This window comes from Acinonyx jubatus, chromosome B4, assembly GCF_027475565.1.
Source record: "Acinonyx jubatus isolate Ajub_Pintada_27869175 chromosome B4, VMU_Ajub_asm_v1.0, whole genome shotgun sequence".
Taxonomy (NCBI): domain Eukaryota; kingdom Metazoa; phylum Chordata; class Mammalia; order Carnivora; family Felidae; genus Acinonyx; species Acinonyx jubatus.
Genome location: NC_069387.1, coordinates 81,495,036 through 81,639,214, shown reverse-complemented (window position 1 = coordinate 81,639,214; position 144,179 = coordinate 81,495,036). Strand labels below are relative to the sequence as shown.

At 40.3% G+C, this 144,179-nt stretch overlaps 3 protein-coding genes and 2 non-coding genes across 12 annotated transcripts; 2 read left to right on the top strand and 3 right to left on the bottom strand.

Annotated features, from left to right (window-relative positions):
* Nucleotides 1–38,621: 38,621 nt before the first annotated feature.
* LOC113602941 (U4 spliceosomal RNA) lies at nucleotides 38,622–38,757 on the bottom strand. Its single transcript, XR_003424458.1, has one exon. It is a non-coding gene; the product is annotated as a U4 spliceosomal RNA (small nuclear RNA).
* Nucleotides 38,758–55,545: 16,788 nt separating this feature from the next.
* HSD17B6 (hydroxysteroid 17-beta dehydrogenase 6) lies at nucleotides 55,546–103,522 on the bottom strand. Of its 3 annotated transcripts, none has more exons than XM_015085141.3 (5): nucleotides 103,398–103,522; nucleotides 68,743–69,075; nucleotides 63,705–63,963; nucleotides 58,924–59,087; nucleotides 55,546–55,984 (listed from the first exon to the last, which is right to left on the bottom strand). In XM_015085141.3, exons 2-5 carry the CDS (start codon nucleotides 69,053–69,055, stop codon nucleotides 55,767–55,769), a joined length of 954 nt encoding a protein of 317 aa, XP_014940627.1. In that variant the 5' UTR covers nucleotides 69,056–69,075; nucleotides 103,398–103,522; the 3' UTR covers nucleotides 55,546–55,766. The 3 variants fall into 3 exon arrangements, with proteins under 3 accessions (XP_014940627.1, XP_014940629.1, XP_014940628.1); XM_015085143.3 differs by lacking the exon at nucleotides 103,398–103,522 and adding an exon at nucleotides 78,052–78,167; XM_015085142.3 differs by lacking the exon at nucleotides 103,398–103,522 and adding an exon at nucleotides 77,919–78,106.
* On the top strand, nucleotides 80,392–129,523 carry PRIM1 (DNA primase subunit 1). 5 transcript variants are annotated; one of them, XR_003424387.2, is made up of 14 exons: nucleotides 103,516–103,771; nucleotides 104,406–104,563; nucleotides 113,238–113,344; nucleotides 113,416–113,489; nucleotides 114,577–114,713; nucleotides 115,090–115,148; nucleotides 116,721–116,830; nucleotides 117,547–117,635; nucleotides 117,808–117,949; nucleotides 119,444–119,513; nucleotides 120,300–120,388; nucleotides 126,424–126,522; nucleotides 128,057–128,317; nucleotides 129,260–129,523. XR_003424387.2 is itself a non-coding variant. In XM_053226382.1 (13 exons), the coding sequence occupies exons 2-13, from the start codon at nucleotides 104,510–104,512 to the stop codon at nucleotides 128,074–128,076; spliced, it is 1,050 nt and encodes a 349-aa protein (XP_053082357.1). In that variant the 5' UTR covers nucleotides 80,392–80,773; nucleotides 104,406–104,509; the 3' UTR covers nucleotides 128,077–129,523. The 5 variants fall into 5 exon arrangements, 4 of the variants coding, with proteins under 4 accessions (XP_053082357.1, XP_053082356.1, XP_014940625.2 ...); XM_053226382.1 differs by lacking the exon at nucleotides 103,516–103,771 and adding an exon at nucleotides 80,392–80,773 and having other exon boundaries at nucleotides 128,057–129,523; XM_053226381.1 differs by having other exon boundaries at nucleotides 103,516–103,750; nucleotides 128,057–129,523.
* On the bottom strand, nucleotides 93,311–93,416 carry LOC113602948 (U6 spliceosomal RNA). Its single transcript, XR_003424461.1, has one exon. It is a non-coding gene; the product is annotated as a U6 spliceosomal RNA (small nuclear RNA).
* A 2,005-nt stretch (nucleotides 129,524–131,528) lies between the features above and the next one.
* Nucleotides 131,529–143,910, top strand: NACA (nascent polypeptide associated complex subunit alpha). Of its 2 annotated transcripts, XM_027071450.2 has the most exons (9): nucleotides 131,529–131,682; nucleotides 132,548–132,619; nucleotides 135,309–140,282; nucleotides 141,475–141,560; nucleotides 141,741–141,818; nucleotides 142,109–142,255; nucleotides 142,687–142,815; nucleotides 143,461–143,583; nucleotides 143,785–143,910. In XM_027071450.2, exons 2-9 carry the CDS (start codon nucleotides 132,550–132,552, stop codon nucleotides 143,797–143,799), a joined length of 5,622 nt encoding a protein of 1,873 aa, XP_026927251.2. In that variant the 5' UTR covers nucleotides 131,529–131,682; nucleotides 132,548–132,549; the 3' UTR covers nucleotides 143,800–143,910. The 2 variants fall into 2 exon arrangements, with proteins under 2 accessions (XP_026927251.2, XP_014940624.1); XM_015085138.3 differs by lacking the exon at nucleotides 135,309–140,282 and having other exon boundaries at nucleotides 131,596–131,682.
* The last annotated feature ends 269 nt before the right edge of the window (nucleotides 143,911–144,179 follow it).

Here is a 144,179-nt window from a genome sequence, read left to right as displayed (position 1 = left end):
TCGAGTCACATGCTCTACTGACTGAGCCAACCAGGTGCCCCTTAAATTCCATTTTTAAGTAAAACTTTATTTTAAAATAAAACTGGCTGGGGCATGTGGGTGACTCAGTAGGTTATGCATCTGACTCCTGGTTTTGTCTCAGGTCATGGTCTCAGAGTTCATGAGTTAGAGTCCCCAGTCAGGTTCTGCGCTGACACTGCTGAGCCTGCTTGGGATTCTCTCTCCCTCTCTCTCTTTCTCTCTCAAAATAAATAAATTAACTTTAAAATATTTATATATTTAATTAAAAAAAAAACTGGATGAAACAAGGCAATATCACATGCTCTTTTGGGTAACCATGAAACTCAGAAAAAAGATTTAACTGGTTTCTTGTCTTGAATTTAAGCTAGAAAATGATGCTGCTCTCACCAGTTGTGAACAAGCATTGTTGCCAAAGCCCCACAGGAAGACATCTAACTTTGCCCTGAAAAGGGGCCCCAGTGCTTTTTACAAAAAAAAAAAAATGATGGTAATGTGTTGTCTTCCTCCTGACCTGCAGGAGCCATTAGGAATGAGGAGCCATTGGGAAGGATCACAAGACAGGGCCAGAGAGAATGAATTCTGCATTTCCTTCTGAGCACTGGGAGTGGGAGGGCCCTGCAAGTTAGGAGCACAAGGAGGAACTTGAGTGTGACTTGCAGAAAGCAGCAGTTTCCTCACCAGGAGCATAACAGGAGGGGGACAGGCAGTTTGCCCTTTCTAGTCCCAGCCTCTGTTGAGGATCCCCTGTGCTCCCACTTTTTTTTTTTTTAAAGTAAGCTCTACAGCCAAGGTGGGGCTTAAACTCACAGCCCTGAGACTGAGTCACAAGCTCTACTGACTGAGCCAGCCAGGGGCCCCTTACCACTCAGAGGTCTTACCCAGTGTGCATGGGGCCTCGGCCAGGTGAGTGTAAGGACAGCAGAGAAACTCCTACAGCTGCTAGTTTCTAGGATGCCTGCTGCAGCTGTGTCCAGTGGATGACCCACCTCCACACCCCACATGGTCCACCCTGGTCTTTTCTTCTAGAAAACTGGGAAATTTTACTGCTCCCTTGCCAGAGGTCAGGAACCTATTTAGGCTCACAGATAGCCCTCTCTGCTACTTGCCTGGGCTTCCTCTGAAACGCATCCCAGGACTGGTAAGAGGGGAAAGCACAAAGAAAACATTGGGCAAAATATATCAGCACATGGGGGCACCTGGGTGGCTCAGTTGGTTAAGCATCTGACTCTTGATTTCGGCTCAAGTCATGATCCCAGGGTCATGGGATCAAGCCCTGCATTGGGCTCCATGCTGAGCCTGGAGCCTGCTTACGATTCTCATTCTCTCTCCCTCCGCCCCTCTCCCCCAGTCATACTCTCTGTCTCTAAAAAAAATTTTTTTTAAATCTTTAAAATATATATATATATATATATATATATATATATATATATATATATATATGGCAGCACATGACTATGGAAGTAAGCATTAGTAAACACCTTGAAACGAAGCAGGTCTTTTTTTCTCTGAAAACTATAATGCCAAGAATTTTCCCTTTCACACCAGTTCTAATTTAAGGCCATGGCTGCTGGAGAGTGTATGAAAGGAATCACCTTGCAGAACAGAGAAAGCTCTTGGGCAAGATGACCTGGTTTATAATCCTGTTTTTATCACTATTAGGGTTATTGGAAAATTAACACAATTTCCCTCACTGTAGTGTCCTCGTCTGTAAAAAGTCATAATTGTCTCCCTTGAAGTGTTAATATGCAAAGGAACTCAGTAGTTGCCAGAGAGCTAATTGGAATGGGGGGAAAGAAGGTCCTTAGCAAGAAGAACAGTAGACAAATCTAGAACCATTCCTGGCACACAGTGGTGCTCAGGAAGTTTTGCTAAATTAATGAATTTGCCTTCCCTGCTCTGATGGTATTGAGGGCAATTTCACAGCCTTCCAATTATGTGTCCAAAGCTGTCCCTCACCACCAGGGACACTGGACTGCAGACTCCTCAAGTATGTCCTATATAAGGTCAGGGCAAAAGATAGATGTTCCGAAGTTTCCTCTGTTTATGATATTAACATGAAAACCAAAAGGACCAGCTCCCTTCTGAAACACAAAGCAGGAAAATATTAAGGGAACAGCGTGTGTCTGTCCAATAATCCCATCCTGTCCTCTCAAAGATAATAAGACAAGTCAGCGTAAAGTCTGGGAAGACGAAGGTATGAATCCCATGGTAGCTGGGGATGTCCAAGGATAGCATAAATGGGGAAATTAGCTGAATTATATGTGGTTGCCATTTTAGTAAGTCAAAGACAGTTGCAGGTGGGTAACGATCCAAACCAAGACACCTACATTTCTTACTAGAGCTGAAGATGCTTCTGGTGGAGGGAGACATCAAGACTGCCTCTTGCTGGTTCAGTTTGGTGTTACTCACACTAATCCACCTTACACCAAGTCCAGGCCTAGTGCCTCTGGGTCTCTGGACACCCGAGCTGTCTCCTATCCACTGTGCCTTTACATAGGCTATACCCTCTGCCCATATCAGCCTGCACCTCGTTGCCTGCCTTCTCAGGCTATGACTCAGCTCCTGTGCTACGCCTTCCCTGATCCCCTGCCCTAAAATTGAACTAGTCATCTCCTTATGTGTGCTTCCCTTGCACTTAGTAAAGTCCCACGCATTCAATAGACATTTATTATGCACTTGGGAGCCAGGACTTTGCAAGATTCTCAATAGTCCATGCCCATAGGGAGACACTAAAGGGGCTCACACAGCATTTTTTGCTGTATTATAACTAGCTTCTGACCTGCCTGTCCATTCCTCAGGCTGGGAGGTAACGTGTCCTCATCCCCTCCCTTTCCAAAGACACACTGGCTTAGACTAAAGTCGCCTAGCAAAACAATTACTGGGAGTAACCACAACTGCACAACCAGAGCAATCATTGTAAAAGTATTATGGAAATAATAAAGTTTTAGTGGTAATGTCTCTGAAGTTATAGGTTAAAGTGCCTCAGATCTTAACTTTTTCCTGTTACCACACCTGACAAGTGATAATCATATAGTAAAACCTTGGATTGCAAATAACTTGTTCTATGAGTGTTCTGCAAGACAAGCAAACGTTTCTAATAAATTTTAACTTGATAAACAAGCGATGTCCTGCAATACGAGTAGTACGCGACGTCAAATGTCACATGAACACAACTGAGTCAGTGGTTCTCTCTCTCACTGCAGGATTATGGGTGATCGTCTCCCATGCTCAGATGCTTGGTCTCAAGCCACAGTGTTTGGCAGAAGTCAGTGATTTTTCAGAACATTGGAAGGTGCCCACGACTGGCACTAGTGTATTTTTTGTCACTTCAAAGCACCTATGGACAGTCCTTCGCTTTTCCATACATGAGTAAGCTTAGGAATGTTTTGCTTCATTCTAGGTCAGGCTGCCTGCAGATATAGAGCCCTTTGCTCTGATGCCTCATTGCCAGTTACATTAAATACAGTATATGACAAGAGTTTATTAATACTGTACTGTAGTCAACATCCGTGTGAGTGTATACAATGGCCCCCAAGCAGAAAAAGACCACTGAGCCAATAGATAGCAGTGATTCCGTTAGTGATAGTGAGAGTCATCCTACACAATAACCCTCCTCTCTTGTCTTTCTCACACAGCCACGAAGGTTTTCAAAGGTGAGTGCAGATTAGTTTATTTTTCTTTATATTTTGTATTTTCTTTATTATTTTGTATTATACTACAGTATTATAATCATTTTTATATGAATATTTTTGGGTTGTGGAACAAATCATCTGAGTTTCCCTTATTTCTTATAGGGGAAATTTGCTTTGATATACAAGTGCTTTGGATTACAATCATGTTTCCAGAACGAATTATGCTCGCAAACCAAGGTTTAACTGCACATATTGCATATCCATGGATGTACTTTTGCTTCATTAGCTTTAACTACAATGGCCATATTATGCTATCATTCAAACAATTCCCTGTGTTCAGCCTTGACCCACTAGCTGCAGCTTCTCTCGGGGTTTTCTGTCCTCCTTCCTTCAGAGAACTTATCCAGGGTGCCAAAGGAAAAAGGAAAAAAGGAAAGTCTTTCAGACTTACCCAGTTAGAGGTTTGGTTCGCTGGAGTGAGAGCCCCAGCTGTCAGGTGCCTACATGTGTCATGTCTTCTGCCCCACCAAGTTATTCTGTAAAAAATAACACTTCATATAATCCTGAGGTGACTCATAGAAGGTGTCAGATAATTCGGGTCCTCTGAGGACTCCATTTGAAAAACAGAAGAGCAATGTAATTCTTCCCAGATTAGTTGTGACTTTTACTCTGATTTCATTATTTTAATACAATTTTGGCCACAATTTACTTGCAGAATGGCAGAGAACAGAGACCTGTCAGGTAGGAGGAAAATAAGACAATTTACTTAATAACAACCTCAGAGTGGGGTGTGGGCATGAGAAAGAGCCAAGTAGAGGAGAGAACAGAAGGGAGGATTTGAAACAGGGGCTCAGAGTGGCAGAGATGTCAACACAGGGCACAGGATTGGCCAGGCAGGCTCACTGAGGAGACTGAAGGGGTGGGCTCCACAGCCAGCAATGGGAGAAGAGGGATCTTGTAGTCCCTTCTTCTGTGGAGAAGCCAATATGCATGAGGGGGGTGCTGACAACTTGGTGGGGCACAGGGAGGGAAACTGAGAGAGATTCAGACCGATGGACCTGATTTCTCAGTGAATCAGAAGACGAAGCCTCCTGAAAGAGAAAGAAAAAAAAGTGGGTGGTGGGATTTGAAAGGAGGGGAGGAGAAAACATCTGAACAACTGTGGGAAAATGGGAGGAAGCTGATTTGGGATATGGAGTAGTATTGGTCACAGGTTGAGAACAGTGAGCTTGTGGTAGCAGCAATCCCCACAGAGAATAATTTTACTCTTGCAGAACTCAGGACTGGGTAGTAGAGGAGAGAAGGGGGCCAAATGGCTGACCCCAGAATTGAGGTTTTGCTTGGTGGGTGGCACTAGGATGTGAAGGTACTGGCTGAAGGACTTTCCTAGGAGTGATAGCCTATGAGTCTGCACTTAGAACTTGGAGGGCTGGGTGACAATGAAGGGCTGGTGTGGTTAATATCTTTAATCCATAAAATACATAAAAAGCTCCTACCCTTTAATTAGAACACTGTGAGTAAACCTTTGCCTTCCCTTAAAACAATAGACATAAGTCATGAACAGGAATTACAAATAACCTAACAAATATATGGAGAACGTCTGACCTCATTAGAGGTCAAAGCAATGAGGATTTAAATACAGAAGTATCATTTTTCACCCACCATGGTACAAAAAAAAAGCCTACTTTCGAAAAACAAAAATTTACTTCATGCTGATGGATGAGAGGAAAACTATAGGGGTATAAATTAATATAAATCTTTAAGAAGATAATTTGGCAACAATTTCTAGAAGGCTTAAAATTTCTCCCCCTTGAATTAGTCATTTTATTCCCTGTAGTTTATACTAAGAAAATAATACAGATGAAGAAGACTTTTACACAGACTATTTTTTGTAAGTTCACCTGGAAGAATATGTTTTGAAAAAGAATAAGAGGGGGGCCCATGGGTGCCTCAGTCAGTTAAGTGTCCAACTCTTGATTTTGGCTCAGGTCATGATCTCCCCGTTCATGAGACAGAGACCCGCATCAGGCTCCACACTGCCAGTATAGAGCCTGCTTTGGATTCTCTCTCTCCCTCTCTCTCTCTCTCTCTCTACCCCCCCACCCCCCCCCACCAAATAAATAAATAAACTTTAAAAAAAGAATAAGAAGAGGAACCTAACTTAATAAATATCAAAACTATAAGCTATTGATACTAAAACTACATGATGCTGGCACAGAAATTTCCACATTGCTCTGGAGAACAAAATCAACCCAGAATAGACCCAGATACATATGGAATAGGTAGATTATAAAGGTAGATTATAAATCAGTAAGGAAAATCCTGGCTTTTTAATGAATGGTGTTGATACAATGGACTATACAATTGGGACCAAAACAAATTGGATTCTTAGTTCACATCATAAACAAAAATAATATATTGATATATGATAATTACAATTGTTTTAAACTTATGATTATTAAAAGAATATATAGGAGAATATTTTTATTATCCTTAAAGTACAGAAAACCCAAGCATTACACAAAATCTAAATAGGATAAAGGTAATAAACTATCGATTTGAATAAAAATTAAAACATCTTTATTAACAAACACACTCTCAAAAAAATTAAAAAATGATTCAACAAGATGTCAAGACAATTCAATGAAGAAAGAATATTCTTTTTACCAAAAAGTGTTGGGACCACATGTATATACCCTGTATATCTACATGTAAAAGAAGTATTCAAAAAACAAAATGATTAGTTGATAAATGAAAATTAATATGTGTAGTGTATTTACATTTTTTATTTTTAAAATGTATGCAAAGGGATCGAAAAGCTAGAAGGATGTGCAACCTATAAGTGGTAGGATTTCTTTTTATTTTAGTTTTGTTCTTTGTGTTAATTTATAGTTTCCATAATTTCTACAATAAATATATATAGCTCTTACAATCAGAAAAAATGATATAGTTTTAGAACACTCAATGTTAGTTCAGAATATACATGCTTTATATTATTGTAGGAAAAAATATACCAAGTACTAGAGATTCGGGTCATATAACTGCCTCTTGAAAGATTTTTTTCCCAACCTGCTCTGAATCTTCTCAGAGTACCAGCTGAGTGGATAGTGGGCCATGTGGTTCCACCCCTTTGACCACAGCTATTCGGACCAGGGGTAAACTTGACCCTGATCAGGCTATGAGATTATCTCCCAGGACTTGTAATTTGGACTCAGAGCCTCTAGTCAATTCTCTCCTGAGTTCTTGGACTAAGAGACCAGGTAGGGATAAGATAAACATTTTCCACCATATGTATAGAAACAAGGAAGTCAGTCCTCATAGAAAAAAAGATCAATATAGAAGAACAAGCAGCTGGAGAGAACATGAAACATTTAAAGACTGCCAGTATCTTTAGTAAAGGCTACATTGCTTACTAATTCTTTTTTGTGAAAATGAATCTTTCTGGCTGACTTCTGTCTGGTTTATGCAAAACACTATGCAGGGAAACTCCAACTGAAGACAGAGGAGACCCTGAGAATACAAATCCCTGAGAATTAGCAAAAATTCCTGAAAGAATTTCAAACTTTTAAAAGTCTTTAAGGGGTATCTGGGTGGTTCAATCAGTTAAGCATCTGACTTCAGCTCAGGTCATGATCTCACATTTTGTGGGTTCAAGCCCCTCATCGGGCTCTGTGCTGACAGCTCAGAGCCTGGAGCCTACTTTGGATTCTGTGTCTCCATCTCTCTCTGCCCCTCCCCAGCTCGCTCACTCTCTCTCTCTCTCTCAAAAATAAAAATAAACAGAGGGGAGCCAAGATGGCGGAACAGCATGGAAGTTTTTTGTGTGTCTCGTGTCCATGAAATACAGCCGGACCAACACTAAACCATCCCACACACCTAGAAAACCGATTGGAAGATTAACACAACAATCTGCACAACCTGAACCACAGAATTCAGCAGGTATGTGACAGGAAGAGCTGAACTTGGGGAGCAAGAAGCCCCGAAAGGTAGGGAACCCCTTTTGTGGGTAGAGAGAGGACGGAGACTGGGGAGGAGGGGAGCATACGGGAAAAGCACCCCTCCCAGAAGTAGCTGAGAAAGTGGAAAATTGGAAACAGCCGCAGGGACTAAACTAAAAAGGGAGAAAGGAGAGGGTTTAAATCCCATTAAGACTGTAAACAAGGGGAGCGCAAAGGCTGCAACTCCGCAGCTCAATACCTGATGGTGCTCTGGTGGGACAGGTGAATCCCCAGGAACAGAGTGGGGTCCGGGAGGTTCTCGGGCCACACAGGGAAAAGCGGTTCTACTGCTGGAAGGACATTTGAGAGAGACTATTGAAACCACCTGGTCACAGCAGACCCCGGAAAGCAGCCACATTCACTGGTGCTGGGGCAAGGTCGTTGAGGGTGAAGCCTGGTGTCAGATGTGGGTTGCAATTTTCCATGGTCCCTGAAATGCTGAGCCTACACTGTCTCGCAATTTTGGGGGGGGCGGGCAGGCACCTGGCTGCAGCCTCAGGGCGCCGGCAGCAGCAGGGTCCAGCAAGAGTTCCTGGGTGCAAGTGACATTCAGCCATTGCTCATTTGGCTGTCGCTCGGTGAGACCCTCCCACAGAGGGGCGGAGCAGGTCAAAGCCGAGTCCTTTGGAAGTAAGGGGCTGGGGGAAACAGCTGCATCTGAGACAAAACTTGGGAGAGAGGTACCGCCTGGGGCCTGGTCACGGAGAGTGGAAAAGCAGGGAGTGGATGAGAGTTGAAAGCGGAGGACTGGTGCACGACTGCTGATCCGGGAGAACAGACTGGGTGACTGGGTGGCGCCATTTTTCACCACTCCCGCGCATGCTCATATGCACCTACGAGCACTGCAACAATCCACCCGGGTAGGCTAGCAGCGCCTTCGAGGGGTGAGCAGAGCTGTTACACTGAGCCCCGCCCAACTGGGCCAACTTTGCTCTTCAAGAACACAAGTCTCACCGCCGGCTTAATTTATGGACTATAAAGAGCTACATGGACTGTCCTCTAGGGGAAAACAAAGGAATTTCAGTCCTATTTCAATCTGTTAGGTTCATCTATTCAATTTTTTTTTCTCTTTTTCCTTTTTCTCTTTTACAATTCTTTTCTTTTTCTTGAATACAAAAAGAGAAAAAACTCAATTTTATTTTCAATTTTATTAAAAATATCTGTCTTTAGGGGCGCCTGGGTGGCTCGGTCGGTTAAGCATCCGACTTCGGCTCAGGTCATGATCTCGCGGTCCGTGAGTTCGAGCCCCGCGTCGGGCTCTGTGCTGATGGCTCAGAGCCTGGAGCCTGTTTCAGATTCTGTGTCTCCCTCTCTCTCTGCCCCTCCCCTGTTCATGCTCTGTCTCCCTCTGTCTCAAAAATAAATAAACGTTAAAAAAAAATTTAAAAAAAATCTGTCTTTAATTTTTATTACTATATTTTTTACTTTTGTGTAAATTTTTTCAAATTCTACTTTACTTCATCATTTTATTTTAGTCTACTTCGGTGTACTCACCTTTCCAAATTTTCAAACAATTTCCTTTTTTTCTTTCTTTTTCTTTTTTTTTCATTTCTTTTCTTTTTCTTGAATGCAGAAAGAGAAAAACATCATTTTTACTTTCAATTTCTTTTTAAAATATTCTTATTTAATTTTTATTACTATATTTTTTGCTTTTATGTAAATTTTTTCAAATTCTATCTTACTCCCATCATTTTATTTCAGTCTACTACAGTGTATTCACTTTTTCAAATTTTCAAACGATTTCTTTTGTCTTTTCCCTTTTTTCTTTTATCTTTTTTCTCTTTTTAGTTTATTTTCTTTTTTCTTAAATACAGAAAATGAAAAAAAATATTTCTTTTTAATTTTTATTACGAATATTTTTCTATAATTTCTTTCTACTATATTCTCTACTTTTGTGTATTTTAATCTACTTTAGTGTTTTCATTTTTTCAAATTCTCAAACGATCACCCCCTTTTTTTGTTTGTTTGTTTCTCCAATCTGTCAAACCACTTTCTACACCTAGACCAAAACACACCTAGGATCTAGCATCATCTATTCGATTTGTGTGTGGGGGTGTGTTTGTTTTTAATTTTTAATTTTAATATTTTTTATTTTAATTTATTTTAATTTCAATTTTTCTACCTCATTAATTCCTTTTCTCCCTTCAAAATGACAAAACGAAGGAATTCACCCCAAAAGGAAGAGCACAAAGTAACGACAGCCAGAGGTTTAACCAACACAGACACAAGCAAGATGTCTGAACCAGAATTTAGAGTCATGATAATAAGAATACTAGCTGGAGTTGAAAATAGATTAGAATCCCTTTCTGCAGAGGTAAACGAAGTAAAAAATAGCCAGAATGAAAGTAAAAATGCTATAACTGAGCTGCAATCACGGATGGATGCAGTGGCGGCAAGGATGGATGAGGCAGAACAGAGAATCAGCGATATAGAGGACAAACTTATAGAGAATAATGAAGCAGAAAAAAAAGAGGGAGATTAGGGCAAAAGAGCACAATTTAAGAATTAGAGAAATCAGGGACTCATTAAAAAGGAAAAACATCAGAATCATAGGGGTCCCAGAGGAGGAAGAGAGAGAAATAGGGGTAGAAGGGTTATGTGAGCAAATCATAGTGGAAAACTTTCCTAACCTGGGGAAAGACACAGACATCAAAATCCAGGAAGCACAGAGGACTCCCATTAGATTCAACAAAAAACTACCATAAACAAGGCATATTATAGTCAAATTCACAAAATACTCAGGCAAGGAGAGAATAATGAAAGCAGCAAGGGAAAAAAAGTCCTAACCTACAAGGGAAGACAGATCAGGTTTGCAGCAGACCTATCCACAGAAACTTGGCAGGCCAGAAACGAGTGGCGGGATATATTCAATGTGCTGAATCAGAAAAATATGCAGCCAAGAATTCTTTATCCAGCAAGGCTGTCATTCAAAATAGGAGAGATAAAAAGTTTGCCAGACAAACAAAAATTAAAGGAGTTTGTGACCACTAATATATATGTAAAATAAATAAATACCAAAAGCAACAAAAGATTAGAAAGGACCAGAGAACACCACCAGAAACTCCAACTCTACAAGCATCATAATGGCAACAAATTCATATCTTTCAGTACTCACCCTAAACGTCAATGGACTCAATGCTCCAATAAAAAGACATTGGGTAACAGAATGGATAAGAAAACAAGACCCATCTATATGCTGTTTACAAGAGACCCACTTTGGACCTAAAGACACCTACAGATTGAAAATAAGGGGATAGAGAACCATCTATCTTGCTAATGGTCAACAAAAGAAAGCCAGAGTAGCCATACTTATATCAGACAATCTAGACTTTAAAATAAAAACTGTATCAAGAGATGCAGAAGGGCATTATATCATAATCAAGGGGTCTATAGACCAAGAAGACCTAACAATTGTAAACATTTATGTGCCAAATATGGCAGCACCCAAATATATAAATCTATTAATCACAAACATCAAGAAACTCATCGATAGTAATACCATAATAGTAGGAGACTTCAACACCCACTCACAGCAATGAACAGATGTAATCAAAATATCAACAAGGAAACAATGGCTTTGAATGACACGTTGGACCAGATGGACTTAACAGATATATTCAGAACATTTCATCCTAAAGCAGCAGAATATACATTCTTCTCCAGTGCACATGGGACATTGTCCAGAATAGACCATATACTGGGACACAAATCAGCCCTAAGTAAGTACAAAAAGATTGAGATCATACTGTGCATATTTTCAGACCACAATGCTATGAAACTCAAAATCAACCACAAGAAAAAATTTGCAAAGGTAACAAATACTTGGAGACTGAAAAACATCCTACTAAAGAATGAATGGGCTAACCAAACAGTAAAGAAGAAATTAAAAAGTATAGGGAAGTCAATGAAAATGATAGCACCACAACCCAAAACCTCTGGGACGCAGCAAAGGTGGTCATAAGAGAAAAGTATATAGCAATCCAGGCCTTCCTAAAGAAGGAAGAAAGATCTCAGATACACAACCTAACCTTACCCCTTAAGGAGCTGGAAAAAGAATAGCAAATAAAACCCCAAACCAGCAGAAGACAGGAAATAATAACGATTAGAGCAGAAATTAATGCTATCGAAACAAAAAAAAAAAAACAGTAGAACAGATCAATGAAACCAGAAGCTGGTTCTTTGAAAGAATTAACAAAATTGATAAACCACTAGCCAGTTTGATCAAGAAGAGAAAGGAAAGGACCCAAATAAGTAAAATCAAGAATGAAAGAGGAGAAATCACAACCAACACAACAGAAATAAAAACAATAATAAGAGAATATTATGAACAATTATATGCCAATATTATATGCCAATAAAATGGACAATCTGGAACAAATGGACAAATTCCTAAAAACATATACACTACCAAAACTGGTGGGAATGCCAACTCATGTAGCCACTCTGGAAAACAGTATGGAGGTTTCTCAAAAAACTAAAAATAGAACTACCCTACGACCCAGCAATTGCACTACTAGGTATTTATCCAAGGGATACAGGTGTGCTGTTTTGAAGGGACACAAGCACCCCCATGTTTATAGCAGCACTATCAACAATAGCCAAAGTATGGAAAGAGCCCAAATGTCCATCGATGGATGAATGGATAAAGAAAATGGATAACAATGGAGTATTACTCAGCAATCAAAAAGAATGAAATCTTGCCATTTGCAACTACGTGGATGGAACTGGAGGGTATTATGCTAAGTGAAATTAGTCAGTCAGAGAAAGACAAAAATCATATGACTTCATTCATATGAGGACTTTAAGAGACAAAACAGATGAACATAAGGGAAGGGAAACAAAAATAATATAAAAACAGGGAGGGGGACAAAACAAAAGAGACTCATAAAAATGGAGAACAAACTGAGGGTTGCTGGAGGGGTTGTGGGAGGGAGGATGGGCTAAATGGGTAAGGGGCATTAAGGAATCTACTGAAATCATTGCTTCACTATACACTAATTTGAATGTAAATTTTAAAAAAGAAAAAGTTAAAAAAAAGATTAAAAAAGAATAAAAATAAACATTAAAACAAAAAAAGATTTCAAAGACTGTGGATTTAGTAGAATCCAAGCTGAGCACTCCTAAAGATAAAGGTTGACCCAACTAATATCTTAGTTAAAGGTGGAGCACAGAAATTGCACTAGGATTTTTCTATGATACAATGAAAGAGGAGAAATGGAAAAAGGAAGACACAGAGTATAGGGGAGAGACTTACTAGGCCAGATGGTAAGAGAAGGGCTGTGGCTTCACCTTCCTTTTTGTCCCCTCTTTTGCCACCTAAGAACTGTGAAGCAGGCCTGGAATTCTAGTCTAGGATGTACATTTGTAGTTGGCAGAGTCAGACAACCACTGTTACCCCATTTTTCTGAGGAGACACAGTGCCATGGCTGAGCTCAAGCCCATCTCTTTATGGAACTGATTCTACCTTCTAGTTTCGGGGGGGGCGGGGGGAGGGTGTCTTATTTCTCTTACTCTACTACCTACGAGGAATCAGTCTTTACCAAACTTGAGGAAACCAGAGACATCAATCGGGTAAGGGATCTGTAGGCCCAGCCCCAAAGATTGACTCCTTTTTCCATTTCTTTCCCATTTCTTTCCTGTTTGTCTCCCTTCTTTTTTTTTTTTTCAATATATGAAATTTATTGTCAAATTGGTTTCCATACAACACCCAGTGCTCATCCCAAAAGGTGCCCTCCTCAATACCCATCACCCACCCTCCCCTCCCTCCCACCCCCCATCAACCCTCAGTTTGTTCTCAGTTTTTAAGAGTCTCTTATGCTTTGGCTCTCTGCCACTCAAACCTCTTTTTTTTTTTTTCCTTCCCCTCCCCCATGGGTTTCTGTTAAGTTTCTCAGGATCCACATAAGAGTGAAAGCATATGGTATCTGTCTTTCTCTGTATGGCATATTTCACTTAGCATCACACTCTCCAGTTCCATCCACGTTGCTACAAAGGGCCATATTTCATTCTTTCTCATTGCCATGTAGTACTCCATTGTGTATATAAACCACAATTTCTTTATCCATTCATCAGTTGATGGACATTTAGGCTCTTTCCATAATTTGGCTACTGTTGAGAGTGCTGCTATAAACATTGGGGTACAAGTGCCCCTATGCATCAGTACTCCTGTATCCCTTGGGTAAATTCCTAGCAGTGCTATTGCTGGGTCATAGGGTAGGTCTATTTTTAATTTTCTGAGGAACCTCCACACTGTTTTCCAGAGCGGCTGCACCAATTTGCATTCCCACCAACAGTGCAAGAGGGTTCCCGTTTCTCCAGCATCTACAGTCTCCTGATTTGTTCATTTTGGCCACTCTGACTGGCATGAGGTGATATCTGAGTGTGGTTTTGATTTGTATTTCCCTGATGAGGAGTAACGTTGAGCATCTTTTCACGTGCCTGTTGGCCATCCGGATGTCTTCTTTAGAGAAGTGTCTATTCATGTTTTCTGCCCATTTCTTCACTGGGTTATTTGTTTTTTGGGTGTGGAGTTTGGTGAGCTCTTTATAGATTTTGGATACTAGCCCTTTGTCCGATATGTCATTTGCAAATATCTTTTCCCATTCCGTTGGTTGCCTTTTAGTTTTGTTGGTTGTTTCCTTTGCTGTGCAGAAGCTTTTTATCTTCATAAGGTCCCAGTAATTCACTTTTGCTTTTAATTCCCTTGCCTTTGGGGATGTGTCGAGTAAGAGATTGCTACGGCTGAGGTCAGAGAGGTCTTTTCCTGCTTTCTCCTCTAGGATTTTGATGGTTTCCTGTCTCACATTCAGGTCCTTTATCCATTTTGAGTTTATTTTTGTGAGTGGTGTGAGAAAGTGGTCTAGTTTCAACCTTCTGCATGTTGCTGTCCAGTTCTCCCAGCACCATTTGTTAAAGAGACTGTCTTTTTTCCATTGGATGTTCTTTCCTGCTTTGTCAAAGATTAGTTGGCCATACGTTTGTGGATCTAGTTCTGGGGTTTCTATTCTATTCCATTGGTCTATGTGTCTGTTTTTGTGCCATCTCCCTTCTTTACTGTAGAACACCAACTAATAAGCATAGAAGAAATTATGGCATTAGAAAATCGCCATTTTGCAACTATCATAATTCATTCAAGCAAGAATTGTGAATGGATGGTAAAACTAAGAGGTGAAAATTTGATGAGAATTCAGGTATGTACATACTCTCAAATGTTTCCCACAAAATACTTATTAATTACAAAGAAAAATAGTAAATTTTACAGTTGAGAAAATGGACAGGCAGAATACCAAGTGATCAAAGTTAGTATCACCAATAATAGTATGAATTCACATTGTGTGCTTCCTGATTATGATGCATTAAGAAGAAGGCAGTATCACTTCTGTGGCATTTCTGCCCAAAATGTCTGCGGTGAACCCAATCACAAAGAAGTATTAGGCAAATATAAATTGAGGAATATTCTGCAAAATAAAAGGGTTATACTATCAACAATAGCCAAAGTATGGAAAGAGCCCAAATGTCCATCGATGGATGAATGGATAAAGAAGATGTGGTGTATATATATATATATATATATATATATATATATATATACACACACAATGGAGTACTAGTCAGCAATCAAAAAGAATGAAATCTTGCCATTTGCAACTACGTGGATGGAACTGGAGGGTATTATGCTAAGTGAAATTAGTCAGTCAGAGAAAGACAAAAATCGTATGACTTCACTCATATGAGGACTTTAAGACACAGAACAGATGAACACAAGGGAAGGGAAGCAAAAATAATATAAAAAACAGGGAGGGGGACAAAACATAAGAGATCTTAAATATGGAGAACAAACAGAGGGTTACTGGAGGGTTTGTGGGAGGGCGGATGGGCTTAATGGGTAAGGGGCACTAAAGAATCTACTCCTGAAATCATTGTTGCACTATATGCTAATTAATTTGGATGTAAAATTTGAAAATTAAATTAAATTTAAAAATAAATAAGTAAAATAAAATAAAAGGCTTATATTCTTCATAACTGAAAGACATAGAAGCTAAAAGACTCAGAAACTATTACAGATTGAAAGAAACCAAAGAGAAATGACCACAAAGTGCAATATGTGATCCTGGATTGGGTCCTGGAGATAAACGCAACACACATACACAGATACAACTTTGTTAGGACAACTGATAATATTTGAAAGGGAAGCTAGACAGTATTGTCTTTATATCAATTTCCTGAATTAGATGGTTTAACTGTAGGCATGTGGAAGGATTCTTTATCCCTGGAAATGTACCCTAAAGTATTTAGGGGTAAAAGGGCATCATTACCCTCAACTTAGCCTCAGTCAGAGAGAGGAAGATAGAGAGAGAATGATAAAGTAAATACAGTAAAATATTAAGAATTAGAGAATCTGGATGAAGGGGATACGAGTGTTATTTGTACTATTCTTGCATCTTTTCTGTGGGCTTGAAATTGTTTCAAATATTTTCTTTAAAAAGAGAAGTAATCTGGGGAGCCTGGGTGGCTCAGTCAGTTAAGCATCCAACTTCGGCTCAGGTCTTTATCTTGGGGTTCATGAGTTTGAGCCCCGCGTCAGGCTCTGTGCGGACAGCTCAGAGCCTGGAGCCTGCTTCAGAATCTGTGACTCCCTCTCTCTCTGCCCCTCCACTACTCATGCTCTGTCTCTCCCTCTCAAAATAATAAAAATAAATGTTAAAAAAAATTTTTTTAGGTATTTTTTAAAAAAAATTTTAATGTTTATTTTGAGAGAGAGACACAGAGAGACAGAGTGCAAGCAGGGGAGGGGCAGAGAGAGAGAGAGAGAGAGAGAGAGAGAGGGAGACACAGAATCCAAAGCAGGCTCCAGGCTCCGAGCTGTCAGCACAGAGCCCCACTCGGGGCTTGAACTCAGGAAGGGCGAGATCATGACCTGAGCCAAAGTCAGACGCTCAACCGACTGAACCACCCAGGTGCCCCTACAGCTTCTTTTTTTAAGGTTTATTTATTTATTTTGAGAGAGAGTGTGTGAGTGGGGGAGCAGAGGAAGAGGAAGAGAATCTCAAGCAGCCTCCTCACTGTCAGCACAGAACCAGATGTGGGGCTCCAAGTCATGAACCGTGAGATCATGACCTGAGCCAAGATCAAGAGCAGAACGTTTAACCGACTGAGTCACCCAGGCACCCCTAAATAAATAAACTTAAAAAAAAAAAAGAAAAGAAAGAAAAGAAAAAAGAAAATGGCAATTTATTGCATGGAAAACTAGACAATTTGACTTCTGTAGACTTCAAGTTGGGACTCTTTGTGTTGAGCAATTTCTTCCTGCCTACAACATTACCATTCTTTACATAATCACAAATAATCAGCAGCCAAAAAAACCCATCATTGTTAAACCAGATAGACCACAAAATGGCATTCTGTGGTCAGTATAATCCAGAAGGAATTAGTTTGCATTCTTGTATTTAAATTAGTCCTCAAAGATTGTAAGATTAGGCAGCGTACATGTACCACCTCCAGTATTACATGATAGGAATTATTTTGATAGCTGTCACAATAATAGCTGGAAAGTAGAACAGATGACACGTTAAACTGCAGGCACCTGCGATTTGGGCCTCTAACTGTGGCAAACCCAAATTCTAACTGGGTGAGTTTAGATTTTCCCTCTGTCTTAAGGCAGAGGAGACCCCGGCCATGTGGTTCGACCTGGCCTCCATGGGCCTGTACCTCCTTCTGCTCTGGTACTAGAAGCAGGTGTGACTTCATCACCAGCTGTGACTTGGGCTTTCAGGAACCTGCTGGCCATGCAGCTGGACCTCTGAGTCTGAATGTTAGACTGAGAAGGGGCCAAACAGCCAGATCTCAGGCAGTCTGGAGATAGGGACGCTGGGAATCACCGAGACAGAGAGCCTCACTGTGGTCACCCACTGGACAAAGGAGCACCCGTGGGAGTCTGTCCATTATACAGGCTGCTTAGTCCTCAATGTTTTCAGAATCACCAGATAACATGCCAGGTGAAAAGTGTCAGAGATCAGGATGGAGATATATTGAAGTTATGTTTTGTTTTGTTTTGTTTTGTTTTGTTTTTTTACATGAGGACTCACAGATACATTAGTATTTATGAAATAAATATTTATAATTGGGACTTCCCTAAAAAGGGGGAGTTGTGTGGAATATATATGCCTCAGGATGGATGATAGAAGGAGGCAGTGAGGAAATAGGTTTAACAGGCAAGAATATGTACCTGGAGAAGGGTTCCTGGGTGGCTCAGTTGGTTAAATGTCTGACTCTTAACTTTGGCTAAGGTCACGATCTCACAGTTTGTGAGTTCGAGTCCCACATTGGGCTCTGAGCCAGCAGTGGAGAGCCTGTCTGGGCTTCTCTCTCTCTCTGCCCAGCCCCCCAGCTTGTGCTCACACTCTCTCCCTCTCTCTCTCTCAAAATAAATAAATACACTTAATTTTTTTAAAAAAAGAAGAAAATCGGGGCGCCTGGGTGGCGCAGTCGGTTAAGCGTCCGACTTCAGCCAGGTCACGATCTCGCGGTTCGTGAGTTCGAGCCCCGCGTCAGGCTTTGGGCTGATGGCTCAGAGCCTGGAGCCTATTTCTGATTCTGTGTCTCCCTCTCTCTCTGCCCCTCCCCCGTTCATGCTCTGTCTCTCTCTGTCCCAAAAAAAATAAATAAACGTTGAAAAAAAAATGTTTATAAAAAAAAAGAAGAAAATCGTGAGGAAACTGCAGGAAATGGCAGAAGGGAAGTCAGGGAGACTTCGTGGTGAAAGATACTTGAGGTGCTGTTGCCAGCTCTGAGACATGAATAATTACTGGAGACAGGCTTCCAAGACTTTATCCAAATCATAAGAATCTACACAGATAGGTTCTAGGAGCAAAGACTGGCTCCTGAGTGATAGCCAGCAAGGAACTGAAGATCTCAATCCTATAACTACAAGAAAGTGAATTTGGCCCACAGATGAAAGGGCTTGGAAGCACATTCATACCCAGAACCTCCAGTGATCCTCTGATGATGGGCTCATAAATATTTACAAATATAATATCCTTATGTCAAACTAATAAATATTGAGCCACATTTTTATTCCCACAAGGAAGATGAGATAATGTCAGACCAAATGACCCCACCTCTGAACTGAGATGGTTGTGGGAAGCAATTCTTCTTTGCCTTTGAAAATAAATGGAGAAGGATGTAGCCTTGGTTTTTACTGACCATGAGGGGAGTCATCCTGAAAATGAAGTCAGCCACCGGGCCAAAGTACAGGGATTTGTAGAGAAATGGATAATTAGAGATGGAGCCCTGACCAACCTATGTGTGAGGCCTACCCTTGGATTTTTCAGACACAGAGGAGGACTCTATTTTCCAACTCCCCTGCAGATAGGTTGGGGCAATTGTTGGCTGGGACTGCAGTCATCTGATGGACCAACTGAGATGGATGACCAGGAAGGTCCACAGTACGGGCAGCTGATGCTAGCTGTCTGCTAGAAACCCAGATGTGGCTGTCAACTGGAGTACCCACATGTGGCCTTTCTATGTAGCTCAAGATTCTCTTAACGTGGTGCCTGGGTTCCAGGAGGAAGCATCTTGTGGTGTACATTCTAAGAGGCAGGAAATGGAAGCAGCTAGCAAGTTAAGGACTCTATCTGGGGCGGCACAGCATCATTTCCACCATATTTTATTGATTAAAGTAGCCACACAAGCCTGCCTTGATTCAACTGAAAAATAATCTCTGCCTCTTGATTGGGGAGTGGCAAAGTCACCTCGCCAAAGAGAATATGGTATTGGTGACACCATCATGACCATCTTTGGAAATATAATACGGCATATCTTCCCACCAAATTCTTCACTGGACTATGACATGAAGTAGACATAAAATTATATTATCTTAATATCATAAAATTATATTATCTTAATTCACCGAATTAATTCACTTAATTATCTTAATTCACTTATTAATCTTATTCTAACTACCATACACAATATTTAAAAGAAAGTTTTTGAGGGGTGCCTGGATGGCTCAGTCGGTGAAGCATCTGACTTCAGTTCAGGTCATGATCTCACTGTGTGAGTTCGAGCCCTGTATCGGGCTCTCTGCTGTCAGTACAGAGCATGCTTCTGATCCTCTGTCTCCCTCCCTCTCTGACCCTCCCCACTCATTCTCTCTCTCCCTCCCTATCTCTCTCTCTCTCAAAAATAAATAAACATTAAAAAGAAAAGAAAATCCTAAGAAAGGGAAAATACATTTACAGTACTGTACTGTATTTGTTAAATCAAAAATATTTGTATATAAGTAGATCGTGAAGTTCAAACTCATGTTTTTCAGGGGTCAAATGTACAGTTAAGATAGCTGTGAAATGTGTCTAGCACCCGTTGTCTAAATCTCTGCATCTGAGTTGTGTATTGAGGCTGCTTCTGTGTCAAAGTGACTCAGAGGCAAAATAGTATATTTATTCTTACTGATACAATTTTAAACAGCAAAGGTTTTGATAGTCGATGCTTTTCTAGAGAACAAGGTTTCTCAGTAAGTGAAAATGCAGTAGTCACTCAAACAAGGGGGTTATTAAGACAGTTGACAGTTGCAGTGCATCCTTTGGATAAACCTTTGGCCAGAAATTTGGCAGAAATTTACTTTCTCGGTTGAAGTTAATATTTACTTTCTCCAGGACCAGAGCAGGACACATGGGATGCAGAGAAGCAGGGGTAACTGGTGCTGGGACTTGATTAATCTTTTGCTTTCTTTGCAATTCACTTTGTAGCGCTCTTGCGTTTTCTTTCTCTACATATCCCTCCCGCTCCCAATCTTGAAAAGAAAACGGGGAATTAATATTCTCCCCCAAACACTGCAGTCCTTTCATCTCTGATAGCCCTGAGCCCCAAGCATGACACAAGAAGTGAACATTTTAGCTCGGGGGCTCTATCTGTTTGAGGAAAGTAAAATATCTTCCTTTGAGACTTGGCAGGCAAAGCCTTTTCAAAGCTGTTGACAGGCTGTCCTACAAAAGCCACCTTCTCCTCTGACACCTGCAGGATGGTTCTAGCCTGTGACCCTGCTCAAGACCCTTTCATATTCACTCTTTATCAGTTAACACTTTCTGTACTTGTTTAATATGCCCATTATTTCAGGTAAGTTGTAATCTTTCTGAGAGAAGGAATGTTGCCATAAATGTGTGTGTATTTAATATGCATAAAAAATCTTTTGGTCTTTCTCAGGAGCTCCCAGTGGTGTCCAGTACAGAAGAATCAGCAAATACCTCCTGCCCAGGTTGGTGCTGGCACAGCACCAAAACAAGACCCCTTATCCTTTCCCATTTGAGCGAAAAAGTCGGTAATAGGTAGGAGGGTAGGGAGAGTGTTGAACAAAAACCATGTATTGTACAAGATGCTACCTTCTTGGCTTATGAATTCTTAACTCTTAAAAAATGAAAATAGGGAGGGGTAGTTCATTTTAAAATCAAAGCAAGTCTGGGGGTGGCAGTCACCTGAGGGCACCCTCAGCCTGAGAACGAGTGACCATCCTGAAGGGGTACAGGATGAGACATGCCAAAATGCGCCACTTTGGTATAAAGATCATTTCGACTTAAAAGTAATAAAAACCCAGCAGATACCAGAAAGGCTTTCTGCCTCCCCCATAACTGCCTGGAAAGGAGAGCCTGCAACAGAAAGAGAAGTACTAACCGAGACCCCTTTTTACCAAGGGAACTCCACTGCACGATAGAACAATCTTGTTTTTCCAAGCATCTCTTCTCACCTTGTGGGCTAATGACTTTCCTCCCCTTTGTGGCCTCAGGCCCTTAGCTTTGTTCTTAGCTCATGTAGGCTTCATGTTGCTCATTATCTTCAGAATTTCATGTCTGTGTGGATTCCCCGTACATACACGCATTAAATTTGATTGTCTCCTGTTAATCTGTCTCATGTCAATTTGATTCTAAGTCCAGTTAGCAGGACCATAGGACAGAGGAAGGTCTTCCTCCCCAACAATCCCCTACCTTGTCAGTTGTAAGGAGGACAGATGTTATGGGCTAATTGAATGTACATGAGGATAAGGATCGTGACTGATCCCCACTTGTCTCCTTCATTTCCTCTTCCTCCTTCTTTGCCTTCTCTCCCTCCTCTTCTACTTGTTCCTTTCTGCTTCGCCTACTTCTTCCTCTTTTTCCTCTCTCTTCTTTCTCCTACATCCTTGTGTAAATCCCAAAGTGTTTCCCAAACGCACTGCCCAACTGCTGTGTCACTAACATCCCCACCCTGTTTCCTGGGAGAGTGACCAGTGATGTGCTCTAACAGGGACCTCAGAAAGCACACTGTGTGCTGCATCCAGTTGCTGGAGTGTCAAGACATTGGTTAATAAAAAGTAGTTATGGTATCACACTTTCACAAAAGACTTGATCTTTGACCTCTTGGCAATTTTCTTCTTGTCCATGGCAACTGTCATGTTGCACGGAGAGTGGTCAATTCCAGCCACCAGAGCATGGTTTAAGGATGGTCTGAGGTGCCATCATCAACGTTCTTCATGATGACTACTTTGCATCTGGAGTAACTTATGGCCAGGACCAGGACCACCTTCCCAGGTTTCATGAACTTGCCCATCTCAACAGCAGCCACTTGAGCCTACAGCAGAAAGGAAGAAATGACACTGCTGCTTGGACAATCATTTTAATCACTCCCTCATTTATTCTCAACTCACTTGCCTGTCTTCAGGAAAAACATCCTCACTCAGCCAAACTACAACTCTGGTTGAATCCACCCTGTGCCTGCTGCACACGTGGAACATGGCTGAAGAACAGCTAAGCTGATGCATATTTAAATTGACAAACTTCCTAAAAACAACAACAACAACTTTCAAAAAAGGGGTGTCTGGGTGGCTCAGTCGATTGAGCATCCCACTTCGGTTCAAGTCATGGTCTCGAGGTTTGTAAGTTCGAACCCCACATCAGGCTTGCTGCTGTCAGCCTGTCAGCACAGAGCACACTCAGATCCTCTGTACCCCTCTCTCTGCCCCTCCCCCACTTATTTTTGCTCTCCCCAAAATAAATAAATATTTAAAAAAAAAACACTTTAAATTGACAAACTTCTATTGGGCCCTGAATGCTGCCCAACTAGCATATTATCCTTTCCCTAGCCCATTCTGTCCCACACTCTCAGGCAAATACTTTACCCTTTCTTCTCTTTCCTCAAACTTCCAGTGTGTCCCCCAGCTCACTTTGAGGAAGCAGTCTTGCTTCCTACTTTACAGAGAAAATTGAAGCATTTTGAGAGAACTTCCACCACTCCCAGTACCTCAGACTCTCAGTGTCTTTGAGAACACAGGCTACCTTCTCACCTATCATCAGAGATGAACTCTCCACGTGCATGTCAGCCAATCCTTCCACCTGTGCACCAGGTCCTCCTGCATATGACACTCACTTCCTTCTCACCAACTCGAGCCAGCCTGTCGGCACACAAACACAGTTATTTCTCTCACCTTAAAAACAAAACAAAACAAAACAAAAAACAAAAAACAAGCAAGTAAGAAAACTCGTGCCTCTCCCCCACAGGTACCACCCACTTCCTTGTTCTCCTATAATAATCACTCCTCCAAAGAGTACATGCTGTCTCTGGTTTCTCCTTTTCCCATTCTTTCTAAAAACCCATTCCAACCAGGCTTTGCCTCACAATGCCCCTGTAAGTGCTCGTGTCAAAGCCACCAATAACCATGGATAAATCGAATAGCCCTTTATCAGTCTTCATCTTACTTGACCTATCAGCATTTGACATAGCTGATCATGCCCTGCTTAATATGCTTTGTTTCCTGGGATCCAGGATGCCACACTTCACCTGGTTTTCCTCCTTCTTCCCTGGTCTTTACACTGGTGACTCCTGTCCTTCTGCCCAACTCCCAGTGTTGCCATGCTCCAGAACTCAGTCCTTGGACTTCTCTATCTTCACTCACTCCCTTGGTGAATTGATGCACTGACCATATCTTGACAAATCCCAAATTCATATTGTATCTGTGCCCACACGTCTCTCCCCAACTCTAATCTCAACTATTTCAACTGTCTCCTCAATCTCTCAGATTTTACATTTCCAAAACCCAACTCTTGATATTCCACCTCAGACCTGAATAAAAGCAAAAATTTTTTTAAAAAGGACTTGGGGGAAAAAAGGAACCTGGTGAACAATGACATGCTTATAGACAAATTTCCAATAATATATGTATATAAATTATAAATAAATACACACACATGGGGGTGCTCAAATGTCAACCTGATTAGTGTCTATAACCAAAAGAATTTGGAGGCCACTATCTTAAGTCATTAATCTTCACTCAAAGTTTTCACAAAGAAAGAAGCATTATTCCAAGTACTTTCTTTACACCTCACAGCAAGTCAGTGTGTTGTGTGACATTCTTCCCATTCATTCTTGTTCCACCGAACAAGAACTTGAGACATGAGAAACTTTTCTGATAGTGGGGTCATGGAGGTAGCTGTTATGTCCATCACAAACACATGCCTCTCTCTACAAAGAAGAGCAAATTGTGCGACCAATTATCCACAGATGGTATGAACTCCTTCCTGAACATTTCTCTCTCAGATTTTCAGGGAAGCTTTTAATTCATTTACTCAATAATAAACCAAACTTATAACTGACACTATAATAAAAGGCAAATACCTTACACCGCTCCTGCAACAAATGAGCCAAATGGCATTTTGATCAAAAGCATAAATGGAAGTTGATGATCTAAGGCCTTCATGTGGGGAAATTATTTTTCCAGACATTATCCAGTAGTCTAGACAAAATTCAATTTCCCTGAAAAGTAGTCAGTTTATAAGGTGTAGTTAAAAGTGATGATTAATATTATTGTTTCTAATTGCCAAGTACATTTGTCCATGTTCCAAATACAGATCTCTATGTTCTCCCAGTTCATTCTTACCCTCCCAACCTCCCCTATCTCATTCAAACAAACAAACAAATTTAAAAGGGTTATGACTTTGCTTTTATTATCTAGGTTAGGCAATTGTTCCCCAATTTTCCATTGTTAAGAAACTAAATTCAACCAAGTAAATTTGAAGATTTAATTGGTTTTATTAAGTGATTCATGTATTGGGTAGCATCCCATCTAGCAAATACAGGGGGCTCCAAGGAACTGTACAAAAATGGAAGATTTTTAAAGACAGAGAAGGGGTATAAAAAAAAGGAATGTATTATTACCAAGGAATGCATTGCTTTAGGCATGTCACCATCCTAAGGGGAATCAAAGGGGCCTACTAGGAAATGACCTACTAGTGTTGACAGTTTGGGTGGTTAAAGCCTACATTCCTGGGGTGAGTATTGAAACTACGGTTACTTAGGTATTAAGTATTGGTTTAGTGACATGGGGCATTAACATAAGTGACACCATAGGTTGGCTCAGTTGGTAGAACATGCGATCTTGATCTCAGAGTTGTAAGTCTGAGCCCCACGTTGGGTGTAGATATTACTTAAAAAATAAAATATTTTGGGGCACCTAGGTGGCTCAGTGAGTTAAGTGTCCAACTCTTGATTTTGGATCAGGTCATGATCTCCTCGTTCATGAGATTGAGCCCCATGTCAGGCTCTGCACTGACAGCCTGGAGCCTGCTTGGGATTCTCTCTCTCTCTCTCTCTCTCTCTCTGCCCCTCCCCTGCTTGCTCTCTCTCTCTCTCTCTCAAAATAAATGAATAAACTTTAAAATAAAATCTTAATTTTTCTTAAAAAACAATAACTGTTACAATTTTGGGCCTGTGGTTTTCTTTTTACACCATCAAATTTTAATTTTGCCAAAGAAACATAATTACAGTCCTTTTAAAATCCCATCCAAAGTAGTCATTTTTCCATCATGAATTTATTAACCACCCAGTCATCTTAAGGGTTAACCAGCACAAAATTCTTTGACTCATTCGTATTTGCATTTAATGAAAGGTCATGCTGTTCAGTTTCTGAATATTGATATGAGCTGGGACCAGGCTTCACTGAAGATCATGGATGGTGGAACTGGTTGGCCCTGAAAGACCTCTGAGCTCCAATGGGAAGGCATATGAAAGCAGGTGCAAGACTAACCCAGAAGAACAGCCTGTGCTTCAGAGCAGATGAGTCAATAGATTGGACATCGATGGTTCTGTGCTAAAGTACAATTGCTTCCCCAAGGGAGATTTTCTTCCTCTTACCCTTTCAGATTAGGTCCTAAAGCTTCAAAGAGAATGTAAGATTTAACAGAACCAAAATAGGTCAATCACCACCTGGACTCAAAACCACATAGATTCAAGACAGAAAGGACTTGCCCTTGAAAAACCCAAGCAGAAACAACTGAATATCCAAGATGAGTTTGGCTCATCAAGAGGGGAGAGGTAGAGAGAAAGAGCCCGAGCTGACATGAGGCTCCTGAAGACAACACCACCTTGGCCAAGGCAAGGGTAGAAAAATTAGTGGATAAATTTAATATCCAATCTGTGTTTATGTTATGCTTAATCATGTTGAAGCTTTGGAATATTTCTTCCTTTAATCTATTCCTTTTTTTGTTACTTAAATACATTAATCTGGCATTTTGTGAAAACATTAATTCTGAATGTTAACCTGTCCACCCAAGATAAATATTTTATATTAAAGGAGTCTCTTTAATTCAAATGATGACTGTGATATCTCTGCCCAGAGCAATGTGACCCATGACTAATGCTGTCAAAACCATCTATTTCAATTCATTTGTCAATACATCATGTTTGCAAAAAGATGTCAGTGTTATGTGTTATAAAAGTTGAGCTAGATGTTTTCCTGGCTGGATTTATTGAGTTTTGTCAGATAGTTAACATTTCAGGCCAACCTCAAATTATTTTCTCTTTCAAGAAAAAGAAGCAAAGAAATTGGTTTTCATGTACACACACTAAGCAATTTACAAAAGTGCAGAATTCGTATCTATAAAATGAGAATCATGATGTTGGTAAAAAGAAACACCTTTTAATCAAAAAGCGTATATTAGGAGCACCTGGGTGGTTCAGTCTGTTGAGCATCCGACTCTTGATTTCAGCTCAGGTCATGATCTCACGGTTCGTGAAATGGAGCCCTGCATTGGGCAGTGTGGAGCCTGCTTGGAATTCTCTCTCTCCCTCCCTCTCTGCCCCTCCCCCACTCCCTCCCTCTCTCTCTCTCTCTCTCTTTCTCTCTCTCTCTCTCAAAATAAGTAAAGAAACTTAAGTGTGTGGCAAACACCTGATTGCTCAAGATAATTGCACTTGATCCATTTTAGATCACTGTAATCTTTCTTTACTACTTTATATAACCAGTCACCAAGTCCCACTCATTCTTTCTTTGCAGTGCATGTAGGATTCATCCTTTCTCTCCATTTCAAAATAAGACAATGGATTTTTAAATATTTTCTATAAACTGGAAAATACTATACAAATGCAAAATATTACTACTATTTCCACTATGGTCTCCTTCCCCAAGCCATTAACATTGTCGTCTCCTCTTTAGATCCCTGTACCCTTCTGATTCCCCTTTCTCCAGTCTTACCCCTTCTTATTCCCGCTAATTTCACATTAAAGACCATAACTATCTTGATCACAATAATGTTTCCTCTCTGGGACATAGAAGCTATAGCAAATATGACAAGCAAACACCTAACAGTGTGTCATACAAATGTCCACATATATTGGTAAACAAAAACCATCAAGACCTCATTAGATAAAAGAGCACAGAATTGGGGTGCCTGGGTGGCTCAGTCGGTTAAGCATCCGGCTTCAGCTCAGGTCACGATCTCACGGTTTGTGAGTTCAAGCCCCCCTTCGGGCTCTGTGCTGACAGCTCAGAGCCTGGAGCCTACTTCGGATTCTGTGTCTCCCTCTCTCTCTGCCCCTCCCCTGCTCACACTCTGTGTCTGTCTCTCAATAATAAATAAACGTTTAAAAAAATTTAAAAAAAAAGCACAGAATTATGTACTGTGGGACAGAAAAGAAATGGATCTACAGAGACCTCAGTCACCTTTGCTATAATTTAGAGGAGTTTTTCTATCGTCAAACTACCTCTTGTGGAGCCATGAAAATATTTATGCTCCCTGACCTTCTCCCAAAAATATAATATAGTACAAAACACAGATCTAAAGTCCCAGTGATACAGCAGTATTTACAAACACAAATATTTTTAAACAGAAATATCCAATTACTAGAAGTTACATGAATTATGAATTATAATACAAGTCATTAAAATGTATAAAGATTATAGGGCCACCTGGTTGGCTCAGTCAGTTAAGCATCTGATTTCAGCTCAGGTCATGATCTCGCAGTTTGTGGGTTCAAGCCCCATGTCAGGCTCTGTGCTGACAGCTCAGAGCCTAGAACCTGCTTCAGTTTCTGTGTCTCCCTCTCCTTCTGTTGTTCCCTGACTCATGCTCTGCTCTCTGTCTCTCTCTCAAAAATAAATAAACATTAAAAAAATTAAATGTATAAAGATTATGTAGAGAGACAGTATATTATGTGGAAAAAGGACATTGTTTTAACACTATAATTAAAAAGTTAAAATCATGTCTGCATAGTGAAATGTGGGAAAAAAAATCAGTATGATTTGATAGGGTGACTGAACTCTGGTGAGTTGGATTATTATCTTTCTTTCATTTTCATTTCCATGAATGCTTTTCATGCAGTTTTTAAAATTGTTTTTTAAAGAATCTAGCTATTGATGATTTAAAAACAAAGTTGTTTGATCTTGGATCCTATTATCCCCTCTGTAATATAGGGATAATAATAATACACTCTTAGAGGGATTTTGGGACTTAATATTAGATGATGTTTTTGCCAGCATTTTGGAAACTGCCCCACATTAAGCAAATGTTAAGTCACATAAAAAGCTAGTGAAAGGAGTGCCTGCGTGGCACAGTCAGTTAAGCATCCAACCCTTGACTTCAGCTCAGGTCATGATCTCATGGTTTGTGAGTTCGAGCCCCACATCGGGCTCTGTGCTGACAGAGTGGAGCCTGCCTGGGATTCTGTCTCCCTCTCATTCTGCCCCTCCCCACTCACTCTCTTTCTCTCTTTCAAAATAAATAAAAATAAGCTTTAAAAAAAACGCTAGTGAGATAGATCAAATCACAAGGATGTACGCTTTAAATATCTTACTTTTTTTTTAAATATGAAACTTATTGTCAAATTGGTTTCCATACAACACCCAGTGCTCATCCCAAAAGGTGCCCTCCTCAATACCCATCACCCACCTTCCCCTCCCTCCCACCCCCCATCAACCCTCAGTTTGTTCTCAGTTTTTGAGAGTCTCTTATGCTTTGGCTCTCTCCCTCTCTAACCTCTTTTTTTTTTCTTCCCCTCCCCCATGGACTTCTGTTAAGTTTCTCAGGATCCACATAAGAGTGAAATTATATCAATTATAACTCATAAGGGGTGCCTGGGTGGCTCAGTCAGTTGGGCGTCTGACTTTGGCTTAGGTCACAATCTCAGAGTTCACGAGTTCAAGCTCCGCATAGGGCTCTGTGCTGACAGCTGACAGCCTGGAGCCTGCTTCAGATTCTGTGTCTCCCTCTCTCTCTGCTCTTCCCCCACTCACACTCTGTTTCTCTTTCTCAGAAATAAACATTAAAAAAAATTATAACTCAATAAAGCTGAAAAACAGTTAATGGATTATAAATGTGAGAGAATGAAACTAACATTCACTGAACTTCTGCCACTGTACTGAGATTTCTCCATCCATGTACATGTGCACACGTGTGTGCGTGCACACACACACACGCATACACATGCAATCTCACTTAATCTTCAAGCAGTTCCTGCCCCCTATAGGCCCCACCTTTTCCATCAACCTGATCTCCCACTAGGGTTCCTCAGCATGAACGCTCTTTAAGGAGGGTCCTGCCCACACACACCCCTGCAGGAGGCTGTTCATACACTTTGATTCACATTGTCTAATGTAACACATACTTATTGAAGAGCTACCAAGACAAAGGATATAAATGTATAGAAGGTCAAATCCTTTGATATAAAGAGTTACCTATCTCTAAGTTCCTGGCTGGCTCAGTCCATAGAGCACATGACTCTTGATCCCAAGGTCATAAGTTGAAACTTTGCCCTGGGCAGTAGAGCCTCCTTAAAAAAATAGAAATAAAGAGTTATCCATCTCATTTGAGAAAACAAGTAGACTCCAAGAAACTAGCTACTTAAGAGAGAAAATCTGCCTGTAACTTGGAACATATAATTTATTGTCCAAACCAAGTCATTTTTGAAAGCGTGAAGAGGGGTATTAATAATTATGCTGAGGGGCGTCTGGGTGGCTCGGTCGGTTAAGCATCTGACTTCGGCTCAGGTCATGATCTCACGTCCGTGAGTTCGAGCCCCGCTTCGGGCTCTGTGCTGACAGCTCAGAGCCTGGAGCCTGTTTCAGATTCTGTGTCTCCCTCTCTCTCTGGCCCTCCCCTGTTCATGCTCTGTCTCTCTCTGTCTCAAAAATAAATAAATGTTAAAAAAATTTTTTTTAATTTAAAAAAATAATAATTATTATGCTGAGACAATACAAGTAAAAGCTGGGCAAACAGGACATATATACCCCATAAAGAGATTAGATCTGGGTAATCCTTTGTTTGCTGAGCACCAAGAGAGACATGGGTTTGCACACCTGGAACAGGAAGTGGGACCAAGTTAAATCAATCTGCATGACAGAGAATTTGATGTTCCTGGGGGACATGCCCAGAGCAACGGGAAGAAGTCAAGAGGCTGGGTGCAGGTGGAAAAGCAGCAGGAAGAGAAGGCCCTGTGATGAAGGTCAGCAAGAAGTTTGGGGGATCAAACCAGTAATGGATTTTAAATTGCTTTCTTCAAGGCATGGGATCACCTTCCAGTTCTTCCCCTACAAAATCTTCAGTAAAAGCTATGCTGCACACCACTACTCTTTTGTAAGTGGATTCTTTGGGGGGAAACTGGAGAGATTCTGCATTCTGCCTTTGGGTTTATGTGGGGCAGAAACAGACATGGCTATCAGAGCTAGAGCACAAGAGACCACCATATCTGGGTTAATCAACAGAACCAACTCTTTTTGAGTATATCCTCTATGCTAAACACTAGAGGATTTATATGCATTTTCATTCATCTTTAAACAGGTTTCAATCCCTGTGCAATGTGAAGGTGTGTGTGGTGTAGACCACGAGTCTCCTTACCTCCATGACCCCACTGCCTGGCTCAAAGGAGCTCATTTGTGTTAAGTGGGTACGGATTTGAAAAATAAAAGCTGAGGGGCGCCTGGGTGGCGCAGTGGGTTAAGCGTCCGACTTCAGCCAGGTCACGATCTCACGGTCCGTGAGTTTGAGCCCCGTGTCAGGCTCTGGGCTGATGGCTCAGAGCCTGGAGCCTGTTTCCGATTCTGTGTCTCCCTTTCTCTCTGCCCCTCCCCCGTTCATGCTCTGTCTCTCTCTGTCCCAAAAATAAATAAACGTTGAAAAAAAAATTTAAAAAAAAAAAAAGAAAAAGAAAAGCTGAAGGAATATTTTAAAAGTTAGGGGATACCAGGTTTTTGGGGTCTAAACTAAAGAGACCTCAGCTCTGGGTAACTTTGTTATGCCATCACATCAGTTTTTCGTGGCACTGTTTTCTATTCATTTGCCTCTATGCCCTACGTGTTCCACGTAAAACTGCCATCTTATCACCACTTCCACCCACACCAAAAACCTGCAGCATATCTCAGTGAACAACTCTTCATATCTGTGAAGTTCTGAAGTGTCTGTCTCTGCTTTCTCATTCAATGAATATTTATTAAGCAACTATTATGTTCAAGGAACAATGTCTTTGGACGTCCCCCGCAGCCCTCTTAAGACCTGATGTAAGAAATAAACAAAGGCACTATTATAAATGTACACCCAGACGCTGAATAATAACGGGGGGAGGGTACATCCAGCTTTACTTCTGCAACTTGTACTTTCAAAATGATTACATCCTGTACTTCTTGAGTCCCAGCTTTCCCTGTGCCTTTTCAACTTTTATAACTTGGGCTGTCAGTACAATACAAGCCATCTGGAAACAGCATTTAAAAGTCAGGTTTTTAAAGTTTAGGAAAACTTTATTGTCCGTGGTATGTTCTCATTTCCGCTTCTATGGCTAATGAGAAGTGACTACAATACCTGGGAAATTAAACATGTCCTTAGACCAGCAGAACTGAAGAACTTGTCTCCTCTGACAAATGGTATCACTCTTCCCTCCTAAAACCAAATTGCACAGACATAGAAGTACAGTTTCCAACTCAATAAGGAAGTTCACAAAGTTGGTTCTATGTAGAGAACAGGGCCGGTATGGGGGGGGTGGCTGGGGACACACAGAGGATGGAGCCCTCCTCAGAGGAAACTTAGGAAGGTGTGTTAAGGAGAGGGACCAGACAAGAGGCAAATACCATAGCGAGGTCAGTCAACGTCAGAGCTGACTAGCATCCATTAATTTTTTAATCTGGAGGTTACAGGAACTGGCAAAGAAAAGAGCTAACTTGCACTAGATTGAGGAGAGCACAAGGGTAAAGAAGTGGAGAGGGGGAATATAAACTACTCTTTTTGAAGAATTTGAATTCAAAGGGAAGAGCAAGACAGGGCAATATCTAGAAAGAGATGTCAGGGTGCAGAGGGAGTCTTTTCAAGATGACAGATGCAAGTGTGTCTCTAGAGTTGGGGAAAGAGCCTGTGGACAGGAGAGGTTGAGGACCCAGACTAGGGAATGAGTAACTGTGGGAGTAAGATGCAGGAAGGGACTGGATTCAGATCAAGGGAAGGAATTAGCCTTACAATAAGAGGAGGGACACTTATTCCATAAAACTACAGGGAGGAAAATTATGTTGGTCAGTGGGAAACACGGGAAATGTAGGGTTTCCTCATTTGGTACCTTCAATTTTCAGTATAACTAGTAGATTGTGGGGTTGGAGTATTGAGAATAATGGTGAATATTTAAATGAACTCCTGGGGAAATGGGAGACAGCTAGCTAGGAATATAGACGATGCTACAGTAGCTCAGTGTAAGACCACAAGCTCAGTATTAGAGTAGCAAGAGATTGACTGCTACAATGGATCATGGGTGGGTCCTCTCCTGGGAAAAAAGTGAAGGCAGGAGCAGCAGTTGATAGATTGGAGGAAGTGAAGGAAAGGGTCAAGGGACCTGCAGTAAATGAGGCCAAAGATCAGGGATTAGGGGGGACAAAACTGAGACACCTGGAAATATCATACTATGTGAAAGAGAGAAAGAAGCTAAGGCATCAGAGAAAGCATGCCTCTGAGTGTTAAAAGTCCAGATTGAGGTGATGACCTGTGGCTACCTGAAACAGAAATAGCCGCTAAAGTTGGGGAGATCAAGAAAGTGTGAAACTAGGATACTGTATCAATGTCATGGGCACTGAAGACACCAGGACTGATGCAGAACTGTGACAAAGAACACTGTAAGTCAGATGAAAAAAACATAATGGATATGGTGGGCATTTGGGTTTTGACCACCCAACTTCTAATTCTTCTTCTTTAAATATAGCACCTTGTGGGGTGCCTGGGTGGCTCAGTTGGTTGGGCGTCGGACTTCAGCTCAGGTCATGATCTCACAGCTTGTGAGTTCAAGCCCCACGTCAGGCTCTGTGCTGACAGCTCAGAACCTGGAGCCTGCTTCAGATTCTGTGTCTCCGTCTCTCTGTGCTCCTTCCCCATTTGCGTGCGCGCTCTCTCTCTCTGTCTCAAAAATAAATAAAGATTTTTTTAAAATTTAAATATAGCACCTTGAGGGGTGCCTGGATGGCTCAGTGGATAAAACACGTGACTCTTGATCTCCAGATTGTGAGTTCGAGCTCCATGTTGTATGTAGAGATTACTTAAAAACAAAATCCTTAAATGGGGTGCTTGGGTTAAGCGTCGGACTTCAGCTTAGCTCAGGTCATGATCTCACAGCTCCTGAATTCAAGCCCCGTGTTGGGCTCTAGGCTGACTGCTCAGAGCCTGGAGCTTTCTTCAGATTCCATGTCTCCCTCCTTCTCTGCTCCTCCCCCATTCTCTCTCTCTCTCTCAAAAATAAATATTTAAAAAAATTTTTTTTCAACGTTTATTTATTTTTGGGACAGAGAGAGACAGAGCATGAACGGGGGAGGGGCAGAGAGAGAGGGAGACACAGAATCAGAAACAGGCTCCAGGCTCTGAGCCATCAGCCCAGAGCCTGACGCGGGGCTCGAACTCACGGACCGCGAGATCGTGACCTGGCTGAAGTCGGACGCTTAACCGACTGCACCACCCAGGCGCCCCAAAAATAAATATTTTTAAAAATTTAATAAAATCTTTTTTAAAAAGTTAGTTATTATTTTATGAAGACTGTACCCAAAAGCAAAGACTTAACACCTGCAACTTCAGATGACACATTTACATATCACTTGATGAAGAATCACTTTGCATTTTGAACAAATGACAGTTTTGATTCCAAGTTTTCTTGTGCACATGTGATAAATGAAGCCAAAGCTGTTGATGTGTCAACTCATTAGCAGAAGAATTTCACAAATGGCTAATAATGCCACTTTATGTCAGTATTATCATGTGATTCAAGTAGAAAATGAATTCATTATAATAATGCTTTGATTTTTTTATCCAACTATTAAAATGAAAGTAAAGTTTTTGAAGTTAATTCTGTCAAAGATGAAAACATGCAACATTGTAAATGTGAAAGAAAACTCAACCTCAAAGTTCAACATTGAAGACAAAGTTATCATTTTGGCAGTAATAATTGCAGGTACAAAAGTTGATAGAGTCCAGTGTCATAATGAGAGAACAATGTTTTCAGTAAGTTAAAATTCTGTGCAGGAGAAATGCACTTGGACTTGGTTGTGGTGCATATAGCATTAATGATTGCTTCCAACCAAGCTGTGATCTTCTACCAATCAAAGCAGAAGTTTTATCTGTCAACTCTTACAAATATTTTAATTTATATTCAGAGTAACTGAACTACAGACTTGTTGTGGGAAAACTGACGTTAAAAGTAAATACTTCAGGGGCGTCTGGGTGGTTCAGTAGGTTGAGCATCCAACTCTTGGTTTTGGCTCAGGTCATGATCTCAGTTTCATGGGTTCGAGCCCCATGTTAGGCTCTGTGCTGGCAGCCCAGAGCCTGCTTGGAATTCTCTCTTTCTACCTCTCTCTCTGCCCCTCCCCTGCTTGCACTGTCTCTGTCTCTCTCAAAATAAATAAATAAACTTAAAAAAAAATTTTAAGTAAATACTTTTTTCTAGTAATTCCACTACTGAGTATCTTGCCCAAAGAATACAAAACGCTAATTCAAAAAGATATTTGCACCCCTATGCTTATTACAGCATTATTCACAACAGCCAAATTATGGAAGCAGCCCAAATGTCCATCAATAGATGAATGGATAAGGAAGTGGTGTATATATATACAATGGAATGTTCCTCGGCCATAAAAAAGAATGAAATCTTGCCATTTGCAACAACATAGATGGAGCCAGAGAGTATAATGCTGAGTGAAATAGAGAAAGGCAAATACCATATGTTATCACTCATGTGGAATTTAAAAAATAAAACAAACGAGGGGCACCTGAGTGGCTCAGGGGGTTAAGCATCCGACTTTGGCTCAGGTCAGCTCACAGTTCGTGAGTTGGAGCCCCACATAGGGCTCTCTCTGTGCTGACAGCTTGGCCCACTTCCTATTCTGTGTCTCCCTCTCTCTCTGCCCCTCCCCTGCTTGCACTCTGTCTCTCTCTCTCTCTCTCTCTCAAAAATAAATAAATGTTAAAGAAAGAAAGAAAGAAAACAAAGAAAAAAAGACAAACTAAGAAACATACTCAACTATAGAGAACAAACTGATAGTGGGGGGGTTGTTAGGATGGGTGAAATAGGTAAAGGGGATTAAGAGTACACTTATCTCAATGAGCACTGAGTAATGTATAGAATTGTTGAATCACTACATTGTACACCAGAAACTAATATAACACTGTATGTTAACTATACTAGAATTAAAATTTTTTTAATAAAATAATTTTTAAAAGACGATAAATAAATAAATATATAAATAAATAAATACTTTGTATAAAACTTAACCTTACAGTAGGCCATAAAACAAGTCAAAACAAATATCAAAACCCTCTGCTGATAAAGTTCTCTCACCAAAAGATAGTTATTCTACACAGCCATAACCAAATGTTCTACAGATCTAACAACCAAGTTAGATCTGTTAGAAAATCCTCATGAGTTTGAATACACAGTAATGACAATGAACAGACTACTTCCACGTACAACATGACAAGCAAATCTGGTAAGCATAATGCTGATCAAGAGAAGCAAGATATATAAGAATCGAGATAGGTAAAACAAAACCGTATTTTTTAGGAATATAATCACAGATAGCTCTTTAATATCTCACTTGTGTGTAGAATCTTAAAAACAAAAACAAACACAAAAACTGAGCTCATAGAGAGAGAACAGATTGGCGTTTCAGGGGTGGGAGTTGGGGGGGAGAAGGGAGTGGGATTCCTAGGGAAATGGGTGAAGGGAGTCAAAAGGTACAAACTTAGTTATAAAATGAATAAGTCCTAGGGATGTAATGTACATCATGGTGACTATAGTTAATCATACTGTATTGCATATTTGAAAGTTGCTAAGAGAGATCATAAAAGTTCTCATCACAAGAAAAAAATTGTGTAATTATATATGGTGATGGATGTTAACCAGCCTTATTGTGGTGATTATTTCACAATATATACAAATATCAAATCATGTTGTACACCTAAAACTAGTATAATGTTATATGTCAATTATCTCTCTCTCTCTCTCTTTTTTTTTTTTTAGAGAGAGAGAGAGAGAAACAGGGAGGGGGAGGAACAGAGAGAGAGAGAGTGAGAGAATCTCAAGCAGGCTCCACACTCAGTACAGAGCCAACTCCGGGCTCAATCCCATGACCCTGGGATCATGACCTGAGCTGAAATTAAGAGTCAGGTGCTCAACTGACTGAGCCACCTTGGTCCCCCAATTATATCTTAATTTTTAAAAAGGAAAGAAAATTGTAAGTAGTTAAACTAAAAAGAAAACCATGGAAATTATTTTAACAAAAGTCTGGATAGTGTTTACCTCTAGATGGTCAAAAGAGGATAGTATACATTGGGGTGGCAATGTTTAATATGTTGACCAGAGTGAGAGTTGCAAGGGTATTCACTTTATGGTTACTTATTTATATATATATATATATATATATATATATATATATATATATATATGTGTGTGTGTGTGTGTGTGTGTGTGTGTGTGTACATATATATGCATTTTTTTGTATGTACATTATATTTCACAGTAAAAAAAATTTAAATTAAAGGAAATAAAGAAATAAATACTTTGAATGTGCATGGGGTTTCCTTTTAGGGTGATGAAAATGTTCTGAAATACTAAGCACCACTAAATTGTACATTTTAAATGAGTGAATTTTACAGTATATGAATTGTATCTCAATAAAATGATTTAAAAAAACACTTCAGCATGGCGGGACACCCTTCTTGTCTTTACTGCCTGTCATTAATTAGATTTTAGAAATATGAGAGACTTTGAATCTTGTAAATCTACCTGTGCCTTACATTTGTAGCTTTTTGTAAATGAGTCTTCTAAATCTTTATTGCATTTTCTTCAAAATCAGTTAGAAATGTGGATTCAATATTCAACAAATGAAACACCATTGCTGAAACTTTTAGCAAATTGCAATTATTAAAAACAAGGTAAATAGCAAGATATTTAAATTCATCTTCTGCAAAAGCAACAGAGGAATAGAACAAGTTAATAATAAGAACTCAGTTGTGTATGTCTGATTTTGAAATTCTGTATTCCATAATTACATTTTGGGCTATATGGGTTTATGACAAGAACTTAATGGAACTTCTATTTTTAATGGGTAAACTTATATTCTATATTGGAATGGAGTAAAATTGAGAAGCTCTCTGACTTTGCATATCTAGATTTAGTGAAACCGTGGAAGCAAGTTTTTTTTGTCAAAAATTTATTTTTTGAATGTAGATACATATGCTTTTCAATACAAAAAAAAATGAAAATAGGCTCCATTTTGTAGAATTTCCTCTGAAGTTACTAGGTACTCAGCACTTGTAGCAAAAGTATTTTCTCATTTAAAAATATTATGGATGGGGTACCTGGATGGCTCAGTCGGTTGATAGCTGACTTTGGCTCAGGTCATGAACTCACAGGTCATAATTCAAGCCCCGAATGGGGCTCTCAGCTGTCAGTGCAGAGCCCACTTCCGATCCTCTGTCCCACTCTCTCTCTGCCCCTCCCCCATTCATTCTCTCTCTCTCTCTCTCTCTCTCTCTCTCAAAACTATATAAACATTAAAAATATATATATTATGGACTACAGGGGCGCCTGGTTGGCTCAGTCAGAAGAGGGTGCAATGCTTGATCTCAAGGTCGTGAGTTCAAGCCCCACGTTGGGTGTAAAGGTTACTAAAATAAATAAATAAACAAACTTTTTAAAGTAAATAAATAAATTATGGACTACGGAAAAGAGTAAGTTGATGTTTGTCAATAATTTCAAACGTATTAATCAATTTATGTAATTTTGGGGTGCCTGGGTGGCTCAGTCGGTTGAGCGTCTGACTGGCTCAGGTCTTGATTATGGTTCTTGATTTCGAGCCTCATGTTGGGCTCTGTGCTGACACCTCAGAGCCTGGAGCCTGCTTTTGATTCTGTGTCTCCCTCTTTCTCTTCCCCTCCCCTGTTCATACTCTGTCTCTCTCTCAAAAATAAATAAACATAAAAAAATTATATGCAATTTTATGAAAAGGTAAAAATAAGACCACATTGAAAAAAATACATTGTTCAAAAAAAAGAAATCCTAGTAACTCAGTAGAGTCAGATACAGCTAGTATACTGATTAAAAGACATAAATAAGTACCAACAATAAGAATTCTGGTTAGGCTAGTTAGATGTTTGAATAATCAATATAAAGAAGATTTTATGTTTTAATATTCACAGATCTATGTTACAATTTTTAGAATTTTATTTTTGAAAATAGATTTGAGTAGATCTATTTATTATATGTATTCTAATAAATTAAAAACTAATTTATCTTTTAATTAGCAATAATCGCGCCTCGGATAAACCTCATTGGCTATGATACTGCCACTGCGCAAAGCTTAATTTTTCTTTTAATAAATATTTCAAAATGTTAGGGAGCATCATTGAAAAGATGTGACCACCAGTTGACCTGAGAGCTGGCCCTGGGTGATCAGAGGATCCTTACCCCCTGCCCTGTGTTTGGTATGTGGGTTCCACTTGCCTTTCCCACTCCCAGATCCTGCTCCAAGGACATAGCCTTGAGATAGTGATGTGGTGCTGAGAACACCTGAACGGTATATGTGACTAAACCCAATTAGGCCATCTTTATAAACTCTTAAGGTGCACTGGGTGGGTGCAGGGATCCATTCGCCTTGCTGCCTCCCTAGTGTATAAGTTCCCTTTGCTTATTAAAACTGCCACCTCCCAACCTGGAGTGACTGCCTCTTTCTTCCTCTCTCCCTGCCCTCTGAGTATGGAGCTTTTTTTCATATTTCACACGGGAAGCTCCTGAGAGGGTTTCAAACCAACGAAAAATATATATAATTTTAAGTATTTCAGCACCAACTTTCATTCCCCGGAATGTCCCAGTTTCAACAATAAATTATTTGGTCACCCTATATTTGGAATCATATACATTTTGCATGTGTTTTCTTTTTCCAACTGACATTTTATGTTTAACATTTTCCTATGTTACAAATCTTCAAAACATCCCATGGAGTTTTCCATTTAAGATGGGCCTGTCCGTCACTCTGCACTTGTCCCTGTCCTTCCTTAACAAGACTTTAAATAAACAACTCATCTTGAAAGTCAAAGACAAAGATCTAATATGCTTTACACATGTTAAGATTTGTTCTTTTCCATTGATGTATTGGCGCTAGAAAATTGTTTCTATCCACCCCTTCCATGAATATTTTTAAAATGTTTATTTCTTTGGGGGGGAGGGGCAGAAAGAGAGAGGGACAGAGGATCTGAAGCGGTCTCTGTGCTGACAGCAGACAGCCCAATGTGGGGCTTGAACCGCAAGATCATGACCGGAGCTGAAGTCGGTCGCTTAACCGACTGAGCCACCCAGGTGCTCCCTTTACTTGATAATATATTTTAGACAGTTTACTATGTAGATAAAAATTTGGCGATTTAGAGATGTTGCTTAAGCAATCCATTAACAGGAAGAGCAACGTTTTGTTTATCCTATCCAGCACATCTATATGAATGTTTAGAGCCTTCCAGTTGTACAAAATAGTGTAGTCCATGGGGAAAATTCCTAAACACACAGAGAAAGTTCTCACTCTTCTGAGTGTGAGTCAGCAATTTAAATTGATTTTTTTCCCCAAAGTTGCTAACTTCTCAGGAAAATCTTTCCCTCAAAGTTTCAGAAAAACAGGCTTTGCACTTCACATAATTTTATATATCCTGTATTTGCTTCATTCAACAAATATTTATTTAATGACTACTAGATGCAGGGTCCTAGAGATTAAAATCTTACTGACACATTTATTGTTTGATTTCCTCCTCAAGGACTAAGTTATTTTGTAATGCTGGTGCCTGCTAAACATTTTACATTTCACTAAATCAGATGACAGGATAAATAGGACTTCCAGTTAATGATCTATTTGAACACATTTTTTAAAACACATTTTATTGGTCGCCATAAAATTTCCAATAATATCTACTAAAATGAGAACATAGAAAAGTAGACTCCAATTATTACTCCCTATTGGAAAAATGTGGTTTGTTTTTTACATTCAACAAATGCTTTTTGACTGTTTACTATATACAAGGTATAGTAATAGGTGTTTAAAGATGTAGTTCTTTTAGGTTAAGATTATACAGATTATGACTTTTTAAATTTTTATTTTTTGTTATGAAATATTTGTGTCCTACAAGACAGAATGAAGAACATTAATTAACACCTACACTTACATATCTAACACCTAGCTTTAAAAATATAACATCACTTGAATTGACATCTCCAATATACCTTTCCTCAATCCCCAAAGGTAACTACCATCAGCAATTTGGTATTTATCATTCTCACAAACATGTTAGTATTTCTACTATATACATTTATATCCATAAATAATATATATCCCTTTCTGCAAGTTTTAACACTTTATTTTTTTTAATATAATGTATTGTCAAGTTAGCTAACATACAGTGTATACAGTGTGCTCCTGGCTTCAGGAGTAGATTCCCATGATTCATCTCTTACATACAACACACATACAACTTGCTCATCCCAGCAAGTGCCCTCCTCAATGCCCATCACCCATTTTCCCCTCCCCCACACTCCCCCCATCAACCCTCAGTTTGTTTTCTGTATTCAAGAGTCTCTTATGGTTTGCCTCCATCTCTGAAACTATTTTTCCCCTTCCCTTCCCCTATGGTCTTCTGTTAAGTTTCTCAAATTCCACATATGAGTGAAAACATGTAATATCTGTCTTTCTCTGACTGACTTATTTCACTTAGCATAATACCCTCCAGTTCCATCCATGTTGTTACAAATGACAAGATTTCATTCTTTCTCATTGCCCTCTAGTATTCCATTGAACATATAAACCACATTCTGTTTATCCAATCATCAGTTGATGGACATTTGGACTCTTACCATAATTTGGCTATTGTTGATAGCACTGCTATAAACATTGGGGTACATGTCCTTCTATGAATCAGCAATCCTGTATCCTTTGCATAAGTTCCTAGTAATGCTATTGCTGGGTCGTAGGATAATTCTATTTTTAATTTTTTGAGGAACCTTCACACTATTTTCCAGAGTGGCTGTACCAGTTTGCATTCCCACTAATAGTGCAAGAGGGTTCCCATTTCTCCACATCCTTGCCAACATCTGTTGTTTCCCAAGTTACTAATTTTAGCCACTCTGACCAGTGTGAGGTGGTATCTCAGTGTGTTTTTGATTTGTATTTCCCTGATGATGAGCAATGTTGAGCATCTTTTCATGTGTCCGTTAGCCATCTGGATGTCTTCTTTGGGAAGGTGTCTATTCATGTCTTCTGCCAATTTCTTCACTAGACTGTTTGTTTTTTTTGGTGTCGAGTTTGGTAAGTTCTTTGTAGATTTTGGATACTAACCCTTTATCTGATATATCGTTTGCAAATGTCTTCTCCCATTCCATCGGTTGCTTTTTAGTTTTTTTGATTGTTTCCTTTGAACACTTTTTTTTTAGTGTTTATTTATTCTGAGAGAGAGAGAGAGAGAGAGCAGGGAAGGGGCCGAGAGAGAGGGAGAGATAGAATCCCAAGCAGGTTCCATGCTATCAGCACAGAGTCCCATACAGGACTCGATCTCACAAACTGAGATCATGACTTAAGCTGAAATCAGGAGTCAGTTGTGAAAGAAAGAAAGAAAGAAGAAAGAAAGAAAGAAAGAAAGAAAGAAAGAAAGAAAGAAAGAAAGAAAGAAAGAAAGAAAGAAAGAAAAATGGACAGAGGACATTAAAATCTGAATGGCTAATAACTATACAAAATATACTCATTTTCACCAGTAATCAGAAAAATGCAAAGTAAAACCACAGAGAGGTACAATTCCACATCCGTAATACTGCCAAAAAGCAACTGACTGAGCCACCCAGGCGCCCCAAGTTTTAACACTTTAAACAAAAGATATCATACTGCTGCTCATATCTTCTGCAATGTATTTTTCTCACTCATTATGTTCTTAAATTGTATTCACATTGATATATATTGATATATATAACTTAATCCTCATGAGGATCCATGTTAACCATCAGGTGGATGGATGGGTAGATAGATGATAGATAGATTAAATCAACCATTGTATGAACATACTACAATTTGTCCATTATCCTCTGAATTGACAGATAAGTTGTTTCCAATTTATCATGATTCAAACACTAGAATAATGAAGATTCTTGTAGAGGTCTTCTTGTGTACATGTATGATATTTATGATCTGTATCTGGGAGTGAAATTGTTGAGTTACAGGGCAAATGCACTTCAAGTTTATCAGATATTTCCCAAATTGCTCACTAAAATGGCTCTACAAATTTAATCTTACACAGAAGTGTAGGGTCTGCTACTGATCTACTGATTCCCTCTTGGTATTGGCTGACTTTTAATTTTTGGCAGTATTGTGGATGAGGAATTGTACCCTCTCTGTGGCCTTGCATTTCACTGATTACTAGTGAAAATTAGCACATATTGTATTTTTATTAGCCATTCAGATTTTCATTTCCTCTGTCCATTTTTACTTTCTTTTTTTTAGAGAGAGAATTAACAATTATATTGAGTATATATACTATAAACACAGTATATCTATTTATATTTAGGCCTTCTTTATTTTTTTTAATTCCAGTATAATTAACAGTGATATATTAGTTTCAGGCATGTAAGATACTGATTCAACAATTCTATATATTACTCAATGCTTATCAAGATAAATGTACTCTTAATCCCCTTCACCTATTTCACCCATCCACCAACCCACCTCCCCTCTGGTAACCAACCACCTGTTTGTTCTCTACAGTTAAGAGTCTGTTTTTTGGTTTTTCTCTCTTTTTTTCCTTTATCCTCTGTCCATTTTTTTTTTCAGATTTATTTATTTTTGAGAGAGAGAGAACACAAGTGGGGAAAGGGCAGAGAGAGAGGGAGACAGAAGATCCAAAGTGGACTCTGTGCTGACAGCAGCAAGCCTGATGCAGGGCTCAAATAACAAACCGTGAGATCATGACCTGAGCTGAAGTTGGTCACTCAACCGACTGAGCCATCCCTGTTCCCCATGTCCATTTTTCTATCATTGCTTCCTTTCTTTTTTTCTTTTTTTAAAGTAATCTCTGCACCCAATGTGGGGTTCAAGCTCATGACCCTGAGATCAAGAGTTGCATGCTCTACTGACTGAGCCAGCCAGACGCCCCTGTCATTGTTTCTTTTGCTTATAAATTTTGAGTTCTATTTAACAATAAAACTTTGTGATATTTATGGAACCACAGAAGACCCCAAATAGCCAAAGAAAACTGAGGAAAAGAAGGGAGGCATCACGTTTCCTGATTTTGAGCTATACTATAAAACTATAGTGACTAAAATAGTATGGTACTGACATAAAACTAGTCAACTAGACCAATGGCAAAGAATCGAGAGCCCAGAGACAAACCTAAGCATATACAGTCAACTTATATTTGACAAGGGAGCCAAGAATAAATCAACAGAGAAAAGACAGTCTCTTCAATAAATGGTGCTAGGAAAATAGGATATTCATACATAAAAGAATGAAGCTTTACCTTTATCTAACACCACCCACAAAAACTAACTTGAAATGGATTAGACTTAAATGTAAGACCTGAAACTGTGAAACTCCTAGAACAAAATACAGGAAAAAGCTTCTTGAAATGGGTCTTAGAAATTATTTTTGTGGGGGTGCCTGGGTGGCTCATTTGGTGAAATGTCTGATTCTTGATTTTGGCTCAGTTCATGATTTCACAGTTCGTGGGTTTGAGTTCCACATCAGGCTCTTCACTGACAGCATGGAGCCAGCTTGGCTCCTCTCCCTCGTGCAAGCACACAAGCACATGTGCTCTCTTTCTCTCTCAAAAATAAACAGTTTTTTAAAAAAGAAATAATTTTTTTTGGAAATCACACCTATAGCACAAGCAACAGAATAAAAAATAAATAAGTGGGATTACATCAAACTAAAAAGCTTCTGCACAGAAAAAAAAATCAACTAAGTGAAAAGACAACCTATGAGTGGGGAAAAAAAACCCACATTGGCAAACTATGTATCTGATAAGGGGTTAATATCCAAAATCTATAAAGAACTCATTCAATTCAATAGCAAATAAATAAATAAATAAATAAACCAAATAATCCAATTTTAAATATGGGCAAAGGACCTGAACAGCCATTTTTCCAAAGAAGATACATGAAGGGCCAACAGGTACATGAAAAGATACTCAACATCACTAGTCACTAGGGAAATGCAAATTAAAACCACACTGAGATATCACCTCACACCTATTAGAATGGCCATCATCAAAAAGACAAGAGATAAATGCTAGCGTGGATGTAGAGAAAAGAGAATCCTTGTGACCTCTTGGTAAGAATGTAAGTTGGTACAGACACCATGAAAAACAGCATGAAACAACCAAGACATGGAAACAACCTAAGTGTCCATCAGTGGATGAATAGATACATTTGTGGTACATAGATACAATGGAATATTACCCAGCCATTATGAAAACAAAACAAAGCAAGGAAATCCTCATTTTGACAAAATGGATGAATCTTGAAGGCAATATTCTAAATGAAATAAGTCAGAGAAAGAAAGACAAATACTGTATGATCTTACTTATATGTGGAACTGGGAAAAAAGAATCCACGAAACTCATAGAAAACTGATCAGATTTATGGTTATCAGAGGCAGGGATGGAGGATGGGGGAATTGGAGGAAGGTTGTCAAAAGGTACAAACTTCCATCACCCCTATGTTTATTGCAGCATTATTTACAACAACCAAATTTTGGAAACAGCCCAAGTATCCACTGATAGATGAATGGATAAGGAAGGTGTGGCCTATATACAATGGAATATTATTCACTCATAAAAAAGAACAAAATCTTGCCATTTGCAGCAACATGGATGGAGCTAGAGAGTATAACAATAAGTGAAATAAGTCAGATAACGACAAGTACTATATGATTTCACTCATGTGGAATTTAAGGAAAAAATGAACAAAGGGAAAAAAAACAGACAAACCAAAAAATGGACTTTCAGCTATAGAGAACAAACTGAAGGTTATCAGAGGAGAGGTAGGTGGGGTATGGGTGAAATAGGTGAAGGGAATTAAGAGTATATTTATCCTGATGAGCACTAAGTAATATATAGAATTGTTGAATCATTATATTGTACACCTAAAACTAATTTAATGCTGAATGTTAACTATAATGGAATTAAAATAATTAAAATTTTAAAAATCTCTCTTGGATGAAAAAAAGGTACAAACTTTCAGTTATAAGATAAATAAGTACTAGGAATATAATGTACAACATGATTGCTGTATATTATACATTGCTAACATTGCTAACATAGCTGTGTATTATACGGTAGTTATTAAGAGAGAAGATCCTAAGAGATTTAACGCAAGGAAACTTTTTTTGTTCTTTTTATTTTATCTACATGAGACGATGTAACTAAACCTATTGTGGTTAATTATTTCACACTACATGTAAATTAAACCTTCATGCTATATACCTTAAACTTATCCAGTCACATTTGTGAACTATTTCTCAAAAAAACTGGAAAAAAAATAATTTTAAATAATTTGTGGTTATCTATGATGCAAATATACCTCCCAATTGGTAGCTCATCTTCTGGCTTATGTAAGGTGTATCCGATATAGAGAAGCCCTCCTTAATTTTATTGTAGTCAGACTTAATACTCTTCCTGTATGATTGTGTTTTTGTGTTTCTTGTTTAAAGTCTTCCCTATCCTAAAGACATAAATACACTCTCAATGTTTTATTTTGGTAGATTGAAAGTTGTGCTTTTTACATTTAGGTATTTATTCCTCTGGAACTTATTTTTGTGTGTGGTATGGGATAAGTATCTAATTTTATTATCTTTCCATAGATAATAATATTAATTCTCCAAGAAAAAACTGTTGTCCTATGTCTGCTATTGGATTGTTTCCCCACTACCTTGTTATGATACTGTCATGTCAAGTTTCCACATCTCAACTCTCACTCTGCTCTTTAAATCTATTTGTCTATCTTTGATTTGCCTCTAACTGCTCATGTTATTAATATTATAGTAAGTAATGCTCAGGGGAGGCAAGTTTCATTCACTTTGTACTTCAAAATTCTCTGGGTTGTACTGCTCCCTTGTTCTTACAATTAAATTTGAAAAACAGCTCCTCAGTTTGAATAAAATGCTATTGGGATTTTAACTGGATCAAAATCACATTGGATTTATAAATTATTTGAGGGAAATTGATATGTCTTTTTCTGATATTAAGAATCCCTATTAATAATATTGTATGCTTTTACATTTACTTAGGCTTTGTTTAATGTCTTGCAATAAAATTTTACAATTTCCTATATGAAGATATTGCACATCTTTTGTTAAGATTACTAGGTACCAGGAGAGGGGCCAAGATGGCAGAGCAGCATGGAAGCTTTTTTGCTTCTCTTATCCCTGAAATGCATCTAGATCAACACCAAACCATCTTGCACACCTAGAAAATCGATCTAAGGATTAACACAACAATCTGCACAACTTAAACCACAGAACTCAACAGGTATGCAGTGCAGAAAGGTGAACTGGGGGAGAGAGAAGCTGCAGAGGATAGGGAGCCATTTTTGCTTGCAGAGAGAGGACAGAGACGGGGGGAGAGTACAGGAAAAGCACTCCCCCCCTAAAAGCAGGTGGAGAGAAAGAGAAAGAGTGGAAACACCCATAAGGGACTTAACAAGAAAGAAAGGAAAGAGATGGTCTAAATACCGTTAAGACTCTATAAACGGGAGTGCAGAGTCTGAAACTCCACAGCTCAATACCTGGTGGTGCTCCGGTGGGAAGGGTGGATCCTCAGGAACAGACAGCGAGATCCAAGAGGCCCTTGGGCCACCCGGGGAGAGGCAATTCCCCTGCAGAGAGGACATTTGGTAGAGGCTGTGTGGCCTCCCCACAGGCAAAGGTCCCAGTGGACTCCAGAGAACAGCCACATTTGCTGGTGTTGGAAAAAAGGATGTTAAGGGGAGGTGAAGCCTAGCACCAGATGTGTGTTGTAATTTACCATAATCCCTGAAACGCTGCTGCTACACGATCACATGAACTTTTTCTGGGGCAGGCTGGCATCAGCTGTAGTCTCTGGGCATTGGCAGCAGTGCTGTCCCACAAATGTTCCTGAGGGTGGGCTGGCACCCAGTCATTGCTCGGGCAAGACCCTCCCCCAGAGGGTCTGAGCAGGTCAAAGCCACAGGGCCCTCAGAAGTAAGGAGTTTGGAAACACAACCAATTCTGAGATAAAACTTGGGAGGGAGATGCCACCTGGCAGGCTGACAGCTTGATTGCCAACAGTGTAGAAGCGGGAAGTGGATGGAAGCTGGAGACAAAGGAGAGGTGCTTGACTGCCAGTTGGCAAAAGCAGAGTTCTGATACCAGAGACTGAGTAGCTAAGTGACGTCATATTCACCTCTCCCGCACATGCACATATACACATACACGTGCCACAGTGATCCACCCCAGTAAGCTAAGCAGCACCATCTAGTGGAGAACAGAGCCATTACACTCAGTCCCACCCAACTGCACCAACCAAGCGCTAGAGGAACACAAGTCTCTCTGTCTGCTTAGTTTATGGATTGTAAAGTGCTTCATAGTTTGACTTCTAGAGGAAACTTGATATAATTTCAATCATTTTTCATTCTGTTCGCTGGTCCATCTACTCAATTCTTTTTCTTCTTCTTTTCTTATTCTTGAATATAGAAAGAGAAAGTTTTGTTTTTATTTTCCATTTTAATAAAAAATATTGTTCCTTAAATTTTCTAATATGTTTTACATTTTTGTAATTTTCTTCCATTCTATTTTACTTTCATCATTTCATTTTATTCTGTTTTATTGTATTCATTTTTAAAATTTTTAAATGTTTTCCTTTTTTTTCTATTCTCTTCTTTCCCTTTTCTCTCTATGCTATCAAGCTTCTTTCAACAACCAAACAAAAACACACCTAAGATATAGCATTCTTTATTTTATTTGTGTTGTTTTTAATTTTTTAATTTTTATTTTATTAATTCTTTTTCTTCCTCCAAAATGATAAAACAAAGGAATTCACCCCAAAAGAAAGAACAGGAAGAAATGACAGCCAGGGACTTAATCAACACAGTTACAGTCAAGATGTCTGAACCAAAATTTAGAATCATGATAATACTAGCTGGGGTTGAAAAAAGCATAGAATCCCTTTCTGCGAAGATAAAATAAGTAAAATCTAGTCAGGATGAAATTAAAAATGTTGTAACTTAGATGCAATCCAAATGGATGCCACGGTGGCAAGGATGGATGAAGTAGAGCAGCGAATCAGTGATACAGAGGACAAACTTATGGAGAATAAGGAAGCAGAAAAAAAAGAGGGAGACTAGGTAAAAGAGCACAATATAAGAATTAGAGAACTCAGTGACTCATTAAAAAGGAATAACATCAGAATCATAGGGGTCCCAGAAAATGAAGAGAGAGGAAAAGGGGCAGAAGGTTTATGTGAGCAAATCATAGCAGAAAACTTTCCTAACCTGGGGGAAGACACAGACATCAAAATTCAGGAAGCACAGAGAACTCCGAGTAGATTTAACAAAAATCGAACATCAGTAAGGAATACCATAGTCAAATTCACAAAATACACAGAAAAGAAAAGAATCATGAAACAAGCAAGGGGAAAAAAGTCCTTAACCTACAAGGGAAGACAGATCAGGTTCACAGCAGACCTATCCACAGAAACTTGGCAGGCCAGAAACGAGTGGCAGGATATATTCAATGTGCTGAAATCAGAAAAATATGCAACCAAGAATTCTTTATCCAGCAAGGCTGTCATTCAAACTAGAAGGAGGGATAAAAATGTTTCCCAGACAAACAAAAACTAAAGGAGCTCATGACCACTAAACCAGCCCTGCAAGAAATTTTAAGGGGGACTCTCTGAGGGGAGAAAAGACAAAATAAAACAAAAAAGACCAAAAGCAACAAAGACTAGAAAGGACCAGAGAACACTACCAGAAACTCCAACTCTGCAGGCAACACAATGGCAATAAATTCATAACTTTCAGTACTCACTCTAAATGTCAATAGACTAAACACTCCAATCAAAAGACATAAGGTAACAGAATGGATAAGAAAACAAGATCCATCTATATGTTGTTTACAAGAGACCCATTTTAGACCTAAAGACACCTTCAGATTGAAAGTAAAGGGATGGAAAAGCATCTATCATGCTAATGGTCACCAAAAGAAAGCCAGAGTAGCCATACTTATACCAGACAATCTAGATTTTAAAATAAAGACTGTAAAAAGAGATGAAGAAGGGCATTATATCATAATTAAGGGGTCTATCCACCAAGAAGACCTAACAATTGTAAACATATATGCCCCAAACATGTGAGCAACCAAATATTTAATCAATTAATCACAAACATACAGAAACTCATTGATAAAGTACCATAATAGTAGGGCACTTCAACATCCCACTTACAACAATGGACAGATCATCTAAACAGAAAATCAACAAGGAAACAATGACTTTGAGTGACACACTGGACGGGATGGACTTAACAGATATATTCAGAATATTTCATCCTAAAGCAGCAGAATACACATTCTTCTCAAGTGTACACGGAACATTCTCCAGAACAGATCACATATTGGGACACAAATCAGCCCTCAATAAGTACAAAAAGATCGAGATCATACCATGCATATTTTCAGACCACAATGCTATGAAACTCAAAATCAACCACAAGAAAGAATTTGGAAAGACAACAAATACCTGGAAACTAAAGAACATCCTACTAAAGAATGAATGGGCTAAACAAGAAGTTAAAGAGGAAATTTAAAAGTACAAGGAGCCAATGAAAATGATAACACCACAGCCCAAAACCTCTGGGATGCAAAGGCGATCATAAAAGGGAAGTATATAGCAATCCAGGCTTTCCTAAAGAAGGAATAAAGGTCTCCTTTCACCTTACACCTTAAAGAGCTGGAAAAAGAACAGCAAATAAAACTCAAAACCAGCAGAAGATGGGATATAATAAAGATTAGAGCAGAATTCAATGCTATCTAAAAAAACAAAACAAAACAATAGAACATATCAATGAAAACAAAAGCTGGTTCTTTGAAAGAATTAAGAAAATTGATAAACTCCTAGCCAGTTTGACCAAAAAGAAAAAGGAAGGGACCCAAATAAATAAAATCAAGAATGAAAGAGGAAAGATCACAACCAACACGGCAGAAAAACAAACAATAAGAGAATATTATGAACAATTATATGCCAATAAATTGGGCAATCTGGAAGAAATGGACAAATTCCTAGAAACAGATGAACTACCAAAACTTAAATAAGAAATAGAAAATTTGAACAGACTCATAAACAGTAAAGAAATTGAATTAGTAATCAAAATTCTTCCAAAATACCAAGAGTCCAGGGCCAGATGGCTTTCCAGGGGAATTCTACCAACCATTTAAAGAAGAGTTAACACATATCCTTTTGAAGCTGTTCCAAAAAATAGAAATGGAAAGAAAACATCCAAACTCATTCTATGAAGCCAGCCTTACCTTGATTCCCAAACCAAAGATCCCACTAAAAAGGAGAACTACAGACCAATTTCCCTGATGAACATGGATGCAAAAATGTTCAACAAGATACTAGCCAACCAGATCCAACAATACATTAAAAGAGTTATTCACCACGACCAAGTGGTATTTATACCTGGGATGCAGGGCTGATTCAATATCTGTGAATCAACAAATGTGATACATCACATCAATAAAAGAAAGGAAAAGAACCACATGATCCTCTCAATAGATGCAAATAAAGCACTTGACAAAATACAGCATCCTTTCTTGATAAAAGCCCTCAAGAAAGTAGGGATAGAAGGATCACACCTCAAGAACATAAAAACCATATATGAAAGACCCACCGCTAATATCATCCTCAATGGGGAAAAACTCAAGCTTTCCCTCTAAGGTCAGGAACACAACAATGTCCACTCTCACCACTGTTATTCAACATAGGATTGGAAGTCCTAACCTCAGCAATCAGACAACACAAATGAATAAAAGGCATCTAACTTGACAAGGAGGAAGTCAAACTTTCACTATTCATAGACCAAATGATACTCTATGGAAAACCCAAAAGATTCCACGAAAAAACTGCTAGAACTGATCCATAAATTCAGCAAAGTCACAGGATATAAAAATCAATGCACAAAAACCAGTTGCATTTCTATACACCAATAATGAAGAAGCAGAAAGAGAAATCAAGTAATCGATCCCATTTATGATTGCACCAAAACCCATAAAATACCTAGGAATAAACCTAACCAAAGAGGTGAAAAATATAGACACTGAAAGCCACAGAAAACTTATGAAAGAAATTGAAGAAGACACAAAAAAATGGAAAAATATTCCATGCTCATTTGGAAGAATAAATATTGTCAAAATGTCCCCTGCTAGTGCGTGCTCTCTCTCTCTTTCAAAAATAAACGTTAAAAAAAAAAACTTACCTGAAATAAATAAATAAATAAATAAATAAATAAATAAATAAATAATAAAGCATTCCTAGGTATTTTATATTTTTGTTGTTGCTATTGCAACACAAATGATAACATTTTTAAAAATTACAGTTCCTATATAATGTCTGAGATTTACCTCACTATAAGGTTTGACTTCAGAATCATGTTAATGTTTTATGTACTCAAAAAATAAAATCAATGAGCAAGCAAGGGGAGAAAAGATAAATTAAATACTAACAAGAAAAAAATACACCAAACTATATTTCAAATGAATAACAAACACTGAATGGGGGAAAATTAATGTTTGGAAGAAGTACTTTGACTACATATGAAACTACAAACTATATAGTTTAAAGACAAAACAACACAAGTAAATAATCAAACTCCCAACTGGTAGATATTTGTTATCATTGGATGGGTATAGGAATTCTAAAAATATGAAACAATGACAGAAATGGTTTATAACTAACTGAATAAAATAAGAATCCATGAATCCATTTTTATAATAAAAAATAAAGGAGATGGAAATTTCAACTTGTAAATGCAGATGTAATGAGGGAATTTAAAGTCACCATTCATAATCATCAAAGTAATAACTGATTTTTAAAAGAAACATTAATAATTCTAATATTAGCAGGTAAAAATTTGATGAGGTATAGGACATTTATATAATCTCAAAACACCCTCACATATTATTTATTAATTACAAAAAAAATTAACTTTATAGTGGAGAAACTTGGCGGGCTCTATTTTAACCAAGGGTTCAAACTTAACTACAGCACCAATGAGATAAACTGACATCTTTGCCCACTGATATGATGCGTTGAGAGGGACACAATATTACTTCTGTGGCATCTCTGCCAAAATGTATAAAATGGATTTGATCATGAGGACAGAATATACAATGCAAATGGGGGGATGCTTTAGAAAATACCTAGTACTCTTCAAAAAGGTCAGTATCATAAAAGATTTTTTTAATTAAGAAATTATTATAGATTAAATGAGACTACAAAGACATGATGACTAAATCAAAGGGTGATCCTGTATTGAATCAGTTGAAATGGAATGAATAATTCTATAGTTTAACTATCTAAAAACACTACTGATAGAATTCTGACAACTGAGAGAACCAAAAAATTAAAATAAATTAAAAACCATGTAAGTAAAAAAGCAGGCAATAATTAACTCTAAGAAAAACAAAAAAAAATGATACTATAAAGGAAAAATACTTGAATAAACAACAAGCAATATTCACTTAACAATGCAAACACTATTAATTTGACTGAAAATGAGATAAAATTATATTTAAAATATGGGGATAGGGGAAATGGCCAAGAAAGTGGCCTTTATATAATCTAATAGGAAAATCAACAGGATTTTCCTCAATAGAAAATCAATTGAGAATGTCTAAAATTAATAAATCAAGAAATAACAGTATAGAAAAACAAAACTGAAGGCATCATGACTCCAGATTTCAAGCTATATTACAAAGTTGTAGTCATCAAGACAGTATGGTACTGGCACAAAAACAGACATATAGATCAATGGAACAGAAAAGAAAACCCAGAAATGGACCCACAACTATATGGTCAACTAATCTTCAACAAAAGCAGGAAAGAATATCCAATGGAAAAAAAGATAGTCTCTTCAACAAATGGTGCTGGGAAAACTGGTCAGCAACATGCAGAAGAATGAAAGTGGGCCACTTTCTTACACCATACACAAAAATGAATTCAAAATGGGTGAAAGACCTAAATGTGAGACAGGAAACCATCAAAATCCTAGAGAACACAGACAGCAACCTCTTTGACCCTGGCCACAGCAACTTCTTACTAGACATATCACCAAAGGCAAGAGAAACAAAAGGAAACATGAACTATTGGGACCTCATCAAGATAAAAAGCTTCTGCACAGCAAAGGAAACAATCAAACTAAAAGGAAGCCTACAGAATGGGACAAGATATTTGCAAATAACATATCTGATAAAGCATCAGTATCCAAAATGTATAAAGAATTTATCAAACTCAACACCCAAAAAACAAACAACCCAGTTAAGAAATGGACAGAAGACATGAATAGATACTTTTCCAAGACATCTGTTCCAAATGACATCCAGATGGCTAACAGACACATGAAAAGATGTTCAACATTACTCCTCATCAGGGAAATACAAATCAAAACCACAATGGTTTTTGACCCAAGCCAAAGATGCTTAACTGACTGAGCCACCTAGGTGCCCCTGATTTTTAACTTTTTAAATCAAAATAATATACACATACATACTTAAATGTTCAGTTAATACTCAAAAGCTTAAAAATAAAAAACATCAGTTCTTTACCTGTCATACCTCACACCTGTCAGAATGGCTAAAATTAACAAGAAACAACAGGTGTTGGCGAGGATGTGGAGAAAGGGGAACCCTCTTACTGTTGGTGGGAATGCAAACTGGTGCAGCCACTCTGGAGAACAGTATGGAGGTTCCTCAAAAAACTAAAAGTAGAACTACCCTATGATCCAACAGTTGCACTATTAGGTATTTACCCAAAGGATATAAAAATACAGGTTTGAAGGGGTACATGCACCCCAATGTTTATAGTAACATTATCAATAATAGCCAAACTATGGAGAGAGACAAAATGTCCATCAACTAATGAATGGACAAAGAAGATGTGATTGATACACACACACACACACACACACACACACACACACACACACACACACACTGGAATATTACTCAGCCATCAAGAAGAATGAAATCTTGCCATTTGCAACAACATGGATGGAGCTAGAATGTATTATGACAAGTGAAATAATCGGAGAAAGACAAATACCATATGATTTCACTCATGTGGAATTTAAGGAACAAAACAGATGAACATATGGGAAGGGTGGGGGGAAAAGAGAGGGAAACAAACTGCAAGAAACTCTTAATGACAGAATACAAACTAAGGGTTGATGGAGGGAGGGAGGTGGGAGATGGGCTCGATGGGTGATGCGTACTAGGGAGAGCACTTGTGATGAGCACTGGGTGTTGTATGTAAGTGATAAGACATTGAATTCTACTCCTGAAACCAATATTGCACTGTATATTAACTAACTAAAATTTAAATTTAAAAAACGGACACTATATTATTTACAAATATAGAGGTTATAGCAGAAGAAATAGCTAAAAGTTGAAAGCATTTACCTCTGAGGAGCAGCAATGAAGGGTGGGGAACTGATATTTTTTATTTTTAAGCTTTTGAGTATTAACTGAACATTTAAGTATGTATGTGTATATTATTTTTATTTAAAAAATTGACAATCAGGGGCACCTAGGTGGCTCAGTCAGTTAAACGTCTGACTTTGGCTTGGGTCATGATCTCATGGTTTGTGAGTTTGAGCCATGTCAGGCTCTCTGCTGTCAGCACAAAGCTTGCTTCAGATCTTCTGTCTCCCTCTCTCTGTCCCTCCCCTCCCTTGCTCTTTTCAAAATAAATAAATAAACTTAAAAAAAAAAAAGTACCATAGTACAAATCAATTTCAAGTAAGGATAAACAGGCCCATGTATTTCTCAATAGTCCTTGAGCAATAGTGTACCATGGCATAGAACAAGTATTCATTTACATAAAGAAATAACATCAAGACAAGTTGAATTGTTTTCAGTCTACTCTGTTTAATAAGGTAAAGAAGAATGATGCATTTTGGAAATATCCTCATCAAAAAATGCTTAAAGTAACAAAAATTCATCACCTAAAGGAATAAGCTTTGGATATCTAGACTATAAACATGTTAGTTCCTAATAAGGATTACTGAGACACTAATGATCAATTTCAGACTGTCTTCTTCATTTCAAGAGCCATCAAACCAGTTTTCTTTAGACTGCCTGGGCTGGTTTGGGCCAAGATCTAGTCAATATGTAGTCTGCCAGTGACGTAGGTAAATAAGACAGAGGAATGAAGAAAAACTGAGAATCCCAGCCAGCTGAATATCGAGTACGGGGATGCACAGATATCAGAGCGTGTTCCATGCAGTCAGTGACCAGGTTCAGGTTTGTGCTACATCTCAACAGCCCTTGTTTGACGCCATTGTGATCTGTATCCAAAAAGAGAAATGGTGGTCAACAATCTTATTCTTTGGATTTTAATGTTAAGCTCCAGTTTTATACAGTCACAGAAGTCTAACTACATTTAATTTCTACAAGGATTAGGCTAATCAGACCTACGCTTCCCAGTGGCAGCCAATAGCCAAATGCAGCTGCTGAGCACTTAAAATATAGCTAGTATGACTAAAAACTGAATTTTTAAATTTTCATTTTCATTTTAAACCTCAATTCCATCACTGGAAAACATTTTAGCATTTTTGGAACAACATAGGTATGTGAATCTACTTTTGCAACTGGAAACATTTTAACAACTTATTGAGTTATAATTCATAAACCATAAAATTCAGCCATTTAAAGTGTACAAGTTGGGGTGTGTGGGTGGCTCAGTTGGGTAAGCGTCAGACTCTTGCTTTTGGCTCACAGTTCGTGAGTTCGATCCCCGCGTCGGATTCTGCGCTGTCAGCTTGAGATTCTCTGTCTCCCTCTCTCTCTGCCCCTCCCCTGCTCTCTCTCGCTCTTAAAATAAATAAGTAAACATTAAATAAATAAATAAAGTGTACAAGTCAATGACTTTTAGTATATTCAGAATTGTGCAACCACCCACCCAATCTAAGTTTAGAACATTCTCATCATCCCTAAAAGAAAACTTGTACCTATTAGCAGTCACTACCATTTTCTGCCAACCCAACCAGTCCTAGGCAACCACCAATCTACCTGTTGTCTCTGGGGATTGCTTTTTCTGGACAATTCATATAAATAGAATTATACATTGTGATCTTTTGGGACTGGCTTCTTTTCACTAAGCAAAACGTTTTCAAACTTCATCCATGCTGTAGCATGGATGAGTATTTCACTCCTTTTTATTGCCAAATAATATTCATTTTATATATATATATATATATATATATATATATATATATATGTGTGTGTGTGTGTGTGTGTATATATATATGTGTGTGTGTATATATATATATATACATGACTATATTCATTATATGACTTTATATTCATTATATGACCTTTTGTTTACCCATTCATTAGTTGGTAGACATTTAAGTTGTTTCCACTTTGGGGATATTATGAATAACGCTGCTGGCAACTATAAATTTTATTAATCTACAAATGAAGTGTTTCCTAGGAAAATTTAGCATCCAAATTGAGATATGCTATAAGTATAAAATACATATTGGGGCACCTGGGTGGCTCAGTTGGTTAAGTGTCCGACTCTTGGTTTTCGCTCAGGTCATGATCTCATGGTTTATGAGTTCAAGCCCCAAGTCAGGCTCTGGGCAGGCAGTGCCAAGCCTGTTTTGGATTCTGTCTCCCTCTCTCTCTGCCCTGCCCCATCTCTCTCTCTCTCTCTCTCTCTCTCTCTCTCTCTCTCTCTGTCTCTCTCTCTAAGTAAATAAACTTAAAAAAAAAAATACATACCAAGTTTCAAAGACTAATAAGAAAAAGAATATAAAATACCTTATTAACAACCTTTCATTGATGATAAATAAATGAATGCCAAAATCATAGTATCTTGGATAGGCAGGATTAAATAAACTGTGCTACTAAAATTAATTTCACCAGTTTCCTTTTTTTTTTAATGTGGGAACCAGAAAATTTAAGATTACACTTAAGATTACACAGAATCTGAACCAGGCTCCAGGCTCTGAGCTGTCAGCACAAAGCCCAACATGGGGCTCGAACTCAAGAACCACGAGACTGTGACCTAAGCCAAAGTCGGACGCTCAACCGACTAAACTACCCAGGCACCTCTCAACTCCTTTTAAATCATGAAATACATATATCCTTTTATATCCATATATACTTTACATAATGTCACTACAATAAATTCTGTTTTCCTCTTCATTTCTATTGTCAAACTATTATATACCTACAAGAGAAAAAAAGTCCCTAATACACAGTTGAAAACCTTAGGTGGGGAAAAGTTTACAACAGTAGCTGGCCCTCTGGCATGTTAGGAACTGTGGTGCCCTGGCCTGCTATGAGTTCTGAGAGGCTCAAGCACTGTTTTGTGCAGCTTTTTCTTGACCCAATTCTCTCCTGTGTTAATGGTCACCCTCTTAGGCCAGAAGACAGTGCTGTAGGTTGGGAGTCTTCTGTCTGCCTTCTTTTCTCTGGACTACAATATCACTCAAAGCCAGTGACAGGGCTGCTGCTGCCCACCCATCGCAGGATCCTTTCATGAAATGGAAAGGAGAGCTGCTGCCTTGGGCCTTGGCAAGCTGCTGACTTCTTTGAAGAAAAAGCATCACTTTCCCCAGAAGACCCCATATTGATGTGCATGACTTACTTCTACTAAGAAGACTGCCTTGCCTTTACCCCCAAACTGCCTCCTCTTCCAGTTCCTAAGGATGACATTCTTACAAGAAATTGAACCATCTCACTCCCATGATGCTCCTAAGGCCTGCACATGACTTCTAGTCTCTGGACACAGTCAATAGGGCCCTGCAAAGCTGGCTCTCACCCACTGCCCTCTACTCACACACACACACCCTCCTCCCACAGTAAGAATGGAGTTGTAGCTGGGCCCTTTGTTACCAAAATGACTGTATTTCAGTTGTGCAGACCTCCCACGCCAGCCTTGCCAAACTACAGAGGGGCACCCCTTTCTAGAGACCCAGAAGTTCCCTGTCTCTAACCATGTAATACCTCCCTAGTGCTCAGGTGGCCAGGCCTGTAGGTGACAAGGCAGCACAAGGCAGCTTGCCCCTAAGCTGTCAATATAACCTCTTCCTCATCACCAAGCCAACCATGAGAGCCCTGGGACCTTCTCAAATCCCTCTGGTCCCAGGAAGGCTTTGTTTCCTTAAACAGTTCTTAGTTCTCAGTTCTCAGAGCCTGCCAATCATTCCCCACCAACCCTCTTTCCCCTTTCTCATGCAAGGTTATCAATTATCCTATGAAAAGAAAAGCTCACGGGCATCAAAAAACTTCTGTCCATAGGCCTCCTTAATATGCGAGGGGACTTCTTCCCAGGCTTCCTTTATTCTCCCTAAGGACCACAGCAGATCTGTCATTCCAGTTCTGAAGTAGCCAGGTTCAACGATGCTGATTTTCACCCTAAAATGTTGAAGCTCACGCCTGAAAATAAAAACCCTCGAGTTAACTCTTGATTGAGAGACAGCACATTTCAATGCTCTCAGGGAGGAAACAAAACAAAACAAAACAAAACAAAACAAAATGGGTTATAAAAACATCTCTACTGAATATTTTAAAGGATAAAGAAATGGAAAGGAAAAAACCAAAATTTTAAATATCCCTAGGTCCAAAAATTGGGACATGATTATATAAACTGCCATAACCATTCAATTCTACAGCCCCTCTTTTCACAGAGCTATTAAGTACCTACCACATGTTAGACAGTCAAGCCATGCAGAATACAAGGAATAATAAAGAAAATTAGCATTTTTAGAGCAGCTACTGTGCTAAGTATTTTACATGCACAGTCTCAGAAAATTAAGGCTCAGTTGCTTGCCTCAAAAATCTCACAGTAAGGGAGCCCAACAAGTAAGCAAATAATTATAACACAACTCAAAAGAATTATAAAGCAGAGGTATTCCAGGGGCTACATGAGCAGAGAGCAGGAGGTACACAGATGTTCTGATGGAGTCAGGGAAGGCTTCAATGAGGAAGAATGTTTCAGGTGAGCCTTGAAGGATAAAGAGGAGATTTCCAAGTAAAGAAAGGGGAAGAGAGGAGTAGCAGGTAATAGGAACTGTACTCACAAAAGCATGGGCCTCTGAAAAATGACCATATGTTCTAAGACTCCAAGAGAACATTAACAGAATATGATATGGGCATTAAAATTGCAAGTCATTGGTCATTCCAGAATATTCATGTTAGTTCAACAAACAGTTCCAAAATATTGATCAGGGGCTGACTATGTAGCAGGCACTGTGCTAAGCACTGCCTTCACCAGAAGTAGGATGGCATTGTGCGCCACAGGAGAGGTATACTCTAGGTGTTCAGCAGACAGTGATAAGGGGTGTTCCCTAATCTAGAGGTTCAAGTAGCCTCGCTGGAGCAGATGAAGCCCAAGCTATGTCAAGGAGAAATCTTTGAAATAATGGTCCATAAGAATATAGAACACAAAGCATCATGACCCTCTAAAGCAGAGAGTGGTTCTCAAATTGTGCAGATAAATGGCAACATCAGCGTCTTGGGAGCCTGTTAGAAATGCAAATTACTGAGCTCCAGTCCAGATTTATTAGGTCAGAAAATCTGGGGGTGAATGTGTTTGAATAAGCCTGCCGGGTGGCTCTGAGGCATCCTAAAGGTTAAAAACCACTATTCTAATGGAAGAGCCTACCTTATCAAAGCAAAATCTAAAACCTTCCATGTGAGAAAGATTCTCCAGGTACCTGTGTGTGCTGGGAAAGAGGGAGGGCTATGCAAGCCACCCTAAAATTTCACTTCCCCTTGTAGCTTCCTCACTGTGATTCCCATCACACCACAACATCTACATTCCCTTTAAAACTCCAACTCATATGTGGACAAAACTTCCTTTCCCTGTTCAGCCTTAGCACAATTAAGGCATGCTGGAATTTTCTAAAGGAATTCATGATTTGAATATTGGATGGACAGGTCTTTGTTCTTGGTCTGGGAATGAGTCAAGGAGTTTGAGAAACCAGTTGAGAGTGGTGGTATATCAGCAGGCAGCAGCCCCATGGAGATAAACAAAATGTCAGTTAAACTGGAAGCCAGGCAAAGTGCTCATCACATGGTAACAACTCACGTAACTTCCTCAGTTATTTCCCTATTCCCTTCCTAGGCAGATAATACAATATGTATATTATAAGAGATATCTACCAGTCATGGCATGTGGTAGGCTACATAACAGCCCCCAAAAGTATCAGGTCCTAATCCCTGGAATCTATAAATGTTACCCTGTATGGCAAAGACTTTGTGGTTGAGATTAAGTTAAGGATCTTGAGATAGGGAGACTATGCTGGATAATCTGGGTGTGCACTAAGTGCAATCACAATTATCCTTATAAGACAGGCAGAGGCAGATTTGAAGGCCAACAGAGAAAGAGAAGGTAACATGACCATGGAGGCAGAGATTGGAGTGATGCAGTCACAAGCCAAGGAATGCAGAGAGCCAGCAGAAGTGCAAGAAGCAAGGAACAGATTCTCCCCTAGAGCCTTCAGAAGGAGGCTGGCCCTGTCAACAACTTGATTTTGGTCCAGTAATACTGATTTCAGATTTTGGCCTCCAGAACTGTGAGGGAATAAATATGTGTTGTTTTCAGACACTGTAAATTACAGCAGTCATGGGGTACCTAGCTGCTTCAGTCAATAGAGTGTGAGACTCTTGATCTTGGTGTTGTGAGTTTGAGCCCTATGTGGGGTGTGGAGAATACTTAAAAAAATAGAATTCTGGGGTGACTGGGTGGCTCAGTCGGTTAAGTGTCTGACTTTGGCTTGAGTCATGATCTTGTGGTCCGTGAGTTCGAGCCCCACATCAGACTCCGTGCTGATGGCTCAGAGCCTGGAGCCTGCTTCGGATTCCATGTCTCCCTCTCTCTCTGCCCCTCCCATGCTTGTGCTGTCTCTCTCTGTCTCAAAAATAAATAAACATTAAAAAAAAACCAGAATTCTAAACAAAATTCACAGCAGCCATAGAAATCTAATACATGGTGCCTAAAATATTCACAGCTGGGGTGCCTGGGTGGCTCAGTCAGTTGAGCATCTGACTTTGGCCTAGGTCATGATCTTACTGGTCCCAAGTTCAAAGCCTGGAGACTGCTTCAGATTCTGTGTCTCCCTCTCTCTCTTTCTGTTCCTCCCCCACTCACACTCTCTTTCTTTTAAAAATAAATAAACATTAAAAAAAAAAAATAGGGGCGCCTGGGTGGCTTAGTTAGTTAAGTGTCTGACTTCGGCTCAGGTCATGATCTCACAGTTAGTGAGTTTGAGTCCTGAATTGGGCTCTGTGCTGATGGCTCAGAGCCTAGAGCCTGCTTCGGATTCTGTGTCTCCCTCTCTCTCACACATGCTCATTTCCACGTGTGAAAATGTTCTAAAGTTAGCCCCGACAAAGGGGAATCTGAGCAGCAATATTTTTTTTAATTAATTTATTTTGAAAGATAGAGAGCAGGGGAAGGGCAGAGAGAGAGGGAGAGAGAGAATCCCAAGCAGGCTCTGCATTGTCAGTGCAGAGACCTATGTGGGGCTCAATCCCATGAGCTGTGAGATCATGACCCGAGCCAAGATCAAAAGCAGGATGCTTAACCGACCAAGCCACCCAGGCGCCCTGTGCAGCAATATTTTGTGCCACATGATTACACCATCATGTCCACAGCTGACTGGACCAGGGAGGGTACTTGATGAGAGGAAAGCCCACTTAGGACTGGAGAGTGGCTCTGCCTATTACTACCTATGTTATGACCACGGGAAATTATTAACCTCTGTGCCTCAGCTTCCTCATACATACAACAAGGATAAAAATAATACCTTCCTTGGGGCACCTGGGTGGCTCAGTTGGTTGAGCGTCCGACTTCGGCTCAGGTCATGATCTCATAGTTTGTGAGTTCGAGCCCCACGTCGGGCTCTCTGCTGACAGCTCAGAGCCTGGAGCCTGCTTCAGATTCTGTGTCTCCCTCTCTCTCTGCCCCTTCCCTGCTCATACTCTGTCTCTCTCTGTCTCTCAAAAATGAATAAACGTCAAAAAAAAATTTTAATAATAATAATAATAATAATACCTTCCTCATTGGATTTCAAAGAAGATAAATGACTTATTAGATATAAAGTACTTACAACAGTGCCTGACACATAATAAGTGCACGAAAATGTCATGTAATAGGTCACCTGGCACACACAGAAAATGAACACAGCTAACAGAGTCCTCTCTCTTAGGAACTAAAATGTACAGGGAATATAAAAAGGAACCAGCTGATAGAGAGGGACTAAGGCTGAAACAATGCATGAAAAAGAGACAGGAGGTAGAGGCAGGGCCATTAGGGGTCGTGGCAAACTGAAGTTCTAAGAGAAGAAGTTCTTAGATAAAGGAAAGATATACAGAGTAAAGCAGATGAGCACCCGGAGAAAAAGAGAGTCACCGTGGAGAAACAATGACAGTTTCACTTTGGGGGGGAAAGAAGACAGTTATCTTCTCTTCAGAAATGAAATTTTATTGAGGTGCCTGGGTGGCTCAGTCGGTTAAGCGTCCAACTTCAGCTCAGGTCATGATCTCACGGTTTGTGGGTTCAGGCCCCACATCGGGCTCTGTGTTGACAGCTTGGAGCCTGGAGCCTGCTTCAGATTCTGTGTCTCCCTCTCTCTCTGCCCCTCCCTGGATCACACTCTGTCTCTCTCTCTCTCTCAAAAATAAATAAACACAAAAAAAATTTTTTTTTAAGAAATGAAATTTTATTAAAGAAAAATCTCGAGAATTAAACTATGATGTGGTGGCAGGACACAAAGACCTAGGGTCAAAACACAGTTCTGCCAAGTGCTGGTTGCAGCAGGTGAACTTTAGGGAAGAGACTTGAATCTGAGCCTCAGTTTCCTAGATAAGCCAGATTAGTAATAGTATCTACAAATCAAGATTTTGGGAGTAATGAAATAAGATAATGTAGGTAAAAGCAATTATCACAATGCCTAAGACATATTTAAGGTGCTCAACAGTTGCTTTTGTTTTAACTTAAGAACATTATCTCAGGAAAAAGAAAAGAAAGAAAGAAAAAGAGAACATTACCTCAGAACATCCGAAAAGGCTTCTACACCATACTTGGAGCTACAGTAAACTCCTCCAAAGAAAGCAACTCTTCCCAGAATGCTGGAGACATTAACAATCCTCCCCTGTGCTTTCCTCACCAAGGGAAGCATGCTCAAGGTCACCTCCATCAAACCAATGAGGTTCACTTTGAGGACATCCACGTAGGTCTCTATCTTCAGCCACTCAGTGCAGCAAAGTGGGTGAAAAATGCCTGCGTTGTTGACCAGGCCCCAGAGTCCTAAAACGAAGTCAAAGCAGGAATTCAGTTTCAGACAAAATTGACAGAACTATTTACCTTGATCAATCTTCCTGCTGACAACAACAAAAAATGTTAAATAAAATATATTTTTTAATGTTCTGAAATACATCAGTTAACAAGAAAGTAAAATGGGTCAGGCCAAAAGCTAAGAAAAGGCAGGAATCCAGAAAGAGTAAATAGAATATCGATGCCCACTTTTGATTCGAGGGTATTTGCCAACCAGTGTAAATGTGAATTTCAGTATGGTCTCAAAAAACATACACAATAAGATATGAGGTCCAGGGCCCACCTAAGGTAGGAATCCTAATAAAAAACACTTTCTTCGTTAAACTGGGACTTTTAATGGTTATGCTATCAGTATCAGAGTGAGACAGAAAGTCTTTCCAGGGACTGAAAGTAAAACTGTCTTGGGGCACCTGGGTGGCTTAGTTGGTTGAGCACCCGACTCTTGGTTTTAGCTCAGGTCATGATCTCATGGTTTGGAAGTTCAAACCCCACATCAAGCTCCGTGCTGAAAGTGCAAAGCCTGCCTGGGATTCTCTCTCTCTCTCTCTCTCTCTCTCTCTCTCTCTCTCTCTCTCCCTCTCCCCCACTTGCTCTCTCTCTATCAAAATAAATAAATAAACTTTAAATTAAAAAACCTGTCTGTCTTGAACTTTGGTGTTGTGGAGAGGGGGGCAAGAATCAACACTGAAGAATCGTAACCACAAGCCACCCCTCATGAGATTTTGCAGCCAAATTCCCACTACCTGGGTAGTCCAAAACATCAAGCCAAGATTCAATTCAAGATGGTCATGGCTTCTGAGCGTGCCTGACACCTGATAGAAGGAAACATGGATCCTCTCTGGAGGAATCTTCATGTCAGACTACAGGGAATCACCAGAAAGCTACTAAGAAAAATTGCAGTTCACCGTCACAAATCAAAAATACACAAAGAAACAAAGCATTATATGCAAGAGCCAGCAAAATGAATAGACAGCAGAAAAAGACTCACAAAGACATTAGATACCAGAATTATAAGACATATAATATAAAATGTGTATGCTAAATATAAGGGGCACCTGGGGTGCTCAGTCAGTTAAGTGTGTGACTCTTGGTTTCAGCTCAGGTCATGATCTCATGGTTTATGAGACTGAGCCCCATGGTGGGCTCCTGACTCACAGCGTGGAGCTTGCTTGGGATTCTCTCTCCCTCTCTCTGCCCCTCCCCTGCTTGTACTCTCTCTCTCTCTCTCTCTCTCAAAATAAATAAATAAACTTTTAAAATAAATAAATATGTATATTAAATATAATTTTAAAATAAAAGAAAGATTAAAATGATTAATAAAGGTATTATAAAACTGATCAAGCAGATCTGGAAAAGAACCAAAAAGAACTTCCAGAAATAAAAATCTTAACAAACTGTAATTTGGTAGACAGATTTAATAGCAGATAGACATGGCAGAAAACAGAAAGTATAAGCTGGAATGTAGAAAAAGGAAACTATGCAGAATGCAGCACAAAGCAAAAAAAAAGAGATGGAAAATGTGAAAGAAAAGAGACATAAGAACACAGTAAGAACTTCTTTTTTTTTTTTTTTCCAGAGAGAGAGCAAGCCAGGAGAGGAGCCCCATGTGGGGCTGGATCCTATGTCTCTGGGATCGTGACCCAAGCAGAAATCAAGAGGCTCAACTGAGCCACCCAGGTGCCTCAAAGTAAGAAACTTCTAACATGTATCTGTCAGAAAAGAAAAAAGAGGGGAAATGGAACAAGGGCAATATCTGAAGTAATAGTGGCTGAGAATTTTCCAAAATTGTTGAAAGACACTAATCCATAGATTCAAGAAGCCAAACAAGTCCCAAGCAGTATAAATAAAGAAATTCACATCTATATAGCCAAAATAAAGCTTTAGTAAGATCAAAGAAAGAGGGATGCCTGACAGGCTCTGTCAGAAGAGCATGCAACTCTTTTTTTTTTTTTATGTTTATTTATTTTTGAGAGAGAGAGAGAGAGCACAAGTGGGAGACAAAGAGGGAGACACAGAATTCAAAGAAGGCTCCAGGCTCTGAGCTGTTGGCACAGAGCCTGATGAGGGACTTGAACCCACAAACTGTGAGATCATGACCTGAGCCAAAGTTGATGCTTAACTGACTGAGCCACCCACGTGCCCCCAGAGCATGCAATTCCTGATATCAGAGTCTTGAGTTTGAGCCCCAGGTTGGGTGTAGAGATTACTAAAAAAATAAATAAACTTAAAAAAAATTAAAATAAAATGTTTCCAATGTTTAAAAAAAAATCAAAGAAATAGAATATCCTTAAATAGTCAGAAATAAAAGACAAGATTATTTACAAAAGGTAACAATTAGGCTGACAACTGACAACAGCAACAACAGAAGCCAGAAGACAATGAAATGATATCTTCAATATGCTGAGAGAAAAGAACTGTAAACTTAGAAATGCTTATCTAGCAAAAATATCTTTCCGGAATAAGGGCAAAATAAAGACACTTTAAGAAATGTGAAAAAAGAAGGGTGCATGGTTGGCTCAGTCTGTAGAGCATGCAACTCTTGATCTCAGAGTTGTGAGTTCAAGTCCTGCCTTGGGTATAGAGATTACCTAAAATAAATAAATAAATAAATAAATAAATAAATAAATAAATAAAATAGAAATGTAAAAAAAGGAAGAAAATAAAAACAGGGACACCTGGCTAGCTCAGTGGGTTAAGCATCCAACTTTGGCTCAGATCATAATCTCACAATTCGTAAGAATGAGCCCCACGTGTGCTGACAGCGTAGAGCCTGCTTGGGATTCTGTCTCCCTCTCTCTCTGCCCCTCCCAACTCATGCTTTCTCTCTCTCTCTCTCTCTCAAAAAAAATAAATAAACTTAAAAAAAAAAACAGATTTTATCCACAACACTTTCTAAATTCTAAAGAATATATTCAGTCTGGAGGGAAGTAGTTTTATTTTATTTTTTTTAAGATTATATTTTTAAGTAATATCTCTATCCAGTGTGGGGCTTGAACTCAAAACCCCCAGATCAAGAGTCACTCACTCCACTGACTGAGCCAGCCAGGGGCCCCTAGAGGAAAGTAATTTTATATGGAAGATTCTAAAAAGAATGATGAGCAAACAAAATGGTAAACAGGAAATAAATCTAAACAAACATTATATATTGTAGGGCCAAAAAAAAAAAAAAAAAGAAATAAAACATATAACAGCAATGCCATCATGTGGGGGAGCGGGGCAGGGGATGGAGTTCAAGTGTTCTGAGAGCCTTGGATTCATCAGAAGAAGGCAAAGATGTTAATTTTACACTTGAATGATTAAATATGCAGTTAAAATTCCTAGAGAAACCACTAACGAAACAGAATATATTACTTTTGGGGCACCTGGGTGGCTCAGTCAGTTAAGCGTCTGACTTCGGCTCAGGTCATGATCTCGCGGTTCATGGGTTCGAGCCCCAAGTCGGCTCTGTGCTGACAGTTCGGAGTCTGGAGCCTGCTTTGGATTCTGTGTCCCCCTCTCTCTCCACCCCACCCCTGCTTGTGCTCTCTCTTTCAAAAATGAATAAACATTAAAAAAAATTTAAGAGACAGAATATATTACTTTCAACTTAGTAATGGAAAAGGTGGAATAAAAATTCAATCAATTCAAAAGTGGGAAAAGAAGCAAGAAAAAAATGGGACATATAAAAAGCATAAAAAGAATGTCATAGAAATAAATCCAAACATATGAACAATTAAGTAAGTGTAGATGAGTGAAATGTCCTAGGTAAAAAAAAAAAAAAAAAAAACAAAAAAAAAAAAAAAACTGCATTATTTTTTTACATGTAGCTATATGCTATTTACAAGAGATTCATTTAGAACATGGGGATATTAAAATGTTGAAAGTATAAGGAAGGAAAAAGGCTCTGAGGGAACAAGTGTGTGTAACTGCAGGAATAGTGACATAGTGCACAGAGAGAAAGACTGAAACAAACAAAACAAAACAACAACAACAACAACAACAACCAGATTTGGTGAGGAAAAGATAAGGTAAAGAGTCTTCCTTTAGGTTTGGTGAGTTTGAGGCACCAGCAGAAATTCCAGATGAGCAGTCCAGCAAGTAGTTTGAAATTCAGGTGTAAGGAACAAGTGATGATTTTAATATCAAGGGCACCAAAGTAACAAATAAAACTATGAGTAAATGAGATCTATTCAACATTTGTTGAGTCCTTAACAGGTACCTGGGAATATGTCAGAAACTGGAAATACAATAATGGGTAAGAGGGGCCCTCAAGGAGCTCACACTCTAGCAAAGTGTGAAACAATACCAATAACCATACAACAGAAATAAAGTGCTGTGCAAAGCGCAGAGGCTGTAACTATGTATAATTCCTAGCTCTGCCTGGAGTATACCCTCAAACAGGAAATAATATATTGAAATCAATTTCCAAGTCAATTTTCACATGTAAGGCTGACTGAAGGAATGATTATATTTTAAATGGTAGCCAAGGGGAGAAGACTCAATTTCTTAAGAATACCTTGAAAATTCTTCAAACACAAAGAATTGTGGTTTTAAATATTCCATTGGCAAGGTGAGATAACAGCTTCAAATCTACTGGGCTCATTTTTCAAGGTAAACGTTGTTAAGGAAATGAAACACCACATAAGATCACAACTGTCCTTCAAATGGAAAAGTCAGCCTTTTAAACCCTGCTTTTGAGATCTTATACAGAGAGAGAAAACTTTTAACATCTTGATGCCTAAGTAAATGAAAGAAGAAAATACTTCTCTATACCTCTGTCTCCCACACGCTCCTTCACCCACTCGGTGGCCGCAGAGATGCTCTCTGTCTTGGTGACATCCAGGATCACCGTCTCTAGCCTGTCTGATGTCTGGTCTCTCAGCTGCTCTGCCCCCTTCTCCGTCAGACACGCGGCCAGCACCCTCAAGCCTCGCAGGTCCAGCTGCCTGGCCAGCAGGTTCCCGAAGCCCGAGTCACAGCCCGTGATGAAGACGTACTTGTCTCGGAGGTCACTCACCACCTGCCTCTCTCTATACCAGCGCAGGAGGTAGTACAGGCCCACGAGGGCCGCCAGGTACAGCCACATGGTGAGGGGATCTCCTTCCCCTTCAAAAGAAAGAGAAGAGCTTTTATTTTATTCTGTCCTTTTTCCTTTAACCAGTTATCTATTGAGTATATGCTTTGTGCTAGGCATTGCCCCAGGTGCTAGGGACTCATCTTCAGTAACACTCAAGGAACCACAGTCTAGAGAGGGAACTGGAGGGAACCAAACAAGTGCAATGCATTGCAGGGGGTGCCATACCAATATACACATAGTCTAATGAGGCTGCAAACCACTGCCCACAAAGTTAGAAATGGCTCCAGAGATGCAGTGATGTTGTAACTACTGCCTATAAGATAGCTAAGCATTCAAAAAGTAGACCCAGATGAAAGAACATTCTAGGCAGCAACAGTGTGTACATAAATGAAGTGGTGAGCAGCATAACTTCCTAATACCTATAGCAGTTCAGCACCATGCAGTACAGAACATACAGAGATAGTGAAGGCTCAGACTATGGGGTTCCTTGTGGGTCACACTAAGGAATCTGGACGTTGTCTTATAGGTATCCAGAGTGTGCTATTATTGGAAGGTATTAAATAGAGGAGTAAGATTAGCAGATTTAGTTTTATAGAGATCTGTCTCACAATGGGAGTGGAAGGTATATTTAAATGGACTGTGATGAAGTTAAAGAGATCAGTTAAGAGACCCAACTGTGCAGCCAAAGCAGCTTGTAAATAAAGACCAATCAGATGCATTGTTGAAATGATTATGCCTACATTTCTTCATGTAGTTCTAGAGAAACAGCCACCATTTTGGAACAATTTAGTGTTGGGTGAACTAACACATGTTTCATAAAGACATAAAACACCATCAAAGATGGGTGAGTCCATTAGGACATCATAAGGCCTGCACCCCAATGCCTGCATAAGGTTGGGTCGACGTAATTCAGACTCCTTGGCTTGGCATTCAGGCCTTCCCGGTGCTCTGGCCCTTGACCTACTCCTTAGCCTTCTTTTTTACCACATCTCTCTTATACCTTACTCTTTACTCATAACAAGCAGCTTTCAGTACCCCACACAGTACAGGCCTGTCACACCACAGTACACAATTCTCTCAACAATTGCTTCTTTCCCAGACATCATCCACTTGGCAAATAACACTCATCTGTTAGTACTCAGCTGAATTAACATTTTCATTCAGCAGACATCAAGTTAACATTTCCTATGAGTCAGACACAATGTTAGGCACTGATACACAACAATAGACACAACAAGGTTCTATTATTCATTGAATTCACTGTCCAAGTGTGAAGGCCAACAAGAAAACAAAGCAACGGAATAGAAGTAAGGACAGGATGCTGTTGGAGCACTCTGGGGAGATCTGAGAAGGTTTCTAGAGAGAGTAAAATAGAAGTTGAGATCTAAAGGATAATACAATAATAATAGCTAACAACAATAATAGCATAACACTTGCTGTGTAACAGGTCCTGTTCTAGGCATTTCACATACATTAACTCTGTTCTCCCAACAGCACTGTAAGGCAGGCCCTGTCATATCCCTGTGTTAGGTTCAAATGCCAAAACAGAATTAGACATGCAAGTGATTCCCTGGGGAAAATACCATTAGAGGATAAAGGGGAAAGCATAGGAGTAGGTGATAATGCAGGTCTGATGCCTCCAAAAGAAGAGAGAGAAGGAAGGAGGAGTTGAGAGTAAGCTCCTTAAACTGCAGGACAGCAGCCAAGCCAATTGGGGATCTTTGAGTAAATACTGACCAGGAGAATCCCACACTGGCCAGTACTGGCTGGGCTCTAGTACTGCCACCATACTCAGTCAACTGGTTGGCAGTGCCCAGAAGTGTGCCTCAGTATACACACCATATCAGATCTAAAGGCAACAGCTGGAGGCTGTGAGCAACGGCACTCCTCAAAGCAGATTCTCTTGAAAAGACATTTGAGGAACACACCTCCATGACTGCCACATTATTTTATAGATGAGCACTGAGAGATTAGGTATAGCTCTGGGCAAGTGGGGGAAGAGTGGTCCAGTCAGAAGACTTTCCTGATCCCTCTTAACCTGACCACTGGCCTAACAAATTAGACCACGCCCTCCCTGGCATCCCACGGCAGCCTGCACTCGAGTGTGTATCCTAATGTCCGCTAACTTGTTACACTGCTTCTCCCCAGTTGTAAACTATAAAGCCTTTGAGAGCCCGGTCTGTGTGTTCATCCGCATCCGGCACAGTGAATGGTACATAACTAGTGCTATGTTGTTAGATAAATGCTGTTAGATAAATAAATTAAATGAAAATATGCGGGGCGGGGGAAACAAAGGAGAAGAAAATAACCAGAATAATGAGTCAGAGAAGTAGGAGAAAGAAAGCCAAAGGAAGCCAAGGGAATAGGGGCTTAATGCAGATCAACTCTGCCACGTGGAGGTCCACTGAATATAGCAGGTTACCGGTGATCTAAATAAGGCTCTTAGGGAGTTAACAGTAAAGAAGTCAGACTGCAGTGGGCTGATGGATGGACTGGAAGGCAGGAAGCGGAGCCAAAGAGAGATTCTTTTCAAAAGAGTCTGAGGAAAGAAGGCAGTAGCTACCAGGGGATTGAAGGGTTGTGATACTGTGATTTATAATAAGAAATATATATATGGGTGCTAAGCATCCGACTTCAGCTCAGGTCGTAATCTCGCCGTTCATGAGTTTGAGCCCGTGTTGGGCTCTGCGCTGACAGGTCAGAGCCTGGAGCCTGCTTCCAACTCTGTGTCTCCCTTGCTTTCTGCCCCTCCCCGCCTTGTGCTCTTTCTGTCTCTCTCTCAAAATAAGTAAGCATTAAAGGGGCGCCTGGGTGGCTCAGTCGGTTGAGCCTCTGCCTTTGGCTCAGGTCATGATCTCACAGTTTGTGGGTTTGAGCCCGTCGTCGGGATCTGTGCTGACAGCCTGGAGCCTGTTTCAGATTCTGTGTCTCCCTCGCTCTCTGCTCCTCCCCTGCTCGTGCTCTGTTTCTCTCTCTCAAAAATAAATAAATAAACATTAAAAAAATAAATAAGCATTAAAAATTTTTTTAAATGGGATAGGTATTGAGGAGAGCACCTGTTGGAATGAGAACTGGATGTTATATGGAAACCAATTTGACAATAAATTTCATATTTAAAAAAAATTTTTTTTAAATGCCCATACCAAAAAAAAAAATTTTTTTTTAAATGGGAATGCAAGCTGGTGCAGCCACTCTGGAAAACAGTATGCAGGTTCCTCAAAAAGCTAAAAATAGAACTACCCTAGACCCAGCAATTGCACTACTAGGCATTTATCCGCGAGATACAGCTGTCCTGTTTTGAAAGGGCACATGCACCCCAATGTTTATAGTAGCACTATCAACAATAGCCAAAGTACGGAAAGAGCCCAAATGTCCATTGATGGATGAATGGATAAGGAAGATGTGGTATATACATACAATGGAGTATTACTCGGCAATCAAAAAGAATGAAATCTTGCCATTTGCAATTAAGTGGATGGAACTGAAGGGTATTATGCTAAGTGAAATTAGCCAGTCAGAGAAAGACAAAAATCATATGACTTCACTCATATGAGGACTTTAAGAGACAAAACAGATGAACATAAGGGAAGGGAAACAAAAATAATATAAAAACAGGGAGGGGGACAAAACAGAAGAGACTCATAAATATGGAGAACAAACAGAGGGTTACTGGAAGGTTTGTGGGAGGGGGGATGGGCTAAATGGGCAAGGGGCATTAAGGAATCTACTCCTGAAATCATTGTTGCACTATATGCTAACTAATTTGGATGTAAATTAAAAAAAAATAAAATTAAGTTAAAAAGAATTAAATAAATAAATAAATAAATAAATAAGATTCTATAATTGTAAAAAAAATTTTTAAAAAAGAAATATATATATATATATACAGCCTTTGTCCATTTCTGGCACAGTGTTCCTAAAACACTTGGAATTTCCTAAGTGATGTCTTGTTATGTTAATGAGGTTACTTTGGGATCACACCTAAGGATGAGGGAACCAACAATGTGGAGGGTTAGACCGAGTTCCACCCACACCTCCCCCTCTGGGAAGGGGAGAGGGGCTGGAGATTGAGTTCAACCACCAATGGTCGATGATTTAAATCAGTCATGCCTATGTAATGAAGCTTCTATTAAAAAATAGAATAAGGTTCAGAGAACTTCTCATGGACGTTAGGGGAGAGCCACATGCTGGGAGAGGGCATGAAAACTGCATCCTTTCCCCATTACTTGCCCTATGCATCTCTTCCGTCTAGCTGTTCCCGAGTAATATCCTTTTTTTTTTTAATTTTTTTTTAACGTTTATTTATTTTTGAGACAGAGAGAGACAGAGCATGAACGGGGGAGGGTCAGAGAGAGGGAGACACAGAATCTGAAACAGGCTCCAGGCTCCGAGCTGTCAGCACAGAGCCCGACGTGGGGCTCGAACTCACGGACCACGAGATCATGACCTGAGCTGAAGTCGGCCGCTTAACCGACTGAGCCACCCAGGCGCCCCAGTAATATCCTTTTATAATAAACCAGTAACCTAGTACGTAAGATATTGTTGTGAGTTGTTTTTTTTTTTTCCAGTAGAGTAAACATACAACATTATATTCATTTCAGGTGTACAATATAGTGATTTGACAATTCTCTACGTTGCTCAGTGCTCATCACTATTAAGTGTGATTTTTAAAAATTTTTTTAATGTTTGTTTATTTCTGAAGGAGACAGAGTGAGAGTGGGGGAGGGGCAGAGAGAGAGGGAGACACAGAACCCGAAGCAGGCTCCAGGCTCTGAGCTGTCAGTGTAGAACCCAGTGGCAGGGCTTTCATTCACGGACTTCAAGATCATGACCACTGACTGAGCCACTGAGGCACCCCAGTGTGCTCTTAATGCCCTTCACCTACTTCACTCATCCCCCCCCCCACCCATCTCCCCTCTGGTAACCAGCAGTTTGTTCTTACAGTTAAGTGTTTCTGTGAGTTCTATGAGGTGCTCTAGCAAATTAATACAACCCAGAAAGGGGGCCATTGGAACTTCGAATGTGTAGCCAGTCAGTTGGAAGCACTGGTGATAATCTGGGCTGGCAACTGGCACCTGAAGTGGGGGTTGGGTAGCAGTCTTGCAGGACTGAATTTTTTTTTTTTTTTTTTTTTTAAGATTAGTTTTTGGGGCACCTGGGTGGCTCAGTCGGTTGAGCATCCGACTTTGGCTCAGGTCATGATCTCACAGTTTGTGAGTTCGAGCCCCACGTCGGGCTCTGTGCTGACAGCTCAGAGCCTGGAGCCTGCTACAGATGCTGTGTCTCCCTCTCTCTGCCCCATCCCTGCTCATGCTTTTTCTCTATCTCTCAAAAATGAATAAACGTTAAAAAAAAATTTTTTTTAAAGATTAGTTTTCTATTCTTTTTTTTTTTTTAATGCTTATTTTTTTTTTTTGAGAGAGAGAGAGAGCAAGGGAGGGGCAGAGAGAAAGGGACAGAGGATCTGAAGTGGGCTGTGCACTGACAACAGAGAGCCCACAGTGCAGGGCTGTCCAACCCACGAACCATGAAATCATGACCTGAGCCGAAGTTAGACGCTTAACCACTTAACCGGCTGAGCCACACAGGTGTCCCCAGGACTGAACTTTTAACCTGTGGAATCTGTGGAATCTGATACTATCTCCTGGTAGAGAGTGTCAGAACGGAGTTGAATTGGAGGACATCCAGCTGGTGTCACAGAGAATTGCTTGTGGGCAGGGAGAAACCTTCCCCCACTCCCCCCCCAACACATTTGTAATTGGGTCCAGAACCACCAAGGGTGTAAGGGAGTAAACCTGAAGGAGCTAGTGAGGGAGAGAAGATAGTTGACAGAGATATTTAATGCTCCCTCCCTCTTCCCACGTCTTTTCCCCCTCTCCTGCCACCTCCCCATTCTCTCTCCCACCCCAAGCTTTCAGTCTTTCTCCAATCGGAGAGCCTTATGTTCTGTAGTCAACTGCTTCTGTTCTGCCCAACCGGCATTCTCTGGTGCACTGTAGTAACAGGGCTTCCTCCTGCCTGTTAGTTGACTAAAAGAGTAATTTTCTGATGCTAATCAAAGATGAAAACCCATTTCCCCAATTAGAGGGAAGTTTAGGCTGCACAGCCTCCCTGGGTATTACTATTCAACCATGGCATACTTAGCAGCAAGAAGACTGCACTGGGAGAAGAGATTGGCCAGACCAGACAGAATCTCCAAACATGGGCCAAACCAGAACACCAATCAAATATCTAAAATATCTAAAGATGCCTTGACTACTTCAAATATGGAACCCAAAGTAGCCTGCTTGTTTCTACAACCATTCATCTACAAAAGCTGTGCGATCATTTATGTTTCCGCCTTTGACCCAGGAGATGTATATGTTTTTACTGCTCTTTCTTATCAATGCTAGACGTTTTCAAGTGACTTCCTGTTACGGTAATAAGAACTTAGCTTTCTGACAATGTTGTCAGTCTCTTTCCTTCTCATCCACATGCTGCTGCCTGGTTAATTTTCTTTTGAAGTTTTGAAGTTGAACTCAGAAATACCTTTATAATCACAATGCATAAATTAATATCTACTATTTACTTCAGGCCTGACCACCTCCCCCACCCCCCACCAACTTCATCTTCATTGTTTGAAGATGCTCCCCCACGAAGATCCTGAAAGTTGAAACAGCTCTGACTACAGCCCCCTCATCTTTAGGGCTTTTCCCCTCCTTCCCTCACTCCTCCCTGTCTCTTTCCTCCCACTGTGCCCTCTCTTTCTTCAGTCTATTATTACAGTCCTCTTATGGCTTCATTTACCACCTTACACAATCTAGGTCGCACGGCCAGCCACTTGAGGGGTGTTTTCCTGGCACCCCCAAAGCCTTTACCATCCACATTCCCTAGTGCCAAGCAGAACTAGAGAAAGGCCAGAAAACAAACTGGTTATTTCTACAACAAATCAATGATACCCCATCTTGGTTGGACTTTCATTTATACAAGATAAATCCTCTATCTGCCTCTATCTGACCCCTGTCCTATGTTTTCCCAATAACACCTGTTCCAAGTCTTTCCCAACCTTCTCAATTTCCCAACCTCATGATCGTCGGGCTCTCCTTCCACAGATGAGCTCACATCTTGCCTCCTTGCCAAAATCCAGATCAGCTCACCTTCATCCTCCTCACTTCCAAACCAATGGCCTGCACAATCTAATTCATACCCACATTTTGCCTCACGTTTCAGGGTATGCAACGTCCACTGCGGACATCTCTGTTCTAAATGTCTCTATACTGTCTGTCTTCTGGGCTGCTTCTTTGGTCTTTCCTCCTCCATGCTACCCTCCCACCTCCTAAATAACCATCCTCTTACCCCATATGGTCAAAATATTCAAAGAGCATAAGTATGGGGTCTCTATTGTCTCATGGCTCATGCATTCCCCAAACCCTTGTACTCCATCATCCATTCCCATCACTCCCTGGAAACTCAGAGCTCACCAAGGACCTAGCAGCCAATTCCCAAGGCCTTTTATCTTTCTTCTTTCTCAGATATCACTGCAATAGTTAGCACTTTCTTTTTTCTAGTGATTTTATCTGATTCTCAGATTCCAACTGGGTCTTGGGTAAAGGAAGTGATTGCTTTCAGATCATGCCATGCGTTTGTTGGGGCCTGTCCATGACTCCCATCACCCACAGGGAAAGTCAAAACTCCTCAGCTTGGCACATAGTAATAATAGTGAACAGTCATTTAGAACTTAACTTGTGCCAGGCACTGTTCAAAGCAACACACACACATACAGATCCTCACATAAAAACCTCATGAGGTCTGTACAATCATTGTGCCCATTTTTCAGATGTGGAAACTGAGGCACGGATTTAGGCAAAAATTAAGTCAATTGTCCGAAGCCAAACAGACAATGAGTAGTAGAGACAGGATCAAATCACTACACCCTACTATCTCTCCCCTGAACACTTTCCATGGACTGGCTCTGGCCTACTTTTCACACCTAAGCTCCCTCCTCTCACAGTCAGAAGCCATCACCTGCTCCATCTTGACTACCCAATTCTGGGAACACGTTCCATCCTCAACTTCCAAGATACTCCGCTTGCCTGGTTCTCCTGCTTCCATCACGGCATCCCTTTCCTTCCTCCCCCTCGGCTCCTCCTCTCCTTCCTTACACCCTAAATGCAAAGATTCCCCAATGTTCTGTCCCAGAATCCTTCCCTGCCTGCTCCTCACTCCCTCCTTGGCAATCTCATTCCCTCTTAAGGCTTCAACTCTCCCCTCCACACAGCTATCCAGATCTATAAGCCTGACCTGACCATTTTCTGAGGCTCTGTCCTGCATTTCTAATTTCCTTAAATACCCTCCAGCCAGACGTTTAGCCAGATACTCAATATATCCAAGGCAGAACTCATCATCTTCTCTCCTAAAAATGCTTCTCCTCTAGAATTCTCAATTTCTATCTGTATTACATTTTAGTCTCAAGGCTCTGACAGTTCCTCTTCCTTGCCAAATGCATCCCTTGAGGAGATGAGGCTGTCAAGGAGCATCTGTCCCCTCCTCTTCATTCCTATGGCCACATCCATTGTTCAAGCCTTCAACACTCAGTGCCTCTTGCTTGGCCTATCATAGAAGCCTTCTCACTACCCCCACTGCGTCAGTCCCTTCCCCTCTCATCCGCACAGTGCTCTCTGGTTAAGTTTCCCAAAGCACAGCTCTGCTGATCTTACTGCCTGAAAAGCACTGAACCTACTAAAAATCATCTAAATCTACGTAAAACCTTTTTTGGGTGTACAAGGCCCACTCACACTGCCTATGTTCCATCCAAACCAAAAAGCTTGTTGTTCTCCATTTTTTTGTGCTCTGCTCTTCCCACTCCTTTTCCATAAATGCCCTTGTTGCTCACCTCTGCATGTCAAATAGTATCTTGTCCTGCAAGATTCAGCAGTTCACACTTCCTCCATACAAAGCTTTCTCAACCAGCAGATAGATCGTCAACCAGCAGATAGATCTGCTCTCCCATAACAATCTATTCATACCTCTCCCATGTAACTCAGCTCTCCACCTGGACTGGTATGCCTGGCGCGGTTCTGTGAATGATTCATCTTTATAACGGACACAGCACCTACACCAAGGCTTCAGTCCAGGATGTAACTGAACTGAATAAACAATTATCCACTTCTGGAAGACCTTATTTGTTTTTAACAAAACCAAAAAGCAATGCCACTGCACCCAACTGATTGACTACGATTATATGTCACTGTTGTATTCCCTGCATAATTTGTCTTTTTCTTGAAAGTAGTAATTATAATACAATACACAGTACATGTCCCTGCAGGCCTTTTCCTTCTCCGTAGATACTTTTTTTAATTTTAAAATGTTTTTTCTATTTATCTTTGAGAAAGAGAGAGTGGGGGAGGGGCTGAGAGAGAGAGGGAGACACAGAATCTGAATGAAGCAGGCTCCATGCTCTGAGCGGTCAGCACAGAGCCCAACGTGGGGCTGGAACTCATGAACCTCGAGATCATGACCTGAGCGGAAGTCAGATGCTTAACCAACTGAGCCACCCAGATGCCCCACTCTGTAGATATTTAGAAAGTATCTAATTCCACAAACACACATAGAAGCAAGTGTAAGCCAAGACAGCACTACTCAACCTGACCATTCTGCCTAGCACCTGGCTGCAAAGCCTTACCCAGTCTTCGGCTCCTCCATCTTCCTCACGTTTCACACTCAGTCACTTTCCAAACCCTACAGATTTCTCTTTTTTTTGGCAATTTTATACCTTTATTTGACCATCAGTGACTAGTTCTCATACACATTAACTATAGATTTTTGAAAGTGGTGACAGGTACACAGGTAACCAACATATAGAGCTTGTTTGGTGAATCTTCATCCTCATTATGTTTTCTGGACAACCACGCATAGATATGGTATGGAACATTCTGTAAGGGTTAAATTGTGGTGTAGGGCTAACCTGTAGCCTTGGGAAATAACAGCTTTGTTTTGACACTGTAGGTTAAGAGATAACAGCCTTGTCCTATCAATCAAGGGAACAAAAGTTCAAGGGAAATCAACTGGATTGGTGTTTGATTGGATCAGGGCAAGGGCATGTTGAGAACTTTGAGAAGGTGGGCCAGAGGCAGGGTCAAGGAGGTCAACTGGCTGCGGCTTAACCGCAGAAGGTCTGAACTGTTTCCACCCCCATCTGGGGACTATTTCTTTGTTCTGTTCCCAGGTGACGATAAGATGATGTGGTCGGCTCTAAAAACTCTGTACCCTGGCTGTTCGAGGCCGCACTCTGGTCAAGAGTGTCGGTCCCGATCGGGTTGGCCTTGCCTCTCATTGCAATAAACTTTGTTGTGACTGTCACTGGTGCCCGAAGCATTCTGTTTCAGGAGTCGTGTGGATGCAACAATTCCTTATTCCTTTAGCCCACATTCCTTAGTCCTTTAGCCCAGAGAGCTTTGTTAAGCCTGGTTGTCAACATGCACATCTGGAGCTCCTATCTCCTCATGGCAAATTTCCAGATCTCTTTGAGTGCCTGAGGGGCACACTTCGTGCAATCCATTCCGTGGATGCACTTGTGAATGTGAATGGTGTGTTCTCTGGTCACTGCCTCCTTGATGACAGAACAACCCTCCTTCTCACCACCCTTCTTTGTGGGAGCTATTCTGCTGGACCTTGGTTGGAAAGGAAACCAAATCTTACAGATTCTTTAATACTCACTCCTCTGCCCTTTCTTACACTCTACCTGGGATTTTACTTTCACTCTTCTCATCTGGCCTAAAGCCTCCTCTTAAATTTTTTTTTAATCTTTATTTATTTTTGAGAGAGACAGAGCATGAGTGGGGGAGGGGCAGAGAGAGAGGGAGGCACACAATCCAAAGCAGGCTCCAGGCTCCAAGCTGTCAGCACAGAGCCTGACGCGGGGCTCGAATCCACGAACTGTGAGATCATGACCTGCGCTGAAGTCGGACGCTTAACCGACTGAGCCACCCAGGCACCCCTAAAGCCTCCTCTTAATTTGTCTCCTACTTTCCAGTTCATTCTACACACCACTGCTGGGTTAACTTTTCTCAGGCCCAGTCTTAGCCATGTCATTCCCCTTCAGCATTCCCCAGGGGCCCACCAGAGAAAGTATAATCCCTTCACCAGATGATTTTAGGCCCTGCATCTATAATCCAACTCACAAAGGCCAGTTTGCAGTTGTTAAATAGAAAATCACAAGCCCAAAATGGAGTCACTTACATTAATGCCCCAAATCAGTAAACCAAGACTTAATACATCACCTGCAGTTTCAACTCCCCCCACTCCTGCCGGAATGTAATCTTTAACCAGCCAAACTGGATTTCTTGGAAGTAATCCTCTGATAGACGCATTCCTCCTCAGAAGGGCAACCTTGCCTAGACAATACTTTCCTTTTTATAATACATTTCTCTTCACGCAATGCCCTCTCTCTGCCTTGTAAAACCTTTCCTTTACTGAAGCTCAGTGAAGCTCCCCTCTGCTTGCTAGATGGGATGCTGGTTATTTAAGGGCAGAAAACTTAGGACAAAATCTGAATGTAAAAGAAAAGAAAACGTCGTAGATCTTTTTTTTTTTTAATTGTGTAAAAAAGGAAGTGAGAAGGAAAACTGGTAAAAGCAAGATAAAAGGGGCCAGCCAGATGTCCAAGGCCTGATACGCCCCTTACTTGTTTTTGGCTTCTGTAATCTTGCTTTCTTCCGGCATCCACCAACTGCCCTCACAGCACAACTTGTAAGTGGCCCCTCCCTTTTTTTCTTTTTTTTTTTTTTTTCCTCTTGAGCCCCTGCAATCCCACCCACAAACAGGCTGACGCCAAGGCTCAGGGCTCAGCCTTTGGAGGCGACTCTGCTAGGCTGGCACCTGTGTGAAATAAAGTCTTTCCTGATTCCCCAAGTGCATGTCGCTTGTCTCTTCCTGGGCATCGAGTATTTGCTATAACAGAAGTTGTAAAAGGTTTGTGGAAAAGGAATCATTGACAAGGAAGTTTTAACGTGTGGTCAAGCTAGCTAAGATTAAAAGAATTTGTTTAAGACTGAGTTTTAATGTCAAGAGTATACTGGTGCAAAATTAGGATTTTGGTTTTCCTCTGTTAAAAGGATGGTTTTCTTAGATTATTGGTCTGTCCTTAATAAAACACTGTAAAAAAGGTTTATCTTTACCTTTAATGTAATTTGCCTAGAGAAACAAAGGTTCTATGTTTTATCTTTATCAGATCTTTCATTACTCAGAAGAAAAAAAACTGAGTTTTTTTAATGTTAAAAGAGTCAAGGCTTTTTACAACTATTTAACTTTCTGCATTTGTCCACAAAGTCCTAATGTCACTTTGGTTAAATGGATAACTGAGTATTGTTTCACAATGACCTATGATCCTATTTGACCAAGCGTTTTAAAGTCTCTCTGATATCTTTTGACAAACTTTCCAAAATCAAATTCTAAAGAAGTCTTTTGACCGCAAACATTTAAGTTTTCCTAAAGGTCCCTAGAACATTTTAAAAGATTTGTTCTCCTCATAAAAGAGAAATATGAAACCAATTAGGTTTATTTGGTATGTTAGACTTCACGGGAAGTGTTGTAAAATAAGTGATGCTAAACCTTCCTTGATTATATTTATGTAGATACATGTTATGTAAATAAGTGTTCTACAAATTGTATGAAACCTAGAAATTTGATATGTCCTAGAATATGCTATCACTTGTAATTCTAGTTATTATCTTGAAGTGTTGTGTAACAGAAATAACCAAATTTCATTGTCAGTCACATTGTAATGAACTCTAATCAGACCTTTAACCATGACCTTTTTAAGACATTTACACACAGTTACTGTTTTACTCAGTTGTTTTTACAAACGCTTCCTGCAAATGTGTTTTACCTTCAGAGAAGTTCATGAAAAGGAATCTAACAAGTACTCCAGAATATAGATTTCTGATAACTTTTAGATCATACAACTGAACTGGGTAAGAATTTCCAAAACTAGCGGAAAAACTGTATTCAAACAGAATAGTAATTAATAACACAGGACTAAATGAACTGAGAAAGAGGATTATAATTTTTATGACTCTTGTTTAAAACGGGGGCACCTGGGTGGCCAGTCAGATGAGCATCCTACTTTGGCTCAGGTCATGATCTTATAGTTCACCAGTTCAAGCCCTGCATCTGGCTCTGTGCTGACAGCTCAGAACCTGAAGCCTGTTTTAGATTCTGTGTCTCCCTCTCTCTCTGCCCCTTTCCTGCTCTTATTTTCTCTCTCTCTCAAAAATAGATTAAATAAAATAAAATAAAGTAAAATGAAATAAAGTGAAATGAAATGAAATGAAATGAAAATACAATAAAAAAAACATCACTGGTTCACTAAAATTTTGGTTTTTAAGGGGCGCCTGGTCACCTGGATGGGTCTGTCAGTTAAGCATCCGACTTCAGCTCAAGTCATGATCTCATGATTCATGGGTTTGAGCCCTGCATCGGGCTCTGTGCTGACAGCTCAGGGCCTGGAGCCTGCTTTGGATTCTGTGTCTCCTTCTCTCTCTGCGTGCCCTCCCCCCCCCCCCACTCTCTCTCTCTCCCAAAAATAAATAAACATTAAAAAAAAATTTTTTTTAAGGGGCACCTGGGTGGCTTAGTCAGTTGAGCGTCCAACTCTTGATTTCAGCTCAGGTCATGACCTCAAGTTGTGACTTTGAGCCCTCCATCAGACTCTGCACTGGCAACATGGAGCTAGCTTGGGATTCTCTCTCTCTCTCTCTGCCCCTCCCCTGCTCGTCCTCCTCTCTCTCTCTCTCTCTCAAAATAAATAAATAAACATTTAAAAATTTGTTTTAAATTCTGCGTTTTCATATTTCATATTTAAACTATCAACAATTTGGTAATATATAACTTTGTGAACAAAGATTAAACATTTACTTTCTCTCCCTACCCAATCCCTCCAAAAACTCTTGAGTATTCTTTTCATGACAAAATAACTACCTATTTACATAAATTCAGTGAGAATCTGTTCTCCTTTTAACAGGACATAGTTAGAAACATTGGTTATATTACCAAAGCTTTAACTGGAATGTCATATTTTTTTAACATTTTTTAAATTTTATTTTGTAAGAGACAGAGTGCAAGTAGGGAAAGGGCAGAGAGAGAGAGGAAGACGCAGAATCCAAAGCAGGCTCCAGGCTCTGAGCTGTCAGCACAGAGCCCCATATAGGGCTCAAAACCACGAATGCGAGATCAGGACCTGAGCCGAAGTCAGACGCTCAACAGACTGAGCCACTCAGGTGCTCCTGGAATGTCGTATTTTAAAGAGATGGGCATAGACTCCAAAATGACTAGACAGTTTGAAGGAACAAGGGTAACTTTACAGAGTCAATAAAGACCCTTAAACAAAATCAACGTGGCACCTTGCTTACAAGTTTCCAGCAAAGCAATTTTACAAAGAGCCTATATAGTCACTATTCATTCTTGCTGCACTTACATAAATAATCAGGCAAAGTTTAATGCAAACAAATTAAATTTTACTATTTAAAAAATGAGGGTAGTTTTGGAGAGAGGAAATTATGCTTACATCTTTGTAACCAGATTCTAATCTGGTTAATTGTCTTTGAGGTTCTGTTATATACCTGTAAATTGGACTGGATCCTAAATTCTTCTAGTCTCCTCAAAAATCTAGCTACAACTCTCCAAATTAATGTTTCCAATTTTCTCCCACCCTTCTGGTTTGGAACAGGTAAGAGAAAAGAGAAAAACAGGTAAAAGAAAAAGAAAAGAGAAAAGTTCAAACTGCCTTTGAACCTCCTTAGAAGTGACTACATCACGTCCTCTTCGCTACCCAGATGGCAGCCAAACTTTAGGGAATTAAACGTTGGACATGTATCTCATAGCTGAATAAGGTCCCACATGACATCTGGTCCTACCCAGGCACTGGAGACTTCCAAATCAAAGTGACTAGGAAGAGAAGTAGCTGACATTGAGGTAGACTGCTTCCTCCCAAGATGCCAGATCAAGACTTCATACTTTAAATACAAAACCCTTTCTTCTTCCCTTTCTTTCCTTTACTCTGGCACTCACCTGGAAAGACAACACTATCATCCACATCTCCTGGGCCATGGCTAGGAGTGAAAACCTTTGCCTTTCAGACTACTGGATTTGTCATCAAAATCTCCTACCTGTCCATTTACAGTGCCACCTTAGTGGAATTGGTTTGTGCCTTGTCAGGGTTTGCCTTTGTCCGTGGTAGTTATCATTATCCATGGGGCTACAATGCCTAGATAGCTGGCACACAGCTGGGCAATGCCTCTTAGGTTATCTGTGTCCCTAAATTTTCACAAGTGAAACAAGACATCTCATTGGTCAGTTTCCTTGGACTGTCATTACCAAATTAGAAAAAACCTACCCGGAGGCATTCATGTCTTAGGACTCACTTTTTTTGGAGGGCCATACTTTCCTGTTTAGGAGTAAATATAAATGAGAATATGATCAGAAACTTCTCCCTAACTCTTGAAGATATTGCAGAATTTTGCTAAAACAATAGCTGCCCAACAAGGATCCTTAGACTCTCTAGTCAAAGTTGTTCTTCATAATAGGATAGCTCTTGATATCTGTTAGCTGAACAAGGTGTCTCTGCTGTGGCCAACACCACATGCTATACCTGGATTAACACTTCTGGGAAGGTTAAAACTCAGTTACATAAGATCACTGAATAAGCCACTTGGCTCAAAAAGGTGACTCCTTCCATTGGGTCTTTGTTTGATTTATTTGATTTTGATTGGTTTGGATCTTGGGGACCATGGCTTCAAAGTACACTTCAAACACTGGGAATTATAATAATCATAATAATCTCCCTGGTGTGTTGTACTCTCTCAAAAGTTTTAAATGCGGGGCACCTGGGTGGCTCAGTCAGTTAAGCACCGACTTCTGCTCAGGTCATGATCTCACAGTTTGTGAGTTTGAGCCCCACGTCGGGCTCTGTGCTGACAGCTCAGAGCCTGGAGCCTGCTTCGAATTCTGTGTCTCCCTCTCTCTCCGCTCTTCCCCTGCTCATGCTCTGCCTTGCTCTCCTTCAAAAATAAACAAACATTAAAAAAAAAAGTTTTAAATGTATGTTCACAGCCACTGACCACCAACCAAATAATCTCCTTAAGACTAGAACATCAGAAAAAGAACAAAGAGGATAACTGACTCAAAAATTGTGAACCTGAAGTTGCAACTTGTGGATATCTCAGATTAGGCAAAAACATGTCATGACCTTTGAATAACAAAAGATCAACAAAAGCTGTTTTAAAAAGAAAACGGGGGCACCTGGGTGGCTCAGTTGGTTAGGTGTCCAGCTCTTGATTTCAGCTTAGGTCATGATCTCATGGTTCGTGAGTTTGAGCCCATAGGGCTACGCGAGGACAGCTTGGAACTTGCTTGGGAATCTCTCCTCTTTCTCTCTGCCCCTCCCCTACTCATGCATGTGCACACGGCTCTCTTTCTCTCTCAAAACAAAATAAACATTAACAAAAAAAAAAAAAAGAAGAAGAAAAAGAAAAGACAAAACCACAAGGACACCTGGGGTGGCTCAGGGAGGCAACCGACTCTTTTTTTTTTTCTTTTTTAATTTTTTTTTAAATGTTTATTTATTTTTGAGACAGAGAGAGACAGAGCATGAATGGGGGAGGGGCAGAGAGAGAGGGAGACACAGCATCGGAAGCAGGCTCCAGGCTCTGAGCCATCAGCTCAGAGCCTGACGCAGGGCTCAAACTCACGAACCCGTGAGATCGTGACCTGAGCTGAAGTCGGATGCCCAACCGACTGAGCCACCCAGGCGCCCCGGGGGGCAACCGACTCTTGATCTCAGCTCAGGTCTTGATCACAGGGTCATGAGTTCAAGCTCCACTTTGTTCCTGAGTTCAAGTACCATGCCCAGCATGGAGCCTAATAAATAGACAGACAGACAGACAGACAGACAAAGAAAGAAAGAGAAGGAAGGAAGGAAGGAAGGAAGGAAGGAAGGAAGGAAGGAAGGAAGGAAAGAAAGAAAGAAAGAAAGAAAGAAAGAAAGAAAGAAAGAAAGAAAGAAAGAAAGAAAACCACAGGCCCAAAATGGTGTCATGTAGGTCAAGTCCCCAAACCAAGGCTTAATACTTAATTTAATTGTAATTTCATCCTCCCCGAGAAATATAGGCTCAACCAGTGAGTCAGGAATTTTGCAATCAGCACCTATGAGCCTGCCACTTGGGCCTTTTCCATCCCCCAAAGGAAAATGGGGTAATTTGCATGGTAAGATCCCTTATTCTCCCCCCTAAAGGAAAGCAACCTTGCCTAGAACAATCCTTTTCTTTTACTAATAACTTTCTTGCTTCACTCTCCTTCCTATAAGAACCTCCCATTTTGTATAACTCCTCAGAGCTCCCCTGTACTTGCTAAATGGGATGATGCCTGATTCATTAATCATTTAATAAAGTCAATTAGATCTTCAAATTTACTGGGTTGAATTTTTTTAATAGCTTATGAAAACTACAGAATAGTAGCTGAGAGTGGTGCTAATGCTTTAAATTTTTATCATATCTCAAAAAAAAATTTTTTTATCATGTCTCACTTAAACTGAGAGTCTGATCAAGAGGGGGTAATTTTAAAAAGAAAACCACAGGCCCCAAATGGAGTCACTTATGTTAAGGCCCCATGTCTGTATACCAAGATTTAATACCTAAGCTAACTACAGTTTCAACCTCCCCGGGAATGTAACTTTAACCAGCCAAAATTGAATTTCCTGGTCAACATTAGGAGATAATCCCCCATAGACCCTTTCCCCTTAGGAGGGCAATCCTGCCTAAATAATACATTCCTTACTAATAATTTTTTTTTTTTTAATGCACTCTCACTGCCTTTAGAAATCTTTCTTTTTCCAAGGAAACAGCTCAGTACAGCTCCCCTCTACTTGCTAAATGGGATACTACCCAATTCATGAATCATTTAATAAAATCAATTAAATCCTCAAATTTACTCAGTTGAATTTTGTTTTTTAACAAATCAAGTTAGAAAACTTATTGTTTCTCAAACTTACCAGTGTATTTCTGCCTCTGGGGTATTGCTCTTGCTATTTCCTCTACTTGTTCATTGAAACAGACATTTATTAAATGTGTGCCATGCCCTGGGTAAGCACTGAGGATACACAGATGAGTAGAAGAGTGCCAGAGTGCCAATCCTTAAGAAGCTCACAGAACTAGTAGGGGATGTAGAAATAGAAACAAATTATTATTTTTTAAATAAACATGAGGTTGTCTTCAAGATGACATGCTTTTTTTTTAATGTTTATTCATTTTTGTGAGAGAGAGAGAGAGAGCGCGCACACACAACAAAAGAGAGAGCATGAGTGGGGGAGGGGCAGAGAGAGGGGAACAGAGAATCAGAAGCAGGCTCTGCTTTGACAGCAGCAAGCACGATGTAGGGCTCGAATTCACTAACCATGAGATCATGACCTGAGCCAAAGTCGAATGCTCAACCAACTGAGCCACCCAGGTACCCCAAAATAGAAACAAATTATTAAGAAAATGTGGAGAAGACAACAAGAGAAAGCACCTATTTTTGCCAAAGGATTAAGGGAAGACATATTGTTAGAGGTGAACAGAAGCTCAGCACACAAAGCAGAAGGACAAGAAGGATACCCCAGGCAGCAGGAACAGGATGTAAGAAGGCAAAGAGGTTTATAAGGCTAGAGGCCATGGAATAGCAAGAGACAATGCTGGAAAAAAATAGGTAGAGACCTGATCAGGAAAGCTGTTGGATGGCATGCTAAAAAATGTAGATTGTGTCCTACATTTTCTTATCCATACATTCAATAAACATTTATTGAGCACCCACTATGTGCCAGGCACTGCATTAAGTGCTCACTCCTCATTCACTGCTGGTGAAAACATAAAATGGTGCAGTTGCTTTGGAACCTTGAAAACATTATGCTCAGTGAAAGAAATCAGCTGCAAAAGACCACATATTGTACAATATGATTCAATTTACATGAAATTTCCAGAAGAGGCAAATCTATAGAGACAAAGAGTAGGTGAGTAGCTGCCTAGGGATGGGTTGAAGGAATTTGGAGGAAATGGAGGGTGAATGCTAGAGTAAGGGAATTCTTTTTAGGATGATAAAAATATTCTAAAATTGATTTTGGTGATGATCACACAACCCTGTGAATATATTAAGAGCAACTAATTGTATACTTTAAATGTATGAACTATATATGTGAATTATATCTCAATAAAGCTTTTAAATAAGTAAAACAGGGGAGCCTCAGTGGCTCAGTTGGTTAAGTGTCTGACTGTTGATTTTAGCTCAGGTCATGATCTCACGGTGGTGAGATGGGGCCCCACGTTGGTCTCCACGCTAAGCATGGAGCCAGCTTGGATTCTCTCTCTCCCTCTACCCCTCCCCTGCTCGTGTGTGTGCACTCACTGTAAGTAAGTAAGTGAGTAAGTAAATAAATAAATAAAATAAACGATAGACATAATAAACATGTTAGAAGAGTGTATGCACTTTGGAAAAAATAGGAAGAGCAGAATAAAGGGCATCAAGAGTACTGGAGGAAGGATAGTTTGTAGCATTAAATACAGTGGTCAGAGTAGGCCTCATGGAGAAAGCAACATCTGAACAAAGACATGCAGATGAAAGAGTTGGCCATGCAGTGGGTTTGAGGAGGAAGGGAGGACTTAGAATATACAAGAGGCAGATGTCCTAGGACCTAGTGATTAGATGGGGGAGTCCTAGGATGACTTCCAGTTTCAAATCCCTGGAATGCAAGGACGGTTCAACATATACAGCAGATCCTAGACTCCACCAAAAAACTGTTGGAACTAATAAACAAATTCAGTAAAATTGCAGGATAAAAAAAATCAACATATAAAAATTAGTTGCATTTCTATGCACTAATAATGAACTACCTGAAAAAGAAATAAAGAAAACAAACTCACTTTACAATATCATCAAAAACAATAAAATACTTAGGAATAAATTTAAGCAAAGAGGTAAAAGATCTGTACAATGAAAACCATAAGACTTTGATGAAAGAAATAGAATACACAAATAAATGGACAGACATCCCATGTTCATGGATCAGAAGAATTAATATTGTTGGGGCACCTGGCACCTGTCTTAGTGACAGGGCTCAGTCAGAAGAGCATGTAACTCTTGGTCTGGGGGTCATGAGTCTGAGCTCCACATTGGGTGTAGAGATTGCTTAAAGCAATAAATTAAAAAAAAAAGAGAATATTGTTGGAATGCCCATACTACCCAAAGCCATCTACAGATTAAAGGCAATCCCTATCAAAAACAAAAACAAAAAAATTAAAAATAAATAAATAAATGCAATCCCTATCAAAATTCTAATGGCATTTTCACAGAAGTAGAAAAAGAATCCTAAAATTCTTAGGGAAGCACAAGAGATCCCTAAATAGCCAATGTAATTCTGAGAAAGAAGAACAAAGTTGGAGGCATCACACGTCCTGATTTCAAACTATCCTACAAAGCTATGGTAATCAAAGATGTATGTTACTGGCATAAAAACAGACATAATAGATCAATGGAACAGAATCAATGGCCCAGAAACAAAGCCACATACATACAGTCAATATATATATATATATATATATATATATATATATATATATATGAGCCAAAAAGACAAGAAATAACAAGCGTTGGCAAGGATGGGAAACAACCCGAATGAGGCTGAGAGGAGAAAAGGCAAAGTCTTCTCTGGGAGAAGTCTCAAGGAGATGAGCAATACTGAGGGCTGGGTTCTGCTAAGTAAGTGTTTTCACTGAGCTACCTCCTTGGGCTGGAGATGACTGAGTCCAAACATGACTCTATAGATGTTTCCCAAGCCTTTTCTTTACCAACGGTGCAGTCATTGACCCATTCTATCCTGGACACTTGGTCCTGAGACTATCTACATGAACTATATAGAGGTCAGAGGTCACTCTGGCCACTTCCCAGCCTGAGATTTCCTTCCTCCTCTCCCCATTTAGAGTGAGCTCTTCTCCAAGGGAAGTTATTTATATTTGTGAATGGGGCAATGTAAGTATGAGGAAAGAAGAAGTTAGGGGAAGAGGAAACAAAGGTGTAAGGAGGGTGTGGGGAAGTAGGCCATGTCCAGGGGCTCCAGGAAAGCAGAGATGGTTTAATCTCTGCCTAAGCACCCACTAGGGTGTCCCTCCTTTGTTCCTCCCTCCCAATTATCAGTCTCCAGATTCCATTCCCCAGCCCAGGTCTTAGTGACAGGGCCCCAAGGAGAAAGCAGGAGGGTTTGGAGCCCAAGAATTGACCTTTCTGGTTGCCTGGGGATCTGGGTAAATATAGGGTCCCTAACCACTGGCATGGATATTAGAAATGTAAATATCAACTACTGCCCCTGATTGGTTTCTCTGCAACCCAGAAACCCAAAAGCAACCAGCCATGATACTCTGTCATCTATCCCTCAGTAGAGCAACCATAAAAACCTGATACAGGTGTGAAAAGGAGGGAAGATTAGCAATCCTCAGTGTTAGGCTGTCTGCTAAACTGGGCTTCCCTACCCAGCCATTGTGCTTGTTGTGTGCCAAAGACTCTCACATATAAATCTGGAGATGTTTCAGACTTCCGTGATTTTCCTCTTTAGCAACAATGCAGAATGTATTTCATTTGTTAGAACACTAGTTGATATCAATGAGACTACCTGGCTAATTCCCTGCCTACTTTTCCTTTTCTTCCTTTCCAAGAATCTCTCTGCATGAGCTCCTCTGCCCCCAACCCTAATTTTGTGGACACCATAAAATCATGAGCATGGATCCTGAGGCCAGATTACCTCGGTTCAAATCCAGACTTTATTATTTATTTGTTGTGTGGCTTGGGGCAAGTGGATTAACCTCTCTGTACCTGGCTGCACATCTTCAAAATGGGAAAAGGACAGCTCAGTGATTTGTTGAAAGAGTTAAATGAGTTAACACAAAACAACACTGTATTATTGTTAGATATTATTAGTATTATTTTGGTTGCTGCTGCTTTATCAGTGCCATTCTAGGCCTTTCTCTATAAGCCCTACCTCTTCTTCCAGAATTCAAAAGAAGATTTCACCATGAGAACTCAAACTGTCTGGTGCATTCAGCCACCACTTTTTCATAGTATGTGAAACTCCATGTATTGCAACGTCCTTAATCATTTCTATCAGCTCTTTATCACCATACTGGACCATGCTAGTTCACCCTGACTTTCTTCAATCTCAAGCAGAGGATCTATCTCTCTGCAATATAGTGCACGGCAAAATAAGAGGCAGCCTTTATTCCCTCCTTTCAAATCTTCAGACCTGGGTTTGTCTATAAACTCCAATCAGTCTAGTCATTGATCCTAAGAGCAAGTCTATAATCAGTACATGGATTCATGGACTGATCCACCACAACACTCTTTCTTCCCCTATTGGGCATACAGACTAGATGTCAGTCAAGCCAATAACTGTTTATCATTATAGATGCCACTATGCACCCACCATAATGTTTTAACTGAAAAAAAGTTGACAATGTCAAGTGTTGGCAAGAATATAGACAAGCAAGCATTCCCAGTGAAAGAGTAAATTGATTCAATCAATTTGAAAAAAAAATGGTTTGCCCTTATCTACCCAAGATAAAGATCCACCTTCTTATACTAAAAGATTCCCCTTTTAGGTACATAATAACGATGGCAACAAAATATGTGCATATGTGCATCATAAGATGTGTTCATAGCAGCATTATGCGTAATAGCCAAAAGCTGAAAACAACCCAAATATGCACCAACAATAGAATGGATAAATAAGTTGAAATATGTTCACACAACAGAATGCTATACAGTGACAAAAATGAACAAACTACAGTTATACACAATTAGATGAATGAATCTCACAAATATAATATTGTGACACAAAAGAACTTCGTGTAGATTCCACCTACCCAAAGTTATAAATAGGCAAAAGTAATCTATGTTGCTACCAATCAGATTCATGGTTACCCTTGGGGAAGAGAGTGGGGTCAGAGATTGAGGGAGGTATTAGGGGGTTGTCTGCAGTGCTGGTTAATGTTCTATTGCTTGACCTGTATAGCTGTAACTTAAGTATTAATTTTGTGAAAATTCACTGAACCATCCACTTTTGATCTGCATGTTGACTCAAATTAGAAAAATAAAAATACTTCTAAAAAAAAGAACAAAGAAAAAGAAAAATACTTCTTTAATCAAAAGAAAAGAAAAGAAAAAAAAAGATGGGCGCCTGGTGGCTCAGTCTGTTGAACACCTGACTTCATCTCAGGTCATAATCTCACAGTTCATGAGTTCAAGCTCCACATAGGTCTCTCTGCTGTCAGGGAGGAGCCTGCTTGGGATTCTCTGTTTCCCTCTCCCTGCTTGTGCTCTCTCTCTCTCTGTCAAAAATAAATAAACATTAAAAAAAGAAAGAAAGAGGGGCGCCTGGGTGGCGCAGTCGGTTAAGCGTCCGACTTCAGCCAGGTCACGATCTCGCGGTCCGTGAGTTCGAGCCCCGCGTCGGGCTCTGGGCTGATGGCTCCGAGCCTGGAGCCTGTTTCCGATTCTGTGTCTCCCTCTCTCTCTCTGCCCCTCCCCCGTTCATGCTCTGTCTCTCTTTGTCCCAAAAAAAATAAGTAAACGTTGAAAAAAAAAAAAAAAAGAAAGAAAAAAGTCTGAGGCAAATCACTTCTGCATTTGCTTGCAAAATTCTTAACAAGAGCAACGTGCATCTGTACAGTGTGCAAGACCCCACATAATAAATCCTGTCATGCATTTAGTACTAGGAGAGACTTTGTCTTTTCTAAGTAAATAGTATGCTACTGATTATTTTTAAATTACCTAGTTCTTGATATTATCTTAGAAGTTCAAAGTCAAATTTAATGTTCATAGTTAATTCTCTTAGTCTTTTTTAAATTCATTTTTAATTAATTAATTTTTTAGAGACAGACAAAGAGTGCAAGCAGGGGCGGGGGAAGCAGGAGGGGGAAGGTTAGGGAGGGAGGGAGGGAGGGAGGGGGAGAGAGAGAGAGAGAGAGAGAGAGAGAGAGAGAGAGAGAGAGAGAGAGAGAGAATTCCAAACAGGCTCCACACCCAGCACGGAGCCCAACAGGGGGCTCAATCCCACCACCTTGGGATCATGACCTGAGCCAAAATCAAGAGTCAGATGCTCAACCGACTGAGCTGATCAGAAGCCCCTCTCTTAGCCTCTGTAGACAGCATTTTTTTCTTCTCTCTTCTATCACTTTTTCTATTTCTTTTTGTACTCCTATTTGCATTTTTTTTTTTTTAAATACGGAACCCTTCACAAATTTGCGTTTCATCCTTGTGCAGGGGCCATGCTAATCCTCTCTGTATCATTCCAATTTTAGTATATGTGCTGCCAATCGAGCACTCAATTTCCATTTTAATATCCTTAGTGTATATGTGTCTTTTACTTTAGGTTACCTCTAACTCTTTTTGAAGATGTTCCATATGTCCAAGAATAAATTTTAACATTCTCCAATCTCAGCCTCATTCCAAAAAGTGACTTAAGTTCTGCCAAATGGGAAAAAATTAGCAAATACTCCAGCAAAAGGCATTTTTTTTTAATATCACACTTCATTTCATATCATTATATAAGATCCCACAAAGAGAAGGAAAAATGTTACCTGAGGAATTCTTGTTCGGGACTATATGTCAGATTTCAAACACTTCTTGTTTAACAGCCTTTGGAATCTTCCTTCTTCTCTGTTCTCCACAGAACAAGTGGGAAGTAATAATGTAACTATTAAACCCTGTTTACTGGCCAAGTGAGGGAGGGAGGGAGAGAGAGAGAGGGTGAGAAAGAGAAACAGAGGGAGAAAGAGAAAAAGAAAAAGAAAGAAAGAAAGAAAGAAAGAAAGAAAGAAAGAAAGAAAGAAAGAAAGAAAGAAAGAAAGAAAGGGAAAATTTCACCACTCCCCACTGCTAAGAGCTTGCTTGCAATGGGAAATGGGGTGGGGTTGTTGGGGGTGGGGTTAGGGCAGGACCCAAACTAGACTACCAAACTTTAGCAACACAATTCTTAGGATTTAATTAGAGAAGGCCCCTTTGCTTACCCACAGTTTCACAAATTTACCCCACAGCTACCATGTTAACTATGAAAGAGTTGATTTTCACCAGTGTCAAGAAACCCAGTTTAGGAGCATACCCAGAGGTTCCTATTTGCAAGTATAAAACCATCCTCAACTTTTAAACAATATTTTTCCAAACAACAAAGAAATGAAGATTTAAAAGCAGAAACAAAAAGATGATGAAATTTTCTTCAGGAATCAAAGCTGAAAGATCTTTTAAGAAAATGAAAAATTGGGGGGCACTTGGGTGGCTCAGGCAGTTAAGCATCCTACTTCTTGATTTGGGTTCAGGTCATGATCTCATGGTTTGTAAAATCTAGCCCCAGGTCAGAATTCTCTTTCTTCCTCTCTCTGTGCTCCTCCCCAGCTCTCATTTTCTCCCTCTGTCAAAAATAAATAAATAAACTTTTTTTTTTTTTTTTTTTTTTTAAATAAAAGGAGGGCTCCCTGGGTGGCTCAGTCAGTTAGGCGTCCAACTACAACTCAAGTCATGTCCTGCAGTTCATGAGTTCAAGCCCCATATGGGGCTCTGTGCTGACAGCTCAGAATCTGAAGCCCGCTTTGGATTCTATGTCTCCCTCTCTCTCTGCCCCTCCTTGCACTCTGTCTCTCTCTCTCTCTCTCTCTCTCTCTCTCAAAAATAAATAAACATCAAAAAAAAATTAAAATAAATAAATAAAAGGATGTAGCAGGATTCTTGCACAGAGTTGTGACACCGAGGCTTTTCTTTCCAGGAAGCAACTTTATTCCTGCCGGCACCACTCAGTCGGGTTCATACCTGAAGAACTGGGCCCCGAAAGTCCTGTGGCATAGTTTTTTTACACATTTTCTGTTTCTTTGTCTCCCATATATGGTAACACACACAAACATGTAGTCTGATTAAGTAGTGTCAGTTTACAAGGTCATGAGGGATGTTGTCACATAGGTGCATAGCCATGTTACCTTCAAGTTTGGGGGGGTTCCCCCTCTTTTCTCTTTTGTTTTCTCTCCTTAGGGAGGGAACCCTACCACAAGGAAAGAAAAAATTGGGACACCTGGCTGGCTCTGATGGTAGAGTGTATGACTCTTAATCTTGGGGTTGTGAGTTCCAGCCCCACATTGGGTATAGGGATTACTGAAAATTTTTTAAAAATCTTTAAAAGAAAATTTTGAAAAAATCATTACCAAGACCTCTCCCCACACAGACCCCCTCCCCAACCCAACACACACACATCACTGACTCAGGAGTCTAGTACTGGAGACCTGAAAGGACTTCATGAATCCCACTGGGCAGTGGCCCCTTCCACTCCTCCATGCTGCCCACCCTCCACCTTCTGCCCTGCTTTCAAAACATCTCCCTCTTGTGGTAAGAGCCCGGGGCCACTCTACTCCCTTGGGCCAAGCTGGCAGTTCTCACCAGTGTCATCCTTGCTCAGCTGGAGAATCAGATCTGTTATAACCAAAATGAAAAGCAGAAAGAAAAGAGCTGCCCTGGCCAGCCAGAGAGTTTCCTGATCCCTTCAGCCCCCACCCTCTGATCTAAGTTGGAATACTAAGATGTAAAAGTCTGCTGGAGGGGCGCCTGGGTGGCTCAGTCGGTTAAGCGTCCGACTTCGGCTCAGGTCGTGATCTCACAGTCCGTGAGTTCGAGCCCCGCATCGGGCTCTGTGCTGACAGCTCAGAGCCTGGAGCCTGTTTCAGATTCTGTGTCTCCTTCTCTCTGACCCTCCCCCATTCATGCTCTGTTTCCCTCTGTCTCAAAAATAAATAAAGGTTAAAAAAAATTAAAAAAAAAAAGTCTGCTGGAGTAAGGAAGAGGGGAACCTGACTAATTTAGGCAGAGCCCACTCAGATTGCCCATCTGAGATCAGCTGCTTGAAACCTGGGGTCTCCGCCTTCATACAGTCACACACCCTGCCAAAGAGCTGCAACTGCTAAGTCTTGGGGCCTGCAGCCAGGGTGTGTGTCTGTGTGTGTTAATAACCCCCTTTTTTTTTTTTTAATGATTTATTTTTTCCTTTTTTTTAGAGACAGAGTATGTGTGCAAGTGGGGGCGGCAGAGAGGAAGGGGGAGAGAGAGAGAGAGACAGAGAGAGAGAGAGAGAGAGAGAGAGAATCCCAAGCAAGCTCCACGCTCAGCACAGAGCCAGATGCAGTCCTCGACCCCATGACCCTGGGATCATGACCTGATCTGAAATCAAGAATGGGACGCTCAACCGACTGAACCACCCAGATGCCCCTGTTAATAACAGCTTTATTGACATAAAATTCACATACCATACAATTCACCCTTTCAAAGTGTATGGCTCAGTGAGTTTTGGTATATTCACAGGGTATCTAGCTTCAGAACACTCTTCACCCTAAAAAGAAGCCCTGTACTCTTTAGTAGTCACTCACCATTCTTCCCCTCCCTAGCCCCAGGCAACCATTAATCTAATCTCTAGATCTATAGATTTGCCTATTCTGGATATTTCACATAAATGGAATCACACACTATGTGGCCTTTTGTAACTGGCTCCTTTCATTGAACATAATGTTTTCAAGGTTCATCCATATTGTAACATATATCAGTATGCAATACTGTGATTTATAAGAAATATTTTTCATATATGTTTGGTCTTCATCATGTTTCTGGCACACAGCTCCCAAAGCCCTTGAGATTTCCTGAGGGATAAAGAGCAATGGGTACATCTTTCCTTATAATGTTTGACCTTTTGTCCTCAGCCTCTGAAATCACTTCAGAGCCCTGAAAGTAAAAGGGGTGACTTATTATTCCTAACAAGCCCCTTACTACCACAACTGGGTTTATGTTAATGAGATGACTTGGAAAACACTTCCTTGGTTGCCTCGGAAATCAACCAGGAATAGAAGGTTGGAATTTTTAGGGGCGCCTGGGTGGCTGTACTGACAGCTCAGAGCCTAGAGCTTGCTTTGGATTCTGTGTCTCCCTCTCTCTCTGCCCCTCTCTCAATTTCTCCCTCTCTCCCTCTCTCTCTCTCTCTCTCTCTCTCTCTCACTCAAAATAACTAAACATTAAAAAAAAAAAAAAAAGGTTGGAATTTTTAGTCCCACCTTCAGACCTCCAGGGAGGAGCAAGGGGTTAGAGATAGAGTATAATCACCAACAGCCAATGATTTAATCAACTATGCCTACATAATGAAGCCACCATAAAACCCAAAGGGGCAGGGTTCAGAGAGCTTCCAGGTTGGTGAACACGTGTAAACTAGATTCAGGAAGATCTGGAGATGGCATGGAAGTTCCATGCCCCTTCCCACATACCTTGCCCTGTGTATCTCTTCTTCTGGTTGTTGATTCATATCCTTTGCAATAAATTGGTAATCTAGTGAGTAAATGGGTTTCCTGGGGTCTGTGAGCAGCTATAGAAAATTAATCAAACCCAAGGAGGGGTTTGGGGGACCCTCTGATTTATAGCCAGTTGGGCAGAAGCACAGGTGATTACCTGGGCTTACGGTTGGCATCTGAAGTGGGGCAGTCTTATGGGATTGAACCCTTAACCCATGGAATCTGATGCTATCTCCAGGTCAATAGTGTCAGAATCGAGCTGAATTGTAGGACATCCAGCTGGTGTCTGAAGAATTGGTTTGGATATGTGGGAACACCCCCCATTCACATTGGAATTGGTATTAGCACCCTGTCATAACTCTTCCCTCTTGGTTCTTAAGAAATCATGCTCTCCCAGCTCTCCTGCTCATTCACATTGTCTTTTACTGGCTTCTCTTCCTCTACCCACTTTTTTTTTTTAAGATTTTATTTTTAAATAATCTGTACACCCAACATGGGGCTTAAATTCACAACCCCGGGATCAAGAGCCACATGCTCTACTGACTGAACCAGCCAAGCACCCCCTCCTCTACCCAGTTTTTAAAGTCAATGTCTTTAAGAGTTCTATCCTGGCCTTTCTTCTCTTCTCACTATACACATCCTCAGTCATCACCAACTTCAACCCTGATCTGAGTGCTAATGACTTGCAAATCTCTGCCTTCAGTCCAGATCACTCCTGAGATCTAGCTCCTCATATCCAAGTGCCTGCTGAACATCTTCCACCTGGGTTTACCCATTCATTTCATAAACAGAATCCCTACTATGTGCTAGGTCCTACCAAATTACCGGAGATAGTAGAGGTGAGTAAAATAGACTTGATATTTGAAGTTTTAGGGCTTACAGTCTTAGTAGGAAAAATAGACATTAAATATCTATTCCCACAAATAAATATATAATTACATACTAGTGGGGACTATGAAAGAAAAGCATAAGGTGCTTAGGGGGTATCACAGCGGTAACTCAAATCCAACTTTTCAAAACTGAAATAATGACGCCTCACCGCAATCTGATCCTCCTCGTTTTCATGTTATTTCCTATCCTAAATGTATTCAACAAGCACTCAAAGAATGTAGTAAGTGCCCGCTAGGTGCCAGACAATCCCCTTCTCTCCAGTTGCCCAAGCCTGAAACCTGAGAAATGAACCTAGACCACTTCCTCATTCCCCACATCCGTTCAATATTAATTCTACCTCCTTAAATCGGTTATGTCCACCCAAATTCTTCCATCTCCACTTTACTGACTTAGTTCAGGCCATAGGTATTCATCACCTAGATTCTAGCAACAGTTTCTGGGGATTGCTCTGCCTGCTGTTGCTCTCTTCCCTCTGATCTGCCCTCCACAAAAACACAACTTTGATTATGCTTCTCCCTGGCTTAAAAGCCTTCCATGGCTCCCCACTGTCTTCTGACCAATCCAAATTCCTATGGGGGAACAAGGCTTGATGTGTTTTCATTTGAATATGCTATTCTTTATTTTCAGCAGTCTGCAAGGAGAAAGCTAGACCCAAAGAATATGTAGTTTTATGACTAATAAGAAAACCCATATAATACATATAGGGGCAGGTTATTTATCAAAAAACTGATGGGTTCACTTACAGTTTAGGTGGAAAAAATTTAATTTTATCTATGATATCAAATATATAGATTAAAAAACAATTGTAATGTCCCATAACATGTTTTATCAGCTTTGTGGCCATCATTTGCTTTGTGGTTCAAAGAATCACCTCTATAAGATTAAGCTAAAACTTTGCCATTAAACAAATATAGTGGTGCTCTTTATTACTTTTCAGTAGTTTATGATAACAAGAGATTGAACCTATCATAATTCAACATAAATATGACCTTGGCCCCAACTAGATAGTCTCTCTTTACTATGCTCTTGCATCATCAGACCATATTCTCTAATATTCTCTTTCTTACCTTATTAAAGAGGAAGATAACTAGCACAGGAGTGCTTCAAATTTTCAACTTACTTATTTCAACAAGATTATTTACTCTCAAGACTTCTCATCAAATACTGATATGATCAATACTTTATTTTAATTTTAAACAAAGCTGAACGAAAATGGAAGATAAATAATTTTTATTTCCACACTCCCTCACTTGGCATGCAATGCTTTGGCCATGGCTTGCCTCTCAGCCCCATCTCTCACCAGGCCTTCCCTTCAAGTCTGAGCTCTGTCCATATGGAACTACTGGCAGTTTCCTAAAAGTGCCATTCCATTTACAATTTTGTGCCTGTGCTCCCCGTACCAATCTTACCCAAGTCTTAAGGAAAATGCTGATGCCAATAGATAGCTGGTTTACAAATGCATCTATAACACTTGATTACACTTTTTGATTTGTGTCTCTGGCCCCTACTAGGCTGTAACTTTCTCAGAAACAGAAACCATGCCATTAATTTTCCCCCCAGAACTAGCTAAATGCCCAGTACAAATGTTCATTAACTGTGCATCTATCTACCAAATAAATCATCTTTTTTTACATGCTAAAAACACCCAGAATAACAATAGGAGTTGAACTGGAAGGAAAATCCAGGAGGTAAGTGTCAAAGTCTGCAAATAACTTCGGGAGACCTGGGACTGATGGGTTACCCAAAGAGGATGACAGTAGATGTAAGTAGTAAAAGTAAACAGGATGGTACCTAGTGTAAGACTTGAAGGACAAAGGGGTTTTGCACCTCTGTGGATGAAAGCACAAGGGGAAACCAACTGAATGGCAATACTGCCTCCCAGTGGCAACTAGGATAAAAACCTCCATACCAGAGCACTTGCACCGAATAGCTTTCTCACATTGAGTGGTTCTGGCCTATGAAGTGTGCCAGGGACCTCTCACTTTATTTCATTTCATTCTCATGGCAACCCCTTGTAGAGACACAGCATGTAGCTTAGGGGTTAAAAGCACAGACTGTGGATCCAGGCTATCTGGCTTTCCCACTTACGAGCTAGTGTGAACTTGGACGAAGTATTTAAATTCTCTGTGTATTTCTCAATCTATAAAATAGGGATAGTATTAGTATCTACCATATAGGGTTCTTAACGAGGGATAACATTTTTTAAATTTTTTTAATGTTTATTTTTGAGAGAGAGAGAGAGCACAAGCAGGGGGCGGCGGGCAGAGAGAGAAAGGGAGACACAATCCAAAGCAGGTTCCAGGTTTTAAGCTGTCAGCACAGAGCCTGACATGGGGCTCAAACCCACAAACTGTGATATCATGACCTAAGCCAAAGTCGGATGCTTAACCGACTGAGCCATCCAGGCGCCTCACAAAGGATAAAAGTTTTTTAACAATTCTATACATTACTCAGTGTTTACCACGATAAGTGTAGTTACCATCTGTCACCAACAGTGTTATTACAATCTTACGGACTATATCCCCTATGCTGTGACTATTTCTGTGACTATTTATTTTATAACTCAGAGTTAATACTTCTTAATCCCCTTTATCTATTCTACCCATCCCCTACCCACCTCCTCTCTAGCAACCACCAGTTTGTTCTCTGTGTCTAAGAGTCTGTTTCTTTGTTTGTCTTTTTGTTTCTTAGATTCCACATGAGTGAAATCATAAGGTATTTGTCTTTCTGTCTCACTTATTTCACTTAGCATTATATTCTCTAGGTCCATTCGTGTTGTTGCAAATGGCAAGATCTCATTCTCTTTTATGGCTGATTACTATTCCATTGTATGTGTCTATAAATATATCACATCTTTACCCATTCATCTATTGGTGGATACTTGGGTTGCCTCCATAACTTTGCTACTGTAAATAATGCTGCAATAAATATAGTGGTGCATATACCTTTTCTAATTAGTGCTTTCATTTTCTTTGGGTAGATACCAAGTAGTGGAATTAATGGATCATGGTATTTCTATTTTTAATTTTTTGAGGAAGTTCCATACTGTTTTCCATAGTAGCTGCATCAATTTACATTTCCACCAGCAATTCACAAGGGTTCTTTTTTCTCTACATCCTTGCCAACACCTATTTTTTCTTCTCTTCTTTATTTTAGCCATTCTTTTTTTTTAATACTTTTTTTTTAATATTTATCCATTTTTGAGAGAGAGAGAGAGAGAGAGAGCAGGGGAGGGGCAGAGAGAGAGGGAGACAGAATCCCAAGCAGGCTCCGTGCCATCAGCACAGAGCCCAATGCGGGGCCCGGACCTATGACCCATGAGATCATGACCTGAGCCGAAACCAAGAGTCAGATGCCCAACCGACTGAGCCACCCAGGTGACCCTATTTTAGCCATTCTGACAGGTGTAAAGTAGAGGGGAAATTCTCAAAAGGGTACTTCACAGCACAGCAAATGTTATATAAATATTAGTTAAATAAATTAAGCATACAGTAGGAACTCAATAAATATAACTTCCTTTGCTTTTTTTCCCCTTATATCTTGGCCCCTTCAGGTGTTGCATGCCTTAGTGGTCCTGAAATTCAAATAGGGGACCCTCAAATATCCCAAAGAAGTCAATTCCTAAAAGTTAAGTGTTTAAGTGTTGGACTCCATTTCGGCTCAGGTCATGATCTTACAGTGGTGAGATCGAGCCCCATGTCAGGCTCCCTGCTGAGCATTGAGCCTGCTTGAGATTCTCTCTCTTCCTCTGCCCCTCTCCCCACCTGCACTGTCTCTCAAAATAAATACACACTAAAAAAAAAAAAAAAAAAAAAAAGTCCAGAGACAAGTGGTTCTGGAAAAAAGCACTTTTCACTCTGGAAAAGAGTGAAGACTTTCCCAATAACAAAATTCACCCAAAACAAAATGCATAGGGATTGTAAAAATCAACTAAGATTTGTGCAGGAAACCAGATTTTAAGGAATATTCAAATAAGTATAGTCTGCCCAGAGCCTGCTTTTGCACTTTGTCCACAGGAGCTGAGAGACCAGTGATGATTTTCAAGATTAGGCTAATAATAACTTACTAGAGATTCTATTTTCTCCTTTCTCTTCTATCGGTATTGGAAACATAAAATTCATGAAAATAATGGCTTTCAAATGACATATTTTTGTGATTATAGACTGCCCACCCCAGTCCACATTTGCAATGAGGTGTATCCTTACTAGGTACAACTGATTGGCAGATTTGCACATTAGCAGCAAACAGGCTCCTTTCCTACTCGGAAAGCTCTCCATGATATTGCAAGATCCCTGGTGTGTTCTATTTGAGAGACTGAATATACAAAGAGTAGCCAGATAATATATAAAAACAACAGAATTCTGAGGGTACCCAGCTGGCTCAGTCAGTAGAGCATGCAACTCAGGGTCATGAGTTCTAGCCCAATTTTGGGCACAGAGTTTACTTAAAAACCAAAAAACAGAACTCTGACCCACAACCTGAATAAGCCTACCCAGGAAACCAATCCCCTTATCTATAATAAACAGCTCAGGAAGCCAGCCTGCTATAAGTCAGACTTACAGAAGTCAGACTGCTAACTCTAGTGATAGTTTAGGAAGCCAAACCAAAAGCCCTGTAGCAACTGGCCCAAAATGGCCAGGACTTGATTAATAAATGACAGCCTCCCTAGATTTTGTGGCCACTTCCAATTTAGGACCAACCAGAGGAAGCCAAATATGAGCCCCGAATCAATCACATAGAATGCCCCTGCTCCTAGTTAGTCCAACTACAGCTTTTCCATGCAAACAAGCCTGAAACCTTCTCCCCTCCCCCTCCACTATAAAGTTTTTCCACTCTCCTGCCTGCCTTTGACTCTGCCAAAACTCAAGTGTCTGCAGCTGACCTCCTTGCTGTATAGCAAGCTCCGAATAGTCTGATTTTCTCATTAGGTTGGTCTTCGTTTATTTCCACATATCGTACCTAATAATTCTATGAAGAATTAATTTTCAAACCCTCTTAAAAAAATATTGGCTTACATTGTTCAAATGCGTTATTTCTAAGACATTCATACAGTTAGCGGAGAACATCATTTTCTCCTTCATCTTAAGAACCTAGGCTCAAGCGCTCACCTTTCTGCACAGCTTCCGGGAAAGGAGGCAGCTTCCTTCTACCCACAGGGGCGGTGGACCTAGTGTGGGTGCTGATAGGCAGAGACTGCGCCACGCCCAGGCCAACCCCAAGAGAGAGAACTACAATTCCCAGCAGCCGGCGCAGACGCCCGGCCACGGCCACAGCGCGCCTGCGTAGTGATAGAAGCTCCGGCTGTGTGATTCCCGCCAATTCTTGTCGTAGTCCTGCAGACAGTGAGCCCCGCGCTCCATGGAGACGTTTGACCCCGCCGAGCTGCCGGAGCTTCTTAAACTTTATTACCGGAGGCTCTTTCCCTACGCCCAATACTATCGCTGGCTCAACTATGGTGGAGGTGATGGAAGCCGGGAGCGGAGTGGGTAGTGGCTCGGAGGGACGGTGAGGAGGTTCTGGGAGGGTACCTTAGAATGACAATACGAAGTGCCTCCTATGCACTAGGCTTTGTGCCAGGCGCCTTCGCGCATTATCTCGAGACCTCGCCACCACCTCTGAGGTGTAAATGGGCCAAGAGAGGTTAGGGTAACCAGCCTCCGGCCACAGAGAATGGCCGAGCCGCTGCTCCTTCCTCTACCTGGTCAGACTGACATTCGGTGCCCCGTTTACCGGCCGCGGCGCCTGAACCAGGGAGATTACCGGGTCATGGCTTTAACTACAGAGGCCTGTTCTGTATCAGGGACAAGCGGAGCATCTCCCGGGAGAGGAGAGGTACTGACCTCTTCGCAGCTGAATTTATTAGTGCCCACCGAAGAGAGACAGATGGCATTCATTACATATTTAAAACACTTAATGCATCTTTTTCTTCATTTTTACTTTTTCCTATCAGATGCAGGATAGTAAGCCCCTTCAAATTAGGAAGTCTTTTTTTTAGCATGTAGCACAGTGTTGAGCACACAGGCTTATTCAAAATATCTTCTCATTGGTTGATGTTATAATGCCCTGTGCTAAATAAAATACCAAATTAACTTTAAAATTGTATATTTATTTTGCAGTGACAAAGAATTACTTTCAACACCGTGAATTTTCATTCACATTGAAAGATGATATTTACATTCGCTACCAATCCTTCAACAACCAGAGTGATCTGGAAAAGGAGATGCAGAAAATGAATCCATACAAGATTGATATAGGCGCAGTATACTCCCACAGAGTAAGAAATCAATTTTTTATGTATTATGTTTATTATGTTTCATTTTTTAAACCAAGAATGGGTTGGAGCCCCCCATTGTTTTGAGGTTACATTTTTAGAGTTAATTCTAGTTGAAGAGCCACACTTTATTTATCTTCTTGCAAGTAGATTGTAATATTTTTGTTGTTGTTGTTCTTGATACTCTACGTTACTGGTTGGAAATCATTTGGAAATGAATTGGTTGTATTCTCACTAGGACAAAAAAATTGAGTATCGGGCGAAAAAACTAAATGAGGGGCGCCTGGGTGGCTCAGTAGGTTAAGCATCCGACTTCGGTTCAGGTCATAATCTCATGGTTAGTGGGTTCGAGCCAGCGTCAGCCGCTGTCCTGACAGCTCAGAGCCTGGAGCCTGCTTCGGATTCTATGTCTCCTTCTCTCTCTGCCCCTCTCCTGCTTGTGCTCTGTCTCTGTCTCTCAAAAATAAATAAATGTTAAAAAAAATAATAAATTTTTTTTAACAACTATTTTTAATGTTTATTATTTTTGAGAGAGAGAGCACAACCAGGGGCCGGGCAGAGACAGAGAGGGAGACACAGTTTGAAGCAGGCTCCAGGGTCTAAGCCGTCAGCACAGAGCCTGACACGGGGCTCCAACTCGGGAATGGTGAGATCATGACCTGAGCTGAAGTCAAACAGTTAACTGACTGAGCCACCCAGGCGCCTCCCCTGAACTTTATTTTTTAAAAAGACTAAATGAGGATGTCAGCGTGGTTTAAATGAGGGAATTTTAAAAGAATTACATTCTCTTCCAGCTTTGGAGTTTTTTGTTTTTTGTTTTTTTTTAAATAATGTCTATATTCAACATGACACTGAGATCTGGAGTCACATGCTATACCCAATGAGCCAGCCAAGCATCCCATGAAGTTATTCTTGATTCCTCTCTTTCTCTCATACTCCTATATCTGTTTCCATTAGGAAATCTCTTTAGGTCTACCAAAATAATATCTGAAATCCAACGACTGGTACCAGTGCCACTACCACTGTCATCATCTCTCATCTGAATTACTGTAAAAACTTCCTAACAATTTGCTCCTATAGACTCTAGAGTCTATTCTCAACACAGCAGCCAATGATCCTTTTAAAACAAGTCAGATTCCGGGGCGCCTGGATGTCTCAGTCGGTTAGGCATCTGACTTTGGCTCAGGTCATGATCTCGCGGTCCATGGGTTCGAGCCCCGCGTCGGGCTCTGTGCTGACAGTCAGAGCCTGGAGCCTGTTTCAGATTCCGTGTCTCCCTCTTTCTCTGACCCTCCCCTGTTTATGCTCTCTCTCTGTCTCAAAAATAAATAAATGTTAAAAAAAAAAAATTAAAAAAAAAACAAGTCAGATTCTGTGATTCCTCTGCTTAAAACCATTCTCTTATGGCTTCTCATTTCACTCAGAGTAAAAGCCGCTCTCTCTGCCTTACTCACTCCACTCCTGCCACACTGGCCTTTGCTCAAGCAGTTTCCACCGCCCAGAACCCATTTACCAGATACCTTCTCGGTTCCTTCCTTCAACTCCTCACGTCCTCATTCAGTGAGGCCTACTGCAACTTGCCCCACTCCTCCTACCCATTGTCACTGATACAGTCTAAATGCCTAGAATAGTGGCTGGCAGAGAGAGTACACTGTAAATACTTGTTGAATGAATGAACATACCAAAATTGCCCTTCTTTCTCTCCTTAAAAATACACACATGGGGGTGGGGGGCACTTGGATGGCTCAGTCGATTGAGCTCCCGACTTCGGCTCAGGTCATGGTCTCACGGTTCGTGGGTTCAGGCCCTGCGTCGGGCTCTGCTAACAGCTCAGAGCCTGGAGCATGCTTTAGATTATGTGCCTCTCTCTCTCTGCCTCTTCCCTGCTCATGCTCTCTCTCTCTCTCTCAAAGAATAAATAAACATTTTTAAAAAATAAAATAAAAGTACACACATGGAGGGAAGCACCTGGGTGGCTCAGTTGATTAAGCATCTGACTTCAGCCCAAGTCGTGATTTCACAGTTTGTGAGTTTGAGCCCTGCATCTGGCTGTCTGCTGTCAGCAAAGAGCCTGTTTCAAATCCTCTGTTCCCCTCTTTCTCTCTGCACACCACTGCTTGTGCTCTCTCTCAAAAGTAAATGAAACATTTAAAGAAAAAAAAATACACACATGGGGGGAGAAATACATTCATGTGATAGTAGCTTTTGTATGGAGCTTTTCCATGTCTCATATAACTTATTTTTCATATCAATCCTCATTATATTTTTACAAGGAGAAAACAGGCTGAAAGAACTTAAATAATTTGTCCCAGGAGACACAGTTTCCAAATTGTAGACCTGAGACCTGAACCCAGGTTTTCTGATTTAAATCCCAAGGGAAGGGGAGAAGACATTTAAAAAGGCAGGCAAGAAAAATGTTTTGGAGCAGTTTACTTCTCTTTATTTTTTTTTTTAAGCTAGTTTATTTTTTACTTATTTTTTTATTTAGATTTTTTTTTCTAATTTTAGAGAGAGATAAAGTGCAAGCAGGGGAGGGGGCAGAGAGAGAGAGAGAGAAAGAATCTCAAGCAGGCTCCATGCTCAGTGCAGAGGCCTGATGCTGGACTCCATGCCACGACCCTGGGATCATGACCTGAGCCAAAATCAAGAGTTGGACACTCAACCAACTGAGCCACCCAGGCACCCCAATTTTTTTTTTTTTTTTTTTTTTAGTAATCTCTGTGCCCAATATGGAGCTTGAACTCATGAGTCACATGCTCTACCACTAAGCCAACCAGGCATCCCTACTTCTCTTTAGGGATAGAGATTAAAACGGAAATCTCTAGGGGTCCCTGAGTGGCTCAGTTGGTTGAGTGTCCAACTTGGGCTCAGGTCATGATCTCACGGTTCGTGTGTTTGAGCCCCACGTGGGGTTCTGTGCTGACAGCTTGCTCAGAGCCTGGAGCCTGCTTCGGATTCTGTCTCCTCTCTCTACCCCTGCCCAACTCATGCACCGTCTCACTCTGTCTCTCAAAAATAAATAAATGTAAAAAAAGAATTTTTTTTTGAAACAAAAAACTGAAATCTCTATAGAAGGGCCAAAGTGTCGCTCTATTCCTTCTCTTTAAGGAGAATAAATGAAGGAGAATAAATCTCATTTTTTTTTTAATTTTATTTAAATCCAAGTTAGTTAACATAGTGTAATAATGATTTCAGGAATAGAATTTAGTGATTCATCACTTAAATATAACACTCAGTGCTCATCTTAATAAGTGCCCTCCTTAATGCCCATCATCCATTTAGCCCATCTGCCCAACCGGCACCCCTCCAGCAGCCCTCAGTTTGTTCTCTGTATTTAAGAGTCTCTTGGTTTGCCTCCCTCTCTGTTTTTATTTTTCCTTCCCTTCCCCTATGTTCATCTGTTTTGTCTCTTAAATTCCACATATGAGTCAAATCATATGATATTTGTCCTTCTCTGACTTACTTCGCTTAACGTAATACATTCTAGTTCCATTCACGTTGTGAATGGCAAGATTTCATTCTTTTTGATCCCCAAGTAATATTCCATTGTGTATATATACCACATCTTCATCCATTTGTCAGTCGATGGACATTTGGGCTCTTTCCATAATTTGGCTATTATTAATATATTGTGCTATCAACATTGGGGTGCATGTGCCCCTTCAAATCAGCATTTTTGTATCCTTTGGATAAATACCTAGTAGTGCAATTACTGGGTTGTAGGGTAGCTCTATTTTTAATTTTTTGAGGAACCTCCATACTGTTCTCCAGAGTGGCTGCACCAGTTTGCATTCCCACCAACAGTGCAAGAGGGTTCCCCTTTCTCCACATCCTTACCAACATCTGTTGTTTCCCGAGTTGTTAATTTTAGCCATTCTGACAGCTGGGAGGTGGTATCTCATTGTGATTTTGAAATGTATTTCCCTGATGAGCATCTTTTCATGTGTCTGTTAGCCATCTTGATGTCTTCTTTGGAAAAGTCTGTTCATGTGTTCTGCCCATTTCTTAACTGGTTGTTTTTTGGGTGTTGAGTTTGATGCCTTTTATCAGATATGTCATTTGCAAATATTTACCTTTTAGTTTGGTTGATTGTTTCCTTGCTGTGTAGAAGCTTTTTATCTTGATGAGGTCCCAATAGTTCATTTTTGCTTTTGTTTCCCTTGCTTCTGGAAACATGTCTAGTAAGAAGTTGCTGCGGCAAAGGTCAAAGAGGTTTTGCCTATTTTCTCCTCTAGTATTTTGATGGTTTCCTGTCTTACATGTAGGTCTTTCATCCATTTTGGGTTTATTTTTGTGTATGGTGTAAAAAGTGGTCCTGGTTCATTCTTCTGCATGTTGCTCTCCAGTCTTCCCAATACCATTTGCTAAAGAGGCTGCCTTTTTTCCATTGGACATTCTTTCTTGCTTTGTCAAAGATTAGTTGGCCATACATTTCTGGGTTCTTTATTCTGTTCCATTGATCCACGTGTCTGCTTTTGTGCCAGTATCATACTGTCTTGATGATTATAGCTTTGTAATACAGCTCGAAGTCTGGAATTGTGATGCCTCCAGCTTTGGTTCTCTTTTTCAACATTACTTTGGCTATTTAGGGTCTTTTCTGGTTCCATACAAATTTTAGAATTGTTTGTTCTAGCTCTGGGAAGAATGCTGGTGTTATTTTGATAGGGGTTACATTGAATGTATAGATTGCTTTGGGTAGTATAGACATTTTAGTAATATTTCTTCTTCCAATCCATGAGCATGGGTTAATTAGGCTTTTTTTTTTTTAAGGATCTCTTTCTCTTTCCATTATTTTCTGCTCCCCAGAGGCAACCACTTTCTTTTAGCTGATTCTTAAGGTATTTGCTGCCTTGTCTGTAAGTAACATTTTTATATTTCTCCCATTTTTCTATTTTAAGCATTATCTACTGACTTTCCAATCTGGCAGATGAGAGTTTAGCTTTCTTTTACCTCACTGCCTACCCTCACCTCACCTTCCCATTTCCACATGCTTCTAATATATTTGTTAGATTAAAAATCAGGGTCGATCACTAAGTCAACCCCAAACTCCTTGCCAATTGTCTGAATATCCCAATGTGTTCAGACCTAACAGGTAGTTTGTCAATTTCACCCTGAAAAGATTTCCCTGGCAGACTTCTGACCCCCAAGCTGGACTGATTGCCCTCTAAGCCTATTGGATAAATATGATCTTGTAATCACCCCAATGTCCTTCCACCTCTCTCCTATTTTGGATCCTGTGTTACCCAAATCCTTTGTTCTCTTTTTGGTTTACTTCCTTGTTCTGGTAGAGCACATCCTCCCTGAGCTTCCTGAGAAAAGATGCATGGAAGACAAAACATTTGATACCTTCTGTATCTGGAAAATACCTTCATTCTACATTTATGCTTAACTAACGGTTCAGTTTCTAAATCATTTTCCCTTAGAATTTTGCATTACCTGCTTGTTTCCAGTGTTGCTATTAAGACCCCCATTCTGATTCTTGTCCCACTGTGTTGGATCTGAAAGCTCTTAGGATTTTCTGCTCCCTTCTGTCCCTAATGTTCTAAAATTTCGCTTGACATGCATCTTTTTGTACCTGTTGTGCTAAATACTTGATGGACTCATGATCATGAACTCATGTCCTTCAATTCTAGGAAATTTCCCTTTTACTTTTTTTTTTTTTTAGATTTTATTTTTGAGTTAAAAAAAAAGATTTTATTTTATTTTTTTATGTTTGTTTATTTTTGAGAGCAAGAGAGACCGACTGTGAGCCAGGGAGGGACAGAGAGAGAGGGAGACAGAATCCGAAGTAGGCTCCAGGCTCTGAGCTGTCAACACAAAGCCTGATGCAGGGCTTGCAAACTGAGATCTTGACCTGAGCTGAAATCAGATGCTCAACCAACTGAGCCACCCAGTCTCCTCCATGATTTTATTTTTAAGTAATCTCTACACCCAACATGGAGCTCAAACTTAGAACCCAGAGGTCAAGAGTCTGATCTTGATCTGAGCCAGCCAGGCACCCCTACCTTTTTTTTTTTTTTAAATACAATTTGTCCTATCTATAATTTTTCTCTGGTCTCTCCAGAAATCCTAAAGTCAGATATTACGTGTCTTAAACTGATTCGCTAATTTTTTTTTCCTCCTGTTTTCTATTTTTTTGTCCTTTGGCCCTACTTTCTGGGGAATTTCCTCAGAGGTTTTCACTTCTGCTATTATATTTTAATTTCCAAGAACTTTTTTTTTCATTGGTATGTCTTATCTGAGGATATCAATGATAGTTTGTTTTTTTTTTTTTAATTTTCTTCTGTTGTACAGTCTTGTTTTCTCAAGGTTGCTTTTTTTCCTGTTTTTTCCCCTCTTTCATATTAGAGGCTTGCCTCATAAGTCTGATAATTTCTTGCATGTTGCTTATATTTAAAAATAGAGTACTCTTATGTGGATCCTGAGAAACTTAACAGAAACCCATGGGGGAGGGGAAGGAAAAAAAAAAAAAAAGAGGTTAGAGTGGGAGAGAGCCAAAGCATAAGAGACTGTTAAAAACTGAGAACAAACTGAGGTTGATGGGGGGTGGGAGGGAGGGGAGGGTGGGTGATGGGTATTGAGGAGGGCACCTTTTGGGATGGGCACTGGGTGTTGTATGGAAACCAATTTGACAATAAATTTCATATATTGAAAAAAATAAAAATAGAGTACTAAAAAAGCTGATTGGAAGTTCTGTATACATGACTGAGATTTCTTTATTACAAGGTGATCTGGCTTGGTCATCTTTTTGGGAAGAAGCTCTGTTGTCAGTTTCTCTAGCTCTTTGCTTGAATGAAAACTCCACTAGCACAGAGATCTGTTTTGATCACTGATCTATATTCCTAGAGCCTTTAACAGTGCCTGACACTCCTGATCAGATTCTTCAGACAGGAATCTTCTGGTCTCCTCCCCGGGTGGCAGCGGTAGGGTATAGATGTAGGGGAAGAGGGCAGGGTCTCAACTTTCCACATGTAAATGTCCACTTAATCCCCTGTATATCAGTACAACACATCTTTCTTCAGCTGTACCTGTTGTTCCTGCCCCTCATCCCAGTCCAAAGACCCACTGTTTGAGGTTCTCCAGATAATAATTCAGGTGTCTTTGCACTGTCACCTAGCTCTGCAGAGTAAATGGAAGAATCTGGGGAACTGCTTCATAAAAAGATTTTTAACCAATACTCTTATTTTTAGTCTTAGCTTTACCAACACCACACGCACGCACGCACGCACGTGCGCATTCTTACTCCAGAGATACCAATTGTGACCAGAGTTTTTTAGGGATGCTGAGGTGTAAATTGGGTTGCTTCTTATCTTTCCTTACTGAGAGCTTAAGATTCAGCTCTTATGGGTATCTTATAAAAATCGTGGTGGTATCTTCTCCTCTTTGGTTCTTTCTTAAAAGACATGCTTTTTTTTTTTTAATGTTTATTTTTGAGAGAGAGAGCGCACAAGTGGGAGAGGAGCAGGGGCTGGGGGATAGAGGATCCAAAGTGGGCTCCGTGCTGACAGCAGCAAGCCCAATGTGGGGCTCAAACTCACAAACTGTGGGATCATGACCTGAGCCAAAGTTGAACGTTCAACTAACTAAGCCACCCAGGCTCAGGAATGCCCCAAGACATGCCTTTCTTAAGAAAATCTTTACTATCCAAAAAAAAAAAAGTCTTTACTATCATTTTTGTGCAAGTTTAGAAGAGCAAGATAAGTATCTGTATTCGGTCTGCCTTCTATGCCTGGTGATCCATAACCTCAAAGGAGGCTACTTACAGCTTAAGCCAAAGGCTCAGTTTGAACTAATTGAGATATTTTGGATTATTGAAATATTTTATTTATTTTTTAAAGATTTTATTTTTAAGTAATCTCTACACCCAGTGAGGGACTTGAACTCACAACCCTGAGATAGAGTCACATGCTCTACTGACTGAACCAGGCAGGCACCCCTATTGAAAAATTTTAAATACATTTTTGTTACTTATATGTCCAGTAACAGTTAAAGGTCCTTAAAACAGCTTACAATAGGGCATTAATTATTTGTATGTACTTTCTTCCTTATCAGAAACCTAAAAATAACAAATATTTATTATTCAATGTTACATGTCAATTATATCTCAGTAGAACTGAAAAAAATATTTATGGCAATATAGATTTATCAAAACCTGTTTTAAGTAAATGTATACTGTCATCAATTCTGGATGCACAGAATCCAAATTAATGAACTTTAACTGAAATAGAATTGGCATTGTATTATGGTTTCTTCATTTCTCTTTGGCCACTTTTTTTGTGTGGGTGGAAAACAGCATAATTGGCAGCATGACAGCTCTTATAGAAACTGATTGAGGGGCACCTGGGTGGCTCAGTCGGTTAGGCATCCAACTTCGGCTCAGGTCATGATCTCATGGTCCGTGAGTTTGAGCCCCGCGTCGGGCTCTGTGCTGACAGCTCAGAGCCTGGAGCCTGTTTCAGATTCTGTGTCTCCCTCTCTCTCTCTCTGACCCTCCCCCATTCATGCTCGGTCTCTCTCTGTCTCAAAAATAAATAAACGTTAAAAAATTTTTAAAAATAAATAAAAAAAAAAGAAACTGAATTTTTTGTTTGGGTTTTTTGTTTGTTTTGGGTTATATATGTGTGTGTGTGTGTGTATATATATTTAAAATATTTAAATATTTTCCCCCTATCTGTAGCCCAATCAACACAATACAGTGAAGCTGGGAGCTTTCCAGGCTCAGGAAAAAGAATTGGTGTTTGACATTGACATGACAGACTATGACGATGTGAGGAGATGTTGTAGGTAAGTGCTGCATGCCTTGCTGGTAGGGTGGGTGATGTCACTAACAGTGAGTAATGATGCCTCTGCTCCAGTTCTGCAGACATATGTTCTAAGTGCTGGACCCTCATGACGATGGCCATACGCATAATCGACCGAGCACTGAAGGGCAAGTATTGGTAGTGTCTGAGGGGCGTCAAATGCAAGAATCTATTTTCCTCTGAATATTTGTCTGTCTGTACCATTTAAAAATTTTTTTAATGTTTATTTATTTTTGAGACAGAGAGACAGAATGTGAGTGGGGGAGGGGCAGAGAGAAAAGGAGACAGAATTCGAAGCAGGCTCCAGGCTCTGAGCTATCAGCTCAGAGACCAACATGGGGCTCGAACTCATGAACTGTGAGATCATGACCTGAGCTAAAGTTGGACGCTCAACCGACTGAGCCACCCAGGCACCCCTATCTATACCATTTTATAGTCAACTCTCATAAATTTTGAACATGTTTCCTTGAAACATATGGCCAGAAAATAAAAGATTAGAATAAAGTTGTAGTTCAAATTCTAATAAAGCTGTTGATCAAACCAGTGAGTTTTTTCCCAGTTCAGTCATCTACCGAGCAGCTCTTTGTGCTACATACTGTCCTAGGTGAGGGAAAGAAATATGAAAGATAATGATTACCTCAAGTATGTTATGCAGTCTAAGAAGAAGACGAATAAAATTGAAGATTATACTTATGTTGAGTAATATGCCCAGCATTCCCTGGAGATCTAGAACAGCAGGAGTGCATACAGGAATGGGAAAAGACTGGATTAGAAAAGGCTTTCTGGAAAAGATAATGATAAAAATGATAATGATATTAAGAATAGCTAACTCTTGTGATCACTTCAGCAGCACATGTACTAAAAATAGCTAACTCTTATCTAGGGTGCTTATTATGTGCCAAGCACTGTTCTAAACACTTTAAATTTATTAGCTTTTTTAATATCCCTAGACTGGGTCTTTAATGATAAATGGCAATTGGTCAGGGAGAGAAATGGAAATACCGGGGCATGAAGAAATTCTTGGCAGAGAGACCAGAATAGGTATTGACATAAAGGCAAAAGCATGGAGGACACAGAAAACTAAAAATAATTCAGTAGAGTTAACATGAGTACATGTGGATAAGAGGTAAAAATGAAGCTAAGGAAGTAAGCAAGAACCAGGAGTTTATAAATTTATTTCTAGATTTTAAAACCTGTTATTTCTCCCCTCCTCAGAGGACTTTGGATTTAAGCATCGTCTCTGGGTATATTCTGGAAGGAGAGGTGTTCATTGTTGGGTCTGTGATGAATCAGTTAGAAAATTGTCCTCTGCAGTACGTTCTGGGATAGTTGAGTATTTGAGTCTTGTAAAGGTAAGATCTTAATGATAATTTACATTTCTTTATTTGCTAGATGTTACCAAGCCTGAAATGTTTAGTGACAAAATTAAACTTTTAGAGCATCCACATTCCAGAGTAGATGATCTTACCAGCAGATCAAATAATCATAGTAGCTACATTTTTTAAGATCTTTGTTTGTGACAAAAGGAAAATTACTTTTCTGGTTCAATTATGTGAAGTAAAGGTAACCCAGAAAGTTACAAGTATTGAGACTATAAAATAGCATCTAAACTTCTATATGTTGACAGTTTTCTTTTAATCAGTATCTTTAGAACACATTAAAGAAATTTTTAAGTTATTTCATTTATTTCATATACATGAAGTTCTTTTTTGATGGTTTATTTTTCAGGGTGGTCAAGACGTTAAAAAGAAAGTCCACCTAAGCGAAAAAATTCACCCTTTTGTCAGGTCTGTTGGAAAAGACTCTATGCAGTTTAAGTTGTGTCTGATTTACCTTTAGAATTGCCTTGTTATCAGTTTTCCCTACTGGGATAGCACTTTACAAAGATAATAACTAGAGTTCATTGAATGACTACTTCATGCTGCAGTATTCATGACAGATGTTTTACAAATGTTCTCATTGGTTTTAACAATAACTTCATGACGGTCATGATGGTATCTCCATTTACAGATGAAGAAAGTGAGATTTGAAAAGATTGTATAAGTTTCGTGGCACCATACAAGTAATTGTTAAATTCAGCATTCATGTCCTGGTCTGCCTAATTTCAAAACCCATACTCTTCCCACTGAACTCACTACTTCTCTGGGTGAAAAGAGCTTTGCATTAAGAGTTAGAATCTCTTGGGGCACCTGGGTGGCTCAGTCGGTTAAGCGGCCGACTTCGGCTCAGGTCATGATCTCGTGGTCCGTGAGTTCGAGCCCCGCGTCGGGCTCTGTGCTGACAGCTCGGAGCCTGGAGCCTGGAGCCTGTTTCAGATTCTGTGTCTCCCTCTCTCTGACCCTCCTCCGTTCATGCTCTCTCTCTATCTCAAAAATAAATAAATGTGTAAGATAGATAGATAGATAAATAAATAAATAAATAAGAGAATCTCTAGGGGCGCCCGGGTGGCTCAGTCGGTTAAGCATCTGACTTTGGCTCAAGTTATGATCTCGCAGTTCGTGGGTTTGAGTCCCACATCGGACTCTGTGCTGACAGCTCAGAGCCTGGAGCCTGCTTCAAATTCTATGTCCCCCTCTCTCTCTGCCCCTACCCCGTTTGCTCGCTCTCTCTCTCTCTCTCTCTCTCTGAAAAATAAATAAACATAAAGAGTTAGAATCTCTATTCTGCAACTTATTAAGACCTTAATAAAATATTAGAGCCTCTATTTCCTTAACTATATGATGGGAAAAACATCTTCTATCTGAGAGTTGTGGCAAAGATTAAATGAAACAGTAGATGTGAAGTCTGCAAAATGCTAAGCACTATATAATTGTCGAGATGTAAAGCAAATAATTCATAGTAGAAACTATAGACTCTATCCCACATTCTACTACTGATGTATTATTATGTTGTCCTGGCTTGGTTGCTTTCTTGTTACATATTTATGATGCTATTAACCTTCTAAGTTGTAGAGCTTAAGAAGTAAACATTTCTTGGGGCACTTGGGTGGCTCAGTCAGTTAAGCATCCGATTCTTGATCTCAGTTCAGATATTGATCTCAGGGTCATAAATTTAAGCCTGTAGAGCCTACTTTAAAAAAAAAAAAAGTAAACATTTCCTGAATATCTGTTCTAAGCCAGGTACTATCTACAGTAGGTTCTTCCCCCTTAGAATGTCTTAGTTAACTCTCATAACCCTGCAAAGGGGTATTATTCCCATTTTACATAGCTAAACTCTATTTGTATTTTTCTTATTAGACTAATACATGCTCATTAAGAAAAATTCAGTAGAAGTAACACTAGCCACCCAAATAGCAACAAAAGTTATGTAGTGTATATATTACAAATAGTATTAGGACTTTGTTATTGTTATTCCTACAGAAAATCTATAAACATAATAAAAAAATACTTTGAAGACTATGCCTTAGTTGATCAAGATATTCTTGAAAATAAAGAAAGCTGGGATAAGATCTTAGCCCTTGTTCCTGAAAATATCCTTTCCCAAGACCATTTCTATGTGAGCTACATGTATTTATCTATGATATTATAAATGTGTTCTGCCTGTATATTCTCATATACGTACTCTTACAAATTTAGTCTTTTTACACAAAACATCTTTTTCTGCATTTTAGTATCTCTAGTTTGGAATATAGTAAGAAATGAAGCCTTTTCAGAAAGAAATTTCCTCATTTTGGAGTTTGATCCTCATAGAATTAATAGATACTTAAAGAATACTGAATCATATAGTCAAAATTTGTACAGACCAGGGAAAGCTTTACATTAAACCAAATATTTATTTTGGCTTTTTTTCTGTCATATCAGTATCATATTTTTACAGGAGATTTTTTAAGGATATGTGTTCAATTAATATTTGCATTTTAGAGGAGCACCTGGGTGGCTCAGTCATTTAAGCGTCCGACTATCAATTTTGGCTCAGGTCATGATCTCATGGTTTTGTGCATTCAAGCCCCACATCAGGCTCTGTGCTCACAGTGCAGAGCCTGCTTGGGATTCTCTCTTTCTACCTCTCCCCTGCTCATGCTGTCTCTGTCTCTCTCAAGGTAAATAAACTTAAAAATATACATATTTGCATTTTAGAAAACAATAATTTCTAGTAAACTTTCAGTTATCCTTGTTGTAACACATACTGGAAATAAGTTGTTCATTAATGTGTCATAAATGAGTGTGTTCCTTAATGACTCATCACCAATTCATGAGAAACTTCAACAAAACTTCCAAAAGCATCACAATTCACTTCAGCGTTGGGAGTATTTGAAGAAAACCATCAGCTCTCAGGTATATCCCATCGAAATCTCTATTATAAATATAATAATGTAATTCTTAATTAAATTCTGATTGTTTTGCTTATTAGTAAGTTAAAGATTATTGAAAATCATTTTTAACCACTTTTAAAGAAATCCTCAAAAGTTCCTACTTATCCTCATGCTAGACTTGCATCTGTTTTTAGGATAATACCAAAAACGACAAATGTGGACCCTGGCTTGAATGGGAGATCATGCTCCAGTACTGTTTTCCACGGCTGGATATCAATGTTAGCAAAGGAATCAATCATTTACTGAAGAGCCCTTTTAGTGTTCATCCTAAAACAGGTACAATGTAAAGAAAGTAAAGAAAACTAGAAGGAAAATGAAAGTTTTAGTTGTTGATTAGTAGCTACCAGATGAGTTTCCACTACATAAATAATTTTCATCTGGGTTTTTGAGGTTCAGTGTTAGAATCGTAGAGGTACTTAGAACTCACACGATGGTAGTTCTCACTGTACAAATGAGAAAACAGTGGTCCAAGAGGTTAATGGGACTTGTCTACAGTCATAAAACAAATTGCAACAGAGCTAGAAACAGAATTCAGTTCTTAAACCACAGAGTTCTGTGCTGTTCCCACTATGCTTCCTCCCTCAGTTCTTTTTCCATACTTTTAGCTTTCCTCCTTCACATTTTTCTTAGGTGTTTTGAAGGAATGAAACTGACTTTAAAATAGATATAAAGGTGGCTATATTGACCTAAACTTTGCTTCATCCAACCGGGAGACATATGCAGTTGTATATAGTTGTCCTTTTTAGGACAACTAATATCCAATAAGTAGTCAATAATCCAACTCTGCCACTTGCTGTGGGATGTTAGGCAAACTACTCTCTGTACCTTGGTTTTCTCATCTGTGAAATGGAGATAATAATAGTACTTACTTCAGTGGGTTATTGTGAAAATCTAAAATGTAAAGTGCCTAGAAAAGTGTCACACATTCAATCCTCCCAAATTGCCTAGTTTCCTTTAATAATCTATAATGATTCTCTAGTCCATATATTTGGATAGCTCCTTTTCAAACCTGTCAACTGTGTGTTTTCAGCTTCTTTTGGTAATAATCTTTATATTTCTTAATATTTTTTTAACTTAATTCTAAAACTTTAGTGGGTATCCCCTTATTCTAAAATTCAGTTTCAGTAAATAATTATATTCATAGGTGTATACGTTTTGATTATATCTTTTCCCCATTAAGTAGCTGCAGTTTTTACTGTCTTCAATCAGCAACTCCCAATTCTCTTGATTATCTTAACTTGTTATTTACCTGGCATTCTTGAGACTCATTATCTCATTTTTGAGATGTGATGAATTTTATGTGGTATCCCAGGTGTAGATATTGTAAAAAGGTAGTATAATGCTATTTTATTCCCAAAATGCTTTCTAAAGATTTCCAACATACAGGTGTCTGTTCTGATCTCAGCAAATCAAGATAATGAAATGAACTATTTTTATCTATGTTGTTTCATTTTCAGAACTCACTAAATTTGATATCATTCTGTACTTCTGTATAAAAGGATATTAGGAAGAAGGAGATAGAAATAAAAGTAGAGATAAGAGCACTATGTAATAGCTCAACAGTCTTTCATACTTATTTTTTGTTTTTTTTTTTTTAAGAGAAATAAAAGATGCAGCTAGTGTGGAAGTAATTTCCAACTACTGATTTTAACAGATAAGTCTAACCCTTTTTCTAAGCCTTAGATTAAAATTTAGCCAAAATAACACATAGGAGACAGCCCATAATGATGTATTTCACAGTCATCAGTTTATAACTTTTGGTCCTTACAGGTCGCATTTCTGTGCCTATTGATGTACAGAAAGTGGACCAGTTTGATCCATTTACTGTTCCAACCATAAGGTATGTTCCAGATCATTGATCATTCCTTTTTTGTTTGTGATTGGTTCCTGAATTTGAAGTAGATTGGACTAGATCCCTTCCAGAGAAGCAGCTGCTCTGAGGCTATATGATGATGCCCTAGTAGAGCAACATTTCCTAGTGAGTTACGCAGAACACAAGTTGCTGTTCTCTAATAAAAAGATTATAAGTTCTGGGGCACCTGGGTGGCTCAGTTGGTTAGGCATCAAACTCTTGGTTTCAGTTCAGGTCATGATTTCGTGGTTCATGAGTTCAAGCCCTGTGTTGGGCTCTGCTCTGGCAGTGCAGAATCTGCTTGGAATACTCTCTCTCCCTCCCTCTCTCTCTCTGCCTCTCCCCTGCTCACACACTCTCTCTCTCAAAATAAACATTTAAAAAAAAAAAGATTATAAGTTTGGGAAATAACCACTTTTAAATAAAAAGTTCTCCACTGTAAGATTTCCCAGTTTTTATTATGCTAACATACATGGAAAACTCCATGCATATTAGAAAATTTTCTATCCATATTAGAGATTGTGATTTTTAGAATATTCCAAATTTAGTTGGTCACACGTTTTTTTCACCAAAAATCTTGTAGGATTCACATGCTGTCATACACTAGGTAATGTTGACCAAGAAACAACTTTAAAATTCTCTTATTCTAGGGCAACTGCCTGACTCAGTCAGTAGAGCATATGACTCTTGATCTTGGGCTTATGAGTTCAAGCCTGATATTGAGCATAGAGTTAAATAAAAAGGAGGAAAATTCTTTTATTCTGTTATTTGTAGCTCCGTCTGCCGTGAACTGGATACCATTTCCACTAATGAGGGAAAGGAGAGAAATGAAGCTGAATCTGATATCAAACATAGAACCAGAGGTATGTCAATATACTAAAATCTCACTTTAACATAAGTTTTTTATATAGACATCCTTCTGTCAGTCCAGTAATTCATTCTCCTTGGATTCAGCCTAGAATGGATTGTTTATCCTGAAACCAGCTCAGTAACAAATAATGTCATAACAATGTTTTTGTCCTTTTTTAATCAGTTGTTCAAATGGTGATGTTGAATCCAATTTGAGTCCATAGATATTTCTAAGCGTCATCTAAATGCCAGGATCTATACTTACAAGATTAAATTGTCAATTGGTGTGGATCATTGTTTGTCACAGTCTTAGTTTCAACAGCTATTGACTTAACAACCACTATGTATACAGTACTTTTGCTCTTTATTTTTGATGTATCCAGATGAGTGTTACGGTAAATATAGATCTAAACTGTGGTTGAACTGTATATTCAAGAATATGAAGGAACTAGAGAATTTATAAATCTTCCTTCTCATAGAGGTCAAATCTTTATATACCAACACCCAAGAGACATCCTACAGCAACAGAGCCAATAGAACTTTCTGTGATAATAGAAATGTAATGCACTTCCCAGTGTGGTACTCATTATCCACATGTGGCATAATCCACTTGAATTATCAGAAACTGGATTTTCAGTTTCTTTGTTTGCTTGTTTGTTTTTTAAGTAAGCGTCACACCCAGTGGAGAGTTTGAACTCACAACCATGAGATCAAGACCTGAGCTGAGATCAAAAGCTGAATGCTTAGGGCGCCTGGATGGCTCAGTTGGTTGAGTGTCCGACTTAAGCTTGGTTCATGATCTCACAGTTTGTGAGTTCAAGCCCCACATCAGGCTCTCTGCTGTCAGCACAGAGCCAGCTTCAGATCCTCTGTCCCCCCTCTTTCTCTGCCCTTGCCCCTCTTGCGTGCTCTCTCTCTCTCTCAAAAATAAATATTAAAAAAAAAAAAAGAGTTGGATGCTTACTGACTGAGCCACCCAGATGTCCCTTAAATTCATTTATTAGCCATTTTTCATTTATATAGCCATATGTGTCTGGTAACTATTATAATGGACCGGGCAGATCTGTGATCTCTGATTGGCCTTTCTTGGTCAAATGTTGCTACACTACTTTCAAAACCCAAGCTCAAGGGGCGCCTGGGTGGCTCAGTCGGTTAAGTTTCTGACTTCGGCTCAGGTCATGATCTAGTGGTTCGTGAGTTCAAGCCCTATGTTGGGCTCTGTGTTGACAGCTCAGAGCCTGGAGCCTGCTTCAGATTCTGTGTCTCCCTCTCTCTGCCCCTCCCCCACTCACACTGTGTCTCTCTCTCTCTCTCTCTCTCTCTCTCTCTCTCAAAAATGAATAAACATTTAAAAAAATGCAAAAAAAAAAACCCACAAGCTCAAATATCAATTCATAAAAAAAGAAAAAAAAAACTTCATCTGTTCCAGCTCTAACAAAATACCTAACATTGTACATTCCACTATTAATGTTTGTAGAATGATTACAGACATTTGATTTAAAGTATTTGAGGGGCACCTGGGTGGCTCAGTCGGTTGAGCGTCTCACTCTTGATTTCAGCCCAGTGCATGATCTCAGTTCGTGGATTCAAGTCCCACATTGGGCTCCACACTGGCAGTGTAGAGCCTGATTGGGATTCTCTCTTTCTGTCCCTCCCGTGCACTCTCACTCAAAAATAAATAAACTTTTTAAAAAATAATAAAAATAAATCAAGTATTTAAAAAACGTCTCCGGGGCGCCTGGGTGGCTCAGTCAGTTAAGTGTCCGACTTCGTCTCAGATCATGATCTCACGGTTTGTGAGTTCGAGCCCCACGTCAGGCTCTGTGCTAACAGGTCAGAGCCTGGAGCCTGCTTCGGATTCTGTGTCTCCTTCTCTCTCTGCTCCTCCCCTGTTCATGCTGTCTCTCTCTCTCCTTCAAAAATAAATAAAAACATTAAAATAATAATAATAATAATAATAAATTAAATAAATAAAAAATAAAACACATCTCCAACATGAAAAATCAGAATAAACCGGAAAAAGGAACTCAGAGAAAACAGACAACGCAAAGAACAAAGAAAACCTACCTTTCTTTCTTTCTTTCTTTCTTTCTTTCTTTCTTTCTTTCTTTCTTTCTTTCTTCCTTTCTTTCTTTTTTAAAGTAATCTCTGCACCCAACATGGGGCTCAAACTCACAACCCAGAGATCAAGAATTGCATGCTCTACTAATTGAGCCATCCAGGTGCCCTGAAAACTTTTTTTTAAAAAACTAATATCCTCAGAGAATAAGAAAATAGTGGAACCATGAAGCAAGATTAGATTGCTATGAAAAGAGACACTTAGAGAACAAGAAAGAGGACTTAGAAATCGAAAACATAATCATTAGAATAAAAAATTCAATGGAAGGGCTGGTAAAAAAAAGTTAAGATTTTCCAGAAAGTACTACAAAAAAGACAAGTTTTTGTTATTGTTGTTTGAAGGAGGAAAAAGATAAGAATGGTTCAGGAAGTCTAATACCTGACTATGGGAGTTTCAGAAAAAGAACAACCAGGGAGGGAAAAAATATCAAAACTGTATAGGAAACCATCCCAGAAATGAGCCCTTTATTGAAAAGTCTCAGAATAATAAGACAGACCTACACCAAGGCACATTATTTTGAGATTTCAGAACAGTGAGAATTAAAAGATCTTAAGAGCTTTCTCACCCCTTCCTATTCCTCTCTCCCAAAAAGCCACAGACCTAGGAAGAATAGCCTTGGATTTCTAAACAATGGAAGTGTTCATTTGTTAGAAATAAATTCTAGAAAAGAAAACTGGTTGCCATTCAAGAGGATTGAGAGGTCAGAATAAAGGTAGAGAGCTGCTATTTTTTCTAACATGTTAGTAGTATTTTACTCCTTTTAACAACATGTATATATTACTTTAGCACAATTTTTTAAACTTAATATTGTCTCTTGATGACATCTTTTTCTTTTGTTCAGAGATTTTAAAGAGAAATTTTCTAATAACTATAACTTCAAAATTTATACAATATTTACTTTCAAAAGTAAACTAAACTGCCTATCATTTCAAATATTCATAAATAGCCTAATTGCCATCAGTCAGGGGTGCTTCAGAGATGGTGGGAGGTTGGAACAGGTGAAATGTAAGTTCCTTATTAGTTCTTTAGTTTCTGCAACTTTAAGCCTTAGTCCTTTTTCACACTAGTACTATTTATTCCTGCCCTTCTTCCCAAATCCTGGAATGATCTCTACTGTCCTCTCTATATAATTATGTCTTTTTTCTAAGACCCACTTCATAGCCACCTCAGTCAATCTTGATTGGTGAATTCTTTGGACTTACAATTATCCATATGCCTGTTTGGCCTTTAATTATATATTGTTTTCTATTACTACATATAGGACCTGTTTTTCCTGTTCATTTAAAAACTTCTTGAAACCAAAGAGTTTGGCTTATACTATTTTAGAATTTAGCATAGTACTTGATATATAATGGGCAGTAAATATTTAAGTAATTATTGAGTGCCTGTTATATATTCTACTATGGTGAAATAAGCATATAGACCTATATCCAAGGAGCTTAGAATCCTGAATTAAAGGTTCAAAGTACTATGTGGTTGGGGCGCCTGGGTGGCCCAGTTGGTTAAGCATCTGACTTCAGCTCAGGTCATGATCTCACGGTTCGTGGGTTCAAGCCCTGGGTTGGGCTGTGTGCTGACAGCTTGGAGCCTAGAGCCTGGAGCCTGCTTCTGATTCTGTGTCTCCCTCTCTCTCTGCCCCTCCCCTGCTCATACTCTGTCTCTCTCTCTCTCTCTCAAAAATAAGTAAGTGTAAAAAAATTTTTTTTCAAAGTGCTATGTGGTTGATCCCAAACTAAACTGTTTCTTTGGTTTACATTTATTGCTATAAGAAAAATCATATATAAACATGTAGGACAAAATATATTTTCATAATTGCCACAGTTTAGATATTCATCCTTAATACCCTCGTCAAGATTTCCTTGTCTAGTTCCAAGTACATCAGACAGGTTTACTAATAAACTTTTTAAGTATAGTTTCTTTTTTTTACTCTTTTCAGTGAACTATTATGAGGACTATTCCATGCAGACATGGCATGCTACCAAAATCCAAATCTCATCTTGTGCTCAATCAGATTTTCTCCCCTATTGGGTATTATAGATTATATAATTAAATAGATTAAGATTCTATATTCAAAATTTATTGTGTAAATTCTTTTTAATTTTTATAAATCAAAAAATAAATAAAATTTTAAAATTGTTTTTTATTGTTTATTTATTTTTGAGAGAGAGAGAGAGAGACAGAGCATGAGCAGGGGAGGGGCAGAGAGAGAGGGACACACAGAATCTGAAGCAGACTCCAGGCTCTGAGCTGTCAGCACAGAGCCCAACATGGGGCTCGAACCCGCGAACCATGAGATCATGACCTGAGCCAAAGTCTGGTGCTTAACCGACTGAGCCACCCAGGTGTCCCATAAAAAATAAGGTTTTTATAAGTCAAAAAATACTGTACTTAAGGCATATGACTATAAACTTCTGATTGTCTCCAGGTAGAATGACCCTGACTTCACCTTCTTAATGTTTGCTCTGTTAGTAAAACTATTTATTACTGAAGCCACAATTTCTTTTTTTTTTTTTTAATATTTGAGCGAGAGAGAGAGAGTAAGCAGGGGAGGATAGAGAGAGGGGGACAGAAGATCCAAAGTGGGCTCTGTGCTGATAGCAGAGAGGCGGATACAGGGCTTGAACTCATGAACCATGAGATCATGACCTGAGCCAAAGTCAGAGGCTTAACTGACTGAGCCACCCAGGCGCCCCAGTGAAGCCGTAATTTCTAAAGAAAGGAATGTTGTATGGGACTTAACATAGACTCACTAGATTATGTTGGTCTAATATTAGAAAGCCTGACTACAAAAGTGGATGTGTATGGGTGGTTTGGATATTTTAGAGCAGCACTGTCTTGATACAGTAGCCACGTATGGCTATTAAGCACTTGAAATGTGGCTAGTATAGGGGTGCCTGGGTGGCTCAGCTAGACTCGATATTGACTCTTATCATGATCTCACAGTTCATGAGGCTGAGCCCCTCATCAGTCTACATGCTGACATCTCAGAGTCTGCTTGAGATTCTGCCCCCACTTGTGTTCTGTCTCTTAAAATAAATAAATAAATTTAAAGGGGTGCCTGGGTGGCTCAGTTGATTAAGTATCCAACTTTGTCTCAGGTCATGATCTCGCTGTTTAAGAGTTGGAGCCCCACATTGGGCTCTGCTGACAGCTCAGAGCCTGGAGCCTGCTTCAGATTCTGTGTCTACCTCTCTCTCTGCCCCTTCCCTGCTCACACCCTGCCTCTCTATCTCTCAAAAATAAATAAACATTAAATTTTTTTAATTTAAAAACAAATAAACTTAAAAAAAGAAATGTGACTAGTATAAACAAGGAACTGAATTTTTAAATTTAACTTTAATTAATTTAAATTTCAAAACTGATAGGGATGCCTGGCTGGCTCAGTTAGTGGAACATGTGACTCTTGATCTCAGGGTTGTGAGTTTGAGCATCACATTGGATGTAGAAATTACTTAAAAATAAAATCTTAAAAAAAAAGTGTTTTAAATAAGTTTTAAAACTGATATTTGATTCAATTATTGGAAAACTTTTAAGTATGTTTGGGAAATTTGGGTATATGAGCCTACTTTTCAACTGTATATTTTATAATTTAAATCTAAATATAGATCAAGTATTTCTCATGATAATACATCATCTACATTGAGATGCATTTTAAATACAAAACACTAAATTTCAAAGACTTAGTATGAAAGAATGTAAAATATCTCAATTTTTATTACGTTAAAATAATAATATTTTAGATATACTGGATTAAATATTAAAATTATTTTACCTTTTTAATGTGACTACTAGAGTATGTAAACTACACATTTCTTATTATATTGGACAACACTATTTTAAAGAACTCTTGAAAAAAAAACTTAAAGTTATACTTTCGTGTAATTCTCACTTCCAAAATGCTAATTATAATGCATGGCCTTCATAATTTAGATTATAAGAAGACCAGTCTAGCTCCTTACATAAAAGTTTTTGAACAGTTTCTTGAAAACCTGGATAAATCCCGAAAAGGAGAACTTCTCAAGAAGAGTGGTAAGACTATACTTTTCCCTTTTAGCTATTTAGATCTTAGTACAGGAAGTTTAAAGTATCCAGCAAGTGATTAATTTTAGAGCTCTAGCCTTTGCCCTCCTAAAACAAGTTATAGATTTAGCTTACTATCCTTAGTGTTTTAAAAATTGGTCACTTAATTCAATAGATATTCTATCAGGTACGATGTATCAGGTATCATGAGGGAAACAAAAATTAGTTATACAAAGATGAATTCCACACCATGCCTCCTGCCCTTAGGAAATACTAACTGATACAAAACAAAGAAATATAAAATGCCAAGAGATCTCATCTGATTCTGAGAACCTGAGATTTCATATGAAAAGAGTGATATTTGAACTCTTCAGTGAGTTGCTATACAGATTCTAATCCCCAATGCCTATATACCATGCCTTAAGGTATGAGTATGATTTCCACAAGCAGAGATATGATGGGATAAGGGTACAGGAGTGGAAAAAGGTGACAGGTTGTTCATGCTTAAAGGAACAGCAAGGGCAAAAACATTAGAGACAAAAGCATCAGGTCACTCTGGAGGCCATCTAGTACAGCTAATCTTAAAAAAGATGTGTCAGGAAGTGACTGGATAGAAAACTGGAGAAGCAGACTGAAACCAGGGTATAGATGGCCTTGAATTCCAGTCTTGAGAGTTTGGACTTAATTCAGTAGAGACAAGGAATCTATTAAAGATTTTTGAGGAAGGTTTTGCCATGATTTATAGTTTAATCTAGCCAGATAAAACTAGCAACAAAAATCTGGGGGGATATAGGGGATATAATAGAGCCCAAGAGGCCAACTGGGCTATTACCGTTTAGGAGAATAGCACTGGAGATCTCTAAAAGGTACAAATACTAGAGCCATCCTTGAGAGGTGGTAATGATTTGGAAGCAGAGAGATGAAAGAGGAAAGTTAAGTGTTACAGAAGCAGCCAGGGGAAAGTTTCAAGGAAATTATAAAGTGTCAAATGCAGTAGACAAGTGATAAAATCCTGTTGGATATTGGAACCCAAAGGAGATACCAAGAGGACAGCAGTGTCAAAGGAAAAGTTATTTGAATAGGAGAGACCCAAGCATATGTGTAAGCCAAAATGAAAAAAAATCAGCATTGAATATTATTCAGGAGATTGATGGATACCATAGAAAACTGTGGCCATGTTACAGAAATACAAACTCCCTTTCCACTTCATTTCTTAATAAAATTCATGATGGTTAAAAAGTAGTGCCCAAGATAATGCCGAACTCATAGTAGCCACTCAAATATGTGCTTGTTGAATGAACAATGATGACACTGAACTTGGAAAGCCTCAGTGAACCTGCCATTCCAACTGGCCATATTAAGTCCTTTGTACTCTTGTTCTGTACTAGCTCAGCCTGTAATGTGGGCTTCAGCAAGTGTGAAAGCAAATCTTTATGCATGATGTGAATTTAATGGAAGCATTAACCAAATCAGAGTGTGAAAATAAATGGGATTTGTTTTGTTTTACTTTACTGTCCTTTGATAAGAATCTATTCTATTTCAGATTTACAGAAAGACTTCTGAAGATAACAACTCTCCTCAAACCATTGTAGATATCTTCTACCTTCAACCAATAACCAAATACTTCAACAGCATTTAATTAATATGGTGGAACCATATATGTGTTTTAGTGCTCAAAGCAAAATGTCCTTTTCTTGAAAAATAATTATGTTGAAAAGATTCCTGAAACCACCAAAGGAGAGTGTCCAGGTTTCTCGAACAAGCAGTAATGAGAGGAGCAAGTGGATTGCAAATATTTGTAAAAGTTAGTATCATACAAAGATAATTCTAAGATTTTTGATATACCTTTTACCAGTTGCCATATGTATTTTGATCTACTTCTACCAGCTGCCGTATGTAGAGGCAAGTGAGCAGTAATGTGCCGAAGACTTTAATCTCAGCTCAGATACAGCCTCCATATTTCTGGACTGAATATTCTAGGTACATGAGAGCTTTGTCCTTAAGTCGTAGACCTTAAGTTAAATTAATTATACTTAGAGTATGTATTAGGTCACTTCTAATTTTGCTTACTGGTATTTTTATTACCCAGGCCACACCCCACTGTTCATCTTTTAAAAATCATTTTAAATTGGGCATCTAAACATATGAGTTACTAGATTACAATATTAGGGCATAGTAGAGTTTTTTTTTTTTTTTACAACTGTTGCATTTGTAGCTCCTAACTTCTTTCCTCAGAAAATAACTGGATTAGTCAACACCATAGAGCAGCAGCTTAGAATAACCAATTTCACCAACATAAAGCCTATTTTACTTGTCGAGACACTTCCCTTTCTACATATCCAAATACTTAATTTTAAAGGTTTTGTTTCTTCCATATTTGAATTTTTGCAATAGATTCTGAAAGTCAGATTTCTTTTGCCCAGTTTTACAACCAAGCTAAACAAAACAGTCATTCTGGTTTACAGTCCATCTTCTGAGAAACACTGAGAAGTCAAGCTATCAGGCTGGTGCTTTCTATGATTTATGAAAAATTTCCTTCCTTTATATTTCCTTTAATATTGTTTTCTCTGTAGCCACACATTCTTTTTTTTATCTTTTGGTGTATATGTATAAAACAGACTTTGCAGTCAGTACACCGAAATGCCTTGCATTTCCTTCTCTTTTCTAATCTTTTAAGAAAAAACATTAAATACCACTGTGCAAAATTCCTTGTTATCTGAGCTTCTATTTACTATGTATTGTTCAGTTTTTAGGTTTGGAAACCAGTGGGTCGGTTAAAAATTCCTGAATACAAAATTACTAAAGACACATCAGTCCATCTTAACTCAGAATGGGAGTGTAAAGGCTGGTGTTATGCTTTCAACAAGAGATATTTCAAGCTTCCAGTATGTCTACCATTATTTTAATGCTTTAATATTAAAGCCCTTGGATAAAGCTGCTGTACTAGCCCATAAAAGTAGTTTCAGAACATGTTGTACTCATTAAAAAGAATAAATGTTTTTACACTGTATGTTAATTAACTGGAATTTATTTTTTAATTTTTTTAAACATTTATTCATTTTTGAGAGACAGAGCGTGAGTGGGAGAGGGGCAGAGAGAGAGGGAGACACAGAATCCGAAGCAGGCTCCAGGCTCTGAGCTGTCAGCACAGAGCCTGACGTGGGGCTCGAAGTCACAGATTGCGAGATCATGACCTGAGCCGAAGTCAGACACTTAACCAACTGAGCCACCCAGCTGCCCCTAACTAACTGGAATTTAAATGAAAACTTAAAAAAAAATTTTTTTTTAATAATAAAGTCCTTTTTTTTTTTTCAAAATAAAGAAATAAATGTTTGGTTCATTAAAGATAGCAGAAACATGCTCAAAGACTATTGACTTCTCTATTCTCTGATTTTGCCAACTCATCCATATATAAGAATTGCAGAAACAAAGGGCACAGAACTGGTTTCCATCTCCATACTTGCCCAATTCATAAAGAAACCCAAAGAAAAAAAATACATCTTTCCTTAGCTAGTCATTAACAACAGAGAGAAAAGTCAGTGAGCTGGATGGGAAAGAAAGGGGAGTGGTCAAAATAGCTTTACTTATCATCTAAGGAGATGATTGGCTATCACCCTTTCTTCTGAAGGTAAATGGACTGTGCTAACAAATCTTCCAGGTCACATATTTATTTAGAAAAAGTAACAGCACTTTTTAAGTAATGTACATATCTTCCTAATAATTCTATGAAGTAGCTACTATTTTCCCCATTTTATAGGTGAGGAAACTGAGGCACAAGCAGACTAATTAAATCACCCAAGGTTACTACAAGGTGTCCAAGCTGTGATTCAGACAGAGTATGGCTACAAAGTCCATGTTCTTTATATAAGTAATCTCTACACCCAACATGGGGCTTGAACTCATGAACCTGAGAATAAGAGTCCCATGCTCTTCCAACTGATCTATCCAGGCACCCCTACGGAGTTCATGTTCTTAATTAATCACTCCACAATATTGCTTCCCCTATCTGAAAAGAATCTCAGAATTTCTCAATTCTGGTAAACCCCACTATCTCATTTAATCCTAATTTATTAATGCTCACTTCACAAGTAGTTTTCAGAGCATAATGTCACTGCTTCCCTTAAAAGACAGCCACAATTGTCTTAAAGCCATTAGCTCAAATAGTGTTAGCTGGTTTTAAAGTAATATATTTGTAGGGCTGAGAGAGATGGTATGAAGGGTCAGGGCCCATGGCCTTTTCGTGATCAAAACGCTGAATTACATTCTCTTTTCAGGAGTCATTTTGTTTTCATTTTTTTAATGTTTATTTTTGAAAAAGGGCGGGGGGGGGGGGGGGACATAATCCAAAGCAGACTCCAGGCTCTAAACTGTGAGCTCTGAGGGGAGGGGCTTGAACTCAGGAACAGTGCGATCATGACATGAGCTGAAACCCACTGAGCCACCCAGGTGCCCCATCGACTTTCCAGAAATCTTACCATATAAAGCATGAGTTCTTAACGTGGGGTCTTGGGACTACTAGAATGGATGAGTTTCAGGATATCTATTTGCCCAAAATACAGGAAAAAGAATCGCCTATGTGCCTACGTTTTTTGAGGAGGGTAATTATATATAATAGTTTCAACATCTGTCAAAATTGTGTATTCCAAAAATAAAATAGGGTTAACCTACGTCACTGCTACCTTACAATGATGTGAATACAATCCGTGGCATTCAGTATTATTTAGTATCTCCTATGTCCCCTCATTAGTTGAAAAGGGGAAATTAAAAAGTGACTGCAATACCGCTGTGGCTAAGTTACTGACCAGAGGGCAGAGGGTGCCTGTTTCATGACAATTTCCCTTTGGGTATCAAAATGCCTCGACTTAGGGGATGGGAAGAGGTCGGCTATCTAAGGACTGCCCAGCTGTCTAAGGACTGCACAGAGCTGAAGTTCCTGCCAGGCCAGGGCGTTCTGTTCTGAATTCTTACCCTTATTTAGACCTCGTCACCACCCCCGTCAGGGAACAACCGGAGGGGTCACTCGTTAAAGGAAGTGACTGGCGGCCGCTCCTGACCCGGAATCGGATCCTGGTCCCGCCCCCTCCACCAGGCTTCCTTCTGCAACAGGCGTGGGTCACGCTCTCGCTCGCTCTCTTTCTGCCGCCATCTTGGTTCCGCGTTCCCCGCACAGTAAGTCCTGTCTTCGTCGCTACTCTGTATCCGCAGCCATCCGCCTTTTTGCGGACTGAGCCGCCCTGGGGACTGAGAGCTAAGGGGAGTTGGAGGCTTTGTGGGACCACCGGGTTCCTCCTCGCCTCTGGGAAGTGTGGCCTTGGGGCCTCCGGACAAAATGGGGTCTGTGGTTGATATCCTAGCAAAAGCAGGGCAGAAGGGCCGCGGGCCGGGCATGGAGGCCAGTGCTGGGGAGATGAGAGCCGTTGCGGTGTTGGGGGCCGAAGCCGAGTGCGTCTGCTGTTAGGAAAGGTTTCATAAGAACCCGGAGGAGGTTAAGGGGGTCACAGCCTTGGAAACCCCCCGCCCCCCCGACACACACACAGGCCGTTCTTAATTGTGACAAGCGAGTGTTGGGACTTAAGGCGCTTTCTTTCCCCCTCCTGGTTCCCGAAAGTCGACAAACGGGAGTCCTTGGAGGTCCCAGCCCAGGCAGAGTGAGTGTAGGAGGGGAGGTTGTGCAGCGTAGCGTCTGAAGTCTCCCGTGGTCGGGAGCCAGACCAGGATGCTCTCCCTCGGGTCGAGAACGCAGTGATGATTGTTGCCCTTGTGGGCTTCGGCGTGTGGAGTAAAAGGAACCCGTGGGTACTAGAAGTCCGTTCTCTGCGGAGTAAAGAGAGGTAGAAGATGATTTGCTTGATCAGAGATCGGAGGGTCACGTCTTATTTCTTACCTATTCCCAGCAGCTTTGGGGAGGGTTGTCCCGACACCTTCATGATTTTTTGCTTAACAGCCCTTCGCAGAGTTTTTAAGAATATTTGACTCTGGGTTGGGCAGCAGAACGGATCCCAGTCAATTCAGGCCTCCTTTTTATTCCCTTCAGAAATGCCTGGTGAAGCCACAGAAACCGTCCCTGCTACAGAGCAGGAGTTGCCACAGCCCCAGGCTGAGACAGGTAGGTTCCCCTAGCCCCTTGCTGTTCATTCAAACTGTAAGAATGACCCTAAGACCATTTGGTGGGTAAAATGACAAAGGGAATACACTTCTGTTTTTCAGAATTAAGTCATTAAAGATGGGCTGTAGCTTTACCAGGGAGGAGAGTCGCTGATACTAACTGCTGTCCTGGAGGGACTTCATTAGGGAATGGAATGTAAACAGTATATATAAATATTAAAATCTCCCTGGCCCACTTTGTGGGTTATGGTAACTGCCTCAAAGGGCATTCTGTGGAACCCTCACCTCACATAGAACTGAGCTGGCTGGGAAGGGGCTCGGTGATTCTTACCTATTGGAACTGGATGACACACTTGCAGGCCAAGGAGACCTGAGCTTTTGTGAAGTTCTAGCCAGCAAGTTGCACCAAGGTTTTAGGTGGCAGAGCTTGGCATTGTGCCTTCATCACATGTCTGGATGAGATGTGTCCTACTGGGCCCCAGGGCACTCATATGTGGGTTAACTTATTTTATGAGTTGGTGTTGAGATTTCTGGTGTGCTGAAATAATGCCTGCATCAGTAGCTTGCCAGAACCCAATATTGAAATAAACGTTTCTTTGACTACTTCTTCATCTTTGAAATTAATGGATGTAAAGGCAAGTTTTGAATAGTGGTTAAAAATAGAGAATTTAAGGGATAGTGAAAAAATATTTAATGATATTCTTGCTGCGTCAGTTGTGCTGAAATAAAGAAAGGGAATCTTCGGGCTGCAACTTACATTCTCACTGTCTTTTATTGTAATTTTTTTTTTTTTTTTAACTTCACCTGTCACTTAAGGGCAGTTTCTTTCTCTTTCTGGAATTAAAATAGAGTTGTTTATAGTTAAAAGCATTGAGGTTCTCTTCCCCCACCTGTCTGATTTTAGCAGCTGAAGGGATTAATACAGCTGCTAGAAAAGAAAAAGGAGGGGGCCTCTGAGCTAGTGAACAAGCTGTATGAAATCTTGAAGTACAAGGAATTTAATGGAGGGAGAAAATAAAGGACTGGTCTCAAACAATCCTGTAATTCAATGCTAACCAAAACCTTATTCAACAATTTGATTTTACAAATGTAGAGACTGAAATTTAGATGAATTTCGAATAATCTGTTTCAAGCCTCAAAACTAATGCCATTTGCTTCTGAAGCAATCCTTAATGCTGGTAAGCTTATTTCTGAATGGTTTGAGCTTGTACAGTTGATTTAATAATAAGAGAGTGCCGGTGATAAAACACTCTGAATTTTTTTCTGTAACTATAATTAAGTGATTACTATAATGAAAAAACTAGCCCAAAGAATTGGTTATAGTGTCTAAAGCAGGTAACTTGGGCCTTACCCCATCTTGAAATCCAGTCAGAGGAAAACATTCTAAGTTTCAAATTCTGAGTAATGTGTTAGGAAGCATTTACACTGTAATCATAAGACTTTGAATTACCAACTCTCCAGGAAAAACTGGTTGAGCCGCCTGTCTTTTCTGTAGTTGGATACTGGTTGAATAAATTGTGAGTTTGGATGCTGTGGGTTGTTTTGTTTTCATTTTTTAATTTCCTTCTAGGTATTGAGCATTTGTTGGTCTAATCCTATGCTCCAAATAGTAAGCATGGTAGTTTTTCATCATTCAGAAAATCTTTTGCTGAGCTTTACTCTAGTAAAGCTAGAACATTGGTCTATTTTGGCAGAATGACATACTTATCCAAATTAAGGGGTAGAAAACCAGTGTATTCCCCACTCCAGTTCCCTTCTTCCAAAATAGAACCACAGTCTGGTTTAACAAGTTGATCTACAGTTTCATAATACAATCCCTACCCTTGTGACTAAGCTCTCTCCTGGCAGTCTGGTTCATCTTAGATTGATGTCTGAAGGGCTAACATTACCTAGGAAGGCCTGTAGAAACTATGAAGTACAACCCATTTGTGGTTGGTTTTTTGTTTGTTTTGGGTGAGTGGGTAAACAGAGGCATAGAGAGGCAGAGTGACTTAGTTCTTAATACTTCATATTGAATTGTGTGCCAGATACCACCTTCCTAAAACTTTATTCTAAGAGTCAGATTTTTTTCTTACCTTAGTGGAAGCCTGAGCATATAAAGACTTGGTTTTTTTTTTTCTCATTTAGCTCCGACTCCTGGTCGTTATCACCACTCACTGCCTTCCTTGTTCTGATTCTCAGTGTCTGTTTCACTGAAACAGACTGATCCTTGGGGGACGGAGTAGAACAGCTATTCTTCTAGTGGTTTTCTATGGCCTATAAGAAAAACTTAGGGTTTGTTTGAGGAAGGAAGGGAGGAGGGCACATCTGGGAAAGGATGGAAAGCATGCTATTCCCAACCCCACTCTTAGGCCTGTGCTCCCCGTTTAGAGACTAATAGGCTGTTTAGACTGTTCTTTTCACCTTAAAATTGTTTTTTGTAGGTTTTGTTGGTTTGGTTTGGTTTGGTTTTGGTAGGACATGGGAGATGGGGAGAGGGATGTGTTCTTACTGGACCACTGAAATATGTTTGGGGAAGGTTGCTGTTGCCTGTCACCTTTGTCTAATCCTGTGTGGTGACTTTCATTCTCAGATTAAAAAATTCTGTGTTTCCTGTGAGGCATGTTGTACCAAGTTGGGCTGCATAACTCACCTTTGTTTTTTTCCTTCCCTCTCCTTCTTTATTCCCCTTTTTTGCTTTTCTCCTCCAGCTATGCTTCCTGTGTCTTCAGCCTTGAATGTCACTGCTGCCTTAGGGCAGCCTGAATCTACCCTTCCCCCTTCTTGTTCCCTGGCTCCCCAACAATGCCCTCTGGCAACCCCTAACCAGCCTTCCCCATTTCTTTCTCCCTCTAGTGTTGCTTCAACCCCTTTTGAAGCTCCTTTTCCCCAGTCATCCTCTGGGACAGCCCTGCCTTTGGGAGTTGTCCCTTCCCCCACTGACACCCCAGCTTTCCTGCCAAACTTACTAGGGCCTCCCATCTCCCCAGCTGCCTTAGCTCTGGCCTCTCCCATGATAACTCCAACTCTGAAAGGCGCCCATTCTTCTTCAGCTCCCTTGGCTCTGGTGGCCTTGGCTCCCCACTCAGTTCAGAAGAACTCTGCTCATCCACTTAACCCTCTTAGTTCACCTCCTTCGATTGCTGTGACTAAGTCAGGGTCAGTGACCTCCCTGTCATCTCCCATTGCTTCCTCAGAACCAAAGACCTCTCCTATTCAAGACCCCTTACAAGTAGACCCTCGAAAAATTACCCCCCTCCCTCCAAGTATAGTCAGTGCTGTTCCTGCCCATGTTGGAACTCCCTTGGCCTCTGTTCAGTCTGGAGTAGCCTCATGTCCTCAGATGCCACCCACCACTCCCCTAGCCATCACTCCCCCTCAGTTCAGAGACATCCCTGTTTCCTCAGCTCTGACTTCTCAACAAAACCAGGAAAGCCTCAGCCTAAAGGGACCCCATAGTTCACCTGCTGCCTTATCTGTTTCAACCCAGTCTATTTCTGTGTCTCCCAACATCTCTCCAGTTTTTCTCCCTTCTCTAGGCTCTCACCCTGTACCTTTACATCAGAGTTCTTTTGGTTCTCCTATTCAGCCCTTAGGTCAAACAGGCCATAATGTTCTGTCAGATGCTATACAGGATGCCACTTCTGCAGATCATTCTTCCACAGGGACCTCTTACCCTTCTCAGAGATCTGTAATTCCTCCCCCTCCTTCCAAAAATGAGGTGACTTCTGCTGCTGTGGCTGCTTTTCCAGCAGGGACTCGAGATTCCCCTTTGACTCTTTCTGTTGACAAAGATCCCTCTGCTGTCACTGGCATAGCCTCCTACAACCCCTCTGGTTCATTAAATGTAGCTACCTCTTCTCCATTATCTCCTACAGCCTCTCTCATTCTCAAAGGTTCTCCTGATGCCACTCATCATCAGCCTTTGGTGGCCCAAATTCCTGCTTCTCCAGAGAGTCCAAGCTTGAAAGAAGCTCCTGTTTGTTCTGTTGGAACCACCCCATTTGTTATGGCTAACCCCTCTACAGTTTCTGCAGCACCTACTACCTTTGAGATAGCTACTTGTGTCTCTCCTCCAGTTTCATCAGGTCCCATAAGTAGTAAGGACTCCACTTCCCATACTGCCCTTGTTATGACTCCTGTGGCTCCCAAAGAGCTTCCTGCTCCTCAAGTAACAGCCCCTCTGGGAATACCAGTCTCTCCTCCTCTGCCAGCCCCTGAGAACCCCAAAAGTCTCCCTGCATCAGTATTGGTAAAGTTACCAACACAGAAAGATCTCCAGACTTCACCTGCCTCTGTTGCTGGAGCCCCTGTTTCACCAGTCCAGGCAGGACTCCCTATCAAGAAAGACCCTACTCTAATACCATTGGCCCTGGCAGCCCCTAAAAATCCCCCCTCTTCCCAAAGTACATCATCATCATTGGAGATCCCTCTTTCCCCTGAAACCACCTTAGCAAAGAAAAGCCTTGTAGAGCCTCTCCCTCTAGTTATGCCAGTCAATACTACTCCCTCTCCTCTGGGTGTTAACTCTCCAACCTCTGTAATCAAGACAGATCCTTATGCAAGCCCAGACCCCACGAGTCTGCTTCCCAGAAGTTCTCTCCCTACCCCAACCATGGCTACATTTTCTGCTGCCACTGCTGGGGTGGCTCCTACCACTATAGCCAGCCCTTTCCTAGGAGCTGTCTCTTTGGCTCATAAAAGCCACCCAGATAAGGGGGTTAGTTCCACTCTTACTATTTTACCTTTGGTTCCACCAGCCTCCGAAAGTTGCCCTGTGGCTCCAACTGTGACTTTACCCCCCCAGAATGTTTCTGCTTTTCCAGCTGCCATGGCACTGGCCCCCGAAATTCCCAAGTCTGAGCCCTTTCCCTCTCTTCCTCCTCAAGGTGCAAAGAAAGTTCATGGTATTTCTCATACCTCGGCATTGGAACCTGTGGCTTCCTCTCCTGAAGGGCACCCAACCAAGGACTCTGGTTCTTCTGTTAATACATCTTCTCAAGGAACGTCCCTAGCTGACTCCACATCTCGTTTAGGGACTAGTGTGTCTCCCCAAACTAAAAGACGTCCAACCAAGAAGGGTTCAACTACTTCTACCTTAACTCTTTCTAAAAGTGTACCTGCTATCCCTGATACTCCTCCTGGAAATCACTCATCCCCTATTTCTCCAGTTGAAGCTTCCTTTCTTCCAGAGGCCAATCTTTCTTTTCAAGTCCCTAAAGGGTCACTGGCCAAGAAGCATTCCCCTACTCCATCCCCCAAAGAGGCCCCAGATACCCCATCTCCCAAAGAGGCCTCCACTCCCCCAGCTGTGGCTCCTCCCTCCCCCAAAAAGTCCCAAGCAGCTCCATCCCCCAAGAGAGCCCCAGCTACTCCATCTCCCAAAGGAACCTCCACTGCCCCAGCTGTGGCTCCCCCCGCCCCCAAAGGGGGCCCAACAATTCTATCCCCTAAAGAGACATCCACTCCAGCAGTGAATCCTTCCTGCCCCAAAGGGGCTCCCACCCTCCAGGCCTTAGCTCCTCCCTCCCCCAAAGGGGGCCCAGCAACCCCATCCCCTAAAGAGCCTTCCACTCCTCCATCTATGACTCCTTCCTCCCCCAAAGAGTCCCCAGCTACCCAACTTCCCAGAGGGGCCCCTACCCCAGAAGCTGTGGCTCCTGCCTCTCCCAAAGAGTCCCAAGCAACTCCAGCCCCCAAAAGAGCCCCAGCTGTGGCTCCTCCAGCTCCCAAAAAGTCCCAAGCAACTCCAGCCCCCAAAAGAACCCCAGCTACTCCATCTCCCAAAGGGGCCTCCACTGCCCCAGCTGTGGCTCCCGCCTCCCCCAAAGGGGGCCCAGCAATTCCATCCCCTAAAGAAACCTCCACTCCCCCAGCTATGACTCCTTCCTCCCCCAGGGAATCCCCAGCTACCCAACCTCCCAACGGAGCTCCCACTACCCCAGCTGTGGCTCCTGCCTCTCCCAAAGAGTCCCAAGCAACTCCAGCCCCCAAAGGGGGCCCAGCAACCCCATCCTCTAAAGAGACCTCCACTCCACCAGCTAGGACTCCTCCCTCCCCCAAAGGGGGCCCAGCAACCCCATCCTCTAAAGAGACCTCCACTCCACCAGCTAGGACTCCTCCCTCCCCCAAAGGGGGCCCAGTAACCCCATCCTCTAAAGAGACCTCCACTCCACCAGCTAGAACTCCTTCCTCCCCCAAAGCTGCCCAACCTCCCAGAGAGGCCCCCACCCCTCAAGCTGTGGCTCCTGCCTCTTCCAAAGAGTCCCAAGCAACTCCAGCCCCCAAAAGAGCCCCAGCTTCCCCACTTCCTAAAGGGACCCCCTTTGTCTCAGCTGTGGCTCCTCCCTCCCCCAAAAAGTCCCAAGCAACTCCAGCCCCCAAAAAAGCCTCAGCAACTTCGTCTCCCAAAGGGTCCCCTAATGCCCCAGCTGTAGCTCTTCCCTCCCCCAAAGAGTCCTCAGCTACCCAACCTCCCAAAGGAGCCTCCACTCCCCCAACTGTGGCTCCTCCCTCCCCGAAAGGAGGACCAGCAATTGTATCCCCTAAAGAGACCCCCACTTCCCCAATAATGACTCCTCCCTCCCCCAAAGGGGCCTCAGCTGCCTCATCTCTCAAAGGGACCCTTACTCCCTCAGCTGTGACTCCTTCCTCCCACAAAGAGTCTCCAGAAACTCCAGCCCCCAAGGGGGCCCCAACAACCCCACCTCCCAAGCGGGCCTCCACTCCCCCAGCTCTGACTCCTTCCTCCCCCAAAGAGTCTCTAGCTACCCCATCCTCCAGAGGGACCTCAGCAACTCCATCTTCCAAAAGAGCCCCAGGGACTCCATCCTCCAAAGGAACCTCAGCAGCTTCATCCCCCAAAAGAGCACCAGCTACCCCATCCTCCACAGGTGCCCCCACTCCCTCATCTGAGATTTCTCCCTCACCCAAAGAGGCCCCTATATCTCCAGTTTCAGTTACTTGTCCCTTGGGGTCCACTGCCCCTCAGGCATCTAAAGGCCTACCAATAATGAAAGGTCCCACAGCTCTCAAACCAGTACTTGTTGCCCCAGCTCCAGAAAGTGCACCAGTTGTCACAGTTCCCTCTGAGAAAGATCCACTGGCCAAGAAGAGTTCTGCCACTCCACCTCCTGTGTGCCCCGATCCCTCAGCCAAGAATGGTACTAAAGGACCCCTTTCTACAATGGCTCCAGCCCCTCTACTGACAGTCTCTGCTCAGAAAGCCTCTTCTCCAAAGACTCCCAAAACCCTTCCTGTTTCTCCGTTAAAAGGCAAAGATTCTTTTCATTCCCCAAAGAGCCCCTTGGCTCTTGCTCCTGAGTCTGTGACATCTACCCCTCTAGCAACAGCTTCCTCTGAGAAGGTCCTTCCTAATGCTGGATCAACATCTGTCTCTCCAGCACCCACCCCACCAGTCTCTCTGCCTCTCCCTCCCTCCCCAGTTCCCCCTCTGCTTCCTAAACAGCAATTTCTGCCGTCCTCACCTGGGCTGGTGCTGGAATCACCCTGTAAGCCCTCAGCCCCTGCTGATGAGGATGAGCTGCCGCCTCTGATTCCCCCGGAACCAATCTCGGGGGGAGTGCCTTTCCAGTCGGTCCTCGTCAACATGCCCACCCCTAAACCTGCTGGGATCCCTGCCCCAACCCCCTCTGCCAAGCAGCCTGTTCTGAAGAACAACAAGGGTATTTGCCTTGGTTTGCTGTGTGCATGGTGTGTCGCCCACACCCCTCCTGGGGCTACCCACCGATACTAACCCTAGGATGCGCCGCTTTCTCCAGTATATCTGCTTGTGTTTGGACATAGAACATAGAATTATACCATTTTAAATGTAAAAGCTCTAGGTATATGAAACAATCTTGGTTTTCATCACCTCAGATAGTGTGTTTTGTATTATCTTGTGTAATGTGGTCCAGGCTAACCCTGGATCTGCCATTGTTCTTACCTGAATGATCTGACATTGAAAACCAAGACCTATTAGACTCTTTAATTTGCTCTAATCTCTGCCACATGACTAACTTTGTCCCTGGGCCTGGGATTTGCTAAAATGCTGGGAAATATGGAACTATTTGAGTTTCTTTTCACTTCTTAGATTTAGTAATGACCAGTGCCCAAGGGACTCCCTTTCCAAGACCTTTTCCTAGCCTGAGAATGGTGCAGGTGTATGCTTTTTTTCCTCTCAGTAGTCTTTATTGATGCTTGGCCTTTTGATTGAGGTGAACTTAAAATGTGTGAATTATATTTGGAAGATGGGAGAGAGAGGTCACAGGACAGAATCTAACAGAGGTGAGTGTTAGAACTACAGGTGGGCAATCATTGAGAATCTTCAAGCTAAGTTCATTATACCAAATTGCTAGAGTAAGTGGTTTGAAAATAAGGCTAAATGTGTGTACACAACTGTTTCTGGCCTTCCCCAACCCAATATAAAGGATAAGGGGAAAATGTCCTCTCTGGCCTGCCTCCACAACGTGAACTTACTGCCTTTTCACCTAAATATAACTGGAGATACCTTGTCTGCCAGAACCTCTTTGGGATGGTTGAACAATTGGGTAGAATTTGGAGTTAGGTAGGTCATTGGTATTTGCCGGTGCCAGTGAGTGAACACCTTGAGAGAAAGGAAGCAGTTACAGTTTATAAAATGCTTGGCCTGTAACTAGTAATTACCTCATTTCTGGGGCCGGGTCTTTAATGGATGTGTACACACTAGTTTGTGACTAAGTTGGAGGCTGTCAAGCTGGCTTCACACAAGTCAGTTGGTTTACACTTAACTTTGTGAGGTCTAGCATAAGCCAGTGACCTCTAGTCCAGGCAGGCTATGGTGAGGTGCCTCCTCCTCATAATGTACTTTAAAATAGTAAAAGTTATTTGTCATCTCAGGGTCTGGAACAGAATCGGACAGTGATGAATCAGTACCAGAGCTTGAGGAACAGGATTCCACACAGGCAACCACCCAACAAGCCCAGGTCGGTATTCTCTTATTCGCTGGTCAAAATACTTGTGCCAAGGAAGCATTGGAGAACGAGAATTGATCAGAGGAGCTGACTTGGAGAAGTGTAGCTTCATAAAGGGAAAACCTCTTAGGGATTTTGGTATCTAGGCTTTATTTACATTCCAGTTTACTCATAGCTGTTTTATCTTCTTAGCTGGCAGCAGCAGCTGAAATTGATGAAGAACCAGTCAGTAAAGCAAAACAGAGCCGGAGTGAAAAGAAGGCACGGAAGGTGAGATTTTTAAGTCATAAACCAAGAATTAAAGCTTCTGATGAAGCAGCTTTAGAGAGGGGAAACTGTAGTGTTAGTATCATATTTATACATTTATTTTTTTGTTAGTATCATATTTAAAGTGACAGAAATTACTATGGTAGAAAACCCAGGAGCCCGGGAAGCCAATTCTGTATTATATAAACTTAGCCTAGGAAAAGGCTTTGTTGTGGTTGTAGTTACTACTGTGTTCTTTACTTCCTAAAGCTGCTTCTAAAGAAATTAAAAACCTGATGTTTTCTATTTCTTAGGCTATGTCCAAACTAGGTCTTCGACAGGTTACAGGGGTTACAAGAGTCACTATCCGGAAATCTAAGAATATCCTCTTTGTCATCACAAAACCAGATGTCTACAAGAGCCCAGCTTCAGATACCTACATAGTTTTTGGGGAAGCCAAGGTAAAGAAAGTTTTCTTGGATGCACTATAGACCAGGGTTTCTCAGCCTCAGCACTAGTAATAGAGTTAGATAGTTCTTTGGTGTGGAATTTGTGACTGTAATTTTGGGTCAGATAATTCTTTGTTGTAGAGGAACTTTCCTGTGTGTTACAGATGTTTAGTAGCATCATACCCAGGTGTAGTAAAAAAATCTCCAGACATTTGACAGATGTTCCTGGGTCAAAATCCCCTCCCAGGTGAGAACCACTGTTCTAGAGCTAAGCTACTATTTCCACAGTGATGTATAATCTTAGTGAGGGCAAGCAATTTAAAGCTACCTAGTAAGTTAACCTGAAGTGGTTTTAGATTGAGAATTTGGAAAAGATATAAATGATTTATTTCATTTACTGCAGACTGATCTATTCACATAAGTCTGTATTTTCTGCCCTTTAGATCGAGGATTTATCTCAGCAGGCACAACTAGCAGCTGCTGAGAAATTCAAAGTTCAAGGTGAAGCTGTCTCAAACATTCAAGAAAACACACAGACTCCAACTGTACAAGAAGAGAGTGAAGAGGAAGAGGTACATAGGAAAATATTTTATACTTTTAATTCTCTCTGGTTTATATTGGTGGAAGGATTCTGTATTGCTTTAAGCTCTCGAACTGCATTGAGTTAAATAGTTTCTGAGTTATATTAAGAACTAGATTCGGTGCGGGGCTCCTGGGTGGCTCAGTCACTTAGCATCCGAATTTGGCTCAGGTTGTGATCTCGTGGTTTGTGAGTTTGAGCCCTGCGTCAGGCTCTGTACTGATAGCTCAGAGCCTAGAGCCTGCTTTGGATTCTATGTCTCCCTCTCTCTGCCCCTCCCCTGTTTGTGCACTCTCTGTCTCTCTCAAAGAATAAATAAACGTTTAAAAAAAAAAAACAGATTCGGCACACTTGGGTGGCTCAGTCAGTTAAGTGTCTGACTTTTGATTTTGGCTTAGGTCATTATCTCACGGTTCATGGGATGGAGCCCCATGTCAGGCTCTGTGCTGATAACCAATTCTCTCTTTCCCTCTCTTTCTGCCCCTCCATGTCTCATGTGTTCTCTCTGTCTCTCTCAAAATAAACATTAAAAAAAATAAAAAATAGATTCAAGAGACTCCTAACTCACAAAGAACTGCTAGAGTTGTTCTTGCCTTTAGTTTATTGTTTTCTCTCTCTGTCTCTCTCTCTCTCTCAGGTTGATGAAACAGGTGTAGAGGTTAAGGACATAGAACTGGTCATGTCGCAAGCAAATGTATCAAGAGCAAAGGCAGTTCGAGCCCTGAAGAACAACAGTAATGATATTGTAAATGCTATTATGGTAAGTGTCCAAGCCTTTATCCTTTATTCCTTAACTCTCTCTTCCCTGACCAATTATGGATGACTTTATTTTCTGTGGCTTAATATCAATCAGCCAGTTAAGAAGCTTCAGAACAAAATCTATTCTGTATTATCTCATATTTTAGTGGCCTGAATTCTTAATCTGCCTATAACTACTTCTAATGATTTTTTTCTTTTACAGGAATTAACAATGTAACCGTCTGAAAACGAGGACCCTTTTTTGGTGTTTCAAAAGAATAACTGCAGCTTGGTTTGAAATTTGTACTGTTTCTATCATTAATAAAGTTATGGCTTCTTGTTGGATGAACTCAGTAGGTGCTTAGTCTCTTCCCCCTCTCTTCCCCCCGCCCCCAAAAATGAAGGCTCTAGAAATGAAAACACATTAATTACTCTTAAGACTTCAACTTCAGTTGAAAACATTTAGTACAAGGTTGGAGAGGGTATATACATGATGGATGTGGATGAAAATAATGCACTTTGTAGAAAATGAAGAAGTAACTCACGAAGGGAGTTTTTGACTTCTATACAGAGCACAAACACTGCTCCTAAACAACACTACAGACATTTTAGTGTACA

Bases quoted from the DNA above. Each gene is read 5' to 3' on its own strand.
- NACA (XM_027071450.2), top strand. From the start codon at position 132,550: ATGCCTGGTGAAGCCACAGAAACCGTCCCTGCTACAGAGCAGGAGTTG. The intron at 132,620-135,308 runs GTAGGTTCCCCT...TTTCTCCTCCAG, and splicing joins ACAGCCCCAGGCTGAGACAG to CTATGCTTCCTGTGTCTTCA. The intron at 142,816-143,460 runs GTACATAGGAAA...TCTCTCTCTCAG, and splicing joins AAGAGAGTGAAGAGGAAGAG to GTTGATGAAACAGGTGTAGA.
- HSD17B6 (XM_015085141.3), bottom strand. From the start codon at position 69,055: ATGTGGCTGTACCTGGCGGCCCTCGTGGGCCTGTACTACCTCCTGCGC. The intron at 63,964-68,742 runs GTATAGAGAAGT...ACTTCGTTTTAG, and splicing joins GGAGCGTGTGGGAGACAGAG to GACTCTGGGGCCTGGTCAAC. The intron at 59,088-63,704 runs GTAATGTTCTCT...TTTTATTTTCAG, and splicing joins GCCTTTTCGGATGTTCTGAG to GCGTGAGCTTCAACATTTTA.
- PRIM1 (XM_015085139.3), top strand. From the start codon at position 103,648: ATGGAGACGTTTGACCCCGCCGAGCTGCCGGAGCTTCTTAAACTTTAT. The intron at 114,714-115,089 runs GTAAGATCTTAA...TTTATTTTTCAG, and splicing joins AGTATTTGAGTCTTGTAAAG to GGTGGTCAAGACGTTAAAAA. The intron at 117,636-117,807 runs GTATATCCCATC...ATCTGTTTTTAG, and splicing joins AGAAAACCATCAGCTCTCAG to GATAATACCAAAAACGACAA.